This window comes from Ylistrum balloti, unplaced genomic scaffold (genome assembly GCF_031769215.1).
Source record: "Ylistrum balloti isolate Yb309-2 unplaced genomic scaffold, AGI_CSIRO_Ybal_v1 Utg369840, whole genome shotgun sequence".
NCBI lineage: Eukaryota > Metazoa > Mollusca > Bivalvia > Pectinida > Pectinidae > Ylistrum > Ylistrum balloti.
The window spans coordinates 1,398,779-1,520,537 of record NW_026781998.1 but is presented as its reverse complement, the minus strand read 5'-3'; the positions used below and the strand labels follow the sequence as shown (position 1 = coordinate 1,520,537).

The following is a 121,759-nucleotide window of genomic DNA, read 5'->3' as shown; positions in this document are numbered from 1 at the left end:
TAAGTTATAATACAGGAATTGTTACATATTAACGGGTCTCTCTAGATCTGTAAGTTATAATACAGGAATTGTTACATATTAACGGGTCTCTCTAGATCTGTAAGTTATAATACAGGAATTGTTACATATTAACGGATCTCTCTAGATCTGTAAGTTATAATACAGGAATTGTTACATATTAACGTGTCTCTCTAGATCTGTAAGTTACAATTGAGGAATTATTACATTATAACGGATCTCTCTTGATCTGTGAGTTATAATACAGGAATTGTTACATATTAACGGGTCTCTCTAGATCTGTAAGTTATAATACAGGAATTGGTACATTATAACGGGTCCCTCTAGATCTGTAAGTTACAATTGAGAACTTGTTACAGAACAACGGGTCACTTTGTAGTTTACCGGCAGTTTTCGAGATAGACGATACCTGACCGCATTTAAAGGTCAAATCTCGTCAATAAATTATTAACCTGCTTGGGTGTACTTGGTTCCTGACGTCCGCACGTAATCGGAAACAAATATCGCTATCAAACCAATTGATAGTCGATGAAAGATCTCGTTTACATTTACATTTTAAAGATTAAACAAATGAGCTGGAACTTGACCTTTGATCGTGCACTTGCTCATTTAACCTGGACTTTAATCTAATGACCTTGCTTTTCTTCAAGTGACTTTTCGTTTGATTTTTTTAAAAACCTTAATATTATAACAAAATAGTTAGCGTTTATATGCATTTAAAATTCATCCTGGCCTTGACCTTCAATGTGGTGACGCGTTAGTTTGGTGTTAAAGTCAAAGTCATTGTAACTATTGATAGATAATCAATTTCTGTGCAGTATTTTTAGTTCTGTTTGGCCGATTACATTCGGACTTTTTTAGTCCTTCGAAGAAAGTGTTTATATGTCAAATGTCGAGGTCACTAATTCTACAAATAAAACTAGATATTATTGCAAATTTTATAAGAGTGTTATCAATATTCTCTTATGACACGATGAAGCAACACTGGCCGAAATAAATGTCTCCGATCTACAAGTCAAGGTCATCAGGACAAAGGTCACTGTCAAATCAAACATTTTACTGGCATGATTATAAGGTTGGTATCTCAACTATGTCAAAAAATATGACTCCGACATAATATCCCTTTAGGTGTGTGACCCCCAGCGGTGAATTCTTACATAACACTTGGGTATTAAAGAACATTTCCCCTATTTGGCCACGTCCTTCAGACCCTGTGGGCCTGGACTCAACATTTATACAAAATATGTTCCCCTTCCCCTAAGGATGCTTCTCACTAAATTTAGTCAAATTCTCCTGAGTCACTCATGACTAGAAGCATTTTGTAGAAAATGTTGACAAACGACAGATGGACAACGGACCCTGCACTATCTCTACTTTACTTTTCCTTTAGTGCCAGGTGAGCTATAACCTTTTCCAATGATTAATGCTATACAGCATAATGAGAAATTTATTTGAAATATAATAATATATCATATGATGACAATAACAAGAGTAATGTCATAGTACATGATGCACCCATTGTCATTTAAGGTTCCATACCTTGAATGGTTCAAGAGAACTGGTCTTCAAAAACTGAAACTTGTGATTCAGCCTATCTGCTTCCTTGATAACTGAAGAAGTATTTTAATGGAGAACTTCCTCATAGCAAAAATCACAAATACAATACTAGCTTGATAACTGTACAAAGTTCTGAGTGATTATCTTGAATGGTTTCAGGGCATTGGTCTGGAAAGCGACCTTGCACTGACAGATGGACAGATGCAGGAACGGAGCTCAAACGTGATTATGATGGTATATGATTATAATAATTATAAGTGAAAGATATAATCAGATTGTCTTGAAAAGTTTTATTAATATAATAATTTATTTAGATACATGGTAAATACCATATACACTATCATAACAAGGTAATGTAAGGGCTAATCTGCCCTTCATATATTGTATATGTTTACATTTGACATCATAATATAAAAATGAACCCGATTCTATGTACTTCCTGGGTAAAAAATTGTGCAAAAGCTGTCCAGATGAAGCCTCACACATAGAGACAGAACTAGTCGGCCAAAAGAATCCACTCACTGGTGATACTTTGGTATGTTCTGATCCATTTTTATATTTTAATTTCGTCACCCTGCATACCTTTCAGTATCCATAACCAAAGCAAAGCACCCCAATGATTAAGCAACACGTTCGGAACTGATGTTGGCTCTACCTCCTTAGTTTTTCCAATCTAGTGTACATACGTATATAAATAAAATGAGGATTCAGCGTTTTTCCAACAAAAGAATTGTAAACACTTCAAACAAAATTCAAATCATAGCAACTAAAAACTTCAAATGCTTTGTGTTTGGCCAATATAACATTATTATCTATGGATTTCAGTACAGTTTCAACATAGCATTTATACCTTTTCCTTAAAATTGAGTTTAAATGTCAGGTATATGCAGAAACTGGATAACACAGTTTTACAGATCAGTTGTATTAGTTATAAACAACTGAAGTATCACAACAGTTCATTGTTATAGTTTCTATCAGTTTCAAATTACAATGGACTTTGAAAATGATTATGTATGTGATGAACATTTGACGAAATGGGGAATTTTCAACCACTCAAAGGTTAAATTTTCATTGAATACCACAAGGAGTATTCTACATTATGAGTTTTGTTTTCAGTCGTTTTTGCCTAAACTCAATTCTACAAATAGATACCATGTACCAGAACAGTCATTTGACACAGTTTAGGGTAATGAGATCTGTTGTCTTTCCCTATCAAACAAACAAAAGTTCAATCTGTTGATTATTTCTATAATGAGGGACAACAAATTTACCTTATACCTTTCCAAACTCGGACACTACATATTTACATTTTCTTCTTACAAAGGAAACAAAAATTAATTTTCCTTACAAAAGAATCATGAAGATTACCTTTTCTAATGGCGAGAGATAACTATAATTAAAGTTTTCACTATCTATAACACAAAACTCTCTCCTCTTAAGTCTTTATATAATGCATGTACACAAACAGATAAATCAAGGTCCATGTTTACAGTTATAATAGATTTTTGAAATGTGCAGGAGAAGCTATCGTACCTCCTCTTACCTTTTTATATAACATGTCAATAACCAAAGGTGTCTTTTCTTCAGAGTGGAAAAAAGCAAAGGTCACTCCAGTTTTTAAAGCAGGAGACCAAACTTCAGTAAACAATGATAGGCCAGTTTCTGTACTGGTAGGTCTAAGTAAAATACTAGAAAGACATGTGCACAATTCTTTTTATGACTTTTTAATTTCTAATAAACTTTTAAGCGACAGTCAATTCGTTTTTCGACCAAACCATTCCACCGAGACCACTTTGTTAAGCGTAGTAGATAAATGGCTGAAAAATACTGACGAAGGTTATCTTACCGGTGTTGTTTTTATTGACCTTCGGAAGGCTTTCGATACAGTTAACCATGATGTTCTCTTACATAAGCTCAAAGCATATGGTGTATCAACTTCAGCCTTAAGTTTTTTCAAATCCTATCTGACCGGGACAACACAAGTAGTTAGTTTCTCTGGTGTACTGTCAGATGTTCTCCCCATTGACATTGATGTGCCCCAGGGCTCTATTTTAGGGCCATTGTTAATTATTTTGAACATAAATGATTACGCAAAGTGCTTGAAACACTCTGAAGCTATGATGTACGCAGACAACACATCGCAGAGTATAAAGGGTAGAACAGTAGAGATTTTAGAAGAAAAAATGTCTGAAGATCTCTTAAATACAGTTAAATGGATGAAAGAAAATAAATTAAGTCATAATTTAACTAAAACCCAATGTATAATGATGTGATCCTCTCAAAAGCTTGCACGATGTTGGCAGCTCAGTTTAAAAGTAGGGGATCTTACCATTGAAACTGTTAAATATGCAAAACTACTGGGTGTTTATATTGATTGTTGTCTCTCTCGGAAAGAGCATACCGAATATATCGCTAAAACAATTTCCCAAAAACTTGGTGTGTTAAGAAGGTTAAGGTCATTTATATCAAATGACATTATCATGAAAGTATACAGCAGTATTGTTTTCATACATTTTATATACTGTTCAACTGTCTGGAGTGAACCTAGCAACAAACTTTATATTGATAAGATTTTTATATTTCAGAAAAGAGCAGCCAGGATTTTGTTAAATGTTAAACAGGGTCTTTAGCAAATAGGTTTTCTTATGTCAAAAATGTTAACAGCAGATCAACTAGAGCTTCTGAATCAAATAAACTGTATGTTCCAACTGCCAGAACAATTATTTCAAAAGGTCCTTTGTATATACAAGTTCTGTTTTATGGAATGAAGTAAGTAATGCAGTAAGAGACTCAGACAGTATTGGGGTTTTTAAAAGCAGATACCTGCGATATTACTTCACAAAGTCTTAGATTTATTCCACCTTTTTCATTTATGTACAAGCCTATTTAAAAAAAAATAAAATCTTTTAGTATATATGAGTAGCATATCTCTGATTATCTCTTTTATATTGATGTTTGAATAAAATTAATCTTAGTTTTCCAAATTTTGTTTATGATAAGTTAAGTCAAATGTAATATGATAAATTATTTTACCCCATCAACTTCAATGTTTCTTTTATATTACACACTGTATTAGTGTATGTTCTGTCAATTTTTACCTTTTGCTATTTGCATTGTATGTATATATGACTATGATAATGCTTTAATCTTCACATTTATTAACATTTGTGTGATCACGCAAGTGTTCAAAAATAAATTATATTAAAATTTTTATAATAATCACAATATTGTAAGTAACATGACTTTGATAAAGGTACTATATTGCATTGTTATACTATCATCTTTAATTGTTATCATGCTTGTATATATCTATTGTTGCAGGGCCATATTGTAAACTAGACATTGTCTAAATACGTAACCATAGTTAAATTAAAGATATTATTATTATCATTATTATTATTATGTCTAGATATCATATTCCTGTGGTAGTAAAGGTTTGATGAGAAAGTAACTGACTACATTTTTTTCTCTTGCTACATAGCAAATAAGTACTTGTAACTCACAGTTCACAGTCAATTTACAAAATCGCTGGCAATATTAAATACAATAATACAATAGAACTCAATAACGTTACAAAAATATAAAAATTTGATAATAAAATGATCACACGACATGAGATCAAATGAAATATTTTCAATACTTAAATAATTTAAGAAAACAAACATCATAAAAAAATGACACATGCCAAAAAGCATGATTTCACAGCATCACATGATTATGGAAAATTAAACCTAACTTTTCTTTGGTGCTTTGAACATGTGTGGTCCTCGAGAAAAACTGTTTGTAATTATACTATGCATGGGTGCTAGTACAAATGTAGGAGAAAATCTCCAATAATTCACACAGCACACATTCACATTAACCAGAATTTCATGTATCATTAGTTGTTCATAATTTACATAGCCATGATTTCAAACTGCATATTGGATAGAATTATCCAGGATTTCAGGCAGCATTTCATAAATATTTTGTTGATGAGGTGTCCCAAGTCATACCATCATCTTCACTTTTCAAGAATGGCATAGGAAATAAGAAGTTCAGATACCAATGTGGCCCAAATATTGACCTCAAATGATTCAGAGGTGTTGTCTGAAACTTTTTATTACCTTTCAAAAACTCATAACTGGTTTGACCACTCAGAATAAGATTACATTGCCAAACAAAGAAGTAGCTTCCACCTCCGATCCCTACAAAGGTCATGTACAAAAGCAAGACCAAGAGGACAGTTGCAAAGTCCTGTCGTCCCAATAGCCATAGTATCGTAGTGTAGGGGAAAAAGTACTTATAGAACTCTGTACTGAACAGTGTTATATAGGATGAACTGAGGTATCTCTCAAGAAAGTAAAATCCATACACGGTTCCCAGGACTCCATAAAAACACAGGCAGATGAAATAACGCTGGTTAAAAAATCCTATACAACAGCCTGTAAAATAACAGTGATGGTCCCTTTTCAAAACACATCGGTCACAAATATTACAGTGTCGTGTGCGAATAGGTACCTGCCTGTCACACCGTTGACACATCCCCCAGTCATCTTGCATCCTCGCGTTGAACATTGGAAGGTCCTTTGGAGAGCAATATAATGATTTCACTGCACCATGTAATATCAATCCATAGTTCATAAAGAAGTTTGAAATAATGAACCAGCTAAACGCTTTGTAATAGAACAAACTTTCGGGAGCTTTTTGCTGAATGACACAATAAAATGGTATTGTTAAATAATTTGAGATAAACAGCAAGAGAACAGAATGCAATAGAATATAACTCATTGCTGCATAGTTTATAAGAACTACTTTTCTTCGATTGCTAGAGACAATATCAAATTGTGCTTTCCCATCACGATAGTCATTAATTGACTCCATACTGCTTACAAGATTCTGAGATGTAGAGATCGCATTAAAGACAGCTTTCTTCATCATGTTGTAAATTTGTACACAAAAAGAAATTTCAAATACTGTACTTTGGCAACAAATTGTTCCTTTTCCTGGTCTCAGTTATGAAGAAAGTTGGGAATACGCTCCATTTCGGTTTCACTGCAAATTAAAAAAAATCTTGAACTAATGCTTTGATGCTTTGCAGTATTTGATTGATTATTTTACAAAGTAAGAATTGAAACGTGACTGGCAAATTAAGTTGACTAATTACATAATTATACAGAGTGAGAAATAATATCAAAATGGCGGGTAAAAACAAGGCTTCGAAAGGTCACGTGATGAACTTGGCTATCTCCAATCAAAACAGTGATTGGTGATAGACACAACAGCGAGTGTTGACTAGCGTTATTTTGAAGCTGATAATATTCATCTATTTCTCTCATAGCGTTATAATTTTGGGAAGAGTCTAAATTTAATTATTACAATGCTTGCCCAGAATCAAACACATGGTAAATAATAATGAAATGTAACCATTTAGAATGCCAACTGCCACATGCATGTCAAGATCCATGAACTAAATCTTTGCATGTAAGCATCATGTACCAATGGAATAAGCATTAATCAAGTCTTCGTTAATGACCAACAACTGCATACATAAGAAGAGACAGTGCCCAAACAAGAACGCCCAAGAATTATTAAATAACACACATGGCACAATGTATCATGACTTTGCATGTCCATTCCTGTCTAGCAACAGTGCACATTGATTAAAATCTCAACTGACTGACTAACCTTTCTGTGTTTTGAGCAATTGAGCCAGGCAAAGCAGGTCCCTGGAGCTAATGGGGAAATTTTGTCAAATGATTTTACTACTTAATGCAATACCGTCACATAACGTTTAGCAACACTATATCCTTGCCATGCTAGTGTTCATTCTAACACTCGTTTCATCTTAAAACTAATCTGTAATGTTGCTGAAGAAACTGTGGTGATTTTTCACCATTATCTATTGTTGTCTGTGTTTTTAAGTTATGTTTGCAGTACTATGTGTCTAGTTGTTTTTATATCTCTGTCAAAATACTTGTAAGCTCTTCACAGTTTATTATGCTCATCATTGCCAGTCAATCGACGTAAAACGTCTTGTATAACGAGTTGTTTCCCTTCGTCAACACCAATCCTTCATTTGTTTAACGTAAAGTTTTAACAAGGTCTATTCCAGTCTTTTTATTAAATGTCAGAAATTAAATGAATAACGACATTTTAGAATATACTTACGGATTAGTTGTGATAACTTAAGGAAAGAATTCACAATTTCAAAAAACAATTTTTTTCAGCTTTTGGCGTCGGAGCAGACAAGTCAGCAGCTAACCGGAAGTTGTTCGTTTGAAATTTCTCTATATGCGCCTGCGTCAAAATGGTTGCGTCGAACATTTTGAGCGAGCGGGAAGCAACGCCTTATTTCCTGTTGTAGATGATCAAATGCGACTCCAGGACAGAATCTGTCACAGAAATTGAAATTTGAAATAATTATTAGAATATTCAACTCTGAGAGGTAACGAAATTCGAAATATTTGTCTAAATTCCCTTCAAGTTTTTAAACGTTAAAATGCCGTTCCGCCATATTTTCGATTTATGTATATTCGAATAACATCAAAACAAATACATGTGTGCTGCATAAAATATTAAACTTTTTTTGGTTACAGGTCTTCGAGATGTTTTCAGTAACATAAGCTCGGTTCTCTTTTACCATTTGTACTGTGAATGTATGATCAGTAACTGCTTGTTTTATGGCATGACTGCCATTTTGTTTATCGTTGAACTAGCACACAACAGCAACAAACATACATTCAACTTTGTTGTAAAGGAAATCACAGGCACCGGACGTTCTACGCGTGAAATAGAACTGTTATAAAACTAACATAGCATGGGTCGCTTAAGAAATGTATGCTTCTTGCTATTTTAGCAGTATAATAGTTATATCTCACATAAGACATGATATCTCACTTATGATGTCCTATACCTCAGATATGATGTCCTTGTAGTGATACAAACCACGGTATGAAATAAACGGTCCCGCTTAAACGACATCTTTCCTATTCTTAAGATTCATATATTATTTTGCTTGGGGAATTTGGTGATATCTGGTTGAAGTTATCCCTAAAACAATACAGAAAATTATTAATAGTATTCCTACATTGAAATTTGGTTTTGTTTTTGATTTTGTTTTTTTTTTTTGTCTGTTTCAAAGCTGTAAATTTGGACATAGAAATGACAAAAACAATAAGTTTATCAACAAAATCAACCATCAGTGAACAGTCTAGCAATTGTTTCTATCATTCTGATACCACACAAAAAGCGAAAATGGAGTTAAAAATATTTCACATAAATTCATGTATCATTTGTTAATACAAAATTTATTGAGATTCTGTCAAAAACCTCAAAACTTTGATAACAATTGGCATAAGGGCCATATTTCTAGCAGACTATATTTTGCGAAGGCATTTTCAAACTCCTTAAATTCAAGTCCAGTATATGTGCGATATGAAGACATTATACAGGAGTCCTTCATTATAATGTCACACCACTGTATGCTTGAAAGGTTATCATTATTCATGTATAATTCATCCAAAATATTTTTTTAAATATAAAATTAACTGATTTTCTTTTTATGTTGCAGAAGATGTGTATCTGACAACTTGATTAGAAGTCACCTAAAGATGGCTGAAATGGATGTCCTATACACTCTGCTTGAAGGTTGGTTCATCTGTGTACATATAACAGTGGAAAGCTTATATTCCAAAATAATCAGATTAGTTCTTACCATTGTTGCCAAGACAATTAATCACTAGTACAATTCTTAAAAATTCCTGTAAAAGTTGTTAAATCACAGGAAAATTGTTACTATCAGCCTTGAAAAGCTTTTGTCAATAAGTAAAAAATAATTCATTACTTGTAATAAACAAAGATTAAAAAAAAAATCAAGATTGTAAGAAACTGATGAGTCTGACTCTTTTGCAGTCAATATATCATGAAACAGATTATGATAGACAATCAGTTATGTGTGATCAGGTATTGATTATGAAACAGGAACTTATTTCCGTCACCAATATAATAGTGTCCAGGGCTCTCACACCCCATTTTGGGACTGGCCCGTGGCCCTTAGAATTGAGAAGAAAAACAGTGTTTTCCTTAGAATTTAGAAAACGTAGGGACTAAATTTGGAAAAAAAGATACCATTTTGCATATTTGGCCCCAAATCTGGCAGATTGAGAGCCCTGGTGTCATGTGAGTGATGCAAATATAATACAAGTATAATCTGATCAGATTGGTCTACTGTGGAGTACACGTTGACCTTCCCTACTATATTGATGGACTATATGTAGGTTGATATTTGTTTTTAGAAGGAGCATGCATGTGTAACCCTATTATATACTAGCCACAATGTACTGATTGGTATAGAGATCTTGTCTTTAACTCTGTTGTTGTGCACATGACTAGTAAACTAAAGGTCATAGGTTCGACTGCTAGCGGAAACATTGAAATAAATAATGGAATGTTGTTATATACTATGTGGAATGTAAGGAGTGTGAATTGGGATCTGTATTTTAATCAGTAATAGCCGATGGTCATAATATTTAATCCATGAACATGGAGGGAACGGTTTTGGGTTGAATGTAAGCACATGTACAGACATTTTTCAAGGTTGATTTTTCAATATTTGTTTGTTTGCCGGGTTTATCGCCTCGTTAACAGCCAGGGTCATTATTAGGCTGGGCCTCTTTATAATAGTTGGCAACAACCACATTGAATAACATTTGGGAGGCCTGTCACATGCCTCCCAGAGAAATTAGGGTAAAGTGTCTTATCTATTACATGTATGCAACCACATCAGCACAGACAGGTCCTTATCTTTACTTCATAAGAACCACAAATTGCAATGAGAACCACAAACCTCAAATCTAACCTCACTTTAACAGAATAAGATATTATGGACCCTATATTTGTGTTGTGCTATACAGCTGTTATGCTGCAATAAACACCAGAAGTTTAATTACAACTAATCAAACAGGCATATCAAACCTGTATGATATTTACTTGTGAAATGTGGGATGTGAGATGTTTACTCGTAAATTGTGGGAGGTGTGATGTTTACTTGTAAAATGTATGACGTGAGATGTAAACTTGTAAAATGTCAGGGGGTGTGATGTTTATCTGTAAAATGTGGGAGATGTGATGTTTACCTGTAAAATGTGGGAGGTGTGATGTTTATCTGTAAAATGTGGGAGGTGTGATGTTTACCTGTAAAATGTGGGAGGTGTGATGTTTGCCTGTAAAATGTGGGAGGTGTGATGTTTACCTGTAAAATGTGGGAGGTGTGATTTTTTCTGTAAAATGTTGGAGATGTAATGTTTACTTGTAAAATGTGGGAGGTGTGATGTTTACTTGTAAAATGTGGGAGATGTGATGTTTACCTGTAAAATGTTTAAGGGGTGATGTTTACCTGTAAAATGTGGGAGGTGTGATGTTTATCTGTAAAATGTGGGAGGTGTGATGTTTACCTGTAAAATGTGGGAGGTGTGATGTTTGCCTGTAAAATGTGGGAGGTGTGATGTTTACCTGTAAAATGTGGGAGGTGTGATTTTTTCTGTAAAATGTTGGAGATGTAATGTTTACTTGTAAAATGTGGGAGGTGTGATGTTTACTTGTAAAATGTGGGAGATGTGATGTTTACCTGTAAAATGTTTAAGGGGTGATGTTTACCTGTAAAATGTGGGAGGTGTGATGTTTATCTGTAAAATGTGGGAGGTGTGATGTTTACCTGTAAAATGTGGGAGGTGTGATGTTTGCCTGTAAAATGTGGGAGGTGTGATGTTTACCTGTAAAATGTGGGAGGTGTGATTTTTTCTGTAAAATGTTGGAGATGTAATGTTTACTTGTAAAATGTGGGAGGTGTGATGTTTACTTGTAAAATGTGGGAGATGTGATGTTTACCTGTAAAATGTTTAAGGGGTGATGTTTACCTGTAAAATGTGGGAGGTGTGATGTTTATCTTTAAAATGTGGGAGATGTGATGTTTACCTGTAAAATGTGGGAGGTGTGATGTTTATCTGTAAAATGTGGAAGGTGTGATTTTTATCTGTAAAATGTTGGAGATGTAATGTTTACTTGTAAAATGTGGGAGGTGTGATGTTTACCTTTAAAATGTGGGAGGTGTGATGTTTACCTGTAAAATGTGGGAGGTGTGATGTTTACCTGTAAAATGTGGGAGGTGTGATGTTTACCTGTAAAATGTGGGAGGTGTGATGATTACTTGCAAAATGTGGAAGTGTAGTGTTTACCTGTAAAATGTGGGAGATGTAATGTTTACCTGTAAAATGTGGGAGGTGTGATGATTACTTGTAAAATGTGGAAGTGTAGTGTTTACCTGTAAAATGTGGGAGATGTAATGTTTACCTGTAAAATGTGGGAGGTGTGATGTTTGATCTAGATCAACTTGTACAATGTATTTATTGCTGTGCTGATTTTCAGTCTGTGATGTTTGTGGCAATCAGCACCCTACCGAGGCCTGTCCAGAGCTTGGGCTCAATACAACAACACTGATTGAGCAGACAAAATCAAGGTAAATAATACAGTATAAAATTTATCATGGTTTTTGATGAATAAAATTTATTCATTACATACCATACCAAAAAACTGACGCCTCAATTTTGTAGAAATATAGTTAATGTATTTTCCTTAGTTAGGGCTGTTATGATAAAACATCTATCCCACCTTAGGACTCCTGGTTTTGTTTAGAGGGTATTACCAAAAAGCCTGAAAAAATTTGATTGATAATTTGTTTAGATATAACAGGCAGGAAACCAGGTGAAGGACATAGCATTTATTTTGGTGTCCTTCATGAAATGGAGTCTTTAACAGCAAACAGACAATACTTGAAATAAGTCTCTTCTTTCATGTAAGAAATTTATTTGTATATTGTTTACAGGGCACGTCTAACCTTACCTGCTTTCCTGTTTGAACTGGACATAGCTGGAGAAGTAGGGGTGTTCACTCGAGACTCTGTCCTAGTCAAGAAGACCCAGTTTGGACCATTTGAAGCTAAGAAAACAACACATGAATTCAGTGATGATGGTGTTTTTATACTAAAGGTATCAATTAAAATATGCAGGATTATGGATCGTATATAAGGTTTTCATTAAACCTTCTATATAGGTATGGGGGAATACACTTTTGTGTGCAAGATATCTCATGAACTGACAGGGCTCTCACACCCCATTTTAAGACATGGGCCCGGGGCCCTTAGAATTGGGAAAAAATAGCGACGTTTTCCTTAGAATTGGGAAAACTTGGGGTCTGAATTGAGAAAAAAAGATATTGTTTTGCATTGGGAATGGGGCCGAAATCGGCCCCAACTCTGGCAGATCGAGAGCCCTGACTGGTGAACAAATTTAGTTGATATTCACTCCATAGCATCACCCACCAAGGGGATACACCTGATTAGAAAGTGATAGCCATAGGTTAAGGATAAAGGGTAACAATTGCCCAATACCGCTTTCAAAATGAAAACTATACGTACAAGATATCTCTTGAACCACTGTTCATTGTTTTTTCAATTTTACATATTTTTGTATCAAGATTGTTGATTGGTCAGTTGTAGAAAATTATCTATTTTTTCAATATTTATTTCTTTAAACTGGTCTGTTTCATAGCAGGGAAATAGCACCACTTTTATCAACTTGAAATCACATTGACATGGAACTGCTAGTGTGTATTGTTTCTTTTTTTTTCTTTAGTAGTATAGCCTTTCATTTCTTCAGTTTTAACCAGGTTTGTTTTGTCACAGGTAACAACAAAGGATGGCACTTGTATCAGTCTTGACACTACTAATGAGAATGACTGTAATTGGATGTGCTTAATCCGTGCTGCACTCACGTCCGAGGAACAGAACTGTATCGCGTATCAAATGGGGACAAATCTCTACTATAGTACTACTAAAGATATACCTCCTGGAACAGAACTACGGGTATGGTACGCACCGGCCTATGCCCGTCGAGTTGGGAAGCCGGAGCTACCTGATGGTGTCAGTAAAGGTAGGTAACTCTGACAGGTTTTATCTGATTAATAACAATATTTATCTCCCCTGGTCTGGTGAGCAGCCTACACAGATGTGTCTTATTATAGAAGTCATGTCAGCATTGCCCTGTAATAAGCCCATTTGGCTTCTAAAGGTCAGAGGTAAGGTTTTGGTTCCTAGGGCTTATTACATGAGAAAAATGTAGTCCACATTAGAACCTCACAAGTGTTAGGCAGTTTTGTGTGCAATGAATGAATGTAAGCCTGAATTGAAGGACCAAGTGAGCTGTAGGGATACTGCGGCATTCATCGTCTTGCAATTTCTTTAAAATGTATTTTTTTCTTTAAGAGTTACAGGATATTGACCAAATTTGGTCTTAAGGATACTTGGTTGAAGGAAAATCAGTTTGTAGAAACAGTGGGTCTTGGCCCCCTGGGGCCAGAGGAGCAGGACCCATGAGGGAAAATCTATCAATTTCTTAAAATTATATCTTGTTCTTCAGGAATTGCATGATATTGTCCTGATTTTGTCTTGATCATGCTTGAGTGAAGAGAAATCAGTTTTCTATAAACAGAAGGTCTCAAGCCAGAGGGGCAAGGCCCTATAGAGAAAATCTATCAATTTTTTAAAATCCATCTTGTTCTTCAGGAATTGCAGAATATTGTCCAAATTTGGATGGAAACATGCTTGAGTGAAAAAAAAATAGTTTTGTATAATTAGTGGGCCTCAACCCCATTGGGCTAAAGGGGCATGCCCAATAGGAAAAATCTAATAATCCTTTAAAATCTATCTGGTCTTTGGGAATCACTGGATATTTTCCAGATTTGGTCTGAAGCATGCTTAGGTGAAGGAAAACCAGTTCTGCATAAGCACACAGTCTTGGGCCCCTGGGACCAGATGAACAAGGCCCAATAAGGAAAACTATCATTTTGTTTAAAATCTATCTTTTTCTTATGTAAAATGCCTGGATTCTGTCCCAATTTGGTGTTAGACATGCTTGTGAAAAAGAGATAAGTTTTGTATGAACAATGGGTTTCAGTTCATTTGGACTTGGAGGCTAGGGCCAAATAGGGGACACAGAGAAAATTCTTTGAAATCTTTATGGTGTTGGAACTGATCAAAGACATTCTTGGTGCAGAAGCTTAGTTATTTACAAACATCTGCATCTAATCCTATTTGGAGGAGAGTTGAGTCTATTAAAGATAGATACAAGTGTTTTAAATACTTTTCCCTTAGTTAAAATAAATCAATTTCTGACAACTAAATCAGGTGAGTGATGCAGGCTCTATGGGCTTCTTGTTCTACACGTGAAATGAAGCAGAGAATAGTTGAAGAGACAAGTGGGATGTTTGGTAATCCTATATCATTTGAATGTTTTACAGTTATGCTGGGAATGAAAGTGATATATCCCTCAGTAGAGCACCTGCCTGATAGTCTACAACCTGACCCTCACACTGATGAAAATGTAGAAGAAGAATCAGAGGTAATTGTTAAGAGGTTATCTTGTATTTAAAAGCTGCAAAAGTCATAAATTCAAGGTGTTTTACTTTTCAGTATTTTTAGGTCATCTGACCAAAGGGTTTGATGACCTATTGTGATCGCCTTTTGTCTGGCGTCGTCCATCGTTCATCATCCATCGTAAACATTTTCAACTTCTTCTCAAGTTCTACATGGCTCATTGAGCTGAAACTTACCTGAAATGATTGTGACATAATCCTGACCAAAGTTTGTTAATTTCAGGTTGGTCCGAAATCCAACATGGCCGCCATCTTGAAAACACATTTTCAACTTCTTCTCAAGTTTAAAATTTGAAATATGGTATTTTATGTCTTATGACCGTTAAGGCCCTTGGGCCTCTTGTTAAAAATGGAACTCAAAATTGGAATATAATCACAAACATTTGATACAGTGGAACTGTTGCAAGTCTGCCACTTATAGGACGGGAACATTTAGCAGGTTAATAAAGCATTCGTTTTACAGAAGTGGAAGAAGTTGATGGATCTGGACCCATAAATGGTCTCAGCTTCCAGGGGCTAAAGGGACAGGACCCAATAGGGAAAATCTATCAATTCTTTACAATCTATCTTGTTCCATAGGAATTGCAGGATATTGCCCAGATTTGGTCTGAAGCATGCTTGGGTGAAGAGAAATCAGTTTTGTATAAATGGTGGGTCATTAGATTCCATTACTTACTCAAAACTGGCTTTCTATCTGTGTAGAAGTACTTGTTTTCATCTTGTCGTTACTGAGTCAGTAGTAATGCATGAAGTACATTACAGAAATTGGTCTTCATGGCTCTGGTAGACCAGTTTTCAGAAGTTATTTACATGATATTTGAAGGTTTTTTTCATTACTATAATTTATATATTTATATTGGTTTGGGGAAGTTGCACTGTACCTTAGATATAGAAAATTGAAAACAAAATTACATTTTTTAAATTGTTTATTTTCTATTGGAAATAGTTCAGACATGGTTAGAATTATAAGTTGATGTTGACAGTTTGATGAGATTCACATATTGACCTCAGCTGACTCCCAGGGGTTGATAGGCATAGCCAAAAAATTGGTCAAATTGACTGAAATTTCAAAAATCTTCTTAATACCCTGATAAAGTAAAACCAATGGTGCTTTACCAAAATTGTAAATTTCATGAACCCAGGGTCTCACATTTTTTCCTTGGGGAAGGGTTAAAATTTACTATAGTTTATATAGGAAAATTACATTTTTGAGCACAATTTGTCTTGGTTAGAATTATTGGTATAAGATGACAGTTTGATAAGATGCACATACTGACCATGCCTGACTCCAAGGGACTGATAGGCGAGGCCAAAAATGGTCAAAATAGGTCAATTTGACTAAAATGTTGAAGATGTTTCTGGATGTAAGATTTTATATAGGAAAATTCAATTTTTGAGTGTAATTTCTTTTAATTCAAACTTGGTGTGATACCTTAGCACAGAATGGTGGTTAATGTTTTGCACAATATACATTTGCATTATGTGTGCAATGTAGTTAATGTTATCTTTCTTTTTTTGACATAATCACTTTTTTGACATGTTACATGTGACTCAGGTGACCGTTATGGCCCTTGGGCCTCTTGTAAAATTTTCAGTGTCCAGGATGTTGCTATTTCTAGTGTAAAAAGACTAATTTCATTTTTCTTGATTTCAGGTTGATCCAATTCCTACTGGAAAGGTAACACCTACATTCTCTTGTAAACGCTGTGGCGATGGTTTTCAAACAGAATCAGATCTTGCTCTGCACCTTCGGCATCACATCATACCAAACTATTCCCCACTGATGAATGGAAAACAGCGTAAAAAACTAAAAACTAAAGGTCAAACATCAAAAAAAAGAGGAAGAAAACCGAAAGCAATGTTAGTAGCAGCTAAGAGAATGAAATTGGAATCCCCAGCAAAGTATGAGAGTGAGGAAGAATCAGACACAGTTGAAGGTAAAGAATCAGTGAAGGATGAAGGAGAAAAAGAGGAGAACAGTGACGAAGAATTTACACCTGTTGCAGTTTCTACCTCAAGCATTCCAGATGGAGGCCGACGCATTCAACCAAGACGAAGTCTAAAGGGTGTTCGTACATCAGGCTTTGAAGCTGATAAGAACTTTGTATACGTCAAGATAAAGACTGAGAAACCTGATGATGGTTATGGTGTGTCATTCTCTAAAAGTAAAAACTTGCAGGGGAAAGATGTTACTGATGATGTCCCTTCCTGTGAAACACCTGTCTGCCATATAAAGGAGAATGGTGTAGAGAATGAGGAAGTCCAGACAACTGTTAAGCGAAAGAAAAGGGGCCGTCCTCAAAAGGTCAAAATTACAGAAAGCTCAGAGGTTGAAAACTCTGTTAGATCACCTTTAAAACATCGCGAGAATTCTGTCAGCTGTGATGATCATTCTGCCTCAAAAACAGACTTAACAGAAGGGAGGAAAATGTTTAAAGGAGAAATGGTTGATGATAACAAGGACGTAAGAGCAGAAACTGATAAAACCAGTGTCAATGAAAATAACAGCATAAAATCAGAAGAACATAAGAGATGTGACAAAAACGAAAAAGACGAAGACTGCAATTTACCTGCAAAGGTTGCCGATGGAAGAAATAACCATAAGTCTCAAAAAGATTCAACAGAGAGTAATGAGAACGAGGCATGTAAGGGTAGTTCAGTAGAACAAACTGATTCAACTGACCAGGAAATAGAGTGTGGGAATCATAAGAATGATGGTCTGTCACCTGAGGACAGTGACTTGTTAGCATATAATAAAACCATTAGAAATAGCAGTATTTCTGATAACCAAACAAACGATAAAACAGTGGTGGTAAAATTTTCGTCGAATTTGAATGAACCGATGGAAGAAAATGTCGATCAAGCAAGATCTAATGTTGATTTGGTACCCAACCAGGCAGAAAGTAACACAACCGCAAACAACCCTGACAGAATACACATGCCAAGTGTTGAATCCATTGCAAATATAACTGTCGACGATGATCTCCAGAACATACTGGACGAGTTGGACAAGACTAACGCTAATATGCAAGGAAATACTCCATCATTGGATAAGGAAGAAGATATGTCCGAGGAAAAGAATCCAGCCAGAAGTGAACTGGAGGAAACGGTACATCAAGAAAAGGAAGCAGCAGACAAGGATACACAAACTCCTGTAATTAATGATGCTAATAATAATGATGATGATAATGATGATGATGATGATGATGATGACGATGATGAAGATGCTGATGAGAAATCTGTTGATAAAGATGAAGAAAGCAACAGATTAATTGAAACTGGTAATTACTCAGAAGGAGAGGAGAATGATAAGGCCACTATGCCCTTCCATGACTATGTGGCGAAGCTGGTGGGGAAAAGTGACGAGTTGCAGGAGGATTCAGCTGAATTTGTAAATGATATAACTGCAAAGCAGTTGTTGCATGATAAAACTGCTGTGGAGGTTGATAGCAAAGAAGATTTTTTGAAGTATATGAGGATTGAAGAAACCTCAGAGGGAAAGCATTTCATCTGTAGTCTTTGTGACAAAAAGTTTTTACACGAGAAGTATCTTCGTCTCCACTTTCCAGTACACACAGGAAAGTTTAAGTGTAAAAAGTGTGGAGCCAAATTCTGTAGAAATGACTCATTGAAGCGTCACCAATGTACGAATGCTTCAAAGGGAACAAGGCTACCAAAAGGGTCTGTACAATCCAGTTCTTCATCTCTGTCAACATGTGACATATGTGGCCAGCAGTTCTCCAATCAGAAGTACTTGTTCAGACACATGGCCATACATACAAATATATTCCAGTGCTTGACGTGTCAGAAGTCGTTTTCCCGAAAGGATTCACTTCAAAGACATATTCTGAAATGTTGTCCAGAGGACGCAGAACAATACTCAGTTTTCATTTGTGGGAAATGTCAGAAAACCTTTGCCACTAAGCTTGGTTGTGAAAACCACGAGACCCACTGTAGGCAGAAGATGTGTAAACAATGTCACAGCGTGTTTGCTTCAGAGAATTTATTCTTAGCTCACAAGTGTCATTCTAAAACTGAACCAAGTCGAGGTGGTGGCGTCAAATACAACTGTAGTCAGTGTCCAAAATCTTTCAGCAACCTCAACTACCTAAAACAACACTTGCAGATCCATGAAGGCGGTTATATCTGTCAGCTGTGTGGACGGAAGTTAAAGACTAAAGAAGAAAAGGAGGAGCATGAGAAAATGTGCATGGCATTATCCATGATACAGAATGAGGGCAAAACCAAATGCACATCATGTGACCTCCAGTTCACTGATGCTAGACTGTACAGGGAGCATTATCATTCCCATACTCATCCGCACCAGTGCTCGAAATGTCAGAAACGCTTTGTTAAAATAGGCAGCCTTCACAGTCATGTGTGTATGGTCGAAGAAGAGAAAAGCTTCCTCTTTTCATGTACCGTTTGTAATAAAGATTTCCGCACCTCGCGCTTGTTGCTGCGTCACAAGGAAATTCACCAGGAACATAAATATCAGTGTCAGCACTGCGATAAAAAGTTCTACCGAAGGGACTACTATTTGAAACATGTCTGTAAGGATGCAGATGGTATTGATATGGTAGTGGATAGGAATTTTGAAATTCGAGCCCAGCAGGATAAACTTGTGTGTCACATTTGTGGTAAAAACTTTGTTAGTTCAAGCAATCTGAACAAGCACATGAAAGTGCATGGAGAAAAAACATGTGTTTGTCACATATGTAATAAACGGTTTCACTATGCAGAGTACCTCCGTGTTCATCTTGAGGGGTTCCACAACAAGAAACACCAGTACCAGTGTGCAGAATGTGGGAAAATCTTGACATCAAAACCTGGTCTCACCTCTCATGTTAAACAGTTTCATTCGGACGAGAAAGAAGCATATCCTTGTCCTACATGCGGCAAGGTGTTCAGCCAGAAAGGCAACATGAAAACACATATGTACTCGCACACAAAGGAACGAGGTTTTCAGTGTACCTATTGTACGAAAGCTTTCAAATATCCAGATCAGCTGAACAGACACAAGCTTATTCACACGATGCAGAATAAGCTTCAATGTGATCATTGTGAGAAGAAATTCACTAAACTATATGATCTGAAGAAACACTTCGAACTTTTCCACAGTGGTATGATGTACGTGTGTGATGTGTGTGGGGCACGAACAGGACACAGACACACCATGGTAAGACACTATAAAAGAAAGCACCCAGAGATGGCTGAACAGGCAAAAGAACCATCCTACCTTAACTCACTGTTTAAACATGTAGATAAAGAAGAACCAGAAGTTCCCAATGAAGAAATTATAGAAGACCAGTTAAATTCTGAGGTGTTGCCAGTGAATAATGTTTCAAATTTGATTTGTGGCGAGGAATTTGTACCACAATCGGCTGCAGAGGTATTACACAGCCTGTCGAACACAAACGTTGCTGGCGATCAACCTATAATTGTTGCTGATGGCACTACTGTTATTCAGAACCCTGACGGTACCATATCTATGCCAGGTCAGGAAGGCACTTTCAGTATACAAAACATCCAACAAGCTGTAGAGGGTCCGGACGGTCAGTCAACAGTGGTCATATTACAATTCGTTGGTCAGCAGGACAGTGATGGCGTCACTCAACATCAGGAGGTACAGGTACAGGAAGTGGACACCCAAATCATCACAGCTGGAACAGTACAGGATACAGGGGAGGAAGTAGAGACATACATACATTCTTATGTTGTAAGTGATCAGTTACAAGAGGCTGTTCAATAACGTGTTGGCTGCACACAAGGGATGAGATGTGAACAGAGAGTCATAACACTTCAAAGTGGCCAAGATCTCTAGTTATAGATAGAATCTGGATTGTTTTCTGACCTTGTTTAATTCTGTATGAAATCATTTCTAATGTTTTCCTTACTCTTCTTCCCTGTTTTTATCTTAGAAAAAGTAATTTTACGTTTGTGTCATTTGAAATTCACAAAGTTTCAAAATGCAATAAGTCAATTTCAAACCCATTTTCATTTGTTTAACAAAACTATGGTCACTGAAAGAACAGTGTGATGAAATAAGATTATTGTACTGTACTTTCAGGCATTTATGACTGGTAGTTCAAACTGATACAGTCAAGTTGGTGAACTACAGTGGTATTGCATGCCTTCAATCTTTATATATAAGAAAAAGTTTTATGTGCTTATTTGAAATTTGTCACAGAAAGAATGTTGATTGTTGATTAATGAAACACACTTCACACGAAAATTTATATGTGGTTCTGAAAGGATATAAGCAAGTATAATGAATACTTCTTCATAATCCAAAAATGTGTGTAAAAAAGAGATTTCCATACAACCAGGATTCTGTTTGTGATAAAATTTAATTTATTGTAAAATCAAAACCATGAGAATTGAGACTCATGAAAATATATGATTTTACAGTAAGTGTTTTTTTTTTTTATATTTATGATTTTAACATAAGTTATTTACAATTGATATCACTGTGATGATATACTCTATTATTCATTTGGTATTGCTGTTTTTTGTGCAGGAGTTGATTTTGCAGTTAAATAAAAAAAAAATCAAAGATTTGACTCCGTTCACCGGAAAATACTATTTTGCAAGTCTCTATATTTTGACATAGACATCAGCTGGGTATTACCCTGAATTGTTTTTCATCACTCGATACGGTTGATGAGTTTAATTATCTGTCCGCACTTCGGCTTTTCTCGGTGGCTTTCGGGAATCTTCAGCATCCAAAATCTATGACGTCAGTTCCGCCAGACGGTAGTAACAGAGGGAGTCTCGTATACTACAGTAATTTTATAATGAGTCTTATTTCAGAAGTGATGTTACACATTGTTATGTAGGTGTATTATAAAACTAGTGAAAAATCAAAGATGTTTATGCTTATTAAATACAAAATGGTATAAAGTATGCGAAACATAACAACTGTGACGAACAACAACTAACGGATCAGTTTGCTGAACTCTTCAATGTTAACTCTTTTAACATGTTTACACCAAGGCGCATTATCAATTTCAGCAGGTGCTGACTTTATGTCATATATAAACCTGGGTGAACACCATGACACACACGTCACCAGAACACTGATGTTCGTCAGTGAGACGGTGCCCGGACACGGGAGGAGTCATGGAGACTGCAAACCCGTCCTATAGACAATAGTTACCAGTGTCGTTAACGTCGCCATTTTTGTAGATTGGTACTATACAACCACGTGACCACATTTCTGGGAAGTATCCAAAAATCAAATAATTTTCCAAAGAGTCTAGTAATGCAAGGGAGCAAAATTTCTCAAAGTCTAAGAAAAGTTCGTTAAAAATACAGTCTTCGCTGCAACTTTTATCTCGTTTCAGCTTAAGGATGGCAATATGTACTTCTGTGAGTGGCTTATCTAGTTCTTCGAGTACAGCAGAATCAACGTTTTCCGATAACATACTTGGATTGTCAATATTATTAATATTACTATCTCCCAAGTTTTTGAAATATTCAACAAAATCTTTCAAGTTTAGATTTGACTTCGGTACACTGCTTCAACCCTGTGAAAAATATTGATGAAATGTTTTTTTATTAGACGTTCTCAGATATTCTATCATGTCACCTTCTCGATGCTTGTATTGCCGTTTTAATCTCGATTCTAGTTTCTTATACAAAGATTTTTTTTTCTGATGAGAAAAGAGTGATTTTCAACAGACTGATTTTATTAAAATCATACAAAGCTTTTTTGTAATCCATGTATCTACGTTTACACTGTCCAGAGAACCATGGTTTGTCGTCTATTTTATCTTTATTCTTAGATGTATTATAATCAAAATTATCTGTCACCTTTTTCGCATTGCAATTTGGTACTACTTCATGCAGAATGTCACAAAAATTGGTGATGCATTTATCAATATCTTCTCTAGTATGAAACGGTACGTTACAAGCAAGTAGGATAGTGTAACTGGTACATTTTTTATATTGGTTTGCTTGAGAAATAGTAACGAGTTGAAATCGCCATAGAGACAGGTCTAATCCAAAAAAAAACCCTGGTTATTCAGAAGGATTGCTATCAAAATCTCGACTTTTAAAGCATTTGGTATTTGTATTAAAACGAGCTATCAACTGTGTCTTTTTGTACATATATTGCATATGGTAGACACTGCTGGTGAACTTTTTGTCCGCGATATTGCTTTAACCTAAATGCCACTTATAATTCATTCGAATAGTGGTACGGTTCAGAATCCACACACTAAGTTCTTTTGAAATTATGAGATAGATGTAAATTATGAAATTAACATTGATATCCTTTGATATTTTTGTCGATCAATTTTGGATTTCCTTCGTCGCCTTATAGGTTTCAAAACTTAGGTATTTATCATCACTTTGGAGCCCTAAAAGGACAGAACAACGGTAAGATGCTGTCTAAATCTAAATTTGTATCGAAAGGTGCCGTTCTCTTGTGTGTTTTATACAACCTTCTTAAAGTTATGATAGATGTAAGATAGGTTATTGCATTAAAATGAAGAGAAATGAAAAAAATCAAACGTAGATTATATAAAGCTGGCGACAAGACAACGTGGATGAAATAAAGCTGGCGACGAGACAACGTGGATGATATAAAGCTGGTGACGAGACAACGTGGATGATATAAAGCTGGCGACGAGACAAAGTGGATGAAATAAAGCTGGCGACGAGACAAAGTGGATGAAATAAAGCTGGTGACGAGACAACGTGGATGATATAAAGCTGGCGACGAGACAAAGTGGATGAAATAAAGCTGGCGACGAGACAAAGTGGATGAAATAAAGCTGGCGACGAGACAACGTGGATGATATAAGGCTGGCGACGAGACAAAGTGGTTGAAATAAAGCTTGCGACGAGACAATGCGGAAGATGTGAAACTGACGACGAGACAAAGTAGTTGAAATAAAGCTGGCGACGAGACAATGCGGAAGATGTGAAACTGACGACGAGACAAAGTAGTTGAAATAAAGCTGGCGACGAGACAACGTGGATGATATAAGGCTGGCGACGAGACAAAGTGGTTGAAATAAAGCTGGCGGCGAGACAACGTAGATGATATAAAGCTGACTACGAGACAACGTTTATGATATAAAGCTGGCGAGGAGACAACGAAGTGAAGTAGATAAAATAGGTGACGAGACAAAGTGAAGTAGATAAAATAGGTGACGAGACAAGTGAGACAAAGTGAAGTAGATAGAATAGGTGACGAGACAAACTGAAGTAGATAAAATAGGTGACGAGACAAAGTGAAGTAGATAGAATAGGTGACGAGACAAAGTGAAGTAGATAAAATAGGTGACGAGACAAAGTGACGTAGATAGAATAGGTGACGAGACAAAGTGAAGTAGATAAAATAGGTGACGAGACAAAGTGAAGGAGATCAAATAGGTGACGAGACAAAGTGGAGTAGATAAAGTAGGTGACGAGACAAAGTGGAGTAGATAAAGTAGGTGACGAGACAAAGTGAAGTAGATAAAGTAGGTGACGAGACAAAGTGGAGTAGATAGAATAGGTGACGAGACAAAATGAAATAGATAAAATAGGTGACGAGACAAAGAGAAGTAGATAAAATGGGTGACGAGACAAAGTGAAGTAGATAGAATATGTGACGAGACAAAGTATAGTAGATAAAATAGGCGACGAGACAAAGTATAGTAGATAAAATAGGTGACGAGACAAAGTCAAGTAGATAAAATAGGTGACGATCTTTACTAACATAAACACTGACGCCATTGTCAATAAAGTTCATATTGTAATGAGAAATTCTCTATCTCACATGTACACACCTCAATCATAGTGCTCAATAACAAACCATGTCCACTTTCTTTCGATAAAAAGCTTGCAAGTTTGTTAATGCATTAAAGAAAGAGAACTAAGGAAAAAGTTTAAATCTATCAGGTACTTTGAACGCTGATAGGCTGCTTGCCTTAGCTGCATTATGTTGAATCCGTGATGAAGAGATAACTTGCTAATCCTTTGGTTGACATAAGTCAGATCTAAGTCAGATTACGTAATCGAGACATGGTTGGATGAAATTGATCTGGAAACAGATTGGATACCTTCGTTGAAAAGTGTGGATTGGAAAACAAGATATATCCATTTTGTTTGATTGGAAGGAGGCAATATCTACGACATTCTTTTTTATTAATAGTTCTTTCGACATTTGTTACAGGTTATGATGGAATATATGCCTGGGTCGCATGCAATTGATGTTGTCTGGATCTGTCTAAACATTTCCGCTTGCAGATGGAATATTGTTCCTTTTCCAGGACTTGAATTGGTGTGGAGTATTCACTGTTGGTGTGGATTTAAGACTAATGAAATATCTCATCTACTGATAACTGTTTATTTGCTAGGCTACCGTGATGCCTGTGATAGCGACATCCTTCGAGTTCTTTGTAATACTTGTCATCAAGTGACTTCATCATATCGTTAATAATCTCGTTCTCGACCTGCTCCAACTCTTTTCTGTGCTGATATGTCGTGGTCATGTCGGCGCGTAACTCGGACACGGTCTTCGGTTTTCTCTTTCCAAGCTCCCGTTTAACTTTCCGTAGATGCATATCGATTTCCTCCGTATCAAATGTTTCCGGCACTTTGTTAGAACCAGTCAGGTTTCCCCTGGACGAATTCAAGTTTGAGCTTGAACTTGAATTCGAATTTGCACTTTTTAATTTCTTTATGGGTTTTACATGCACCAGTGTTGCAGGAAGCGACATACGGCGCCCTCTGGGATTGATTCTGCTTAAGGCAGAACATGTCTCACAGTTATGAAGTCCTCTTGTGGATGCGATGTGAGAACCAATGCAGTGCGCAAACTCGTCTTCCGATGTATCGCCATGAGTCGAAAAATCTTTAATTTTTCTTCTCAATGATTGAACTGATTCCGCTTTCCCGAAACTTGCTGCTCGGGAACGAGGCTCGTCATTCTGTTGAACTGTGTCAAAGGAATTAATATAGTCTTTGTTGCCCCTCCTCTGGAGATAAATGGGCGTGGCATGAGAAGCTATGGCCATATTTATTCCGCTCTTTTTGTGTTCAATAACAGAAATTCTATCCTCGAGGTTGGCACTTAGTCTTTGTAATTCCATAGTTAGTTTCATGGAATCTATGCAGTTCTTTCTCGACAGGGTCGTCATGGTTACTCTGAAAAGTAGAAGTAAACCGTGTTAGTAAAAGTTGTAAAAAGGCTAGAGGGAGGCATCGACATGTTAACAAAATGTTTGGTAATTCAAACATAAATAAAATGAATAGGAAGTATTCGCAAAAGATATTCTTCACATTATAAAGGTATTTTATTTGTGTAAAAAAGACCTATTCGATCAATATCAGGGTTGTTTCGTTACAATAAATGCAAGCCAATCAGCTTTACTTTTGACTGCCAAAGTTTTGGAGAATTCATCCCTAGCAAACATGCTCATCACAAAGCGTACGGATTGGGAGCCAAAATGTCACATGAATGATATAAATATTGATACCTGGACATGAAAAAAAACATGTCTTATAACGTCCTATCTACCTGGACATGTAAACATGTCTTATAACGTCTTATCTACCTGGACATGTAAACATGTCTTATAACGTCCTATCTACCTGGACATGTAAACATGTCTTATAACGTCCTATCTATCTGGACATGTAAACATGTCTTATAACGTCCTATCTACCTGGCATGTAAACATGTCTTATAACGTCCTATCTACCTGGACATGTAAACATGTCTTATAACGTCCTATCTACCTGGACATGTAAACATATCTTATAACGTCCTATCTTTACGTGTGTCATATTACAGCACTGACCCTGTGAATCGATCCGCATGACTTGGTTTGCTGTGTGACGAAGTTTGAATATATTCCAAATTAAAAAGATACAATATCAAATTAACTACTATACAGTTGTAGGAATAAACAAGTCATCTAACAGAGGCATAAACACTTTGTGTTTACATAAAATTATAACCACAATGAAATATGTCAACATTTGATGTAAACACAAATTGTTTTTATGATTTGTGCCAAAATTTCAACGCAAGTTGAAATGTAAATAGAAAAAAAAACAGCTGTCCGGTGCAGGTGAATTCAATGATCGGCTCTAATCTATCTGATACTAAATTTGTATAAAAAAAATATGTTATTTACTGTTATGTCTTTATACAATCCTGTTTATTACCTGAGCAAAAACGAGTTTATCATTAGTCGTGGACGAATGATTTTATTTGTGAGTCTACCAAAGTAAGACCAGGACAACAAACCTTAAATTACACTCTAGATCATTTTTTAGATAGAAAAAACACACATATATGTATACATATATATAAGAAATATGTTCTGTCTATTCTTAACCCTTGATAACAACGGGTACAAAGTGTGAAAACAATGGCAATTAAAACTATGATCTGACATAACATAAGCTGTTCCTATTATCCTTCGATTTTGTTAATTACGCATATCAAATTGAAATCACACTAAACCAAAAATCTGCCAGTATCTATAATCGTGTTTCTCTTTCAATTGTTCAATTCGTCTGATCATTTTTCCTTAATATCGCAATATAAGCACACAATGTATTTAAATGACATGGATCTCCACGTCTTGCAAAAGAGTCCGTCCGTCTTCATTGTGGACGAACGTATGAGTTCTGTATCGAATGTGACGTCAACAGGCCTATAAATGAAATCTGGCATAGATATAATACATAGTTAATTGATAATTAGTCTATTATCATTCGTTAGAACACGACTACAAATTATTAAAAAGAATGTTCTGTATTATGTTGTTTCTGTTAATTCCCTCGTGTTGCATGTTCGATAAATAAAACTTCACATTGGAAAAAAATCTTCACGTGAAAATAAAGTAAGAATATTTTTTAAAAATTACAGATTCATTCTTATGTTACTTTTAGTTATAAGCGGTTATCTGCATTTTGTTGCAACCAACGCAAAATCAGCAGCGATTTTTCGCGTAAGAATATTAAAAAATTACACGAACATCTAATTTTCTTTGTTTATAATGGAAAGACGTACAGAAAAAAATACATGCATACATACATGTTCGAATTCCCGTGGATTGTATAGCCTTTAGTATTTCGCTCTCTGTTTCAGAATAGAATACTGTAATAGGGTATTCCTTCCAGCTTGTTTGTGAGTCCTGCTATGATCGCCGACTGCTATATACCCACAGAACTGGATCACGTTTATCATTTAAGCTTCATTATAAAAAAATGAAAATATTTTTTTGTCCGATGTGATGAAAAAAAATCCAAACTAACATGTTTTGATCCGGTAACGTACATTTAAAAACATTATCTACTTATCTTCACAACTCTGATTTGAAACTTGAAAGAATTTTTTAGCGAAAACTGTTATTAAAAGGTGGCGTGAAGCTGTCATTGCTTGGAGTAATATTTCGTGTGTATTGGCCCCGCAAAAGCATTGGATTGTCCGGTGTGCAAAAAGCCTGACGTACGACAAATCAATCAATAATTGATTCATCAATACATCGGCGTTAAAAATAGATTTAGTAACAAAATACTTCAATAACTTTATCTGAAATGTTTTAAGAGTGGTTGTTTTTTTAGGGTCGTAACCAGTCAGGGTTAAAGGTTCACGCTGACGGACTACAGACTGTGTACGTGGTGAGGATCGTGTTACATCTACACAGGTTTTTGCGACTGTAATGCGAAATATGATAAACTGTAATCTAGAGTATTGGATTATTTATTTAACCCGACGTACCAATAAGCTTGACCGACGTACCAATAAGGTTGACCGACGTATCATAAGGTTGACCGACGTACCAATAAGCTTGACCGACGTACCAATAAGCTTGACTGACGTATCATAAGGTTGACTGACGTACCAATAAGCTTGACTGACGTACCAATAAGCTTGATTGACGTATCATAAGGTTGACTGACGTACCATTAAGCTTGACCGACGTATCATAAGGTTGACTGACGTACCATTAAGCTTGACCGACGTATCATAAGGTAAGCTTGATTGACGTATCATAAGGTTGACTCACGTACCAATAAGCTTGACTGACGTACCAATAAGCTTGACCGACGTACCAATAAGCTTGATTGACGTACCAATAAGCTTGATTGACGTATCATAAGCTTGTCCGACATATCATCGGCTTGGCCTGACGTACTATAAGACTGACCGACGTATCATAGGCATGTCCGACGTACCATAGGCTTGTCCGACGTATCATAGGCCTGTCCGACGTATCATAGGCTTGAACCGAAGTAGCATGAGCTTGACCATCGTACTATAAGCTTGTCCGGCGTATCATAAGCTTGTCCGACGTAGTATAAACTTGACCGACGTAGTATAAGCTTGACCGACGCACCATAAGCTTGACACGACGTATCATAGGCTTGGCCTACGTAGTATAAGCTTAACAGAAATATCATGAGCTTGACCCAACGTACTATAAGCGTGACCCGACGTGTCATAATAAAATAACTTTAATATATCTCACCAACAAATGTATTGTAATGTGTAACGCGTTACTTCTATGTAAGACTTAGATGTAAATTTCATGTTGGAGTCGAGTTTACAATATATATTATTTGATATTTTTTAATAACTCGGGATAGCATGAACCTTGGATGCTGGTAAGGATATAATGAAGGGAACTTTCCATTGTAATCTGATCAAATATTTATCATCATATACTTCAGTAACGAGTGTTGGCAGGTACATGTAAAGACGATTTAGCTCTATAATTTATTATAATTGAATGTAAACATGTCGATCTTGGTTGCATATGCTATAATTACGATAGATATTGTCCAAATTGTGAAAACATTCTGTTTAATACATGTTACGTTAACACGGAGAAAGCAATATTTCTCACTGACGTTGAAGAGGTCCACGGGCCTTAACAGTCATCTGATTATGAAGAACTATATATGAAATAAGCCTAATCGGCTTAAATAGTTCGACTACTCTACAGCTTACAAAGAAAACATCGTAGGTTCATAAAAGCATTTTCTACAAACTTGAAATCCTATGTCTTATACATGCCCGCATGATACAGATCCAAGGCTCATAGGCGTTTTGATTATTGAAAAGAAGTCATTTAAATATTTTGAAATATTTGGCACCCGTGACCTTGAAAAGGTGGTCAAGGTCAATCACGTGAACAAACTTAGTATGCCTTAATGCCAGCATTATAAAAGACTAATATCAGCACGATGACTCCTTTTGTAATTGAGAAGAAATCGTATGAAGATTTAAACACATTTGACCTTTGTGACTTTGAAAGTAGCCTTAGGTTTTCCCTTTTAACAAACTCAGAAGCCGTTCTTCCCATCATGCTACAGGACAAATATTCCATTTGAACGGAAACTTTGCGCACGGTGCACGGCACTCGATGACGGACGAAGTTTGGTTTCTATTTGATTATTGAACACAATTTATTAAAAAAAATGTAAATGTGAATTTAGTTTGAGAAAATCCATTTCATCCACTTAAAGTTAGCAATAATTACATGAATTAAGTGAGAATTTAGTTAATCCAGAAGAGATAAACATTAAGGTTTTGGAGATCGCCTCATTAAACTTGATATGAGAATACAAGCGACGTCTATGCCGCTGCGATGGAATAGAAATCTTTGGCTACATCGAGATTCCTGCTGTGACAAATTCTTAATTATATCTAATAATGAGAAATATAGGCAGAGTTCCCACAGCCTAAATGATCTACCCCCAGTGTGCCTATCGCGTAATGTAGGATACCCAACACAATGTACAAATGTATTGGTGACAATGAGTTATTATGTTGTGACGGCGCCCACAACACAGATAGTACGTACTATAATGCCAGTAATCACAATTCCTTGCCCGTCATGCTTAACCGACTTGTAAAGATAAATGTATGTACTATTCATGTCTAAATTATTTACTTCCTTGGAATGCAGAACAATTTTGTTTATGTTTATGAGTTGTTTATGTTTACAAATTATTCATAACTTTATTTTTGTTTTTGTATTTTACAGACAATGACCTAGATATACAGAAAATGAAGGTTTAGTTACAAGAAATTAGGATACACACACTGACTTCGATTTTACAATGTCAAATGATGAGAGGCTTTTTCTCTCACGAAAGTCCACCAGACTAGATGTTAACTGTTATATCTGATGTATTTGATCGTTTTAAATGTCTTTTCAATACAAAATGTAGATGTTAAGCCCGCTGGAGAACAAGGTCACAATGGCGTCATTCGCCATATTCTCTATGTTATCCAATGTGGTCAGTTGAGGACAGTAGTAGTGCCAGACCACATTCCTACGGAAGCGTATTCCGGCCACGTTGTGTTTTATTTCATCTCGAAATTTCGAGTTTCTCAGTTGCTATCTCGAAATTTTGGGTTAATATCTCAAAATTTCGGATTACTAACTCGAAATATCGAGTTACTATCTCGAAATTTCGAGTTAAGATAAAACACAACGTGGCCGGAATACGCTTCCGTACGTTCCTCTCACGTAAGACCCCTCGCGCGTTTCCATCCGGTTCAACAAAAGTAATTATAATAAGTTTAAACTAGAAATTGTTGGCCAAAAATTTGACGGGTTTTTCACCAATACAAAACATCTTATCAAAATGTCAATACATTATTTATTACTATATTCTATAGCAATTAACCACAGTATGTTACTGACAAATTTTCATCACCGTGCGCCTGTTGGTTATTGAGAAATGCTTTTTAAATAGTTTGATATAGTTGACACTTGTTACCTTGAAAGTGTGTCAAGATCAAATATATTATCAAACTTAATAGGCAAATACTAGTATTTTCTAAATATGAAATATTAAGGCTCTAGACATTGTAGAACTTGAGAAGAAGTTTTTTCAAAGTTTACCAAAAATGGCAATTTTCAGCATTGACCTCTATTGAGAAACGGAAATTGACATTTTGCAAATACAGTAAATGGTTCCGTATATTCTCATTTAATTGTAATTTTACATAACATATTCAAAGATGAATTGAATGCAATCAGCCGTTGATGAGATATTGTAATATAAGTTTAAATCGAATATGACGTCATGATGAAGTTGAAAATATCACTAAATGGTAGAGGACATCTGTGGAAAAAAGTTTTTTTTCCAAATCGACGGCATTTTTAGAAGGTCAAAGGAAATTTTCAAAAATGACATCTAACGTTAACGGTAATGCTTAAGGAATACTGAATGACATTTTGCATCGATCTGTTTCAGACATTTTCAAATTTTTCAAAAAAGTAAAAGAAAAAAAAATAAAGAGAAAATATATATATATATAAATAGAATTTTTTGTGACCTTTCACCCAATAGCGAGTTTTTTTTATTTGACATACTTTGTATTAACATGTTTTGGGGGAAAGGTTTACCCCATAAGTGACCTAAAGATAAAAAAAATGCATGAATACTGTAAAGTGAACAGTTTTCGATTTTTGGCCATATCAAAATTTTGACCTATTACGTGTATAAGGTTCTATAAAACACACTATAGATAATGGTCCTATTTACTACCGTGTAAGAAATTAAGCACCAACAAAAATGTCTAAGGAGAATAATAATGAAACAATAAAAATGTCCACGGAAAAGAAGCGGAAGAAACAATAAAAGCAATAGGTCTTTCACCAATTGGTAAAACCCCCTATTTCCAACAGCTAGATAATGAATAGTAGGTATACAGAGGAACAAAATGATTGGTCCACATCATAACTCTGACGTCACAATAGTTCTGAGTCTGTTGAAGACATTCTTGTTTGATGAAGATTGATTCGGTACCTAGCTCGACTTTATGGTATTGAAGTAAGTATCTGTTGTACACTCTACTAGATTGCAGGTAGTAGATACGGTTTAACGTAATTGAACGTGTACTTGAGGTTTCATTGAAGCAACTGAATATAATAAATTATTGAATTTATTTAATTTTGTATTTAATATACAGTGGAATCGTTAATTTAAGTAGGTTTTATAGCCATCTTGTTTCGCCCGTCGTCGTCCGCCGTCCGCCGTGTGTAAACGATTCATAAACCATGCAAATGATTTCTTCTCAATAACCAAATAGCCCAGGGTGCTAATATTCGGCCTGTAGCATGATGGAATGATGGACTATCACGTTTGTAAAAAATGAATGACCTCGACGAACTTTCAAGGTCACAGGGGTCAAATGTGTTGAAATATGTAATCGATTTCTCAATAACCAAATGACCCACGGTGCTAACATTGGGCCTGTAGCATTATGGGATGAAGGGCTACTGCGTTTGTTTATATCATTGACCATGACTCACTTTCAAAGTCACATGTGTTAAATATGTCAAAATCTTTAAACGAGTTCTTCTCAATTACCAAAAGGCACATATGCTGAAAATCGGCCTGTAGCACGCTGGAATAAGGGGTTACCAATTTACTGTGCCTTTGTTATATTCGCGTCTTAGTTTAAAACAATTTAGGCATTTGGCATCACTGACAAATCCATGAGGAATGAAACGGCTGGTATAATTTATGAAATAGAATTGATATTGAGAAGGATTCCTGAAACTTACAAGGAGAACAAAACCATGTGTTCAGGAAGGCAAAACGTCTTCTGTTTATTGGTAAGAATAGACGAAACAAAACATTATAACAACGAATCCTATTATGCATGCTAACGAACATCGAATACATCTAACTTCATATCTCTTTGAGAGATGACTAGTACCCTATGAAATGATTAATGCTATCATAAAACGTCACCACATTCTTCATTAATCTTCATCTCTCGATATCCTTAATTGGTACTTTACCATCAACCTTCATCTCTCGATACACTGTTTTGGTACTTTATCATCAACCTTCATCTCTCGATACCCTTTGTGGGTACTTTATCATCAACCTTCATCTCTCGATACACTGTTTTGGTACTTTACCATCAACCTACACTTCTAGAAATCCAATGCTGTAACTTTGTCATCAACCTTCGACTCTATAATTCTTGTGTTGAAAATTTATCAGCTGTGGATAATTTGCGACATATAAACACTGTTTGGGCATGACAGTGATTACTTCTTAATTTGAATGCATCACTGTTACCCTACAGTTGATGATAGCTGTTCCTGTAGGTAAAATCGAAGTGTTGTTCTGTCATTCTTAGACATCAAATCTCTCCTTATCTCATGACAAGACAATGTGGCTTAAAACAACAACAACAACAACAAAAAAAAAAAAACAACAACAACAACAAAAAAAAAACAAAAAAAAAAAAAAACAAAAAAACAAAAAAAAAACAAAAAAATAGAAAAGAGGAAGAAATGAACAAACTGTGAACAGTTTCAATTGCAACAAAGAATTAGCTCATTTATGGTGGGTGATGTTGATAAAGCTGAAGCCGTTTACTCTTCCAGAACACATGGTCTTAAGGAAAGCAGTAATCACAATAACACTAATCTACAAATATCACATACATTCATTAACAACTATTGATTTGCTTGATTTTGTCTCAGTGAACGACTTTCTTAAATATCATGAACTCTTATAGAAATATTAGATACCGATGAATTGGATTTCAGGAATGATTTCTTAGATTTCAAGTCATAAAAATGAGATTTTCCTCTTTTTTTTTTACACTTTGCACCGCGGTTTTCAAGCCATCCAAATTATGTTGCTAACCTGTAACCTACGTGACATCAGTCTCGCGTTCGAAGATGGAACAAAGACCGCTTTGAATCAAAGAAGGTTGGTCAGAAAGGCATCTCAAAATTATATTTACTATATAAAGTAGAAATATTCCATTACGTGTGTTTATCGACAACATTTTGAGTAATATTGTTGATGTATCGATTTTCACGGAGCGAAATATTCCATCTCATAGGATGGAGTATATCCAGTAATGGGAACCACCGAAACATAGAACTGCAAACATAAGCATTGTGACGTCACAATACATAAAGGGATCGAATAATGTAATACTGTTTTTAATTTGAACGATGGAATAGATTTTCAATGTTTTGAACAATATCAATAAAAGTATTAATTGTGTATGCTGATGCTACATCCGTTATTGTAATTCGGTAGTCATGATATTTAATATTCAAACAGGGGTATAATTATCGATGATCTAGCAGTCAAACCGTGCCTATCTCTATTTCGTTATGTCATTGTCTATGATATTTTCGACAATGTCATTAATCGCCAGTTTTTTTAATGTCTATACTTATATACGGTATACAGTGAAGGATATGCATTATTGGCACAATAGCCTAGAGTTTAATTTCATTTGTAATGTTTGTGGTGAAGTTGGTCGTTGCACACGTCCTGAGATCACTAGTGTGCAGTCAAAGTAAGAACGAGACGCTCACAAACAAGGTTTCCATTGTCGATTTACTAGGGCGTGATGTAGAAATCACTTAGAATTAAGGCGACACAATTCGCCTTGACTTTAAGCTAATGACAACAAGAAATGACTTTCTTAGCTAACAACGTCTTTGTTTTAATTTGTTACGTTTCAGCGACCGCTCTTGAAACGACCATAAAGCTGTCTCGTTTGCATGTAAACGTGAGAGAGACTCGAATTATTGAAGACGAATAAACGGCACGTTGGTGTATGACAAGCTTGGCCAGGTTCATCCATCAAGCTGCAAATGCCATACAATATCCATGGCTAAATAACTACGTTTCTGATTTTCGTCTCGAGGAGTTGTTCATTTGACTAGATGAAGAAATCATCGCCTTTATTTGACCTTCGGAGTATGGCTACCAATCGAAAGGAGGATTGATTGTTAGCTCGCTTCGCACACCAAGCAAATAGTATCGCGAGCATAATACAGGTTTCAGTCTTAAAGGCGTTTCGTCAGCTGCGGACATTGGTCTTATTAAGCCTCGTTTATTCCCTGGACTTAATAAGTTCTGACTTGTGCATTTTGTTCAACAGTTTCATGAACATTCCTGCATTCCAACGACAGAAATTTACAACGATATATTTTTCGTTCTTTTTTTTTTTTTTTTTTACTTAAAAGAGGATCACACCAATTAAACTGTTTCTATATATCTTTCCGTGATTTTAGATTATTTCATTTTATTTATTCATTCATTTCTATTCATTTATTCTTTACCTCTCCTCCCCCCCCCCCCTTTTTTTTGTCTTTGTAGTGGTAGAGTACAGCAACTTGACTACCTACAGATGCCCCTCGTTGACTGGTATTTCAAAGGAATGAGAAAAAAATCTATACACAGCATACTTCGTTATAAGAGCTAGCGTCCTAATTCTCTGATGTCTCCGTATCTTTATTTAAAACATACCCTTTTAAATTGATTTTTCCCTCATCGCTAACTGAAATAGGACAACTAAATATTGCGTCTTAATTGATAACTGACTGTACTCCATCCATTATCAACAAAACATATTATTAACATCACAGACGTACCGTTATGTACTTCTCTGTTAACATCTATTGTCCAATTTCTGTACCCGTTTTGGCCTTCGTTATCGACTTTTTATGATGATTCTCAAGTACTGTACCTTGAACCTCTGAAATTTGTGTAAACTTTGTTTTCAATCGGAACATACATTACTTACTTGAATTGACCAAGGTTTCACATGGCTGGTGTCGTCGATAAAGCAGAACATACTAACTCGGAGCACCTAGTCTTATTTTCCACTTACTTTTCAGGCAGGCAATTTTTGCTTTGATTACATTAAGTCTCGTCGAATTTGAGTTTGAATTACTAACTAAGATTCTGTTTGGGGAGAATGTTGATGATTATGTTGTTCGATCTATTAACTATCGTCAAGGAATTAATGTCTGTTATTCCAAGGGAGATAAGCGTTCGAACAATACATGTAAATTTGCAGACCAATTTCATGTTGGACGCAACTTACAAAATATCATCAGGTTCAATCGCAAACAGAATTAAAACTGTTTTAGGTACATTAAGATATATATATGTATATATAGTTCAATTAGTGTATCGTTTAAATATGTAATCATAAAAGGCCAACAAGGCAAATAAACTTAATTATCGCTAACGTTAGCGATAATCAAGTATGTTTGTCTTGTTGGTCTTTTATGTTTACATATATACAAGGACGTAGATAGCAGTTATATACGTCCCTGATATATATATATATATATATATATATATATATATATATATATATAGAGAGAGAGAGAGAGAGAGAGAGAGAGAGAGAGAGAGAGAGAGAGAGAGAGAGAGAGAGAGAGAGAGAGAGAGAGAGAGAGAGACTGTTGACCTGTTTGTATTGTCTTTGTTATCAAACACTAAAGGCATAGAGAATAGTTTAATTATAGCTGAAATGAATTAGAGATATGTTTTCTCGTTGCCTTGTTCTTTTCTAGAAAGAGCTATTTCCCACAAAATGAAATGTGTGCGTTTTTCTACATGACAAGTTTGCTCTCCATTATGTATAGACGTTCGTTATTTATACAACAAAAATATTGGCGATAATTTTGGTCAATGACTTTTGGGATCCGAGATCGAAACTTAACTTTAACACTCAGGGGCATTTTATCTCGTTCACAGTTTTCCTGCTGGAGCCCCGGGAAAATCACGTTGAGGAAGAAGGTAGTCTCCCCTTGTCCAAAGCCGGAAGTACTTTTCCGATGTAAACATGGCTGAACTGAGGAGGGTGTCATTCACAAGATAACTGTCGAATTCTGGAAAACAATACTGCGAATATGTGGATATTTTAGCTATTTGGTAATGCACAGAATTGGTTACTTTTACTTCCGTTGTATTTACTACTTTTCGTGTGAGGTAATGACTACTTGTAGCTAAAAACAGGGTCTTAATGTAGATGTGATTTTCTCCATCCGTCATCATTGACATGTAGTACATTATAAGAGTACCTGACGATAATCCAAAGGAAGGTCTTCTACGTTGCTTTTACTAACCAAGTCATGACAGTTACATACTTGTGTGGGTTTCCTTTGTTTTTATATTATTTATTGTTGATTAAACATGTCGCTTGTTACAGATCAATCTAGACTTTAGTCCCCAGTGGCAATACATCATCATCAGCTGACATGAAATTTACCGGGCTCGTGTCGCCACTTTGATAGTTAATTACTGTTTTCTCCATCAACAATTTCAATATGTTCTTCTCTGCTTACTAATTCCAAATGTTCTTTAGATGGACGATGTTTATCAAACAGAAAGTTACATTGCATTACAGATACATCTGTCAAAACTTTTATTTAGTTACATTTTAGAAGTGATTTCTTGTTTCTGTTGCTTTTTTGATATTGGACTTTTATATTGTTTCAGTCCCCCATTTTAAAAGACAGTCCTAATTATCAATTTAATGTAATTTTTAAAAAAATCTGAACCTCGATTTCCATTATTTGTTTGAAGTCCTCTGTAAGTTATTGTTGTCTTTGAGGCTTCAAGATAGGTTACTGGGATCTTTACAAGTGTACCAACCAAAAATATACACAATGAATGAAATTTACCTGTAGATATATAGTAATGATGTCGGATCAATTAATCCTTTTTGACTTTGCGTCAATTACAGTTTGTAGATTACCAGAAAGAACAGGACTTATAATTCACTTGTTTTTTTTCTCTTGACTTGTCATATATGAAAATTAGTTTTACAGAATTGTCGACTAATCATGCATGGCCACGTTTTTATCAGTTTCAGATATTTGCAGCTTGGCAGACACATTAAATCTGACATTGGTTACCAATATCAGTTCTCTTTCTTATCCTCCTAAATGTAACAGAGTTATGGGTTAAGCTTTTTGAACTAGCTGTTACTATAAACCTACCTTTCTGAATGGCGATATATCAGTGACTCATTACGGCAGTCATATACTATAAGCAATGCCGCCATCTTTAAAAAAAAGTGTCATGCACACATACTGTCACTATGAGACAATCAAGTATTGTACTAAAACCTTACAAACATTGACAGATGAGGTCTTTGTGAAAATATTCAGTTTGAGATTGGCATCAATCATGGATTAGCATTGCTCTGGTTTGCAATGGATTCTTGGAGGCGAGACAATATGGCAGAACATAAAGAATTATGGGATCATTAACATCTATTCTCAGCGGTCTTTCTAAAAGTCAGTGATAATCAGTGACAGTAAGAATTGTAAAGACTCTTCAGAAAGGATATTTTGAAATGATAAAATATTAGTAACATCATAGATATGATGATAACACACCTTCTTATTAAGTTTCATGTTGATATTTGTAAAATTGGTGGAGTAATGGAGTGGCAGAAATTTTCCTCATTCTCTGGCGGCACTGTACATTGTGTGACACACTCGGAGACAACGTCTTCAATTCTATAGATCTTAAAATACAAAATAAAGCCAGTAGCATCAAAAGATATGTAGTTAATATGAGTACAATACATTGATATACTAAGTTTGAGTTGTGATGATTTTACTCTAGTGAGAACAACGGCTTGACACATCTGTCAGAGCTCTCACACCCCTATTTTGGTACTGGGGCTCAGGGCCCTTAGATTTGGGAAAAATAGCTGTGTTTTCCTTAGAATTGGGAAAACTTGGGGTCTAAATTGGGAAAAAAAGATACTATTTTGCATTCGGCCCCAAATCTGGCAGATCGATAGCCCTGTCTGTGTACGCTAAATACAAATATCATGGGTAATCGTGATGCGTCTTCACACACTATTTCCTAAAATACTCAAAATAAGTAAGCAATATATTGTTACTATGATTATAATACACGCTTGTACTGAGTTTCGTGTCAATATTTGTAAAATTAGTGGAGTTGCAGAGAGATAAATTTTCTGCAAATGCCAATAGTACACATGTATAAATATGTGTTTCACACTTGAGGACGGCGTCATCTTGTTATATGTTTATTTAGTATAGAAGGAAATCGATTACAAGAAAAAATTCATCCAATAATTGTTTCGTGACTGTATTTATAACATAAAAATATCTCTGGTTTCATATTCCTTATCACACAAGCCAGGTAATTACAATCTCCTTGATTGAAATTTTCTTTCATGTCTCGCTGTCACGTTGTGCATGTTTTAGCTGACACAGAGTGAGGCCCTAAACTTTAGATTGTTTCCGTGTACATTTTGCACTGATTTTATTGCAAAATGTATTAATAATTAAAAATTTGATGGTTGATATTCATCCCCTTTAAAATTGGTTGGTTATTTTGCAGGTGATCAACATCAGCTTTGATTTTTACTTGGCCAGGAGTTGACTTTTCATCTGAAGTTTAAAACAGAGTGATCGTGATCATTTCATATAAATGTATATATAAATATTCCTTATTTGATTGGGTGCATGACAAACTTAGTAGATAAACACAAATTAAATGCAGCTGTGTACTGCAAAACAAAGAATTGACCCTAGTGAAATCCGCCCAGTGTGATAGAAAGTACTTTTTTGCTTATGCATGCATGTTAATTTTTCTACTGCATTTTAATACTTTATTGAAGACAATATTTATTTCAGAAGTTACGTTTTAGCCAATCAGTACTTGACCTTCCTTATCATTTATAATATTTTATAAAACATCAATGAGAACAGAAACAGATTTGGTTTCATATCCTGTCCCAGCATGTGCTGTGTGACTGCATTCCTGAAATGTAAATTGGTGGTTTCGGACCTGTCATAGTTAAATGTTCGTTGATTGGCTTGCTTTTGAATATTGACACAGTCTGAAATACAAGTACTGAAAGATATTTGACTTCATTTTATAGATATCATAGTGTTATGTTGAATAGAAACAGGTATTATACTTTTCAGAAGTCAGTAATGACTGGCAGAATGATTTAGAGATCAGTATTTTGGAGTCGAAATAGATATACTAGCAAGCATATACAACATTGCAATATGAATAAATGAAATCTAGGGAGGTGGTAGATCACAACAAGTCATGGATGGTAAGTTTTAGGTTTCTTTATAGTGGATGACTGAACATCACTGAACTCTAAACTACAGGCGTTGGCTCTCTCTTTGGAGTTTTTATGAATAAGTGAAGAATTAATTGTCAGATTTTTTCCAAATAGCTTCATTTACGAGGGCTGATTGATAGGCTGTGAGCCTTGTAATAAAGAAGTTAAGCAGGGATGTTCTTTTTCAGTTATACTATTCCCAGACTCTTTAAGGATGTGTACCCAAAGCTGGTGTCATTGGGTCAATTTATATTGCACTCTAAAGTAAACAAGGCAAGTGAGTTCTGCAAAATGGACAAAATCACTGGTAGAGCAGTGATTCAATCTTTGCATAAGAAAGGTCTAGCACCTAAGGATATTTATACTGATATGGTAGGAACACTAGGGAATGATGCTCCTTCATATGCTACAGTGAAAAGGTGTATAGTGAAAGTTAAGCATGGCAGACAGAACCTTTGGTTTTATGCCTGTCCGGGAATGCCTGTCACTGTTGCAACCCCAAAAATGGTCAATAAAGTCCATGATATTGTTATGGCTGACAGGGGATTTACACAGAGATAAATAGCCAGTGCAGTTGGCATTTTAGAAGAAAGTACATTCCATTTTTTTCAGAAGATCTTGCATTGAGAAAGCTCTCAGCCTGTTTGGTACCTCATTCTGCAGAGGTTTGTGACTAAGGCTGAAACGCTGGTTCATCATTTTCCCAGAGATCGACTGACTATCTAAACAATGGCAGCATCCTGTTTCACCCCTCCTCCCTCTCCAAAGAAGGCAAAGACTTTCATCAGCTGGAAAGTTTTTGGCTTTTCTTGGATGCTGATGGTAGATTATCTGAAAAAGGGACAATCAATGACACATATTGTGCATCACTTATTAGGCAGTTAAGAGAAAATATTTAACTCAAGTGCTGTGGAAATTCAGAAAAAGGTGTGTTGTTCACATGTCTGTCATTGCCCTGGCTGCCATTAACAATTGTGGCCTTGAATTGATTGAGCATCAGCGTTATTCCCCTGATCTGGCTCCATTAGACTCTTGTCTATTTCTAAAATTGAAAAAGGCAATTTCCGTTTCCCACTATTGACCAGATGATGATGTCATACATGCAGTGGAGGATTTTCTGAACAGTCAAGAAAAGGACTTCTTTAAAAGTGGCATTGAAGCCTTTAAACATCGCTGTTAAAGTGTGTAGATACTGAAGGTCTGCCAAAAATCAAACACTCAAATATGAGACTTGCAACTTATCATTCAGCCCTCGTACCCAAGAATGTCTTCAGTAGTATAGCTGTGTAAATAATGTATAACTCCAGCTCCCAGCTTCTTTAACTGTTGTTTTTGTGGATAACCTTTAAGAAATGATGGAGATGAAATGTATACTATTTTTAGACTGACTTTCAAGTTTTTGGATTTTTGTTGACTATGTAATTAAGGCCCCTCTCTTTTACTGGACAAAGCTTACAAGACAGAATCCTTACAGTTAATCTCATTTTGTCAGAACCAGTCATCTTAAGTTTGTAGGTTACTATTTTTAACTGTTCAACAGCTTAGAAAGTTGGTAAAAAAATTTAAATATGATAAAAAACTTGAAATTTTCATTCCTTTTGACTATATGCTGTAGCAGGTTGTGATCATTGGACAATACAGTTAAAAGCCTGCAGTTTAGTGATCTTCCAATATTGCTACATTGAGTCTGGATGTTAGAGGTTTAATATAAAGTGAATTGTCAAGATATATTTTTCATCATGATAATATCTAAAGTTTAGAGATGCTACTTTTGTTGTATCAATATCACGCTGTTACAGTTCTATTACCTGGAAACATGTGTTGCCTATATGTATGTGATGAATTCTATATATTTTTTTTATTAATTGATGAGTATAAACAGGTAAATATACCTGATGTTGGTAAAAACAGAGTTTATGACTAGATATATCATGCTGTTAGTATTCTATACTGTATCTTTTTATATTGATGTTTGAATCGCCCCTTACCTACATCAATAGATAAGCGAAAAAAAGGACTAATATTAGATACAAGTTCGAGGTATAGCTTATGTTAAAGCATTTCTTCCCATTACAATTTTGATGACATAAATGTACAGTATTTTACTGAAATGTGTTTTTGTTGTAGTTGGTGAAAAGTTTTCTATCATGGAGATTGAAAAAGGACAGGAAACTTTCAGATAGACCTAGTGTACCTGTGTTGCAACCATGACAACAAAAAGACCATCCTTCAAAGAGAGAGCTTTTGAGAAGCTTGGTTTTACTCCACGGTAAGTCATATATTCAGTTTGGAACTGTTTATTAAAAGTTAGCATGTGAAAAAATTTATTTTCACAAACTTTGGTAGAAATTAAAATCTAAGGAACAAGCCACTGTAATGATAAATGATTTATAGAATAGCTACCTATATAGTTACTGCTACAGGGTTATCATTGTAGCTCATAGTGTGATTGATTATAAATATACCATATAAACATGTAGTAGTTACAAAGTAACGGTACATTTGTAGTGCTTCAGTGTCATATATATCCGTAGTTAGTCGCAAAATCAGCTGTTATGTGTTATAAATGACTGATATCTGTGTTGTTTTTGTTATTTAAATACATATCAATAATTATATAAATATCTTTTTAGATAGAATTTGGGTGGCTTTTTCACAATAGTATGTTTTACACATTTTAAGATGCACTGGTCTGTATATTTTTGTATCCTATTGTTTATGAATATATTATATGAATAATATTTAAATATAAAACATGATAGGTGTTAACTACATACACCCAGACAGTCATCGGGTAAGTCTATACATGCACTGAGATGTTGTACCATCAGGCATAATTATCTGCATCTAAATATCTTATATATGTGTATATATATATATCTATATACACTGAAGTCTAAATATGGTTAAATTCGTTAAATAACTTTTAAATGTTTCTTTCCATATGTACCAGTAGGTGTAAGATTTCGTTAAATGTTTGAGCTAGTAAGTCATATGATATGCCTTAAGCTTGTGTCAGTTATAAATAAATCAAGATTACAGAGAATAAGTGAAACAATTTCTTGAAAGTAAAATGTTTGATGTTCAAATGATTGGAATTTCTTCTCATCACATTTACATAAACAGCACTATAGGATAAATTAAAATTTCAGATGTGCTTGACGTTGAGGTATCACAGTAAAAAGTAGGTCGCATTATATATGCTGCGATAACTATCTTTTTAAATCTTACAAATTTTAATTAACATCGGTACTTTTAATTTCGTTTAAAAAGTTCTTCTTATTTTCATTTTCACTTTTTTTATGCTAGTTTTCAGACACACAACTAGATAATGTATGTAAATGAGTAGTGAAATCGTTTTGTCTGGCTGTGACAAAGGAACCGACTCTGAACTGATACCTGTAGTATAATAAGTTCTGCTTGGAGTCCAGATCAGTGTGAATATGTTACATTTATATTCTGTTTCTCAGAAAGTATAATGACTTTGCCAAATTTTGGTTCACAGGGTGTTCATTTCAAATAAGGTTGAAATTACAAATTTGGAATGGAACCTGAAGGGTTCTTAACTTCTATGATGACTTTAAGTCCACAGCCTTTGATACAAATACACATAATGTGATGTTAAATTGATTGTTTGATTTAGTTGGTATTTCCCTATCGACAGCTCTTTTGAGTCTTTGTAGTAGCTGTTAGTGACCTCATTGGACTAAATGACTGATATGTGTTACATGTGTTGTCCAAATGCGCAAACAGGACAGCGAAGGATGGTCTGTTTTTTCAACCTTCAAAGAAACTTAAACTGCCCTAAGTATCTGTTACCTCTGATCTATGCCCAACGCTACAGTGAAGGTAAAGCTGCCTTCAGAGTTTTTATGGTCCCTTTTAGACAAATGAAATTCCGGGTACAAATTCCATCAGTATGACATTGAAATTATATGCTGCGAGACATTGATTTGAAGATTTTATCAACTTCAGTTATTCTAATGTAGGAACACTGTACAATCAATTATAATTTGATTGTAAGTTCAAATCTCCTTATACATAAATGTACTTACAATTAATTAAAGAAAAGTTCAACTATTGTGAAAAAATCCATGTATTTAAAATATCATGGTCAACTTTCCTTTTATGACATTATGCTAAGCAAAATTGTAAACTTTGATCAAACAAGATGTCATCTGCATGACCAAAAGTTCAAATTGTGGAAGCAAAGGTCATAAATTTGTATCTGAAGTGCAAAAGATTTTATTTCACAATGATAAGAATTTGGTCAAAATTATCAGCTAACCAATTGTTTTTTATGTAGACAAGTTACATATCTATGGCGTCCTTTATTTACTTATGCTTGATTGTCTAACAATTCCTGTAATTTTGCCCATTAAGCTTTATTTACCATTAACATATATTTTTTCCTGTGCTTATACATTTGATCTTGTTGTGAAACATACACTAAGTAGTACAGTCTCACATTTGTTGTGAACTTTTACTCTCTTTAATTGATATTTTAAATATTATAGGTTATTAAATGTTTATAAATTGTATATAATAATAGGTACTCTGACATCATTGTAACAGGTCAAAATGCCACGACTTGAACAAGTTTCTATATAAAATACATGTAGAAGATTATATGGATGATTATGTTACTTTAACTTTATGAATGTAATTCTCAGTAATTTTCTTTCTAATAATTGATATTATTAACAAAATAATATTTCTGAGAGAAAATTTGAAGCAAACCTTGAAAGAATGGCTAATCCTCCTATTCTTACTTGAAACAAACATTTAGTCCATCAAATTTCTTCAAAGAAATATATGCAGTTACCAATTGGAGTGTGACTGCTGTAAATTGTTAACTGCTAATGGATCTAGTGTCTCTAGTTTGCCTTGTCAATTTTAGCAAGAATTGTGTCTTGCATTCCTTGACAATACAGTATAGCCACAAGGCATTCATATTTCTATACAAACATGACTAACATTTGACCACATCAAAGTTTATCATGTACTGCACATTTTCACTTAAACAAACAACAGAATATATGCTATTTTGTTCTGTTGACAGTGTCTGTGAGGTTGTAATTTTTCTAATGAAGTATGCTTCTCGATTTTGAGCAAACAGCTTGTACTGTCTATAATGGAGATGATTAAATTGGCATGTAGTATGTGCCAACGTCTAAAAACCTTGGAATATTTTTAGTAATATAACATTTTAACAGCTTTCCTCCAATTGTTGAAACATGAATACTGTGAAAAAAATCAGAAGTCGCTTAGCTAGTGGGAGAAAATATGTGCGCTACAAATTTCTGACAAAAGTGCATTCAAGAAGATACACCCAGGATATAAACTCCTGGCCATGGTAAGTTGGCTTTTATGTGAACATTGGAAAATTTAATTTATACTTATCTATGAAATAGTTTTTAACATAATGTCTGGATTCATAAAGATTCATATTTCATCTTGTAGTTCAAAGTTGTTATATAAAAAACAGTATCAGTACATAATATCAAGGACTTTTCTCAGGAAATTATTCAGTGTTTGACTAATAGTGATTTTTGGGACTTAGATAGTTGAGGTCTGGACTCATGATTTTCCTGTAGGACTCCCTCAAGTTTTGAGGAGTCACTTTATCTCTGAGTAGTGGGATTTCTCTAAATTTTGGAAATGGTGTCCAGGGTTCACCTGGAAAAATCATACAAAATCTATTGACTTAACGACTAGAAACCTTCCAGTCAGCAATCTTAAATGAATGCGGAAGACAGGCAACTATGACGGCTGTATTTTGACACAAGTTTACAGTTAAATCATAATTCTAAATTGAATAATTTTGCTTTGATTTGTGTTTTATATTCAAATTCTGTTTGTCTGCTGGAATGCCATTCTAAGTCTTAAGAGATCAGACTTGAGACATTAAAACTTTAAATCTTTACTTAAAGTTGTTATCAAGCAAATGTATACTTTCTTTTGATAGAATAACTGTAAAGTCCTATATTTTTGTGGGAATCAGATTTCAAGGTTTTCCATAAAAATCCATTTTTGTTAAAATTTGATTTTTAGGAAATATAGTATTCACAAAATCTTTTCTTGCCAAAACAATATAAGTGTTCTTTTAGTTAACAGTAAATCACTTGTGGTTGGATAAAATTTGAAAATTAAAGAGTGTTGTCCACAGTTTGTCATAATGCTACACATGATGCACTTGTCTAAATTATGTAGTTTGCGGTATTCGTCTCTCTAGGTATACAGACAACCGTGAAAGCTGGTCCTGCCCCCTTAGTTCTTGAGAATATGCCTATTTTGAATGCGAAACAAGGTCACATGATGGTGTGTTGTCAAAGTGTTACTTCGGCCATTGTGATACTCTATTTACCTGCTAAGAAACTACTTCACAGGTCATGCCTGTATTTATTTACAAATGTTCAAAATCGTTTTTAAAATGAAACTTAACTTTGTATATAGAGTATTGTCTTCTTGATGATATATGACAGATAAAAATTGTGTTTTTTTCTCTTTCTTTTTTAAAATATTTATTAAATGGAATGTAACAACCAGAGATTGCTGCTTACAATTACGTGAACGACTTAGTCCGAGATGATGCATAGCATTTATCTAGAATAACTGCTAGTTTAGTGTTACTTTTAACTAGATTTTGTCATATGGTTGAGATTCAGTGATAACAAATGTCCTAAAAATGACACGATTGATTGTTATGTAATGTACATCCTTGAATTGTGGCATTCCACATGCAGATATATGCTTATTAGCAACCCAAGGGAATCAAACTGAAGACCAGTAGGTGAAATTTCATGACATACATTTTGATGGTTGTTCTCTGTAACCTCGGAATCAAACTGATGACCAATAGATCGAGTGAAATATTGTGACATACATTTTGATACTTGTTCTCTGTAACCTCGGAATCAAACTGATGACCAATAGATCGAGTGAAATATCGTGACATACATTTTGATACTTGTTCTCTGTAACCTCGGAATCAAACTGATGACCAATAGATCGAGTGAAATATCGTGACATACATTTTGATACTTGTTCTCTGTAACCTCGGAATCATTTTGATACTTGTTCTCTGTAACGATTCAAGCAATATATTTCAATAACAAATCATACTGATTTTTTTTTCACAAAATAGTTGAAGTGAATGGAAAACGTATAAAATGTATAAGCAGCTACGTCTCTGTCCTAACAAACCCCTCCAGCGAAACCGTTTAGCCTTCCTGTAGTATGTAACCATAAGCGTTAGTTGGTTGTTGGTTTGTTTAATTAACCTGTTATGATCACAATGTAAACAAAACAAACACCGACATGAAAGGCATCTAAACATAGAAATCAGCCATTTCACCCTGTCTCGGAGATCATTTCATAACTGTAAATTATGTATTGAAAATTGTTCCATGTAAATGTCAATATCTGGACCTGCATTAAATGCAAATTATATTGTAATGTTTCCATATGGCAAAAATGTATTGCTAGTCAAAGTACACAGGTGATATACATATTCAAGTTTACGGCCGAACTGTCACTGGGATTTATATTGCTATTCTTAATTAGTTCTGGATATTTGCATAATTGTTTTATTATGTTGCAATTGTTGCCACACATACACATGTATGGACATGAAAGTATGTGTCATGTCTTCGTCTTTAAATACGTCGGTCATAAAACAATTTCATAACTCTGAAACTGACAAGCTGAAATTAGGAAAAACCTTGTACACCTATCATATTTCATGTTATATATCAAAAAGTTATTTCATAACAGTTACAGCTGTTTTTACCATGTCTTTGGCGATGTATGTCCATGTAGAAATAAATATCGCTGAATCATGATCCTTTGATACAAATTTTCCATTATTCTTATCTAAACAGATTTGTTGTCGTACAACAACATAAAGTGTTTCATTAAAGTAGAATATTTCACTTTCAATAAAAACAGGATTATATGAGAAGAGTCTGACTTTTAAACCACTGTTTACATATTTAAGACAAAGCCACTCGAAGTAACACTTTTACGTCACATGTACCATGTGATCAGTCACCTGATTAAGCTTCTCACTCATGTGAAATGACTGTGTTTTGCTTGAAAACAGGTATGTGGATAAAATTGAGTGGAGGGTTCTAGGTTGTATTGCCATTTAAATTATGATGTAAACAGATTTTACCAAAAGCCAAAATCAAGGCCAAAACCTGTTAGGATACCAGGTTGTCTTGATAAATTGAAGCTGTTATCAAACAGCACAATTTCACTAAAACCAATGGTAAAGTAGGGTCTCATTGGAGAGGAGGGGGGTAACTTTAAAACAGTACTTAAAATGGAGCCATTTTTTGGATATTTATTCTATCATTAGCCTCATAAATATCCCTTTTTTGCGTAATGTAGAACTATTTCCAGACATGGAATCACTTAATCACCTTCTGCATCAATCTGATGTGGAACTGCATTTGAGAGAGGAAGATGTCTCAAAATGAATATCCGAGGAAAATATCTAATTGGTTGATTCAGATATTTGTGGTCAGAAAATCACTATGACTCACTGCCCTATAGTCACACAATTAAATCTACAAATCGGTACATGTGACCTCAGGTCCGATACATATGACGTTTAAGACAATGCTTAATAAAAAGAGATAATTCATTGTACAACAGAGGGTTTTTGTGAACAGCTGGGCTTTTGTCTGTCAGCACAACACAACCATAGATACATTATAATCACATAAAGTGCTAGTACACTGATCAATATACTTATACACCAGCAGTGTGTGTATATATATAGATACGTTATATTGGTTGATAAGGAAAACTACCTTGTTCAAATGCAAATGTGATCTCAATTGATTACCATATTTTTCATGTATGAAGCCCAGAGACCATTAGTATAAAATTAGCTTTGACCATAAAATCTGTTACAAATTTTCATGAACAGACATGGAAGGGCCTGTTATTACACATTAAAACTAAATTATTGCCTCAAAATGAGACGTTGAATGTAGACTGGCTACTGACCTTTAAGTTTTAGTAAAGAATTTCTCTGCAGTCAGTTTGTCGAACTTACATAAACAGTTTTGTTACTATCATGTTCAATATTGGTTCTAGATGTGTGTACCACAATTCAGTTTGATCAGAATTTCAAAATTGCTTCCATTTTGAACTTTGACTTTAGAAATTTTGTTATTTCTGTTTCTGAAGAACCAAGATAGTTTTGTCTTGCGACTGGAGACATATACAGAATGGATCCAAAAATTTTTTGTGAAGATTTTGTATTGCCCAACTATTTTCTCACAATAACTTCTAGTTATAGATCAGCTTTATCAAGTGCTGCTAAAATTTGTATTAGAAGGTGCTATTCAGGAATGTGCCTAGTATAGCATGATAACACCATATCTATACGCTGTCCTGTAATAAACCCATCAAGGTATAATACATATGTATGACACGTCTTTTGTTCTATTAACACTGCTATACATATGGCTGAGCTTATTACCTGACATGGGCTTATTATTGGGTAAATATGGTGTTACATAGGAAAGGCTATCTGGTACAGTGAAAGGGTCATAAAGTATGCCTGTACAATGATGTTGTGGTACCTTGTTTGTTGGAGATACTCTATTCAATATATTGACTGGACTCTATTAACCCAATGTTGATTTAGAAGACACTTTAATTGCACATCAGTCTCTGGTTGATCTCTGTGACCTACTTATGTTTCATCATCTAACCTACCAACCTATTCACGTTAACTTCTCACTATAATTAACTTATATTTGGATAAATATAGGTATATGATGTAAGTTATCATTGTCTAGAAATCAGTCAGTCAGACTTGTCACAATATCTGTGTAGTTTGTATTTAATGTAAATAAATAAGAATCTCAGTCTGATAATTTGCCTCATACAATTAAAGTCGGGCAGATTAAGTGACATGTGGTGTAATCAATATGTAGGAGTCAATAGTTGTAATGACAGACACAGATATACTGATTCATCTCTGAAGGCATATGTAATGTCAGACACATATACTGGTTCATGTCTGAAGGCATATGTAATGTCAGACACATGTACTGGTTCATGTCTGAAGGCATATGTAATGTCAGACACGGATATACTGGTTCATGTCTGAAGGCATATGTAATGTCAGACACGGATATACTGGTTCATGTCTGAAGGCATATGTAATGTCAGACACATGTACTGGTTCAAGTCTGAAGGCATATGTAATGTCAGACACGGATATACTGGTTCATGTCTGAAGGCATATGTAATGTCAGACACATATACTGGTTCATGTCTGAAGGCATATGTAATGTCAGACACAGATGCTGGTTCATGACTGAAGGCATATGTAATGACAGACACAGATATACTAGTTCATGTCTGAAGGCATATGTAATGTCAGACACAGATATACTGGTTCATGTCTGAAGGCATATGTAATGTCAGACACAGATATACTGGTTCATGTCTGAGGGCATATGTAATGTCAGACACATGTACTGGTTCATGTCTGAAGGCATATGTAATGTCAGACACAGATATACTGGTTCATGGCTGAAGGCATATGTAATGTCAGACACGGATATACTGGTTCATGTCTGAAGGCATATGTAATGTCAGACACATATACTGGTTCATCTCTGAAGGCATATGTAATGTCAGACACGGATATACTGGTTCATGTCTGAAGGCATATGTAATGTCAGACACAAATATACTGGTTCATGTCTGAAGGCATATGTAATGTCAGACACAAATATACTGGTTCATGTCTGAAGGCATATGTAATGTCAGACACAGATGTACTGGTTCATGACTAAAGGCATATGTAATGTCAGACACATATACTGGTTCATGTCTGAAGCATATGATCTTCAATTGAAACAGATCCCTTACGTAAAGGTGTTTAATAACTAAATTACAACATGTTCCTGATGCACAGGTGTGTTAATTACTAAACTTATACATGCTCCTGCTGTACAGGTGTGTTAATTACCAAACTTATACCTGCTCCTGCTGTACAGGTGTGTTAATTACCAAACTTATACCTGCTCCTGCTGTACAGGTGTGTTAATTACTAAACTTATACATGTTCCTGTTGTACAGGTGTGTTCATTACCAAACTTATACCTGCTCCTGCTGTACAGGTGTGTTAATTACCAAACTTATACATGTTCCTGCTGTACAGGTGTGTTAATTACTAAACTTATACATGTTCCTGCTGTACAGGTGTGTTAATTACTAAACTTATACATGTTCCTGCTGTACAGGTGTGTTAATTACTAAACTTATACATGTTCCTGCTGTACAGGTGTGTTAATTACTAAACTTATACCTGCTCCTGCTGTACAGGTGTGTTAATTACTAAACTTATACCTGCTCCTGCTGTACAGGTGTGTTAATTACTAAACTTATACCTGCTCTTAGTATACAGATATAATTATTTATTGAACTTTCCACTTTCATACATGTCCCATGATATACCGGTGTGTTAGTAGCCCCTCTCTGATGTACATGTGTTTCTTGACTTGTACATGTTACCTATGTACAGGTGTGTAGTAGATTTGAAAATGTCCCTGATGGACATGTACAAGATCTGTAGATATCCCTAATGTGTATACATCAGTAGGTCATTTGAATCACACAGTTACACCAAAAGGACTTAATTTCCCCACCATTTATTTACCTTGTTATGGCCTAAAGGTAAATGGCTGTACATCTATTAGATCACAGTGCATATTTCTAACCTGTCTACTGATTATAAACCCATTTAGAAAAACAAACAACACTGAAACAACATTGAACAATTAAGAGTTGATTAGGTTTGTGATACGGAAAAAAATCATATCTATAAATGTAAACATATCTTATTGTTTTCATGGTCATTTATGATGAAGTGCTCCCAGCCGGTTCAGTATTTATTACGCTCTAGCGGAGGCCTCTATTTGGTACATCAGTACCAAATCACTCAGCTGATAAAGTGTATGTACTTAACCTTTCCCCGATAGTGAATGCTGGGTCAAACAGATTGATAAATGTTAAAATATTTAGTATCCAAGTACATATATAACCAATGTCAACAACAGTCGCCTATTGTGTTACAAACAACTACCCTAACTACTACACGGAGAGAACAGTTGTCTCCCTTGATAGCTCCAGGCACTGAGCAATATTACATAATTTTTCACAGTTTGATCTGCAATTCAGTGTTCTCTTATCTCTTTCTGAATTGATATAGTTTGCTGTGATATCAATTTTAGTTGATTTTCGCCCTATAAATAAGTTTCTATCAAACTTTCACATAGTTACACATTAATTTTAAAACACTGATCAAATCTACTGGATGAGAAGATATGGATGTGAGTGGAGATCTCTAGATCATTGATTACAAATATAGAGTAACAATCAACTCTGTAATGACAAATTAATTCTAACTCATTTTCAGAATGTTTGTATACAAACTATCTACTTATATACATAAATAAAAAGAATGTAAACTCAATGTGAAAAGGGACAGGCAATATTTAAAAATATATATATATATATATTGTACAGGAATGACGTTACTGAACTTCAGCTTTGTTCAAAAGTACCAGTGGACCAAAAAGTTGCCATATTGCTAACATGAAAACCCTGAATGATAAGTACACAGAAACTAATAGGATGTAACATACATGTATAAGTCTTCTGAACATGACTTTTGTCAAAGAAAAACATATCACTGATCGAAATTAATTTGATATTTATACAGAAATCAATATATTCGCTCAGAATAGACATGATCTTATTGTTTGTACTAGTGTCTATTTTGGAGGATGTCCAGAGGGTATTACTTGATCAGGAATGATTGAAAATCTACCACAACTCATAGATGATGTAACCTTCAAAGAGTACATCATGTAGATAGTGATATTTATGTGAGCCAGAGCTTTAGACAGACTGTACAGCGAGTGCATCATCTATCAACAGCTGAGCTGTGCATTATATTATGTCTAGTGCTAGCATGAGCTGCTTGATCATATCTTAATATCAGCTAGAAATCAATATAGATATATAAAATCCAAGCCAGAGATCCTATGCTATGCTACGCTACTATGCTATGCTATGCTATGCTACGCTATGCTATTCTATGCTCTGTTATGCTGTGCTATGCTAGGCTAAGTTATGCAACACTATGCTATGCTACATTATGCTAGGCTAGACTACGCTATGTTATGCTATGCTATGCTATGCTATGCTATGCTATGATATGCTATGCTATGCTATGGTATGGTATGATATGATATGATATGATATGATATATGGTATGCTATGCTTTGATATGATATGATATATGATATGATATGATATGCTATGTTATTTGCTATTCTATGTTATGCTAGGCTATGCTATGCTTTGCTATGCTGTGCTATGCTATGTTACACTATGCTATGCTGTGCTATACTAAGCTAGGCTAGGTATGTATTTTATTTGCATTCAACCCACTCATTAATTTTCTTATTAAAATCACTCCAAAGTTTTGAAGTAACCAGTGCTCCATGACATACATATACTTTGAGTTTTCAGCTGTTATTGATGTCCCCTTTTTAAAGACTGTCAATAATTCACAAGTGTTGATTATAATAGAGACAATGTATCCTATAATAAGCCCAGGCTGCTGATAAATAACCTCTGACTCCAAGATTTTTAACAGAGAAGTCACATGAACGGCATGTGTTGGTGATTGTATAGTCATTGATATAGGATGAGCTTTTATTATATTCAGAGTTTGTGTTTAAGCTTACTCTAACACTAGCATTTTGAATTATATAGAAATTACAAGGAACCCATGTTATTTTCAGGAATCCCTTTTCAAACTATCAGAATGATCCCATTTAATTTGGCAAGACAGAAAAAGCCTAGTGGAAATTACCCAGAACTTTACATTTACAAACATTAGATATACTTACACCTGTAGTAACACTAGAAGCAGTTGTTACATTTACAAACATTAGATACACTTACACCTGTAGTAACACTAGAAGCAGTTGTTACATTTACAAACATTAGATACACTTAAACCTGTAGTAACACTAGAAGCAGTCGTTACATTTACAAACATTAGATACACTGATACCAGTAGTAGTAACACTAGAAGTAGCCGTTACATTTACAAACATTAGATACACTTACACCTGTAGTAACACTAGAAGTAGCCGTTACATTTACAAACATTAGATACACTTACACCAGTAGTAGTAACACTAGAAGTAGCCGTTACATTTACAAATATTAGATACACTAACACCTGTAGTAACACTAGAAGTAGCCGTTACATTTACAAACATTAGATACACTTACACCTGTAGTAACACTAGAAGTAGTCGTTACATTTACAAACATTAGATACACTTACACCTGTAGTAACACTGGAAGTAGTCGTTACATTTACAAACATTAGATACACTTACACCAGTAGTAGTAACACTAGAAGTAGCCGTTACATTTACAAATATTAGATACACTTACACCAGTAGTAACACTAGAAGTAGCCGTTACATTTACAAACATTAGATACACTTAAACCTGTAGTAACACTAGAAGTAGCCGTTACATTTACAAACATTAGATACACTTACACCTGTAGTAACACTAGAAGTAGCCGTTACATTTACAAACATTAGATACACTTAAACCTGTAGTAACACTAGAAGTAGTCGTTACATTTACAAACATTAGATACACTTATACCTGTAGTAACACTAGAAGTAGCCGTTACATTTACAAACATTAGATACACTTAAACCTGTAGTAGTAACACTTGAAGTAGCCGTTACATTTACAAACATTAGATACACTTAAACCTGTAGTAACACTAGAAGTAGTCGTTACATTTACAAACATTAGATACACTTATACCAGTAGTAGTAACACTAGAAGTAGCCGTTACATTTACAAACATTAGATATACTTATACCAGTAGTAGTAACACTTGAAGTAGTCGTTACATTTACAAACATTAGATACACTTAAACCTGTAGTAACACTAGAAGTAGTCGTTACATTTACAAACATTAGATACACTTAAACCTGTAGTAACACTAGAAGTAGTCGTTACATTTACAAACATTAGATACACTTAAACCTGTAGTAACACTAGAAGTAGCCGTTACATTTACAAACATTAAATACACATACACCAGTAGTAGTAACACTAGAAAAAGTTTTTACAATTATGTTTATTATTGTAGAATTTGATTTCGCTGTACTGCATTTTCATATAAAAACTAATCAAACATAGTTTTATTGTATAGCAATCCAATATGACCAGCAGGTCCAGGAAGGGAATGTTTTCTCTTCAGTAGATACATAGTAACACTGAACAATAGCGTATGAAGTCACGTAGTTTTATTTGACAAAAATTAGAACTTTATATTTTGGAAAGTTAAAAAAACATGTATTTTCCTTCCTGATATATGTAAACAATCTATTAGATACATTCCAAAGTTGCATTACTCAATCATATAGATTAAAACACTGTAAGTTAACAGTTATTTTCAACACTTTAGAAACTCTTTGTCTGTTTTTTTATCAAGTATGATGATTATCAGTTGTTATCAGTATGTTTGTTAATGACTGGACGAAATTCTGCCGAATCAAGTGTGGCAAACAAAACCTTAAACAATAGTCTTGATTGTTGAAGTCACCTGTGTCAACACTGCATTGGACACACCACAACTCTAGCACAAATGCTCCAGGGTATTTGTGATTTTACGGGATTAAATCAGGGGTGGTTTCTGAAATCTGGAGTAAATTTTACTTCATTTCAGGAGACATACCAAATGATAACACATTTGCCTTTCCCTAGCTGTCCAGGGTTTGATTCCTGGAACGAATGTGAAAGGTAGGTGGGTCACCTGTCCGACCAAGGGTTTTTCCCTGGGTACTTCTTGTTTTCTCCCACAGTAAAATCCGTGCACTTTTTAAGTCGAAAAGAGTTATTAGTATAAGTTGTAATAATTTGTTTTGAATTGTTGTAGAATAAATTTTATAAATAAGTTTAAATAACGTTCACATTATGTTACCATTTCTTTAGATGCTATGTCTTAAGGGCCATATTGATAGACTGCATATCCATTCCATACGTAATGTTCCTGAAATATATTTAATATAATGATAAACCTGAAAGGACAATGAAATAGCATTTTGATTCAAAATTGTACTTAACAGATATTGAAAGGTTGGCTTTCTGTTGACAGACATGAACTTATTTATGTATTTAATTTAACTTTCATGAAAATAGAATCAACATGATCACGTTGTAATAATAGAAATTTTTCCTATTTATAATCCATTGTTAGATTTACTATTTCCCCAATGCAGAGATATACAGGCATACCCATATTTAAGTTTAAAATCATTTTTAGTATATACTATCTGTATGTTTACTGCAGGTTTATAAAAGGGAACTTTACTGCTGCTTTTGCCTGTTATAATGTCTTAGAAATTGGGGAGGTCAGGTATCCAATGTGCCTTAAATTTAGGAAAATAATCCAGTTTTTAACAAGGAGCATTGGTGTTTCCTGCTGTGAATCAGTACAAAAATATCACTCTACTGCACGATTCACAGTAGCTTTAAAAGTACAAGGATAAATCAATATGTAGATACAATAGATAAGGGGAAATGTACCATCCCTCATCTCTCTACACATCAAGTGCAAGATCAAATTGCTATCACAATGTAATTGATCAAGCGCAGTTGTCAAAGATACCTCTTGTTGTAATGAAAGACAGGATGCTGGGGCAAGACATAGATTGGTCAGATTTTCGATGAAGCTATTAAGATGTCCTATTTGTTTGGAGGGTGGGAATATGTGGGTGATCAATACATGTGAACCACCACTCTGGACAGTTACAGTCGGTTTGTCAAAGCTGTTTATTACAGGAGTTTAGATACAATACTGTAGATCATATATATTGATGATGATGATGACATAAAGAACGTGATTATTGTCAACATATAGCCTTGTATAATAATCTGAAAGTCAGCAGAAAGCTTCAATAATGGACTGATGTAGTCATATTAGCTTTAATTTTACAAGGCTAGTGTTTATTATTGTCTTGTAAAGTAAGCTCAAGTCTTCATGTCTTGTGTAGTGTGTACAAAACCTCACTGTGATAGCTGAAAACCTTGGTAAAGGGTTGTAGTGTGCATAAAACCTCACTGTGATAGCTGAAAATCTTAGTAAAGGGTTGTAGTGTGTACACAACCTCACTGTGATAGCTGAAAATCTTAGTAAAGGGTTGTAGTGTGTACACAACCTCACTGTGATAGCTAAAAATCTTAGTAAAGGGTTGTAGTGTGCACACAACCTCACTGTGATAGCTAAAAATCTTAGTAAAGTGTTGTAGTGTGCACACAACCTCACTGTGATAGCTGAAAATCTTAGTAAAGGGTTGTAGTGTGTACACAACCTCACTGTGATAGCTAAAAATCTTAGTAAAGTGTTGTAGTGTGCACACAACCTCACTGTGATAGCTGAAAATCTTAGTAAAGGGTTGTAGTGTGTACACAACCTCACTGTGATAGCTAAAAATCTTAGTAAAGTGTTGTAGTGTGCACACAACCTCACTGTGATAGCTGAAAATCTTAGTAAAGGGTTGTAGTGTGTACACAACCTCACTGTGATAGCTAAAAATCTTAGTAAAGTGTTGTAGTGTGCACACAACCTCACTGTGATAGCTGAAAATCTTAGTAAAGGGTTGTAGTGTGTACACAACCTCACTGTGATAGCTGAAAATCTTGGTAAAGGGTTGTACTGTGCACACAACCTCACTGTGATAGCTGAAAACCTTGGTAAAGGGTTGTAGTGTGCACACAACCTCACTGTGATAGCTGAAAACCTTAGTAAAGTGTTGTAGTGTGTACACAACCTCACCGTGATAGCTGAAAATCTTAAAAAGGGTTGTAGTGTGTACACAACCTCACTGTGATAGCTGAAAATCTTAGTAAAGGCTTGTATTGTGTACACAACCTCACTGTGATAGCTGAAAATCTTGGTAAAGGGTTGTAGTGTGCACACAACCTCACTGTGATAGCTGAAAATCTTAATAAGGGTTGTAGTATGCACACAACCTCACTGTGATAGCTGAAAATCTTAGTAAAGGCTTGTATTGTGTACAAAACCTTACTGTGATTGCTGAAAATCTTAGTAAAGGATTGTGGTTTGCATAAAAACTTACTGTATTGGCTGAAAATCTTAGTATGTGATTGTTGTATGCTCAAAACCTTTTTATCTTTATCAGCTGAAAACCTAGTATAGGGTTGTAGCACAGGGCTCAAAACTTCATTATTGTTTCAGCAGCAGATGTCTTACAGATAGAGCACTTTAATGTAAACAAAAACAAAAAAACAATAAACAAAAACATTACTTTTATCAGTTATGTCTTTTTGTAGCTCAGTATTAAGTACTGTAAGATCAGGCGTTGCTTTGGAGCCAACACAGAAGTTAATTAGTCACAACAGCTCCCTGGGCTCTCATATGTATGGTTTCTCTTTTAAATCTCTTATATATAAGCCATATTTTTCTGATTCTACATGGATGCCAGGTTTATTGTCTGTAGTTAATTGACAGGATGACAAGTTTATAGCAATACGAGAAATTTACAGATATCGGTTTTTCTCTTCAACAAAAGCAAGGTTTTACTGTATATTCTGGTACGTGGTAGCTTTGTTAAATTCAATGTTAGAGTGGATTTCAAGGGAAAATGTGATAATAAGTGGAACATGACATTAACAGTTGACATGTCTTTTCAAACAGCTTACCTAGAAGTTAACTTTCTGATGCTCTGAACAGACTTGTTTCTAACATTAATTGTTTAATGACCAAATTTTTTCGTCTGCATTGTTTTTCACGTATGCACAATGATTTTCCTTAACTTTTGTTTGTTTATTCTTAGAAACATCTAACCTACTTTCATAAATTATTGTGAACGTTCATGCCATATTCACACTTCACATGTGGTCAAATTCACATGGGCACTACAGTGTCATCAGCTGGTATTTTGCCACATAATTTATTAATCCATTACAGTGAAGGCACCATAATGGGGCATCATCGTTCATTGTGTATCTCAAACTTTGATGGGATGTATCCAGAAGAATGCTTTATATTATTAAACATTGCTAACACAAATAGCTGACACGGACAATCTATAAACATTGCTAACAAAAATAGCTGACACGGATGAACTGTTCACTTTTGATACACCACACTTCATCGACTGTATCAGATGTTGTGAAATTTGCATAGGGGACATTTTACTGCCATGTTACAAGTGCTTATGGTAATTTAAGCAATGAGTGATTTGAGGAAAGACAAAGTCTCAGGGTGACCTATTGCGATCCCCTCTTGCCGTGCGTCATAAACATTTAACACTTTCAGCTTCTTCTGGAAAACTTTTGAACCAATTTCAATGTAGTTTTATAAAAACCTTCCATAGCTTAAGGTGCATAAAGATTTTAAAGTATATGGTCCCCAACCCCAAGGGGCCTGAGGGGCGGGGCCAAAAATGGTAAAATTGATTGAAACTTCAAAACTCTTTTTCATAAATCCCAGGTATGATAGAATTAAGTAGACTTAAAGGGTGGAAAGACCTTCAGATGCTTTACCAAAATTGTAAATTTCATGACCCCAGGGGCCAAAGTTACTGAAATTTTAAACATGTTGTATTGTACCAGGATGGAAGATTTTATAGGAAAATTCAAATCTTGAGTTGAAGCTTGTTAGGCTATGTGATAATTTTCTGTAATCATTTGATCCATACTTCATTTTGTGAAACTTCAAAATCAGTGTATTGTAGAATTGTAAGCTTTGTATAAGAAGTGTGTTCACTTAAATTTAAAGATGCAACATGCATAATGATGACATCATGTGACTTTGTGTCCTATTGTCACTGTAAAAAGTACCAAAGAAACACAATTTATTATAAAAACGAAACAAGTCATGTTCGATTATTTTCTCATCAGATCTTTTGGAAAACAATATTTTCGTTTTTAAATCAATCCTGATGTGCATACCAGACTCATTTTCAGGAAGTTTTTGTAGCACATGGCCTGATCATTGTGACAGGTTCCAAGTGATAAAGGGTTTCAAACCAATTTTAAGGCTTGATATGTGTTTTCCATTTAAAAAAAACCAATGCACCAGACATCACAGGACCTAGCAGGACCTTACAGATTTCATTCCCCGAACACCAACTCTGCCAACTTGAAAGGAAGGTGTTTATATAGGGAATCCTTGGAAGCTAAAGTTATAGTCTGTTTCAATTATGAATGTCAACTTATTGTGTCGCCTGCAGAGCTGGCGGACAATTAGGGATCATTTTGTCTGTAATCACGCAGCGGTGGCATCTGCGACATCTGTACGAAAGTTTTCCAGACTTTCTCCGGTTATGCTTTGAGTTATCAGTATGAAATTTAGTATATGGCTTCTTGTTGGAAGGGTACAGATTAAGTTCAATTTCCGGCTGTCTGTGACCCTTCTTGGCAGAGTTATGCCCCTTTGAACTTAGAAAATTCTCTGGGAATATTGTTTTCTGGACTTTCTTTGGTTATGCTTTGAGTTACAGAAACGAAATTTGGTATTTGGCTTCTTGTTGCAAGGGTACAGATTAGTTTTGACATTCAGTTCGATTTCTGGGAGACTGGACACTTTATGCAGGCGACACATACAGTTCCGAGGAACTCTTGATAAAGTTATCTTCCTTTATGATGTTCACTGATGCATGACTGGAATAAGTCATTGATGACTCAGAAGACATTTTACTTCATTTCCATCAGTGCTTATCAGTGTATATGTTCTTAGGAATAAATGTGTCACCAATTCATTGATTAAGTTCTTATCACTGTTAATTTACTTGAATTTTGATTTTTAAGTTTCAGTATAAAGTTTGTATTGACATGTTTCTATATACTTTGGCCCAGTTTAATTTGGATTGTTTTTCTTTTGCCAAAACAAATAAACAACGTTTTTACATAATCAAGTAATAATTTTTGTGAAGTGGTATCATGGCTACATTACAAGAAATTTCTTTAACTTGAAATCACTCATTATCAATCAAATCTTTAACACAAAACAAGAAAAACACCAGAAATTTTGTTACTGTCCAGTAGTGTTCAGGATAAATCTCTTTGTGAAGCCAGCCAGGGAGTGAGTAATTACCCTATTGATTTATTGATTACATAAACAGACTGACAAAAGGTCAGGAGTTAATGCAGGGCTGGTGGCTTTATATACATCATATCATTGTCATCCAACTTGCAAGAACAAATTTTCAGGAGGAAGCCAATCTACCTTTTACATTTAAAAAAATTAGTTTTATCATCAGTATCAGTAGAATGTTTCAACATCAGTATCAGTAGAATGTTTCAACATCAGTATCAGTAGAATGTTTCAACATCAGTATCAGTAGATTTTCTGACTATGTCTTTGTGGCAGATTTTTATTGTAAATTTTACAGTACAGTTGTTGTCTAGCCCAAGCAATAGTCTCATGCAAAAGGGCACTTCTCTTAAACTCAAAAAGGTTTGAGCAGCTGGATTAATTTCATCCCAGGTGGAGACTCACTACTTCCTTTGCTTTAGAAGTTCTGATAAATGAATGTCATTTTTCAGGACTTCCAGGCCATTATATATTAGAAATGAATTCATCAAGTTGATGTTTAAAAACTTCTTTGAAATTGGGGAAAAAATTCCATATAGTGCTTTATGTCTGTGAATAGTAAAAGTTGTGACAAATCTGCTTCTGTGAAGCCAGCTATATTTAGAGAGTAAACTTTTCTGTAAAGGATCAGGTGAGGACTAAAACTAGTTCAATGCTGTAAACATCAGACAGTTATAGTAATCCTCTTCCTGACATTATAGCTTTAGTTACCATGCTATGTAAAATCATTGTTTATATTCAAAACCAAACCAAGGACATTAATTTTTTTGCCGGGTTGTACATAGTGCAAATCCGGGTTATAGTACGGTGAATTGGTGCAGAAGAAGGGCATTTGAAGAAAGAAGTTGCAGGCATTTTTGAATCGGAGATGATAAAAAAATAGACATTGGACATTGACATTCACCATACTGTAAAATGTCCTAAGCTGTCCCTTCATTACCATAAGAGGCATTCATGACACAAACTCACTCCTAACATTTTCTGTTTTATTTTTAACTAGAATTTATTCATTAATATGAGCCACAGGTGGCCTTTATATAGAGGTTCATTTGTAATGAATTGCAATGGAAACCAAACTTACAACTTTTATTGACAGGTAGCCTTGGTGTAAGGGTTGCCTTTAAAATAGCATTGACTGTACATGCATGTTATTAATCTAGCTGTGTCACAAGAACATTAGGCTGGTTAATTGCTTTTAGTTCTGTGTCTGTTGGCTTTCCATGAGGTAACTGAAATGAGAGTTTGGTACATCCTGTAATCTATAACCATGTTTTACCTATCTTAGTCATGGCTGTAGTAGGTACATAGACAGATGTTTAGTGTAGTGTAGTCCTAAGAATAAGATAAGAGCTCTCTGATATCAAATACAACTTCAGACCAATGTGTAGCTAATAATATCACTATCTATTTCATTGCCTTTATAAAACTTAGGACATTTTTTAGCAACTAGGTAAGAAATGTTTATTTTGTGTTGGTTCTGAAATTCTGATTCATTATAATAATTTTCACATGTGTGCAGGTGTTGAGGAGTGTTTATGTGTCAGGTTTACTTTTAATGGTTGTTTTTATAAACACATGCTTTAACATTATCTAACACAATCTGGAAAGGTTTAATTCATGCATACAAGGTACATTTTTGTGTTGCCTATAAATGAAGTTGAAGACATGTTTGTAAGTATAGAGATCACCCTGTTGTCATTGGTTTAGTCATTGTAAAGCTCAAACGAAAGTTTAAAGTGTCTTTGATAAACTCTGGCAGGAACACTTTGTGAAACTTTTTAATTTACAATTATGAACATGAATCAGTGAAACTGGTACTCCATATGGTGACTCTAAGGAAATGTTTTGACTTTCTTGAAACTCAATGTTCCCATTATTCAGACTTATTAGGACTCATTAGCATAAATTGTTTAGCTAATCTGTCCCGAAGGACCAAGTAAGCTTATGCCTTGGTGTGTCGTCCATCGACCGCTGTCCATCGTCTCTCCTCCATCGTCCGTCTGTTGTCCATCATCAAATTTCCTTTAAACAACTTTTTCTCAATAACCAATGTACCGAATGTTTTGTTATTTTGGATGGTATGTTCCTAGGGTGAATCCTGACAAAGTTTGCGAAAAGAAATGACCGTGATCTATATTGAAGGTCACAGGGGTCAGATTTGTTAAAACCATTAAATGAACTCAAAGGCCTAGAGGCATGATATTTGGGTGGTATGTTTATATTCCAGTTGAACGCTACAAGTCCATTCGGTATCTAGTTTTTATTTTAAATTTAACTTTGTCCATAATCAATATTCATTTGGACAATTTGATAAAACTATAGATGGACTTGTAGTGTTTGGTTTGGCACAAATGGTTTCTTTTTTTTCAATTATTCTTGTTTTGACTCAATAAAAATAAACTTCATTCTGACAGCAAGACCTTTGGCATTTTATCAATTTTGACATGCAAGGATTTTTGCATTTTTAAACCTCTTCAGGAAAAGTTTAGTAAAGCTGTAAGGTAGAAAGAGACTGATGAGACAAAGAAGTAGAAGGATGTCTGTGGTTGGAGGGAGAGACAGAAGCGACACCAACGAGTGACGGTTGTCTGTGATTGGAGGGAGAGACAGAAGCGACACCAACGAGTGAAGGTTGTCTGTGATTGGAGGGAGAGACAGAAGGGATTCCAACAAGTGAAGGATGTCTGTGATTGGAGGGAGAGACAGAAGGGACACCAACAAGGGAAGGATGTCTGTGATTGAAGGGAGAGACAGAAGGGATTCCAGCAAGTGAAGGTTGTCTGTGATTGGAGGGAGAGACAGAAGGGACACCAACGAGTGACGGTTGTCTGTGATTGGAGGGAGAGACAGAAGCGACACCAACGAGTGACGGTTGTCTGTGATTGGAGGGAGAGACAGAAGGGAAACCAACGAGTGAAGGATGTCTGTGATTGGAGGGAGAGACAGAAGGGACACCAACGAGTGACGGTTGTCTGTGATTGGAGGGAGAGACAGAAGGGACACCAACAAGTGAAGGTTGTCTGTGATTGGAGGGAGAGACAGAAGGGATTCCAGCAAGTGAAGGTTGTCTGTGATTGGAGGGAGAGACAGAAGGGATACCAATGAGTGACGGTTGTCTGTGATTGGAGGAAGAGACAGAAGGGATACCAGCAAGTGAAGGTTGTCTGTGATTGGAGGGAGAGACAGAAGGAATTCCAGCAAGTGAAGGTTGTCTGTGATTGGAGGGAGAGACAGAAGGGATTCCATCAAGTGAAGGTAGTCTGTGATTGGAGGGAGAGACAGAAGGGATACCAATGAGTGACGGTTGTCTGTGATTGGAGGAAGAGAGAGAAGGGATACCAGCAAGTGAAGGTTGTCTGTGATTGGAGGGAGAGACCGAAGGAATTCCAGCAAGTGAAGGTTGTCTGTGATTGGAGGGAGAGACCGAAGGAATTCCATCAAGTGAAGGTTGTCTGTGATTGGAGGGAGAGACAGAAGGGATACCAGCAAGTGAAGGTTGTCTGTGATTGGAGGGAGAGACAGAAGGGATTCCAGCAAGTGAAGGTTGTCTGTGATTGGAGGGAGAGACAGAAGGGATACCAACAAGTGAAGGTTGTCTGTGATTGGAGGGAGAGACAGAAGGGATACCAGCAAGTGAAAGTTGTCTGTGATTTGAGGGAGAGACAGAAGGGACACCAACGAGTGAAGGTTGTCTGTGATTTGAGGGAGAGAGAGAAAGAAGGCATTCAAGCAGAAGAAGGAAGGTTGTTTGTGCTCAGAGATGTAGAGTCAGAGAAGGCATATCAGTAGGTAAATGTTGTTATCTGAGGAAGAAGACCAAGTGAAGCTGGAGGAGGTTGTCTGTGATCTGAGGGAGGAGACAGAGAATGGATAACACCAGCAGAAGGACTTTTTAATGGTTTCAGAGGTATAGGAACTGAGAAATGATACAAATAGCAGAAGGTTGTTTGTGCTCTGAAAGATAGATAAAAAAAGGCCTCAAAGACATTAAGAAGAGATATGGTCATTTCATTGTAGAAACATGAGTGAGGATACTGAAAGACTTTATTAAAACTGGAACTGGAAAAAGTGTTTTTATTGCTGCTTGTTCTCCTGTCAGTACACATGCCAGAGTGGTTGGTCACATTTTTATGATACTTATTGTCTAATATGTCTAGTTTTATAGAAGAGTCATGACATCGTATATAAAATGGAAACTTTTATCCACACAGACTTTACCTATATATTTTTTGCTGAAACTTTGATGTCCTGCCAAACTCCCAAATATTTGATGAGAATTCTGTGACCTGATCAATAGCACAGATACATCACATTTCGTGCCATCTTCTTGCAGTAATTACTATCATCCATCATTTCCTCCGATATTGGCTGGTACCAGCAACACACCAACTTCTATCTGGTGTTGTGGGATTTTAAATTGGATATATGAAAGTGATTCTATATATAGATACCCTTATGTCACATCCTGTTTAAGACAATATAATTTTTTCATACATTGACATAAAGAATAAGGAATTCTTTAGAGGTGAGTGATACAGGCCCATTGTGACTCTTGTTAAGAAGATAATTACTTCAATAAAGGAAGGCAATTTTGCAGAGTCAGGTGAATATCTGAAGTTTGTGTATGGCAAATTGGTTTGATTCCTATGCAGTTGTGAACTTACGGATTCAGACCTGGCTACTATAGTTGTGCCATTGAGTGAAACAATACTATGGAGAATATTTTGTGGGCCTCCTGCAATTCTTAAGTTACTTAGCCACCAGCTTTTAGAAAGAGACCCCAACTTGAATTGACCCTGGCTGTTAAATGAATATACTCAACAAATGAAAAATATAAGCAAACCCCGATCGGCCTTTCAATTCCCGTAATATCTAGAGGCTTCCACAGAATTTTAAGCTGGGTGAGTGAGTAAAAAAGAAACATTTACAGTTCTTTCGCCAATGTTCAGTTTGATATCATGTTTTGAAGAACATTTGTGATGAATTCAATGCCAACAGAAAATTATTTCCTGACCTTCTTAACTCAAAGATAAATTATGTACACATGGTAGTTGTGAGGAATTAAAGTCCAATTATAACATCAATATGGTTCTTCTAAATGTTTTAAAATCAGACATTAATGATTTCATCAATATGTTTCAATACCAAACTATATTTGTTCTAGCTAAAGGTTGTTTTTGAGTTGTGCGTTGATTGCCTTTGAGAAAACAATGATAAAAGTTGGACAGGCAATCAATCACCTACAAGCATTGTTATCAAATGTTTCAGCTACATTTTATTGAAAAATGAAATATTTGATAAACTGCCATATATGTTCTAATTCCAATTATATGAAAATTCTCAAAGATCACAATCTTTGCTCCACTAGGATAGGTAGGTTGGCATGTATCATGTTTAGGTCTCTAAAGCTTATTATATTGTTGTCACTGAACCACTGTGTGTTCAGAAACAGGACTCAAATAGATTTGGCCTATTGACAGTTGGTTTGGAAGATGCCAGCATATGATTTTGTGAAATTCTTTGATGATAATTTTGCTATGTACCTAGTACTTAAACTTTTGACTCTTAACTCCAAACTATATTACAACCATGACAGTGTGCTTGTAAGTAAAATTGGCATACTTTGAGGATTTTATTTGAAATATTTTAATGGAAATGCGTTACAGGTTTATAAAAGGTAAAAAAATCCATCAGGCATTGAAGTCTTTTTTACTTTAAGAGCCATGTTGTAACAAGCTATATGTAACATGTTTCAACATACATTGACATATTGCCAATGACTATGTGTTAGTGTTAAAATTTTCTGGTTATGTAAACATTGAAACCAGCTCACTTTTTCACTTTTGTGTCATAATATCTTGTGAGTTCCTCCCTTCACATAGTTTTATGTAAAAGTGGTCCATATATGTATATATATATATATATATATATATATATATATATATATACATTATTGATTTTTATTTGTTTTAGATAAAATGGTAGTATGTTGGCCTTTGCAACCAGAGGTGAAGATCTGGGGTGCATGGTTCAACACTCCCTGGAAGGTTTTGTTTCTCAGGGAGTTGAGAAATGGACCCTTTTGTAATGATGGTGCTTATTGCTCTGGGTAGCAAGAGAAGAGCTTACTGATTTGTTTATTATTCACATTTAGCTTCCAGCTACCAAAAAGGGACACCCCACCTCAAAATGTTCATGGGGCGATAATCTAAACAAACAAAAATATAGATAAGATGACTCATTCCCCGAACACCAACTCTGCCAACATGAAAGGAAGGTGTTTATATAGGGAATCCTTTGAAGCTAAACTTATAGTCTGTTTCAACTAAGAATGTCAACTTATTTTGTAAATAGGATACTTACATATCAATAATGACATAGATAAAGTTTCTATTTGTCTTAATTAATTGTAAGACAATTTTTAGCATATAAAGGTATTATAAAATAGTTATTAAATATTGATATTCAATATTATTATTCATAATTTAAAGATTACCATGTAAGAATATGTGTAGTTAATAAATAAAATTCATCAAGTCACATTGATATACTGATGTCAGCAATTAGATTGAATTTATGTTTATACAAGTAATAGTGAATCAATATGCGCATTTTAGCATTAAAATAAACTATTATTTAGAACAAACAATAAACCAATAAATGAAGCTGAACTAGCACCGACTCGTTTATCTATGACAATACATTATCCACTTTATCGAGATATTATGTCCTTTTGCAACCTTTGAGAGTCAAGTACAAGATTAGTCGTTACTAGAAAACACAAAACACTCTATCCAAGATGGAGAAGCTCGGATGCTGAATCAGCAAAGGTCATCAGGTTGATTGTCCCAGTCTGATAACGGCCCTCCAAGGTGGCAAGGCGTCTGTCAGTGTATTTCTTCTTCTGGGGTTGAATGGTGCCTCCTACATCTCTCTGAATCCGTCTGATGTCATACATGTTCTGTCTGTATGGTTGATGGTGTAGATGTTGTAGATGTTGGGGTGGGCATGCAGTACCTTCTTCTTCAGTCTCCAGAATGTCCTGTTGCCATTCCTTCAAATCTGTCTGTAGATGAATCCATTATGCGAAAGGTTCTGTCCGCCTCTTCTGTTGGTGATGAACTCAACGTTGATCTGAGCGTTAGCCATCCTGTACTTGTATCAAAACACACAGATAATAATATCACTCAAATTAAACACACTTCACACTAAGCTGAAAAAAGTACAAGATTAATTAATATATATAATATAAGGTATGATAATTTATACTAAAATTGAAAAAGTGCAAGATTAACTAATATATTTGACAAAAGTTAAGTTATAAATCAAGCAATGAGAAATTGATGCTTTAAAGTGCAGATTGAAATATGATAATTCTCCAAAATGTAATGGGCTTTTATACATTTCCCATTGAACAGCTTGGGATTGGAACAGTTTTAACAAATCTATTTGATTCCTTTATTTTACAGTTATTAACAGTTTTCTGAACAGTGATCAGAACTTGATTATCTGATTTACCTGTACAATTTACCTGTACACAATTCTGCACCAGACTATAACTCACTGTCATCACAACTGACCTCCTATGTAATCATGTTGTCTTAGGCAGAGTTGGTGTTCAGGGAAGACCCCGATAACATATAGGGGAAATATTGTCGTTTAGTGGTTGATTACATTCATAAAAAATAAACAGTAAAATTTATTTGGTTTCAATGATACTTTTATGAATCTTGAAATAAGAATTAAAAACATTCTGTCTGAGATCAAGAATCATAATACTGGCGGACATACACAGGTGGTGGAGTTTTAGTCCCAGATCTTTGTTGTTGAACATACCTGTCATGTTTCATTTCATTCAAAAAGTGACACCATTTAGACTCATATGTACTGAACAACATTCTTCCGAAACTTTCAGACATATGTTATTTCAAACAATCTTAATATATTTCTAGGGTTGCCTCAATGTTTCAAAAGTTCACCCCTTAAAGAAAAACAGCGGTGTGATACAATTTACTCTTTATTGGGCTCTTCAGTATCTGAAGTTGTTTGGAAATATGACATTTACTGATAGTGTGCCATTTTGCATACAATCAGGAAATCTGAATTTGGTGTGAAAAATTTTATTGTTGAAATCTGACTTAACTGCAATATAAATAGATATACATGTACATAGTTAAAGTAGTGTTATTGTACTTGATAATGGTGGACACTGTCGCCTTTGTAATCCTTTAACTGTCCTGGAAGTAATATTGATTCTGTAGTATGGAGACTTACAACTGTAATAAGGCAGGGAGGCTGTCATCAGTTGACAAGGCCAAGTGGTCAAATTTGGGGCCTGGATTGGGGTAACCTTTATTGGTGTGTGTAAGGCTTTGTGGCCTGTGTGATGGAGTGCTGTAGATGATACATTGATTTAGGATGCCTTGAGAGGTTCTTTAAGGGAAATTGATGGATTATTTACAGGTGAAGTTTTATATTTAGAGATATCCTATATAGCCAGTCGATGGGATGCTGATATGCTTTTAGATATTACAACATATTACTTGTAAAGTTCTTTTTTTTGTGTGTGCAATTTTCAAAGATGAAAAAACAGCAACAATATTAGTCCATAAAGTGAAATTAATAAATAACCACAAAAATTGAAAAAAAAAACCAAATTTGACTTTGATGGATTCATAGTAAAAATAATATTTCTTTATTATGTTGGTACATTTCTTCTGGCTGTGCTTGTTTAGACTGTCATGATTATATTACTAATTGAAACATTAGAAGCTTTAAGCAAAAGTTTAACTATGAATGTTGCTTGTAAGTTGTCAGATCGTTCAATTCTGTCCGTAATTGATCAAATAAGGTGATTTTCTATATGGGATTATGATATAATGGCAGTAAACTGTATAGCTTAAAAAACTGAATAGGTTAAAAAATTGGCTCTTGATTCAAAGGATCAACATCAAAGTGATACAAAAAAATCCCATATACATTAAAAACATTAGTTTGTCAATATCATACTCATGTTGGTGTTCTTTTTGGCAATATTTGGCAACAAATATATACATTAAAAACATTAGTTTGTCAATATCGTACTCATGTTGGTGTTCTTTTTGGCAATATTTGGCAACAAATAGATATCAGTTGAAATAATTATTGTTTAAATCATAAAAAAATGTTTGTAGCCAGTTGATGCTGATACAGGAATTATGATAGACACTCCAGTGAACATACAGTACAGATAGTTAAATATACATGCCAAATCATGAATTAACCGCATCATACGTCACTGTTTCATCCTGTTAGGAATCATCAATGATGCTTTGGTGTCCAGGAAATTAAAAACAGAATGCACGAGGTCAACTTGAAACTTTAATTAAAGCACTCATACCAGTTGGCTCAGTGAATTTTGTATTTGGGATGAACTCAACAGAACAAGTACATATGTATACTCTGAACTAGTGCAAAACATACTTCTCTTTATGTGAATTAAAATCTGGCATGTTTGATTACATCCAACTTTAGAAACTAAAAAAAATTCTCCTTGTATGTAATAACATGTATGACCTAGAAATATTGAAGATTATAGAATATTTTCAGCACTGAACCTTTTCCGACGTTGGTTTTAGGTAGATAGAATTATGAATGGTTTTACTAGTAATAATATTGCTAACATTATGTCTTATTTTACAGGTTTCGCAGTAATACTGAATCTTCAACTGGTGATGGTAAGTCCTAATTCTAATTTTGGTATTGGATAACATATACCACAATCTGTTTTATATTTGAACATTTCTATAGTCAACAACATTACTATGAAAATTTTAATATTTGATAAGATTTACTAACCTTTTTGATATTTTTTTAACATTTACCATAATCTTTTGAATACTTGATAACATTTACATAAACATTTTACTATTTTATTTTTTTGTTTATATTATTTGTAACTATTTACCCTATTTACAGTTATTTGTTTGTAGTTTTGAAATACATGTAGTGCAATGATTACGTACACCATAAAAATATAGGGTTTTCACATTCTCACCATAACTAAGAAATTTTGAAGATTGACATTCCATGTATCAAACTAATTAAGTTTTTTAAGGCTAAATGTGATACAGGTACGATTTCAGCCAATTGTCACATCCTTTTGAACTAGCTGTTACTACCTATCCTGGCTTTCTGATTGGTGGAAATCTGTTACAGTTTCAGCCTATTGTCACATCCTTTTGAACTAGCTTTTACTACCAATTCGAGCTTTCTGATTGGTGGAAATATTGCAACAAATTATCAGTGACACCTAGTGACAGTCATATGCTAGACTGTGTGAACAATGCTGCCATCCTTCAAAAAAAATTATACATGCATACTCTCCCTATGAGACAATCAAGTATTACAATAAAAACTTACAAAAATTAACAGACTAGGTGTTCATGAAAATATTCAGATCAGGATTAGTGTCAAGGACGAACTAGCATTGCTCAGGTCCGCAGAAGATTCTCTGAGATGGGACAATATGAAGAAATGTATAGAATTATGGAATAATTGACATCTATTTTTAGCGTCTATCTAAAAGCTAAATAAGAATTTTAAAGACACTTTACGAACATATTTTTAAAAAATCAATATAATAATGTAATAATGGAGAGTAATAATTGTCGGTTGTAATAATTGTCGGTGGCACTGTAAGTTGTGAATCATAGTAGAGGTCAGCATCTTCAACTACATCTCTTGTGATAATAAATTAAGTAGGTTACATCAAAAGATATGTACTTAATATTATTGTAGTACATTCATATTTGTAGTGTTAGTTTCATACATGTAAAATGACAGTCCTGATAACAGCTTGGCACACAAGTGTACATTTACATAAAAATTATGAGACACTGTTGCCGAAAATACTGAAAGAAGTTAATGATATCTAAAAACGTATTGTAAATATCATAATAACATATGCTTGTACCAAGTTTCATGTTGATATTTGTAAAATTGGTTGAGTTGTGGAGAGGTAAATTTTCCTTGATCACCAACATGTGTGAATATTCATATCGCACTTGAGAGCGTCATCTTGGTAGATGTTGACTTAATAAGGAAAATAACCAATTACATGAATGAATTCATCCCATAATCATTTCATGACTATATATATATATATATAAAACATTTATTTGTACATGGTTGTATATTCCTCGTCACACAATATTATGCACAAATCTGGGCCCGTATTCATGAAACCATTCTCATGCTCAAGCATAGATTTTGTGCTCATGCAAACTTTTTTTTTATAATTTGCCAAAATCATATAAAATAATACAAATGTCAAATTTAAACCTTGAATATAGCTTTGACTTGAAGTCCTTTCAAAATTGTTTTTAAATCTTTGGCAAAATCAGCCGTATTTATTAATTTTTAACTTAAGCAAGATATAAGGCTTGGGCACAAAATTCATGCTTGAGCATGAGAACGGTTTCATGATTACGGGCCCAGGTAATTGTGATCTCTGTTAGTGAAATGTGTGGACTAGCTGATACAAACTGAGGTATACCCCAGCTATGTAATGCAGGCGATTGATATACTGAGACGAAATGTAGGCATGTTTACTTTGTCAAAGAGTAACAGTCTTTCACTACACATTTTGATAAGATAATTGCGCGAAAACTATCCTTATTATGATGAATAAGTAATTATATGATTATAAAACTCAGATATGCTTCATAAACACCAGTGAGGCCAATTTTAATAAATAATGAATCATATGGCCCAATGCAGACTCCGCCTACTAATAAGTCTTCACAAACTTCCACCTATACACAAGTAAGCAGACAAGTGCATACGACCTCTCTGTGTTGATATCTGAATGTGAAAGAGAATAAAACACATCCTAAAATTTCTTAACAATAAAAAATTTAAGTGTTTCAGAAGATAGTCAATCTGTAATTAACATTTTGTGAACATTCCACAGAGACTGCTGTCTTTACAGTAATTTCTTATTTTGGTGGTCGTTATCATGTTTTTAGACATTTCCTCCTGATTGTCGATGATATTAAATCGAACAGTTCGCAATAATATATAATAATCTTTCCCGGAGCATAAAATCAACGCTTTGTCAGTTCATCCATTTGTCCATCCGTCTGTCATAATTTTGTGCGGAGCATAACACAAAACCTTTTAAGAAGTATCAATGTAAACTTGATAGGTAGATAGGTCACAGCTAGGAGAATGGCATTGCATCAGAACCATCCCTTACTTTTGTATAATTTAGGAGTTATTGTCCCATTCTGTGGGCAGGTAGATAGGTCACAGCTAGGAGAATGGCATTGCATCAAAACCATCCCTTACTTTTGTATAATTTAGGAGTTATTGTCCCATTCTGTGGGCAGGTAGATAGGTCACAGCTAGGAGAATGGCATTGCATCAGAACCATCCCTTACTTTTGTATAATTTAGCAGTTATTGTCCCATTCTGTGAGCATAAATGTCCCTGACAGCCCTTGTATATCTTTTTGTTGCTCAGGATTTTTTCATACCAGATAACCCTGACAATCAATTATAGCGGTTTGCAAAATCTTTGATCTTCTCAGAAGAAAAAAAAATGAAAATCCTACAGCTATGTTATGTAAATTTCAGATTTGGTCTTTGATAGCCATCTTCTTAGTTTATTTTGTATGTGATTATATTTCATATTTAAAGTACAAAATTAATGTATAAATTGTCAACATGTTTAGCCATTCAGTAATTGCTGTACTTTTATGGAACAATTAGGATATCCATGACTTATCTATAAAACTGAAAATTGATAAGATGTAGAAGAAGTGGATCTTTTGGCAGGACAGATAACATTTTTATGACTCTTCTGATGTACAAATCAACATTATTGGTTTAAATTGTAATTTGAGTGCTCAATTACACGGCTAGGACGGCTGATTGATAAGTTGTGAGCCTTGTATTGAAGAAGTGAAGCGGGGATGTCCTTTTTCAGCTCTACTAGTCACTGACTGTTTATAGCTGTGCACCCAAAGACTGGTATCATTTGGTCTGTTTATGCTGAAAAGGTAGCACTCTAAAGTAAACAAGACCAGTGAAGTTTGCAAAATGGACAAAACTGCTGAAAGAGCAGTGATTCAATATTTGCATGAGAAAGGTCTAGCACCTAAGGATAGCCATATTTATATGGAAACAACACTAGGGAATGATGCCACTTCATTTGCTACAGCAAAAAGATGGGTGACAAAATTTAGGCATGGCAGGCAGAGCCTTGGGGATGATGCCCATCCTAGAAGGCCTGTCACTGTTGCAACCACAGAAATAGTCAATAAAGTCCATGATATTGTTATGTCACCCAAGAGGCCAAACAATACTCTAAACAATGAAAGCACCCTAGTTCATCAACCCATCCCCGACTCCCCCACCCCCACCAACTGTTCCATCAGTTAGAAAGATTATGGTCTCAGTTTTCTGGGATGCTGATGGTATTCTGATGGTAGATTATCTGCAGAAGGGACAAACAATCAATGGCACAAATTATGCATCACTTCTTAGGCAGTTAAGAGAAAGTATTAAAACTCAAGTGCCCGGAAAACTCAGTTCCACAAAGATAATGCGCTGTTCACAAGGCTGTCATTGCTATGACTGCCATTAACGATTGTGGCTTTGAATTGATTGAGCATTGCCTTATTTACCTGATCTCACTCCATCAGACTACCATCTTTTTTTCCAAAATTGAAAAAGGACATTTCAGGTACCCACTTTCAGTCAGATGATGACACCATACAATAGTGGAGGATGTTTTGAACGGTCAAGAAAAGGACTTCTTTAAAAGTGGCATTGAGGCCCTTAAACATCCCTGGCAAAAGTGTATAGATACTGAATGGGACTATGTTGAAAAATAATGCAATATGTCTGCTAAAAGTCAAACCCTTAGATATGAGGCTCCCAACTTATCAATCAGCTCTCATATATGATTGGTAAATCTACATGACAGGTCATTTGCATACACATACAATATTTGCTGTTTATGAACAGGAAAACCTAACAAATGTGTGATTTATTTACATGAGTATGAAGTTTTGATATTTTCGAATCCTTGTTAAAATTATAAAGGAATATGTACAGAGCTGTATATTTTTCAAATTCTTGCATTTATGATTGTATTCCTCAATGTTTTAATCTATATAGTTAAGTGTTATTTCATTCATAGATAACTCCAAGACTACCTGGTATACACACTCTATGGACCTTGACCCTGACAGTGAGTCAGAGGTCAATGACAACACAGGGTCATGTGACTCTGGGTTAATTTCAGTCAGTTCCAATGGAGACAATGTGAGTGCTGCTGGAGGCCAGAAAATACCAGACAAAAAGCCCAAGAAAATTAAGCCTGATGGTGCAGATGAGTATTCAGTAAGTTAAGGTCATTGGTGGAAAATCCTTGGAGCAGTTTAGTTTATTTTTTCACAACATTTCATCAAACAGAACTCCAGATTTATTTTTTTTACATTACCTGGCCCAAAGGGCCAAGTCAGCTATACAGAGGCATTCATCATCTGTTTGACATTCTTCGACTTTTTCTAAAAAGCACTACTATAGTCATGAACAACTGATGGGATTTAGACCGAATTTGGTCTGAAGCATCCTAAGGGGAAGGGTAACATTTTTGCATAGTTCCTGAGGGCCTTAGGGGCAAGGGCCAAAAAGGGGAAATTTTGCAGTTTCTTTCAAATCCTACACCTGTATCAATGATCATCGATGATGAAATCTCAACCCAAGCTTCAGATTTCAGAGTCGCACTTGATTGGACATGATCAGTTTTTACCTCTCTGATCACACTCATCCACCATAATAATCACATGAAGATCTTATTTTGACTATATGCCTTGAACCTTCATTTAATATATATATAATCAGCATGACCAATCACTCAAGATTATATGTCATTCCATACTTACATATTATTTCCTTTATTCCTTTATTAACTCACCTGGCTTGAATGGCCAAGTGAGCTTGTGCCGTAGTCTGTCATCCGTGGACCCATCCATCTTCCATCTGGTGTCAACTTTTCACTTCATACAACTTCTTTTCAATAAGGGATAGGCCCAGGGTACTGAAATTGGGCGTGTAACATGCTGGAATGGAAGGCTGTCAAGTTTAATAAAATAAATGACCTTGACCTGCTTGTAAGGTCACAGGGGTCAAATATATGGAAATCTTCAAACAACTTCTTCTCAGTAACCAAAAGGCCGAGGATATTGATATAAGGTCTGGAGCATGCTGGAATGAAAGACTACCAAATTTATTAAAATGAATGAAATTTCACCAATAACATGCTGATATGATGACTTCCAAGTTTGTCCAACTTCACAACCTTGTTAAACTTTTAACATCATGAGGTCAACTGTTATAAATTCTTAGCAGGTTGTTGAAACTTGTTAAGTCACCTTGTGATGTTTCACAACTTAATGTCAATTAACAAACAGGTGAACAATGCAGGCCCATTGGGCCTCTTGTTTCAAAACACATCATACACAGCATCTCTGAGTGTCTTTGAGACATATTATACTGTTATATCTTGTTATGGACAGAATCAATTTTTTTTAAATTTCTATAAATTTGAAACATAAAGAGTTGTGTCCTTTTCTGTTTGAGCCTGTTTAGAAAGACAAAATGGCTGACAGATGGTATCTTGGATTTTGATAACAAAATTTAGTTTTTATTCCTGTTTTTGGAGAAGTACATGAAGGATTTTTCTCAGATTTCATCTGCAGATTCCCTATGGTTTCAGGCTATTTTCTTGAGAGGTATTTTCAAATGTCAAATTTTATGAGTAAATCAAACAAAAGGAGAAAAATGGAGGGCATTAAAAGATCAAACTTACACATAGCAAATGAAGACCAAATAATATGGATCACCAAGATTCCTCTGGGATCTTGTGCTGTACTATTGTAAACTTAAACCAGTAAGAGTTCAACGGAATGAAATTTTGTACTGTTTTGCAGGTAAAAGACTCAGATACCTTAGAGAGCATAGCAGCATTTTTTGACACAACTCCTTCTGAGCTGAAAAAACTGAATCGGTTAACAAGTCGCCTGATATTTCCTGGGCAGGTGAGCAGAAAATAAAATTCCATTTACTGTGAAGTTAGTCCTTGTACTTTTTAAGTTTTGGCCTGTTGTATCCTCTTAATGTGTCAGTACATGTCGTTCAAAACCATAACGTCTTTTACACTTTTACCTCTTAATGTATCAGTACATGTCATTCAAAACCATAACGTTTTTAACACTTGTAGGTGCTCTTTGTTCCGAAGCCAGAGGAGGTATTAGAGGAAATAAAACCACAAGCATCCTCTCCAAAGGGGTCGGAAACAGCCGATACAACAGAACATCGACCGTGTATGGTATGCATTACCCCTTCAAGAAACACAACAGACAGTAGTCTTCCATATCATGGGAAGCTTGATTAGCTGGTTGTAGGAGTTAAAGTCACATCATGTGTCATAATACAGTATCAAGTTCTACAACTGATGATGAGATTTGTGGTCATCATTGAAGTAAATTGATTATGTGTCACATTTTGAAATGAGAGGTTTGTTTCATTGTCTATTGTCCATCTGTCCTTCTGTAGACAAGGTTTGCTATCGCTTTTTCTTGAGAAGTACTTGTTGGATCTTTCTCAAATATGTATGTTTCCCTTGATCCCTAGTTATGCCTGATGGATTTTGGGACTGACAGGTGACCATCTTGGATTTTGAATTTCCAAGTTTGTTATCATTATTTCTTGATAAACGCTGCATAGATCTTTTTCAAGTTTCATATATAGATTCCTCTTGGTTTCTAGTTCTGCCTGTTTGAGTTTGGGACTAACCAGAAAAACAAAATGGCCGACTGGCAGCCATCTTGAATTTCACCTAGTAAAAATTGTTATCCCTATTTCTTAAGAAGTACAGATGAGATCTCTCTCAAATTTCATATGTATGTTCCCTTTGGTCTCTACTTGTGTGCATATGATTTTGGGACTGATCAGAAGAAAAATGGCTTCCAGGTGACCATTTTGGATTTTGCGGGTAAAGACTATCACTGCTTTTTCTGCAAAGGAATGCTCAAATTTTTCATCATTAAGAGCAAAAACAGAGAAGAGAAAAGAAGGAAAAGATAGAATTTTCAAAGAGCAAATAAAGATCAAACAATGGTGGGTGTCAAGATCCCTCTTGTTTGTTTATCACCGGTGAATGGCCAGGGTCATTTTGAGGTGTGGTTGCCTACTAGTAGCTGGTTATTACTCACTGAACTATATACAAGAGGCCCATCCTATATCATCAAGATCAATAAGGGAAACGTGTCTTGCCAGAGGATCCAACCATGACAGCACAAACTGTTCTGTTTGTCAGTTTCCTGGGAAACACAAACTGCCACATGTATAAAGTGCCAGACCACATACCTCTAATCTTATACCTAGTCTGACCTAAAGGTAACCCTTGAACTGATTGAGCTATTATAGATCTGGCCTGGTTGGGGTAAGACTTACTGTAACATCATTAATTTTTTGTGAGAGTTTTATTTTTATTGATTTTGGTAGCTACCCTCAATTCTTGAATTCATTTGTCCAAGAACTGTTGAAATTAGTGTAATTAGGTTTAATGAGTTATAATTATCCATAAAATCAAGTGTCCAAAAATAGAACTTTTTTAAATCACAAAAATTGAGCCTTATGAAAATATATATTTTTACAATGTTTTAAGCCCCTGCTCAATGTTTTCCTATCTAGTCATCTGCTACAGATGCATACAAACATTGGTTGGACAGCAATTCAAAGGTTTCTGGATTTTTGTCAACAGGATATTCCTTTAGTAAAAATGGCTGACAAGCCACCTGCAAAAATTCCAGGACATATCGAACGTCAAACATCAACGACATCCCCCAGCCAAGATGAGTCACCACACAAACTATCAGAAGAAGAAGCAAAACAGCTGGACCAGGAGTGTCACGAACGCTTCATCAAGGTCCGAGTGAAACACATCACAGATGGACAGGTAATCATGATTGTACAATTGGGGTCAACAAATTGCATTTCAAACTGACATAACAGAGTTAGGCATGACTGTATACATATGGGCTCAACACAGCCTTCAACAATTACATCAAACACAGCACTGATTGACAGGTTTATGTACATTATCAAATATATCACATATTATTTTTAGTAATTAACAGAAAGTCTTAGTTTTGTAACATACTATTGGAAAATAGAATGTTTATGTCATTTTCTCGTAGTGTTTTTTAACATTATAGTCACTTCAATGCATGTGATTCGATTTCGGGAGAAAATCAGAAACATGATGCTGTTCTGGTTGTGATTGTTAGGGAGTGGTCAGTGGGGTGCTGCTGGTTACTCCAAATGCTGTCATGTTTGATCCGAATGTGTCCGATCCTTTGGTGTTGGAGCATGGAGCTGAACGTTATGGTGTGATAGCTCCGATGGACATGATCGTCAGCGCTGCTATGTACCACGATATTGCTGCGATGAGTATTCATGGAGACAAAGGGTTAGTTCTACATATAACATTACATCTATAGATTTACATCTACTGATTATAATTTCATTTACCTGGTACAACGCTATGCTTTAAGTTTTGGTTAAGGGTAATATGAAGGTTTTACCAAAATACATTTATTTCCTGTTGGCCAGATGTTTTGGTTGGGCAACGTTTGGCATAAATAATCCTGATTTCAAAACCTATTTTTAGCTCACCTGGGTCCAAGGGCTCACAATTGTGAGTAATTATCAATCTTCTTTTTCTCCAGACACACTAATGATGCACCAAAACCAGAGATCTACCATGACCTGAGCTGTCCACTCTATAAGTCATGGGTTGAAGGTCACGCTGAGCTGATGAAACAGAACCCACAGTCCTGTGCATCTAAAGTTGGTTCACCAAGTCGCAGCGCAACCATTAACAGTGAAATGTCAGATACTGGAAGTTTGTGTTCATGTGGGCAAGGAGTAAATGCCCCAGGGCTTTCTCCTGGCAGTCAGAGTGCAGGAGGTCTGTCTCCTGCTGGTAAAAATGAGACACGTCTTTCTCCTGGCTGTCAAAGTACGTCAGGTCTGTCTCCTATCAATCACACCACATCTGATGTTTCACCTGTAAGACTTTCACCAAATGAGGACAAACCAGTGAACAGGGAGTCAGAAGATGATGTCATGCTGCTTGATTTAGACATCAAACATGGTGATGACAATTTTTCCCAAGTAGATGCTGATAAATTAAATGTTGGAAAAGGGAGAAGCACATCCATGGATGAATTTGGAGAATTCATAAGTGCAGATCCAACTGAAACTAACCAATCAGAGAACAAGCTGTTGCAACAGGATAAAATAGACGAATCGGATAGTGATAACCATAATTTAAATCAAACTGCTAGTGTTGATGCAGAGGAAGGAAAGATTGGACTGATACAGTTAGATTCCTTGCTGTCAAGGGGAGATAACTCTAACAGTGAAGAACTAACTGCTTCTTGTCAGGAATTAATGGTTGGCAATAATGATGATGCAAATTCTTTTCACTTTGAAAACACTATGGCTGTGGAACGTGTTTTATCAGTGCAAAGCGCTGTGAATTCAGAAAAAAATGAAAACACTGAAAATGACTCTACTATGGAACAGATCGGCAACATTGTCTATTTGCCTGTTTCTGAGGACCAACAAGGGGCAATAACTCTGAGTGATGTGGAAACAGCACAGGACAGACTCAGTAAGATTAGTGTGGACAAGTTTGAACAGGAGGATAAATCTGTCTCAGAAGCTGTGGATGTTCCAGGGTCAAACAAAGCCTCAACAGGTGATGCAAGGCATTCAGGTTCGTTTGGATCATTCAATGTTTCGCCACATTTGAGTGCATTTGTCAATTATGCAACTGGATTATTCAAAACTAATGCGGAAGTCAAAGACATCTGTGAAGCCATGTCAGAAATGGAAACGCAGGGGAAGGAAGGTGTTGTCAGTACTCCACAGACAGAAAATAGCATTCAAAGGAGCACAGTAAAGTCAGGATTGGAAGTTGAAAATGCGATAAAACTGACAGATAAACCAGAACTGTTTCAGTCTTTTGATGGTATGTATACTTTCTATATTATCTAGGTCATAGTTCAGCAAAGAAATAATCTCAGATTAAAAAAATTAGATGTGCTGTGCTGGTCACATACAATGCATTTGAACAAAAGAGATGTAGAGGTTTAACTGTGTACTGATGTGAAAGTAGGCAATACTAACTATAGAATTAATACTGAAGTGTTTCATTTTCAGATTGTTATAGAAATGCATGACCCTTATTAATTATATACACTGCTAAGTGTTTAAAATAATGTACATAACTATTTCATTACCTTAAAAAGCCCATGCTGAAATTTAACATATTTCGACTGATTTCTTTTTTCATTTGAGATTTTTAAATTTTAATTTTGATTGTTTAGTACATTAACCAGTGCATAATTATTATAATTTCATAAAGTGATAAAGGCCCAAGGGGAAAACACAAATCAAGAAAGATTTTATACCTGGTACAAAAATTAATAACCAAGTTTGCTATTTGTCTGATTGATGATCAGTTACCTCCCTTGTGCCTCAGTTACTTCTCATTTAGATAAAATAGAACAGCATGTATTTTCTATTTTTTTATTTTGCTGCTAACTCAGTCTGTATATTGATAGTTAAACATTAGTGGACACAACAGTAATATCATTATCTCTCAGCGTCTACATATTTAATGATTAGTAAATAAACAAATGTTACTATGTTAGTGAAGTACTTTGTCTGATGTTCATTTCATCATATTACATTTATAATATTTATTCCTCTATACCATGTTCATTTGCATTATTTTGTAGTGAAGATTTTTGATAATTTGGATAATTTTCCTATTGCACCAACTGCTGAGATGCTTTGAAAGTTTAAATTTCATTTTCTGTTCATTATTGTTCAAGACTGATTGACATATAAAATCTAAATATATACTCCACATACAATTTTTAACACCAGTGTTTGATGATAATCACCAGTGCATTTTGCTTTTATTCCTTGTGTGTTTAACCAGGGATTGGTAAGTTATGTGTTGTTTGATGTTGTCTTGTTTGATGTCTGTACAGAAATGACATACCCAGAGTCATTCTTTATTTAGCTTTAACAACTTTTTTGATGCCTCTGCCATGGTAGGAGATCTAGACCGATTGCTAATCAGACATAGAATTATACTCACTGTTGCCCTTACCTGTCTCTCATGGTTTTCTGTCTACCCAATAATATCATCTGATCGTAACATCAAGTTTTACTGTAACACCTGATCGTGTAAAGGTAATCGTCATCCAAATTCAAATATGAAAGGTCACATAGGAGTGGCCATGAGTGGTCATGTCTTTTATTTTCAAATTATGACCTAATTTCATGGAATATCATAATGTATCTTTGTATTTTGAAGTTTCCCTATAATTATCAGGCTAAAAGGAATTATAAATGTGTGTCCATGAATGTTTACATTATATTTGTATCTACAAATCTGTAGATTTCAGATTTCATTGGAATAGTAATAAGCTTATCTTGCTTGAAGAGCCAAAGTGAACTATTGGCATAATGCATCGTCTGTTGTCCATTTGTCTGTGAAATTTTTCTACAAATTGTTACTAGTCATGACCCGCTAAGTTCAACCAAATTTTGTCGGGAGCATCCTTAGGAGAAGAAAAAATCAATTTTGTATAAATGGATGGTCTCGGCCCTCTGGGGCGAAAGTGGTGGGGCCAAAAAGGGAAAATCTATCAATTTCTTTAAAGTTTATCTTGTTCTTCAGGAATTCAGGGTTTTCCATAATTTTGTTAGTAGTAGGCTGTGTAGTGAAAGTAGGAGGCTGGCCTGCCGTGTACGTGTAGTCGTGTACGGAACATTATTACGGAACTGGATTGGTGTAGACGGCCAAATCATCAAAGTAGCCGGTCAAATTGGCCGGCGGCTGGCTCTTATGGAAAACCCTGGGAATTGCAGGATATTGTCCAAAATTGATCTGAAGCCTGCTTTGGTTAAGGAAAATAAATTTTGTATAAATGGTGGGTCTCGGCCCCCTGGGGCAAAAGGTTGGGAGCCAATTGGAGAAATAGAGCAAATAGGATATGTAAGTGAATGACTGTATGACACATCTGATATCAAAGAATACAAACAAGATGGTGCACAAACATTTGGCTGTAATTTAATAGAAGGTTATTAAATGTCAGTGAGATGAAAACAAATTTTAAAGAGGATACTTCTAACTTTTGGACTTCATATCATTGGTCTGACATGTTAGCTTAACATTCCAAAATTGATTTCTTGGCACCCAGAAATCGATTTGACAGAATTTTTGGGTGCACACACTATGCATGTAGAAGCTTATTTTTCTACCATTTTCAGCCCCAAAAAGTACCTGCGCAAATCAAGTATGTGTGCACATTATGCAGGTTTAAACATATTCATGATGTAAAAATTGGCCCTGGGGTGTATCCCACCCCTTGATACTTAGTTTCAGGGTTATGTCTTTGATACAGTTAAAATCACCTCCCCATAACCATTCATATATATAGAATTGCTTGTCATTAAGAGATAAACAAATTTGTTATGTAAGAATTGACCTTTGGGTGTTGCACTCCTCTAAGGGCTTTATTTTTGGGTCATACTTTTGACGTAGTTCAGATACCAACCCGTTAACCGTATAAAATCTTACTGGTTATCAGAAGAGAAATACAGTAGAGATATAAGAATTTATCCATTAGTTTTGCCCCATTTTTGAAGCGACTGAGCTTTAATTTGGAAAGATTTTAAATACCCAACCTATGACATGTATACCATTGCTGGCTCTAAGATGCAGGAGAGTGATACAGGCCATATGGGCCTCTTGTTAATAGTGAACATGACATCTGTTTGACCACAAGGCTGGGACCCAATAGGAAAATTATATTCAGAAATTATTGATTATATTTGGAATTCTTTATCAAAATGCTGAGTAGCTAAATTAGCCAGTTTAATGATGCTTGCTGTTTATCTGCTTGGCCAGTCGGACCAGGATTGTTCATTTATATGAAATAAGGGCAGATCTATTAGTCATATTTTACCTCCTTGCAAGCTTCAACTATACCTTTAAAAGCCTGTATATAAAATATCTGCAAGTACATTGCAATAGATAACTGAAGTGCTACATACAAAGTGCCAAGAAAGCAGTTTGCCAACACATAAACAAACAGACCCCTTTAATGTCATTATGTATTAATAGTTATTTATCTTCCTTGCCAACAAACCTAGACAGCTGTTTTGTAAATAAATATAGCTAAAACAAAGGCCTTACATCAGTTTTTTTTTGTCTTGCCTGCTTTCAGTAGTTGCAAAAACAAGACTATATATGGTTTTACTTTTCAGTGGCAACAATGTTGTCTTCAACATTTCATCGTAAATTTTGTGTTTAGACCTATCACTAAAACCGTAAGGCCAACGTATAAACCAAACTTAGTATATTATCTGATCACTTGACTTTGTGGACACATCAGCTCATATATCAACCATTTATAGAGTATTTTCTAGGATTTTCCTTTCCCTGATCATCAGGGAGAAGGATTTTTTGCGATGAAAATGTCGTATTGGTTTAATTTTGAGAATTAATCATTTTGGGGGTAAAAATGTCTTATTTAAATGCATTTTGAAAATCAAATTATTTCTAAACTTTTCCTTTTATATTTTGTAATTCATCTTGATTAAACAGTGTGTGAAACAAATAAATACCTGTAAGAATGCAAATGTGTTTATGTATTTTAATGTTTTATATGTTTTAATGAAAAACTTGGAAAATAAGAAAATTGCAAAAAAAAAATATTGGATGTAATTACACAAATAACAAGGTAGTTATTTAATGGAATACTCTTCATATTATATCCAGTAGTTATTTGAAAATCATACATATAACTGCTTTCAGCTAACCATATTAGATTTTGAAAATTTCATTTTGTGTTAAATTTTTTTTTTGAAAACAATGTATGTTTTTTTTTATTCTGATTTAAAAATCAAAGTTTATGTCAAAACTGTCATAAAACAAGTTACTCCAGTTTTTATTAATCACTCTTATTGGTCTGGATGGAAGGGTGTGATGGGAATAACTGTGAGAGTAAACCACGGTGGGGAAAACCCATTTGGTCATGCTGGTGATCCCCATACCTTTTCATGTTTGTTCTGGAAATTGAATCACGGAGGTCAAGGTGACAGGGATAACCACTGCACCACCTGACCACTGATTCTGATTAATGTTTTACTGTATTTTCCTTTAAGCCACAACTTTTTTCCTCATGAGGAGGGTGTGTGGCGTATATGCCAGTGCAGCTTATACGTGGATGAAACCAAAAAAATTGGTAGAATGGGGAAAAATTTAGTACCAGTACAAGATGTCATAAACTGGTTTTTACGAGTACCATGTGTTCATGACTAAAACAAATTGTGAAGAACGAATCGCAATTGTATACTAAATGATTTGAAAATTGCAATCGAATAACATTCCCATGGATTTAATTAATCATACCTGTTGACATGAATCAGTAATATTTTCTTGTCTTAAGAGGTTTCTTCACAACAGTATATGCAAGAAAGCGTAGTGGATGTTTCCAGTAGACTGTTGCACCTGGATTGATAGGTTGAGGCCTCTGACAAGGGCAACAGAAAAATCATATAATTGTGTATACTATTACTTTGATTTTTTGAGAACCTTTAGGACATTGTGAATGGCCCTGAAGATTCATGCTCAATTAATTTTGGAAGACATACATAATTAGGTAAATATTTACTGATGAATAAAATAAAAATAAAAAAGAATGTCTGGGGGCCTCACCATGCCCATTTACACACGGATATGGTTTGCGTCTTTTGGTGACGGGGTCAAATTCTAGAACGGCTGCCATGTTTTTTTTTTACATTGTCCCCGGCTTTGACAGCTTACAAAAATGTATTACGGAATTATAGGAACTTTTTCAACATGCTGTAGCCTTCATTAATATTTAACATTAAAGACACTGGTGTAGAGGTTGTAATACTGTGTATAAGTCAGGCCCTACCTGTGTTGGCAATCATTGAAGGCCCCAAACAAGTTCACTATTTTATGTATTTTAAATGACCAGCATTATCCATAAGATAAAGGATTATTTGTGCAAAATTCATCAGTCAACTTTATTAAATGTTACACTGACAATCAACAAAAACTTCCTTATGTTATCTGTTAATGGTATATCAAACGTCAACAACAGTGGTCATCATATCATAAGAAAGAGTGCAGCTTAAACACCGATGAGGCTTATACGCCAAGCAAACCGTGAAAATGACTTAAAACTGTCCCGAGGCTTATATTCAGGTGGGGTTCATAGGCCAGAAAATATTAATTAAAGTTGTCTTTCTGAATACATTTCTTACGGCTGTTTACAATAACTTGTCCATGTCACTTGATGTTTGAACATGACACTACAAACTTACAAATATATAGTTTATGGTATCAAAACTACTGAAGATTTGAAAACTAGTGTCCTTTTTCATTTAAATCATGACATTAATCTTAAGTAACTGCGTTTGTGTGATTTTTTACCTTCATCAGTGTTATTAATTTTTTCGTAAGGTTTCAATAAGCACTGACACAATAGCTAATAAAGTTTTGTCATGAGTGTTACTGAAATAACACAAATTTTTTAGTGTAAGGAGGGGAGGGGTAAAATTTACTATATACAGTAGTTAATGTTATACACAATTTACATTTGCATTCTGTGTACATTGTAGTCAAAGTAATCTTAGTGTTTTTTAAGGTCTCTTGTTTCATCTTTGTAGGGCTCAAAACGGTAAATATTGGGAGTTTTTTGTCTTATCATAAAGTTTTTTGGCAGGATTTTTCAAGCACGACTGGATCACAAATAAACCCAATACACAGTCGACTATCAAATACTTAATTAGTATTAATGATCAAAATCATAAGTACATGTATTACCAATTAAATAAAGTAAAGTTTGTTGAAAATTGCTTGAAAAAAAGAACATTTTAAGTCTAACTTACTGACTGTGTAGTTGCACTTCAAAGATTGTGTGTATTTTACCTTTTTTTCTTACAGAACTAATTCCCAAACCAGCAGCAACCTTTGATGATCTCCCTTTATACCTGTGTTTACGCCTTGGCATGCCTATTAACAAGGAGATTTCTCAGACATGCCCCATACAGGCCTATGGCAAGGGTCGTAAAAAACCAGAGTACTGGTTTTCTATACCTCGTGAGAAGTAAGTTAACAAAACTTTGTAGGTCTCTATTCCATGACAAAAGATATTGAGTTAGCTGATTATGTTGTGTTCAAGTGGAAAAAAATTTGTGGACATAAAATTTGAAATACATACTTCTATCTGAGTTACTTAATATTAAATAAGCAATAATGTCTTTTACCATCTAAAACTGATATTTGGTTGTAACTTAAATAGATATATACATATCAGTAATCAGTGAGAGTTTTCACCAAGTGTTTTATTGTTTTGATATTAACTCCATGATAAGCAGTCATTTTACTCAAAGGAAGGATAATGGGCCATATGAATTTTATGGAATTCTCTTAATAATTTTTTTTTCATAATTTGTTGTAAAGTTAACATATTAATTGTCTTTTTGATGAAATATGGAGGTTATTGCGATAATTGTAGCCTTTTGCTGTTGCTTAGATTTTCTACACATTAGTAGACATTTTTCTTGCTGATAGAATACCACTGTACTAAAATTCAGAAAGCCAGAAATGAAATTTTAAAAAATTATTTCAAAATAAAAAGTTTGAGTCAACACCGGGTTAAGTTGCATGGTAGGTAGTGGGTGCCTACACCCCTTTGTCTAGTTCCCGAGAAATACAGGGTGATTGAAGGAAGAATTTACAGTATAGTGTTGAATATCTCCAGGGGGATCAATGATGACAAGCAGTGTAATTATGTAAATAAGAATTCACATCTACTATTTGTATTGACGAAATGAACATTACCTGTTTATATCACACAATATAACGATTGGACATAGTAGTCATTTTATAAGGTTTAGAGTAACTAAAAAATGGAGTTATGTTACTAATAAGAGATCAATTACAAACAAGTGATAGGACAAGCACATGACCAGTCATACTTTTCATCACTGAATGGTTGGTTCATATTTCAGTACAGATATTCAATTAAAACATTTCAACTCATTTCATACGATAGATTACAATAAATGTCAACATTCTGATATCATATACACCACACAGTCATATATAATCCTTTTACTGAAGTGAGAACTGCCATGTGCTCTGATATGCATCATGCATATATGACCCACCCGGATTGAGTACCAAAAGATTTAAAGGAAATTTTTATACTGTAGTGCTATCTCACTCAAGTAAACTGTCAAACCAGCGGTATACATTACCTTGTCATATTATACTGACAATGGGCAAACCAGTTGTTACACTACCATAACGCTGAGCGTTGAGCAGGGAATAGTAATTATCATTAATAAATGAAAGACATCAGGTAATTTCTCCTCATACCTGCCCTAGTGTTAGCCTTTTACCTGTAATAAGTTTGTCTTTAACACTATGGGGCTGATGAAAACTTAATGTTCAAATCAGAATTCTTGAAAAAGAACTTCACAATTTTTTCTTACAAATGAAGAAGACTTCCATTCAATAAGGTAGCATACATCCTTAACTTAGCCTTCCAGTCAATAAGGTAGCATACATCCTTAACTTTGTGTATTTTTTAAATTTCAGAGTAGATCATCTCTATGCCTTTTTTGTACAATGGACGCCACAGATTTACGGAGGAGAAGATGACATTGCTGAAAAAAGAGGATTTGTTGTCCTGAACGAGGAGGAGGATGAAGAAGAAGAAAAACTGGAAATGATGGATGAGTACTTCAGTAATGGCATGCTGCAGAAGGACTGGGAGGTAAGAGGTCAAGAGTCAAAGGTCATTTCTGTCAAGGCTGTCAGAACCAGATAAAGTTATCAGTCTTGTGATGTTTTATACACTCTACTTTCTCCTTAGCCATAAAGTAGATGTTAATTGTTTTGTCCTAATTGTTCCTAAAGGGCAGAAACAAAGATTAGATGTAATAACATCAGAAAAGAATTAATTACTAATCTGTCAGCCTTGACGGAGATTATTTTTCATTTCCTTATTGATGGCGATATTGTTGATAAGAGACTCCGAACATTGTGACAGGATGACATTGGAGCATGTTTTCTATAATATTTGTCAAATATTTTGATCATTCAATCAAAGTGTGAATTAAAAATGTTTTATAAGTGTAGACAGATATTTCATGAGTTGTTGCCCCTGATTGCAGAGATTGGATCCAGAAGAATTTTGGGTTTGTACTTTGTTGGGATTACATGTCCTTATTGGTATAATATGTCAGTGGTTGGCCTGATCAAGGCGTCATTGTTTGTATAATAATATCAACTTACATTGTGGGGTGACTTGATGTGGTTTTGTATTAACCTTTAATATACTTACCTGAAAATTCTGTTTGCAGGAAAAATGTATGAACAATGGAACATTTTAAGCTCACATATATTAAGGGCAAGTGAGCTTATGGCTTCTTTTTAATAATCAAAATGCACAGGAACAATCATTGTGCCTGTAGCATGCTCAGATGAAGGATACCAACTTTGTTCAAATTAATGACCTTGACCCACTTTGAAGGTCAAGAGGAATCAAGTGTACTGAAATCTCCCAAAACCTTTTTTTCTATTTCCAAAACAGTGGGTTTGTTATTTCACTCACAACCCAACCCAACCCCCCACCCCCCCATCTTCTGTATACCCAACTTTTTCACAAATGACTGCTAGTATCGAAGGACTGAGTGGATTTTGAAAAAATTGAACAGAAGCATCCTTTGCTGAACAGTACAGCAGATTTTTTGTAAATGGTTAATCTTGGCCAACAGGGGTCCGAGGAGCTGGGCTCAATAGGGGAGAGCTGGGCTCAATAGGGGAGAGCTGGGCTCAATAGGGGTCCGAGGAGCTTGGCTCAATAGGGGAGAGCTGGGCTCAACAGGGGTCCGAGGAGCTTGGCTCAATAGGGGAGAGCTGGGCTTAATAGGGGAGAGCTTGGCTCAATAGGGGAAAGCTGGGCTCAATAGGGGAGAGCTTGGCTCAATAGGGGAAATATAACAAATTCCTTAAAATCCTACTCTCACTGTAAGAATGAATGGATTTTGTCGAAATTTGGTATGACAAAACCTGGAATAAATTGAAATCAGTCTTGTATAAATAGTGGGTCTAGGTCCCTTGGGATAGGAGGCGAGACCCATTTCAGGGGAAATAGAGCTCATTCTTTAAAATTCTTCTTTTGTAAAAATGACAGGTTTGTAGCTGACCCTATAAGTACTTTACTGTCTGCAGTATGAGTTGTGTGTGTGGAAATTTAGTCTTCCTTTTCCTTTAGTTTGGATGAAGCAATTTCAGCCAAACAAAGCTAAGTTAACGATACAGGCCTGATGGGCCACTTGTTTTGAAATAAATCACGTTTATATGCTGCGATATATGTAGTATACTTGCATTTGTTTGGTTGTCGTTATATTCACATTTGATTGGCTTTTATGACACTCAATTTTGATTGGCTAATTTGTATTATGTATGATATTGTGCCCTAGAGAATCAGAAGAGCAGTAAGCCAGGCAAGCAAGGACAATTTATGTCTGTCTATCTCATTCTTAATTTGACGTTTTTATCACAATATTGCTTATTAATAACTTTGATTCTGCAGTTTCAGTTATATTTTTAACCCATCATCATCAGATGGTTGGCTATTCAAATCACCCTTTGTTGATGGTCTGTCGTCTATCCATCAGTCTGTACACAATTTTTGTTGTCACTATTTCCTTGAGAAGCTCCGGATGGATCCTTCTTAAATTTCATATGTAGGTTTCCTGTGGTCCATAGTTGTGCCTATTTGGTTTGGGGTCTGATTAGGAAAAACAAAATGGCAGACATTCAGCCATCTTTAATTTCACATACTAAAGATTGTTATCCCCAATTCTTAAGATCTCTCTCAAATTTCATATGTATGTTCCCGTTGGTCTCTATGTGTGCCCATTAGATTTTGGGACTGATCAGAAGAAACTATATGGCTTCCTGGAGACCAATTTTGGATTTATCAGTTAAAGATTATCATCTCTGTTTCTGCAAAAAAATGTTCAAATTTCTTATCACTAAGAGCGAAAACAGAGAAGAGAAAAGAAGGGAAAAAATCCAATTTTCAAAGAGCAAATTAAGATCAGACAATGGTGGGTGCCACGGTCCCTCTGGGATGTTTTTGTAAGATATACTTTCAGGCTTGTGTGATTATTTCAGTATAAATTATCGTGGTATTTGAATATATTACTGTTTTAATACATACTATATCATCACCATTATTATATGAAGATATCTCTATCTAAATGGTACAATGTAGGTTCTTCTCCTTAATTTCTACTCTTTCTTGGTTGAAAACCTTTTGCATGCTTTTTTCTTTTACACTGCCATTTTCAAACATATACAGACAGTATAATACTTTGGGAAGTATAACCTCAAGTTACCTTATGGAAATATATCTGATTAAAAAAAGGGTATAACTCAGGTGGCTGTTGAAGGCCCCTGGGCCTTTTGTATAAACTATATGTAGCTCTCGCTCAAAAATTTTAACAGCATCAGAGGAAATTAACAAGCATCTTTGATTCAAAAGATAATAATGAATTTCAGGTTAAATTACTTGTGAGTATCACCATGTTTATAAATGGCAGTGTATATTTAGTGGCATTACAAGGGAGACAACTCTACATGTTTTAATCAATTATGTTGTATCTTTGGTAAGAAATGTTTTGTGAAATGAGATTCAATGCAGACTTGTTTTTATATATATAATATCTACTATCATTAAACATCACTCATTTGAAAAAAGTAATTTAAAGCTGTGATTTTTCTAGGTCGTTGTATGTTCCTTTACATAATTGGCAATGCATGGACATGTATTACAGTATGATAAAACTATAATTTATTCCCATTCAGATGCTCTGTTTCAAGTAGGAAAACATTCAGCTGGTTGTGAGCAGTCAGACAAACTTGAAAATTAATTAGATATTAATGTAGAGGCCTTTAGAGGGGAACTACACTGATTCTGTCGCTGCTCTTTAACATTTTCTGATCCCTGTTTTCACAGATTATAAGTGCCGATGAGATGGTGAACAGGAAAAAAACTTGTGAACCAGAGGTCCTTCCTGAACTTATAGGACAGTCCAAGATTATGGAGGAAAAACACATTTACATGGTATGAACAAGGCTTCACTTTGTTAGGTTACCTGAGACAAAGTCTCATCGTGACATATACTACAGTTGTGGTGATTTGGTTCTCAAACCGTGCAGTAGTGATAGGTTTTCTTACCTGTCTCTTGAAGCCTCAGCTGATTCGCGGAATAATTTGGTAGATCCAGCAACCACAACATTTGTGAAAGGAGCAATCTTCCTGCGATATCGCCTAGCCGCTAATGCTCATTGCACGCCATGGCTGCAGGAGCAATCTTTCAGTAATACCTCCCAGGTAAACAGAAATCTTGCATTTAATCCTCATCACTTTTCATCGCTGTAAGAGTGATGTTCCTGCGCAGTCACTTAAGCAGGGTCACTGGAGGGTTTTAATCTCTTCAACTAGGCGTCGCTTGTCGCTCCTGCAGGGTTTTGAGAACCAAATCACCTCAACTGTACTGTGTTTACAGTCACCTTTGCCTGGAGTCATACATCTATAAACAATTTCACATTTTTGACTTCTCAAAAACCCCTGAACTGATTTTAGAGAAATTTTGCAGAAATCTTCCCTGCCCTAAAATGAACCAAAATATGTAATTATATGGTCCCCATCCCATAGGGGCCTAAGGGATTGGGGCAAAGAGTATCAAATTGACTCCAATTTCAAAAATCTTCTTCTCAGCACGTAAGGTAGAGTCATATGCTCTTCAAGGATGGAAGTGTCTTAAGGATTTGTAACCTCAAAGGTTTCTGTCATTAGTTTCTTTTTACAGACTTTGATGAATAATGCTGGATCAGTAGTACATTGGTTATACAATTTATAATGGGTTTTTATATTATAATGACCTTAGTTACAACTTCATGAGACTTCGGCCATCGTCGGGTAAGGTCAAGGAATCCAAGATAACACTTGACCTTTTTGAAACCTTTCATTAATTAGCTAAATGGACAGGAGGCTATGTATGTCCTCTAACTTCATTTTGTTAATTGTTGATGATAGTCATTTGGTGTTTTAGTGTTTTATACAGACTAACTCAAATTAAATTTCAAAAATAGAATACGAGTCAAAGAGCAAGAATATTTTAAAATTCTTTTTCTTTTACAATAACAATATATAATTGTTTCAGTTAAATCGAGTTTTGCCCCCACGTACAATTGGCTATCCATGGATGATGATCTACAGTACAGAGCAGCATGGTTTTAGTCTTCGTACGCTGTACAGGGACATGCAAGGGATTGACAGTCCTATCCTACTCGTGGTACATGACACTTCAGACAATGTAAGTGATATCAGACATCCCCCATCTTACTTGTGGCACACAACACTTCAGAAAACCAAAATCATATCAAATATACCTATCTCACCCTTACTTTTTTCTTCTCAATAACCAATGGACCAAATGTTTTCATATCTGGCTGCTAGGTTGCTTGGATAAAATAAGCGAAACGAAATGACCATGACCCATATTCAAGGTCACAGGAGACAGATTAGGATGAGACAGGGGAATCTCAACCCAACGGAGGAAATTATTAAGTTGTCAAACATGAGGCCTGCTGAGTGTTTGACAATTTGATAATCTTCCATCAATGGTTGATATCCCCTATCTACCCCTAAAGGGAATGAATTATTTTTCTCTTAAATTATTTTTCTTGTCAGAGCGCAAGACCAAGTTTATTGTATAAACAAAAACAATTGGATGGCATATAAATAGTGAAGACCTGTACCTTAGATTCTTCATGCACAAAATATAATTCTAATTGACATGCTAGTAACACATCAAATATCATTATACTCTAAATATTTAGGTCACCTGAGACAAAGTCTCAAGTGACCTATTGCAATTGTCTTTTGTCTGGCATCGACTGTCGTAAACAATTTACGTACACTCCATCTCAATAAGCAAAAGGCCCAGGGTCATGGTATTGGGCTGGTAGCATACTGGAATGAAGGGCTAGCGAGTTTGTTCACATGAATGACCTTGACTTATTTTCAAGGTCACAGGGGTCAAATGTATTAAAAATATTTTAACAACTTCTTTTCAATATCACAATGGCCCAGGGCTATGATATTTGACAAGTAGCATGCTTGGATGAAGGGTTATCACATTTGTTCAAATGAATGTCCCTGACCTTCAATCAAGGTCATAGAGGTCAAATATGCTAAACTACAACAACAGACAGTATTATCAGTTCTGTTTAATTGAAAATTAAGCCTTCAATCTTAGAAACAACAAAAACTTGTTAAGTATGCATATATCAGTTATGTGTGCCCCAATGATGGGGCTGATGGACAGGCTCAAAAAATGTCCAAAGACCCTAAAGACCTCAGGTAACTGTTAAGGCCCATGGGTCTATTCTTTAAATATATCTTTATAATTCATTGTGAATTCATTGTGAGTTTCAACCTTGACGATAACACTTGATCAGTTTTGAGTATAACAAAAGATGTGTGTGACCTCATAAAGGTAGTTTCGGGTCACATCACTGAGGTCACTTGTTTTCAGAACATGGAATGCCTAAGGTGAGACAAGAAAATGTCAGACTTGGAAAAAACATGGATTTTCCTGCATTTCCTAGGCAAGCAGTTTAGTTTCATCTCAGGACGAGACCTGTTTGTGATATTACAGTAAATATTATCTGTTGTTAAACTGTATATACTTCTCTATTTGTTATAGATATTTGGAGCAGTGACATCACAAGCTCTTAAGATGAGTGATCATTTCTATGGAACTGGTGAATCCTTCCTGTACACCTTTTATCCTGAATTCAAGGTACTGTATAACTGGTAATATTCACGGGGAAATAGTTTGGCTATCTTCACAGTCGTCAGAGAAAGTGCAAATTATCACCAGCATGCATTTAACATCAATCAGAATGTAAAGAAATCTTTGTTATATACATGAATACATGGATACACATGTGTGAAATTTGATCATGATCAGTCCATACTGGATGGGCTGCAAAATTGAACAACCATACAGTTATGCCTCTTTTTACATGATATTTTTAAAAGATTCTTGACTTGAACTGTATTTTTACGCAGGTTGCTGATAAAAAATTTCGTACAGTCAGAATAAAACGAACTTTTCAGCATTTTCCTTATAAATTGTAAATGGTTTGAAAATAGTTTGATTACCAGGGTACATACTGTTGAATACGTAATGATTAATTGTTGCTGCAAAATATGTCTGTTAGAAGTGGGTCTGTGTTTCAGCATTGCAGTTTTTTGAGGCAAGCTTCAATATTCTCCATTAGCTGTTAAATGATTATGCTTATCCAGAGGTGTAAAACTATGGAATGCTGACAATAATTGATCTCGTCCCAGTTTCAATGTTAGTAAAATTTTCAATGTTTTTAACATTCCTTATTTTTTTGCAGGTCTTCCATTGGACAGGGGAAAATGATTTCTTCCTCAAAGGCAATTCAGAAAGTCTTTTCATAGGAGCTGGACAGTAAGTTCTATGTTTCTGTACATCAGTAGAAACATATGGGTTAAGTTAGCATTAGCTCCCCTTGTTATTGTTACTTTCTATGGTAATTTTGTTGTATTGAATCTATTGTCTTGATAGCAAGTTTAATCATTCGATATGTATCATATGCCAACAGCCTTGAAGAGTATGTAAATGGTACTTAGAAAGTAGTACAACTTGGTAATTGGGCATTGGATATCAAGACAGCTTGATCAGTGGTGACAGGGTAGTGGGAAAACTGGATTAGTGGTGACAGGGTAGTGGGACAACTGGATTAGTGGTGACTGGGTAGTGGGACAACTGGATTCGTGGTGACGGGGTAGTGGGACAACTGGATTAGTGGTGACTGGGTAGTGAGACAACTGATTAGTGGTGACAGGGTAGTGAGACAACTGATTAGTGGTGACTGGGTAGTGAGACAACTGGATTAGTGGTGACTGGGTAGTGGGACAACTGGATTAGTGGTGACTGGGTAGTGAGACAACTGGATTAGTGGTGACTGGATAGTGGGACAACTGGATTAGTGGTGACTGGGTAGTGAGACAACTGGATTAGTGGTGACTGGGTAGTGAGACAACTGGATTAGTGGTGACTGGGTAGTGGGACAACTGGATTAGTGGTGACTGGGTAGTGTGACAACTGGATTAGTGGTGACAGGGTAGTGGGACAACTGGATTAGTGGTGACAGGGTAGTGGGACAACTGGATTAGTGGTGACTGGGTAGTGAGACAACTGGATTAGTGGTGACTGGGTAGTGAGACAACTGGATTAGTGGTGACTGGGTAGTGAGACAACTGGATTAGTGGTGACTGGGTAGTGAGACAACTGGATTAGTGGTGACAGGGTAGTGAGACAACTGATTAGTGGTGACAGGGTATTGGGACAACTGGATTAGTGGTGACAGGGTAGTGGGACAACTACATCAATAATGACTGAATAGTGGGACTGTTGATTTAGTCGTGGTAGGTTATACAGTGGTGCAACTGGGTCATTGGTAACTGGGTAGTGAGATAGATGAATCGACAATTAAGATCTTTTGGAGGTCTGCCTAACAATTTCAGATGACTGTCAAAGCATTATTAAACAAAACCTGGGTTTATGGTATTTACTGAACAAAGGGGCTCCAGGATGACATAATGAGTTAATCGAAACATTAGCTGGAAGTAGAAAAATTTCTTTTAAGTTAATGATAACTGTTTTTTTGTAGAGGAAATTTTGGACTCTGGTTCGATGGAGATATTTACCATGGCAGAACCCAACACTGTGAAACATATGACAATGATATCTTGACGTGTTCAGAAGACTTTGTGGTCAAGACACTGGAAGCCTGGGCTTTCTTCTCTGACTAGAATATCTCAAAATGGAAACAAGGTCTACATTTTCACATTAAACCGTAAACTTTGACTGTTGTAAGACAATCTGTCTTGACTAAAGTACTCATACAGTCATGAAAAATATACATGGAAGAAAAACAGTGATGTATACATTGTTGATCAGATGGGTGTCTTGTCAACAAAAATGTCTATAAATTCAAAAAATTAGTGATTATTTCAAATGTTAAAATTATTAAAGTTCATTAAGATAGAAATTTGAGAACATAAGTCAATAGTTTTAGTTTAACATATAAATGCCATAGGTCCTTCATTTTTGTACTGGCCATGTTTATGGTGCTTGAGTTTAAATTGTCATTTTGAAAGTGAGATCAAAGGGAATTTTTAGGACATTGTTTTCAATGAAAATCTTAAAACAGACTCAAATGATTGTATTTAAGTATCAAAATTTAAGTACATTGAAGTCAAAAAATTTAATTATCACAGAATGACATCTCAAATTTTATACTGTGACATATATATTATGCACTATTAATTTATCTTAACTTGTTAGATTTAAAAACTAAATGGCCTACACAAATTAACCCCTGTCACTTCAATGGCTAGTCATTTACCTGGTAAGACCCCAGTTAAGGTTAGGGACCACGACACAATCTGAATTGAAGTTTTTGTTAACCCAGTCACAATTGTCTCTTTAAATGACAGTATCTAGGATTGACTATGTCAAAAGTTAGGACAGTTTTTTAGATAATTTCATGACCCTAATGTCAGACCCATTTCCCTTTGTACTGTCAGATTTACTGAAAGCTTTATCAACATTATAATGTGCAGTGATTGAATTCGGTTTTTAAAAATTTAAGTTTGATCTAATAGATATTCTGTAAAATCAAAATTTCTTAATTACTTACTTAGTATCAAAAGTGGGGGTCACCTGAAACTAGTGTACAGCAAGTCATCCATATCCCAACGAAAGGGAACAGAATATCAAAGTGTTAAGATAGTTTCTGATGTAATGATGTGAGAGATCTTTCGACAAAGTTAACAAGCAAAGTAGGACTGCCTGTCACAAATGTAAAGTTTCATGTAAAGACCAAGGTTTGATACAGATATACAAATTATTGATAAAGAAGTTTAGTAACTGGGTATTACAGATGGCCTTAGTCTATAATTGTGTGTACAGAAATAATACTATTAATCTTGGTTCCAATGTACTGTAAAATCCTTAATTTTTGTGGTATCTTTAATTTTTTTTCATTTCATGGGTAAGTAATCCATGAATATATTTGTTCTCAAAATTTTAAGTTTTTATAAATCTAACATAAGTTTTTATAAGGTGACTTTTTGGGTACTGTTAATGTATGAAAAGAAGTGCCCACAAGAAAATATTTTCTAGAAAACCACGAAATTTGAGCTCCACAAAAGCACAAATTATGACCTTACATCAACTGTCCTCTTCATATGTGGAATGTAGAAGATAGAGATAATTCTGTATTACATGTTTAGACACTGTATCTGCACTGATAGTTATACTTCATAAAGGTACGTGTACTTTTGTAGTTAATTCTGATACAATATGTACACTGATTGTACACTTCATATGTGGAACTGACCAGATATCTGTATTTGTTTGGTTATTACAAAATGTACACTGATCTTGTGTTGTTAATTACATTATGTACACTGATTGTACACTTCATATGTGGAACTGACCAGATATCTGTATTAATGTGTGGCTAATACATATACACTGATTGTACACTTCATATATGGAACTTACCAGATATCTGTATTAATGTGTGGTTAATACATATACACTGATGGTACACTTCATATGTTGAACTTAATTAGCACATAGATATTTGTGCTTGTGTGGTTAAGTATATATATACTTCATATAAATATATTGTACACTTCATACATATGTAGTTAAGAAGTACATGTACATTGGTTGCAGTCTTTGTACATGGAACTTAGGAGATATCTGTTCATGTGTGATTAAGTAGTTAAGTACTACACATACACTGATTGTACACTGATTGTACACTTCATAGAATAAAACTTAGTTAGGAGATAGAAATATGTATCTGTGATGTTGCTGATTAACACTTTCGATGTGCTGACTGCAGTTCTTAGTTCTGGTTGATATGTAAATATTTTGTGTCCACTGCACTTTTCGTGTGTATGTTTGTGTGTATATATATATGTGTATGTATAGACATTGTAGTTAGATATACTCATAACATATTACAATCATTCCACATTTGTGACCATTTGTTTGGTCGTAAATGCCGCGAGTGTTGGCGAATGTATAGAACACTTAATATACTTCATATACACAGAATATAAACCTTGTACGTCATCAATTTGATGTACAATTTCATATAGAGAAAAAAACTCTGATATTGATGTTTACTGAATGTGTCTTGTAATGTTGTAAATATTTTATTACAATTATAGGAAATGTTTCCTGGTTCTCTGGATCTATGAGATATGCTAAGTCTAAACTAGTACAGGATTAATCCTACAATAAGCCCAGGGGCCAACATGCATCAAATCTGAAGTAGAGGGGTGGGCTTAGTACAGAGTAACCATATACCATTTGTTGACATTTTTACTTATACTGCAATAGATATGAATGGGCTTATTACCAGGCATGGGCTTATTACCAGGCGTGGGCTTATTGCTGAATAAATATCTGACTGTTAGCTAGCAACCAGAACCCATTTTTATATTACCTCTTGTTGTTTCATTAGCATATTGGTGTTCAGGATGCTTGTTCTAATTTTAAATGTTGACATATCTTAGCCCAAGCCAGAAATGGTTTAAAGTTGTTTCTGTAACATGTATTTGATGCCTAAAGACATTCTACATTATGAATTGTAAGTAATTCATTTATAAGATTAATTTTTTAAGTTAAATACAAGTCCACATTTTGGTAACAAGTGAGCATCACTGGATCATTATAACTGATTAAGAAAGAACAATGATGATAATTTGTATCATATCAGTCAATGTACCTGGCCGTCAAAATCAGGGTCAAGTCAACAGTGGGCTTATCCTAAATGGGGAAAAAACTTTCCCTCAAATTTCATTTGCTTATGGTTGGTTAATTTCTTAATTAAAACAATATTAAAGAAAAGAAAGTAGGAATGAAAAAGATGACCAATTGTGATCGCCTTTTGTCCGGCATCGTCCGTCATACGTCATCTGTCGTGAACTTTTTCAACTTCTTCTCAAGTTCTACATGTCTCATAGAGCTGAAACTTACCTGAAATGATCATGACATGATCCTGTCCAAAGTTTGTTAATTTCGGGTTGGTCCGACATCCAACAATGGCTGCCATCTTGAAAACACGTTTTCAGCTTCTTCTCAAGTTCAAAATTTGAAATCTTGTATTTTATGTCAGATGACTGTTAAGGCCCATGGGCCTCTTGTTTTTTTTCTGTTCTCAGAAAATACCTACTATGGCTCTATACATGCACACCCAAATTTAGTATCTGTGAAGTAGCAGAAACTGGACAGCTGAATAATATTAGTCCAACAAAGTTAAACAACGATACTACAAATAAAGCTCTCATATTTTATAAGGAAACTATTAAAAGTATTTCGTACCGGGCCAATTCAAGACATTCCGAATTACAAACTTAGAATAGGTAAAGAAGAATTATTTACACCTTTATAATAGAAATATGATATCCATATTTCACCTGTCACTGCTATAGAGAGTAGTAAGCTTTGTACCGTATTTTGTTTCTGTTTAGCTGTGACAGTTGCTGATGTGTTACAAACAAACAAATGCTTAAAATGTTTTCGTGAGCAGTTGATTTTTTAGGCTTACCCTGATTTTATGTGTATTCTCAATCGACACGTTTACAGAGCGAAAAACAGCAACCCATCTCACAATCAGTAGGATGCTTACAAATCCTAGGAATTCAGAAAAAGTGTTTGATTATGATGAAACTTGCCAAACAGCTAACTTAGCACTAATCTGTTCTGATATGAAGAGAACGATACAGAGCATATCAGTTTACTGGAAAAAACATGGATATATAATGAGATTGCCTATCTGATTGACGTTATATTAAAATCTATTTCAATCCGTCATCCTATGTAAATTGTAATCTGGCATTGCTTTACCTTAGTAAGTACATTCACTTACAAGGAAATTTGTTTCACTACACTTCAGAATGTTGTTATGAAGATATTGTTCTGTGTGGTAGACTAATTGTCATATCTTGGCCTGTGTGTTGTGTATATTACTGTGTCTCTCGTAACTGGTAACTAATCAGATGTCTGAGTTTATGCTGAAATTTGAGACGATGATGATTTACTATGAATTAACGGAAAAGGTTAAAAATTATGTTATTTCTCTGTGGTGTAAAAATAACATGTGACGTATTGTAAATGTATATAAGATGTGTTCACCATTTCTTCTTCAATTTCCAAAGATTTTATTTTATATAGACTTTAATGGTTAAGTGTATGCTGGTTTAAATTCAGCTTGTGAATAAATCAACTATTCATGCACAGGGAAAAAAACTTTCTGGCTTTTCTACTTTCACTCAAAATTATACAAAGCAACATTGTAGCAACATGTGAGTTTGTAGATTTTTGTATTGTCATGGTTACTGTTTTGTATGTGATGATGTAATTGTGGTGTTGTTCTGTCATCATTTAAATAGAGGCTAGTACAGCAATCGGCTCTAATCGTCACTTTATGAACTTTATCATATTAATTTTTCTCCCACCATCAAAACATCTCTATCTTTACAGAATTTTTTTTTTTTTCATTATTGAAAAATGTGTCCTTTCTAACAAGCAATTTTCGCTTGTTTTAAATGCATTTAAGGTACACTCTATATATATTTATTTTGTATTTTTATTGTTGTTATTAATGAAAAATCCTGTTGGAAACGAAACCAGACTCTTGACATAATTGAAAATCAAACAGGAGAGTAATTAAGTTATTAATGAAAATATAGAGGCTTGATGGCATTATAATGTTTATGACCCTTTAAAATTTCAGACCAGAAGTACAGACCTCTGAAAATGCAATTTTGCTTTCTTTTTAATGTGAAAATCATTTAATTATCATGGTGATTATTGAGACCTGTGATGTCAATCATTTATTTGGCAAACAAAACTAACAAACAAATTGTTTGCTGAAATGTTATGATCGTTACATAATATTTAAGAATTTGTTTAGAATTTATTTTCATTTCGTCCGAATGTATACATTGTATTAAGGAGTAAACATAGAAACACAGCAATGTATATCTAGTCATTATAACATAATCAGTCGTCAATTATCCAAGTTGCCATAGCAACCATCATCACACGACCCTTAACTAATTCACATTTGTGGAAATCTAAATGCAAAAGTTTAGCATTAAAGAAATGTTTAAATGTTAGTACACCATTAGATACTGGGCTGTTCAAAGCGCTGTTCACCTGAAGTTTATTTATCATGAAACAGTTCTTGTTGTCACTGTTGCAGCACGAGTACTGGGTGGATCATTCTTGAATTTCTGTAATATAGGTTACGGTCAGTCCCCGATTGTAAATAATTAATTTTTAGACTAGAAACAAGAAAAAGATGGAAAAACGCTTACAACAGACAGCCCTCTTTGATTTTGACATTTGATGACCGCTATCACTATTCCTTGTTAGGATATTCTCCACTAAAAAACAAATAACTGGACATTCCATATATATATAGCTTGTTAAAATCCCTAGTTTTAATGGAATATTTCGGAAAAATTTTTGTCATTTGTCTCAAAACTCTTCGGTAGATTAAACATTGAAATTTCATACATAGTGTTGACTTCTCTTGGTCAATAGTTATATGTATATTTGTATTTGATACTTTGTGAAAGGTAAAACCATAGCAACCAGATCTTAGCTTTTGACAGATTAAGTAATTGTAATCATCTAAAAGCAATATTGTGTTCAGATTTTTGTCCTGTCTTGTACTATTATTGACATTTTTATTTCGTAAAATTGATGTGTCAGCACAAATTAATAAAACGTTACCATGTTACTTTTATGATTTCTGGAAAATTGTGATATATACTGCCACCATGCCAAATACTTGTTGAGAGTATATAGTTATATTGGTTTTGTGATATTTTCATTTACTTTTCTTGAAACCTTGTACATTGTATATGAATATGGGAAAAAGTACTTTGTATAATTATAAACCGTGTATTAGACTTGTGGATAAGTAAACGATCAGCAAATATACTGTTTAGCTGGTTATTATCACAATCTGAATTTCAAAGTACATTGAATACACACCTGTCTCATTATTTCAATGGTTCTATTTTCTTGATCATGTTAATATACCATGAAATAGCAAAACATTAAAATTCTACACTTTGAAAATCTTGTTAAGGTTTAGGTTTAAAAAAAGCAGACATTAATTGACTTGCACCAGCTGCCCGAGAACTTATTAACTCATAAAGGTCAGACAAAGACAGAGGGCTGAGAATACTGTTAGGAAGTGTTCAAGAAATACTGTTGTATCACTAAGAAAGAAAAGTTTAAAATTTAGCAAAATTGTTGACCACAAGCTTATGAAATTCTTATAAAAATTGGTTATGAATGGAAGTAACTCCAAAGATATTCAACTCATCTTTATGTTTCGTGAATATGTACCTTTTGTTTACATTATCATCACTACTACATTTGTTGTCATGAAAAGGTATTAATTTGGAGTGTCAGATATTGACAACTTGAAAGCATTTCTCAACACAAATATATATATAGCATTATTACAATTTCCTTTCAGAATATGAAACTTATTTTACCATCAGTTATTATATAATTGTGAAATAAGTTTAAAAAAATTCAAAATGTAACGAAAAGTTGATGTGCTCTTATCGAGTTATATGAACTTGATAAATATGAGGAATTGTAAAGGAACAGGGGTGGGCGTATAATGTATTTTTGTAGAAAGAGGATTTAAGTTACATGGGTTATAGGTAAAAGGTCAGGATATACATTGTTGTATTTTCTTAAAAATGATATCATGAATCATTAGTGTCCCTAGTAGAGCACTAATTAGCTTTAGATGTCACTGTCACAAAAGTATGAATGAAGTGAACAAACCATGTGATACAGTTTGTGTACTATATAGTGCTGTTAGCTTTGAGGTTATTATTATTATAGCTGTTAGAATAATTGTGGACTAAAATGTTGGAACTAAAGTCACATTATTGCTGACTAATGTTGGTTTAAATATTGTTTAATAAATATTGGCAAACCATTTGTTCTTTTTTTTATTTGTTTGGTTATCTGACCTGATGGGGTTACAGGGGTCAAATGTATTAAAATCTTGTAAACGACACTCTTCTCAATAACCAAAGGTCCAAGGTAAACTGAATTATCCTGATAGTCTGATTTTGACTATTCTGTTTTATATATCAACTTGGAGTCCAGGAAAGTCTCAACTTTGTCCCAATAAGAAGTGAGGGAAATAAGGACCCGAGCACGGGTCGGCATTCAAGTGATAATTGTGGATAGAAATTGTCATCTATACATGCATATCACACCGGTATCGAAAGGTCCTTTCTTTATCTACAACATTTTCATAGTACCAATACACTCCTCGTCCCTGAACATACCCTAAATATTAGTTTGTGTTTGTATCAGATGCGCCTAATCACCTCCCTATAGTCTTGCCACTTCTTGCACATGTGTAAACAATCAAATAGTAAATGTAAACAACAATTTCTGGCTCTCCATCTTTCACTTCAGTTCTGCTCATTTGTACAAAGGATGGAGCTGTATATCAATATTATGACTTTGACGGAATTCAGTTAAGATTAAAAAAGACCGAATGTTACCCAAGAACATTCATTTTCTTACGTAAAATTAAGCTCAGAGCGTGTATTTGAAACTCTTTTTATCTGAGGTGATTGGAGACATTTTATTGGGCCAAGTTTATATAAGCAGACATGGTAGCAGATATCAAACTACTGATTGGTATTATTCAACGATCTATCATTTTTACACATGTCTTATTGTGATATTTTCCCCAAAAATCTTGTATATTGATGAGATTTCCTCAGATGCACAAAATTCAGACGGTAAAGAACTTGTTCACAGCCACAGTAACTCCAATTCATTTCATTTTATACAGAAAACATGTTTAACTACAACTTTATAGAACTCTGTAAATGCATGGACATTGTGGTAATGTTAGACTCTTGGTTTCCCGTGATAGTTTATGTTTCTACAGAAACAGACAGTCTGTGTTGACCTGGTTGTGTCCTGGGGTATTGCACTGTACACTAATGATTCTGCATGGCATGTTACATACCTTCTGTGTGTTCAGTGAGATATCTACTAGCTAGTCACTCAGTGGATGTCTCATTGTAAGGAGACCTCGCCTCAAAATGACCCTCACTGGACTCAGGGGCAATAAACCAGGCAAACAAACTCTTAGATTAGTTATATCAAAAGAATTTAACAAACAAAAGAAAACTATTTTATAACAAGAGTGCCGTGGACACAACATACGCTGCCACAAAAGATCAAGATAAAATGGCATAAATCTTTCAAAAATCAATGAACTGTAAAATTGCCCCTTCATGCACATCTACCCATTGTAGTAGTGACATTGAGCAGTTTCGAGAAAATCTGATGATTATTTTTGGAGGAGTTGCGTTCACAAAGCTCCACTAAGAGCAAGCTACAGATACAAAGTTGAAAATGGCATAAATCTTACAAAAATCAACGAACCAAAACATTGCCCCTTCATGCACATCTACCCATTGTAGTAGTGACATTGCGCAAGTTTCGTGAAAATCTGATGATTAGTTTAGGAGGAGTTGCGTTCACAAGAAATGAACGTACGGACGGACGGACGAAGAAGATGACACCAATATACGACAGCCTCCTGCGGCATATAAAAACAATATAACAACTAGTCGAACAAGAAATATGTATGATTTAATTTGAAAATTGTTACTTCAATATCCATCTGCTACTGTAATATACATATATTAATTCTCATATCAAACAAACAGCATTATACAGGTACTAAATATTACAGATGATGCAGATACATACATACTTACTTTGGGTAGTGAAAACAAAATAAGAATAATTATGAAAATGTGAATTATTTAAAAACAAGAGAAAACAAGATTACAGTATAAAACAGTATATGATAACAATCTATCTAACCGATAACAACATAGTTTCAACATGGTATAATGACTTGCTTCACTGAATTTATATATCACACTCATACGTGCACCAGTAACTAAAGAATTGAGTGTATACCAAGGACCTTCAATGAGTTTTCATTTCATACGAGAGTTTATAATACAAAGTTCCCATATGAAACAAGCTTATAGTTAGTGCTTAATACTGTATGAAGTTTTAATCAAGTTTGTCATCCCTAATCAACAAACTAAAACACTGACATCAGAAAGGACCTGGCTTTGTGTCTGACCTTTAGGGGTAAAGTTGACCATTCTAGTTACATTGTCAGTATATATGAAAAGATGTAAATTTTGACCTTGACCTTTTGACACAGTGACCTTGAACACTGATCTGTTGACCACTAATGTTATTTTGACAAATTTTGCTTCCTGCATCTTTGATATAGGGCCCTAAAAATGGTGATAAATGTCTATTGTAGTACATGACCTTCACAGCCTTCATAGTTGACCTTTTGACCCCTAAATCTATCCCACTCTAAATATGTTCTGATTGTATCAGATTGCATCCAGTTTAAATACAATCAGTCAACCCTATCTCAAGTTATCATCTGCAAGCCAAAATATGACAATAAAAGTCAATTTTTAGTAACAGTGACCTTCCTAGTTAACCTTTTCCCACAATTTATGAAGTTTAAACCAAATCTGTCAATCTTTTTCAGAAATTATTATCTGAAAACCAAAATTTGATGAAAAAATAGGTTTTTTTTAGCATCAGTAACCTTCAAAGCTTACCTTTCGACCCCTAACTCAATCCCACTCTGTATTACCTCATAAGCTGACATTATATGAAGTCACAACCAAATTCATCAATCCTTTCTGAAGTTATCATTTGGAAACCAAAAATTTGACATCAAATATCTATTGTTAGCAATAGTGACCTTTGCAGTTGACCTTTAAACCCCAAACTCAATCCCACACTGTATTACCTCATAACCTAACACCAAATGGTTTCATTAAATTCTATCCATCTTTTCTCAAGTTATCGTCTGGAAACCAACATCCGTCCGTCCCGGACGGACACAGAGAGACACTATTGTCACCTCCAGTTTCACCAGCAGGGGACCAATAAAAACAAACTTAAGATCACATGATTCAAGAGAAGTTTCATTTTGACAGATCTGAAACAAAATGTGGAGGACACAATCAAACAGATTCAGCGTCTTTGATGTGGCATTATCAACTCATGATGTAACACCATATTATCACATCACAATGATCAAAGATCAAATATCTGAATACATAAATATGCAACTGAGACTTGGGAAATCCTATTTCACAAATTCACAAAATCACTATTGGGTTGAATAAGTAAGGTTAAATCTTGTCACAACTGTGTTGGACATAGGTGTGTTGTAACAACAATTACACAAAATGTATTGACTAGTCTAGGTTTAATCAACAGAATTGTGATGTCACAACTGAAACAATATTCAATACTCATCACTGTCTGTTTGGAGGGTGATAAAGAACTTGAGGCCCTTCATGCTGAAACTTACTAAGATTTAATGCCCGAGACAAAATCAAGACTTGATACTGCTTTTTAAGCTGATGAAAGGATTTGATGCCTGTCACATTGGAAGCAAATGTAGAATTTGATGTCAGTCACTCTCAAATCTGACCATAAGATTTGAAGCGTGTCACTCCAAAAGGTGACTATAACATCTGATGCCTCTCACTCTTGGCTCTGATATATCCTGATGCCAATCACTGAGGGGGCTGATGTTGATGTATGTGTGGATATGGAGCTTGAACAACTATCGTCTTGGCAATCACATCGTAAGCTGCTCGACTATGTCGAAAAAAGAAAACGGTAAAACAGGCCGGAAATAAAAAGGCCATTGTAAAATTCTTTATAGTAGATCTCACCAAGGCACTGAAATAAAAAACAAACATACATAAGAACATCTGGCTTAAATCCATTTCAAGCCTTATCGAAAAAGTAGCGTTTTGAAGCAAAATTATTGACTAATTTTCCCATTCAGGGCCCTGCCACCATACCTTCAGGGGTCAAATCAACTTTTAGAATTTAAGAAATGATAAACCATCTGAAATAATGTTTTAGATCAAATTTGATGGAAATCTACCCACACATTAAGAAGTTGTAGCATTTTAGAGCAAAATATTGGCTAACTTCCCCTTTGGTTAGTTTCAGTTAGTTTATTATACCTGACCATGCCAACGTTCTGTGCTGGGACAACAATCACACGGCCATTCCTAAAATGAGCTGGTACAATAACTTCCTCACACGATACCACCTTTAGACCAAGAATTCTTTTTCCTGGAGTAGCGCCTCCAACGGATCCATAACCTTGCCGTATGCACAGCGTCTACATAGAGAACCACAACAATTGACATAATGGCAGATTTGTGATAAGTGACTGTTGAGATTACAACAGATCAGGTTGGATAATAGTACACCATATTAAAAAAAAACCAGATATGTCATTACGACATGAATGCCCCTCCGGGAACAAAATTGAAATGTAAACTGTTTGACTAAAACCCTTGTCATGACTAACACCCTGATCATGACTAAAACCCTTGTCATGACTAACACCCTTATCATGACTAAAACCCTTGTCATGACTTACACCCTTATCATGACTAAAACCCTTGTCATGACTTACACCCTTATCATGACTAAAACCCTTGTCATGACTAACACCCTTATCATAACTAAAACCTTTGTCATGACTAACACCCTGATCATGACTAAAACCCTTGTCATGACCAACACCCTTATCATGACTAAAACCCTTGTCATGACTAACACCCTTATGACTAAAACCCTTGTCATGACCAACACCCTTATCATGACTAAAACCCTTGTCATGACCAACACCCTTATCATGACTAAAACCCTTGTCATGACTAACACCCTTATCATGACTAAAACCCTTGTCATGACTAACACCCTTATCATGACTAAAACCCTTGTCATGACTAACACCCTTATCATGACTAAAACCCTTGTCATGACTAACACCCTTATCATGACTAAAACCCTTGTCATGACTTACACCCTTATCATGACTAAAACCCTTGTCATGACTAACACCCTTATCATGACTAAAACCCTTGTCATGACTTACACCCTTATCATGACTAAAACCCTTGTCATGACTAACACCCTTATCATGACTAAAACCTTTGTCATGACTAACTCCCTTATCATGACTAAAACCCTTGTCATGACTAACACCCTTATCATGACTAAAACCCTTGTCATGACTAACACCCTTATCATGACTAAAACCCTTGTCATGACTAACACCCTTATTATGTCTAAAATCCTTGTCATGACTAACACTCTTATCATGACTAAAACCCTTGTCATGACTAACACCCTTATCATGACTAAAACCCTTGTCATGACTAACACCCTTATCATGACTAAAACCCTTGTCATGACTTACACCCTTGTCATGACTAAAACCCTTGTCATGACTAAAACCCTTGTCATGACTAACACACTTGTCATGACTAAAACCTTTGTCATGACTAACACCCTTATCATGACTAAAACCTTTGTCATGACTAACACCCTTATCATGACAAAAACCCTTGACTAAAACCCTTGTCATGACTAACACCCTTATCATGACTAAAACCTTTGTCATGACTTACACCCTTATCATGACTAAAACCCTTGTCATGACTAACACCCTTATGACTAAAACCCTTGTCATGACCAACACCCTTATCATGACTAAAACCCTTGTCATGACCAACACCCTTATCATGACTAAAACCCTTGTCATGACTAACACCCTTATCATGACTAAAACCCTTGTCATGACTAACACCCTTATCATGACTAACACCCTTATCATGACTAAAACCCTTGTCATGACTAACACCCTTATCATGACTAAAACCCTTGTCATGACTTACACCCTTATCATGACTAAAACCCTTGTCATGACTAACAACCTTATCATGACTAAAACCCTTGTCATGACTAACACCCTTATCATGACTAAAACCCTTGTCATGACTAACACCTAAAACCCTTGTCATGACTAACACCCTCATGACTAAAACCTTTGTCATGACTAACAACCATATCATGACTTAAACCCTTGTCATGAAGAACACCCTTATCATGACTAAAACCCTTGTCATGACTAACACCCTTATCATGACTAAAACCCTTGTCATGACTAACACCCTTATCATGACTAAAACCCTTGTCATGACTAACACCCTTATCATGACTAAAACCCTTGTCATGACTAACACCCTTATCATGACTAAAACCCTTGTCATGACTAACACCCTTATCATGACTAAAACCCTTGTCATGACTAACACCTTTATCAAGACTAAAACCCTTGTCATGACTAACACCCTGATCATGACTAAAACCCTTGTCATGACTAACACCCTTATCATGACTAAAACCCTTGTCATGACTAACACCCTTATCATGACTAAAACCCTTGTCATGACTAACACCCTTATCATGACTAAAACCTTTGTCATGACTAACACCCTTATCATGACTAAAACCCTTGTCATGACTAACACCCTTATCATGACTAAAACCCTTGTCATGACTAACACCCTGCACCCTTATCATGACTAAAACCCTTGTCAACTAACCCCTTATCATGACTAAAACCCTTGTCATGACTAACACCCTTATCATGACTAAAACCCCCTTATCATGACTAAAACCCTTGTCATGACTAACACCCTGATCATGACTAAAACCCTTGTCGTAACTTACACCCTTATCATGACTAAAACCCTTGACCCCTTATCATGACTAAAACCCTTGTCATGACTAACACCCTGATCATGACTAAAACCCTTGTCATGACTTACACCCTTGTCATGACTAAAACCCTTGTCATGACTAACACCCTTGTCATGACTAAAACCCTTGTCATGACTAACACCCTTATCATGACTAAAACCCTTGTCATGACTAACACCCTGATCATGACTGAAACCCTTGTCATGACTAACACCCTCATGACTAAAACCTTTGTCATGACTAACACCCTTATCATGACTAAAACCCTTGTCATGACTAACACCCTTATCATGACTAAAACCCTTGTCATGACTAACACCCTTATCATGACTAAAACCCTTGTCATGACTTACACCCTTATCATGACTAAAACCCTTGTCATGACTAACACCCTGATCATGACTAAAACCCTTGTCATGACTAACACCCTTATCATGACTTAAACCCTTGTCATGACTAACATCCTTATCATGAATTAAACCCTTGTCATGACTTACACCCTTATCATGACTATGACTAACACCCTCATGACTAAAACCCTTGTCATGACTTACACCCTTATCATGACTAAAACCCTTGTCATGACTTACACCCTTGTCATGACTAAAACCCTTGTCATGACTAACACCCTTATCATGACTAAAACCCTTGTCAAACACCCTTATCATGACTAACACCTTTGTCATGACTAACACCCTTATCATGACTAAAACCCTTGTCATGACTAACACCCTTATCATGACTAAAACCCTTGTCATGACTAACACCCTTATCATGACTAAAACCCTTGTCATGACTAACACCCTGATCATGACTAAAACCCTTGTCATGACTAACACCCTTATCATGACTAAAACCCTTGTCATGACTAAAACCATTGACATAATTAACACCCTTATAATGACAAAAACCTTTGTCATGACAAAAACCATTGACATAATTAACACCCTTATAATGACAAAAACCTTTGTCATGACTAACACCCTTATAATGACAAAAACCTTTGTCATGACTTACACCCTTAAAACATGACTAAAACCATTGACATAAAACCCCCTTGTCATGACTAACACACTTGTCATGACTAAAACCTTTGTCATGACTAACACCCTTATCATGACTAAAACCTTTGTCATGACTAACACCCTTATAATGACAAAAACCATTGACATAATTAACACCCTTATAATGACAAAAACCTTTGTCATGACTAACACCCTTATAATGACAAAAACCTTTGTCATGACTTACACCCTTATAATGACAAAAACCTTTGTCATGACTAACACCCTTATAATGACAAAAACCTTTGTCATGACTTACACCCTTATCATGACAAAAACCTTTGTCATGACTTACACCCTTATCATGACTAAAACCCTTGTCATGACTTACACCCTTATCATGACAAAAACCTTTGTCATGACTAACACACTTGACATGATTAACATCCTTTGACTAATGAGGATACATAACACAAGAGTAACAAAGTATAGGACATACCTCGAAAAGTGTGATAAAGACACGATTTACAATTTCTAGCGCAATTATTTCTGATGTGAAATTCAGGGCTTCGTCCAAATCCACTTTTGCAAAATCCAGCACAGGCACCAGATCTAGATGCACATCTAGTATATTGTTGTCATCTCGTCTACAAAACAGTTGACCTAGTTTACATTAAATGATATACATAAACAACACCTGCAGAATTTGAAATGTTAGAGTCTAGATCAAAGAACTTCTTAAAATGTGTCATTTTATTAAATATAATGACAATTCCATGTATGGCAAAATAAACGCAACAAATTAATTCCAATTGCAATAGAGTTAGTCTGAACAGAAAGCCTTTACTTCAGATTGATATTCAGGTAGGTCTACTACTGATAAATACTGGTGATATAAAAACAGACTGGACTATGGCATGATCACTATTTTTTTGTTGTTTGTACGCAAAATACAGCTTTCCAATTTGCTGATATTTTCTTTTTATTTCTAAACAAAAAAAAAAAAACAAAAACATTTTGATAGGAATATTTCTTAGTTTCATGCTGGTATGAAAGAACAACCTTTTCTGCAAAAATGTTTTTCTTTCAGCCATTTTTCCAGCACGAAACTAAAAATCTTTCCAATCAAAGCTTAAGTAAAGAATTACATTTTCATGTATGTCAACAGACTGTTCCCAATTTATCAACTGTAACTACAACCAACTCTCTTAAACACTTTTTTTTACTAAAACCATTCAATGATAACACAGTAAGGTAAATTTTAACAATCCAAATTTTGCATTTTCTAAAACAAACAACTTGTTTCTTATTTTAGAGAGAACATAAGGTACATGCACTGCGTCTGTCTCATTAAATAAGCATTTACAGGTATCCCATTGGTTTCAATATGATCATCTACAGCATACAAGTATCCCACTTGTCTTTGTATTATAACCTACAACATTACATTACACTTACAAATATCCCATCTGCCTCAGTATAATCACTGTGACAATTATCTTCATATAAAAAAGCACAGCGAAATCCACCAATTCTGCCAGGACTCTTTTCCATAGAGATGGGATTGTGTACTCTGTTCCTGAAGAATCAATGATTTCATCATTACATCATAAAGTTCATGTCTCTCATATACTATATTATACATAGTTACATATTTCTTCATCTTAAAAAAGATTGTCTTTCAATAATATTCTTTATTAACAGAGCATTGTTACATGTTAAAAGCGCGAAATCATGGCTTAACAAAAATCCATATTTTAAGTAACATGTTCGTTCTCCTTACATCTCTGAAATCTAGACAGGTTAGTATATAAATGGTACATGAATAACATGGTTTTTTTTTCTCTAGACAAGGCCACATTCCAAGCCTATTCTTTTTATCGACAATTGCAAAGCCAAAAAATGCCGTTAGAGCAACATCCTTGCAGCTACCGAGAGCAAAGTGCTTGAAAACAACATCAAGTTGCGACATACGATGTGTGAAATTGCGAGAAAATAGTGCTTTGGGTTCTTTTTTACGTGTCACACCTACCCCGAATGATATTAACATTTGTTGTCGGTCTCGCCCGACCTTCAAAAGTGGGCGGGGTCTGGCTACTTAGCCCGGCCCCGGGTGTCTGTGCTCGAGGGACACCTGTCATTAGTGGGTTTTTCATTCCCCCGACGTTTGGTTGCGAGCTTGTTAACGGACTAACAGGGGACATACAATTCATCATTTGGTAAGGAAACGCGGATGGCGTCGATCTAAGAAGACTCCAAATTCTATACTGATACAGCCATGGTTGAAGAGCTCTTGCATATTCCTGTGCGTTTTTGTACTCTGGCATTGTCGTATCATTAACTTCTGATGAAAACATGTTCCCTTGAGTGTCTGGAATCGTTTTATCCCATCTTGACCCACCAGTGATAAGTGGACGTGGTAAATCGAGTCTGTGTTTCTCTTGACTCTCTGGTCTGTTTTCGTGTGACGCCATACTGGAAAATGTTGTTCCGGTAAGCTCGATTTGTCGGGTCGTTGAAACACTCAGTCGTCTGTCAGCAGAGCGACACGTACTTGATAAAGTGGAAAGCACATTGTTATTATCGACATATAATTGATTGCAAAAAACAATAATACAAAGAATTAAAATATTTCCCTTTTCCAAAACTAATTTATTCAGAAATTATTTTGTATAGTCGTAGATAAGAATCATTAAGATGCGTCAAATGAAGCAATGCGGACATCAACAACCATGAACACGAGAAACAAGCATTACCCTAAATCGAACACGCTTCTTGTCACCATGCTTTCTAATTCTAGGTCTACTTCCTCTTAAATAGAAAGTACGAAAAGTACATGTGTAGACTAGCTAGCTACCAAGACTCTCTTGACTTATAAAACAACGACAAGCGACAGTGGCATCGTTATCAGAGTGGAAGGTAACGTAAATTATTTTTACTCAATTGATCTTGATCAATGAATTACGAAAAAAACAACACGTGAATGTAAGCCGAAGTCAGTGGGCTTGACCATGAAGGCGCCTTACCCTATGATTACTAAAGAAACTAATTTGTATCAGGTGTAAAATTTTCGAAGTCATGTCTCAGTTTTCCTAATTCAGATAGATCGATGGAGCAATTATAGGTATTTTAGCGAAGATGCTGAAACCATAAAGCTAAAGCAGCTAGGCCGCGTTTACACGCAGTATGCCGACAGGAGAAAAGTCAGCTTAATAAAACTCACATCGCATTGATATTCTGACCACGTCGATCTGTATTCAAATGAGTAGATATCAAAATGTGGCCTGTTACGACGATCCTCAGCGAAGGTTGAATAGCCCATTTCAGTAGTGTCTAGACATTGATACATGTGTTAGTGTTATTTGATTCTGGTTTATCTGTCAATACTGTACTAGAGTTAGTGAAAAAGTAATCCTATCTTGGCAACAGTAGTGACAACATTTTTAAATAGGAAAATATAACAAACCTTTTGGATCAACAGAATTGATTGGATTAGACCCATGATTCCCTTAACATATTGCTGGTATATATGTAACCCTGGTAAAATACTAGCCACAATATACCACTCGGCTAGGGAGACTTCTCTTTAGCTTGATTGGTTGAGCGTCAGACTAGTAAGCCAGGGGTCCTGGGTTCGATTCCTATCAAACATTGAAATAAATAATGACCTTTGGAATATCTATATTAAATATGATTAACTTCCCAAAATGTATAAAGTCACTGTGGCTATGCTGTATCACTATTCCATGTATAGTGGGTTTTACATAAGTGTTAATGTAATTTGGAACTTACTACCCTGTATTTTTTTTTTTTTTTTAATTACAGCTACCTGTCACCATATGGTATAATGAAGTTGCCGATAATTTGATAAAAAAATTGCTTTCAAGTAAACCTATTGCTATCGAGAGCAAAACTACTACTGTGGTACAAACATTTGTAGATTATATGATGTAACTTGAGGTTTTTTAATGTAAAACCAATTTTCATGATGTAATACTTACCATAACTTTAGTATGCAAATACAGTACCTACACCCATCTTTGTATCCCAACAACAAAAGATTCAAAAGAAAAACAATCCCGCCCTCCCTACGATCCATGAGCCATCACGGCAGGAACGCAGAGTGATCTCCCTTCTTCTAATAACCTTTATGGCGTAAACCCCACAGAGGGGCAGCCAGGCAGATAAGGAAGAGGGGAGGATAGGGTGGGACTCCATAAAGTTATGGTAAGTATTACATCATGAAAATTGGTTTTACATTAAAAAACCTCAATTTCATTTCAGTAATAATTACCATAACTTTAGTATGCAAATTCGTCTTACCGTAGTGGTGACTAGAAGCCAGGCAGCCCCTTCAGCACAACCAAAGTAGTAGGGAGGGAGAACAGAGTGCTAAAGTGAAGGAAGGGACCTCTCTGTGAAAGAGCAGGTGTACCCACATGCCGCCGTACGGAAAGACATGGCCCGGGGCTAACGAGGAGGCCCAGCCACTGACTATGCCACCACCAAAGGTCCCAATGAATACAGGCCTTCTGAGTGGGAAGCTAGGGATCACAGATAAAAATCTGTGAAGGTATCCCTGCCCTGCCAGAATACTGCAGACATGACCTCCTGAAAGGAGGACTCATTGAGAGAAGGGCCCAGGATGAAGCAAGGGCCCTGACCTCGTGAGACCGCGCTTTCGCTCTCGCCCGAGCCAGATCATCAAAATGCTCGTAAGCATACTAAATCACCTGGCAAACCCACCTGTAAACCGACTGGGAGGAGATATCTCGTTGTCCCTGTTTAATGGGCAAAACAGACGGGATCGAGAGCCCCGCCCCCCCCTGGTTTTATCAAGATAAAACCTAAGAGCCCGACAAAGACAAAGCAACCTATCTCGCTCCTCCGAGCTAGTCAAAGCCAGGATCCTGATGGGATCGTGCGAGAACCCCGGAACCTGATTCTTCGCTAAAAACAACTCTATTCATAGCAAAGCCTCTGATTAGGGCAGAAAGAGAGGAGGACTAACCGATCTCCTTCTTGCCATAACAAGCAAGAACTCTGGCAATAGCTGTACGATAGCCAGCAATAGTGCCAGGTGGCAGATAGCGGTACCTAAACAGAGAGATTAGGAAGTCCGCAATCAAATGCAGAGGCTTCGAATGAATAAGCTTCCTTGCCGACACACCAATCACAGAAGATCATCCAACGTGACTGGTAGAGGGCAGAAGAGGAAGCCCTGATTGATTGCTCAATGCAATCTGACACCTCTTGAGAAAAGCCTGCCTTGGCGTGGCTTCCAGAGATAGCCTCAGCGCGTGAAGGTGGAGGATCTCTGGTCAAGAGTGTGTCGTTCTGGGTCAAGGCTGGCGAAGGAGATTCAGTCTGGTGGGGAGAGCCAAGGGCTCCTCCACCAGAAACGACAAGAGCTCCTGAAACCAAGCTTGCCTCGGCCACAGAGGGGCTCTCAGAAGTAAGGAGCAGTGATGCTCCCAGAACTTCTGTAGAACCCTGCCCACCAGGTTGAAGGGAGGGAATGCATATGCATACGTCCCTTCCTATTCCAGAGAAAGGGCGTCCACAGCCCACGCCTTACGGTCTGGGACCGGGGAGACGAAGGTTAGCAGCTGGTTGTTCAGGGAAGTGGCAAACAGGTCTATAATAGGTCTGTCCCACGCCTGACAATTCCCCTTGAAAATCAAGGGACACAGCTGCCATTCCGTCAACACCGGCTGGTGGCGCCTGGAGAGTGGCCACCAACACACTCAGCCTGCCAGAAAGATGCTTGACCGCTATGGTCAACTGCATGTCCTGGCAGAGAAGAAGGATGTGGATGGAGAGGGCACACAGGACATGAGACCTGGTGGCCCCTGTCTCTCCAGATACGCGACAACTGTTGTCGGTAGCCACACTTTGGACTGCAGGATACCCCTAAAGGACTGCAGAGCCAAATGAACAGTCTCATCTCGAGTACACTGATGTGCTCCGAGAGCTGTTCGCCAGACCACTCCCCCGAGCGGCATTGGCCATCGAGGTAAGCTCACATTCCTGTCATGAACGCGTCCATGAACAGGATCATAGAGGGGAAAGGCTTGGTCAGAGGTACCCCGTGGAAAACGTTCTCCTGAATGGTCCACCAGCAAGAGAACTCCCTGACCGACTGGGTAAGCGGGATCCAGGCCTCCTGGATGACGGAACCCAGTCAGACAGGAGGAACATCTGGAGAGGTCCGATGTGAATCCTCCCTAGGGGGACCACATATGCCAAGGAGTTGAGATACCCCAGAAAACTGAGGAACCAATGTACCTGGACAAGCGACCAAGTGATGAAAGTCAGAGCCAGAGCCCTGACCTTCTCAAACTTCTCCAGAGGTGGAAGGGCTAAGCCCCGAACCATGTCAAAATGGTTCCCCAGGAAGAAGAAGTCCTAATATGAAGGAACCTCTGACTTCTCTCTGGAAGGAATGAAGCCGACTCTGAGCAAGAGTTTCAGGACCAGACGAGTGTCCTTCACTAACGATTCCCACACCAAAAGAGGCATGAGGGAGTCGTCGAAATAGATGTGGACGTCTATTCTGCGTGAGTGAAGGAAACACCAGCAGCAACTTGGTGAACACCAAAGGAGCTGTCGTGAGCCCCAAGGGCATCTCTGCCTTGGCAGCATGGTCCCTACTTCCTCCTGGAGCACCCGTGCCCTTTCTGAATCCCCGGGAGGAGGAAAGAAACAAAAACGGCCAGGAGGCGAGGGACGAATCCTGAAGAAGGGGAATACCTAGACCCTCCCTGACCACCGACAAAAGCCCAAGCGTCATCTGTAATATCCTGCCACTGGGAAAGGAAAGCAGAGAGACGTCCGCCCACAGGGAGTTCCGGATGGGGCAGATTGAGCCCCTGCCAGACCAGAGAATCGTCTGCCCACCCGGAGCCTGAGCCTGCGGGAGAAGGACATGAGCCCGGGAAAGGAGAACCACCGTCCACCCGGCCATACCCTTCGCCTTTCGCGGCCAAGAAGCAGAAATAGTCAGGAACCCTTCTTCTTGCCCCCAGGAGGTTTCTTACCCTTCCTACCCTTCCCCTTGTTGCCGTTGAAGTGAGGTTGGGACTTGGGCTGTGCAGAAAACTGAGCAGCCGAAGACTTCGCCTTCTTCTTAGGAGGCACTGACCCCTGCGAGGCACTGGCCTTCTCAGCCTGAAACCTCTTCACCAGAAGTGCTGAGGCGACCGAGTCCTCCTTCATATCCTTCTGAACCCAAGGAAGAGCTCCCCTGAACAGGGTAGAGCCCTAGAAGGGGGCATTCAACAAGCGGAAACGGTAGGGTTACTGGACTGGGCGGAATTTCAGAACTGAAAACTGCCTAGCCAACACGGCATTGACGAGCAGAGAACCTGCAAGGCTGCCGTGTCCTGTATGTCGGCTGTTCTGTCTCGGATAACCGACACTCAGGCAAATCGGATACCCTGTATAGACAAACTGTCAGGAAGTCTATGTATGACAGAACTTGGATGGAGAGGTGCAACATTCTCTCCATCCTGTGGTGCTCTTTGGGATCGAGCACCACCTGGTCCACTGATTTGCCGGGCCAGGCAGCCAGCTGTCTCAACTCCAGCTGTGCTGGTTGAGAGGCCAGCTGCCCATCATGTGTGGCATAGTCGGAAGCTGAAGCCTCCGACAATTCACCAACACTGAGCTGCAGACCAACAAACCCGGGAGCACGGGTAGAGAAGGAGTCCTTCTCTAAAACCGGAGCCCGGGCCGTGGCCAGAACCGAAGACATGATATTGCCTTCTGGCAGAGACCGATCTGAGCGAACAGAAGCCCAAGGAGCCACCAGGGAACCCAGAAGGATGGTGGATTCAGGCGCCGACGATGCTGAGGCGGTGGGCAAACCTCCACCCTGAGAATCCGGGAGATGTTGGCCCGGAGGACCCGCATCCCAGAAAGCACATGCTGAGCCTCGGCTTCAGCAGTCTCAGGGCCATCTTCCCCTTGTGAACCCTCTTGGCCCAGGAGAAAGATGTATGACATCGTCTTCCTCTGCCGAGCCCGCACCCTCGATGTCCATCTCCTCCTCAATAGAGACCGAAGTCCCCTTGGGAGGAACAGGGGCCGCCAGAGGAGCCATCTCCGCAGAGGGGAACTCCTCTTTATGGCATTTGGACGCAGCGCGACCAACAGCCGTAGCTGTAGGCTTGGGTCGGAGACCTGAAGCCGACCCCTGGGAACAGGAGACCGACGGGTCCGCGCTGGAGGCGGAAGTCCTTAAGGTCTGGCAAACCTTTATAGGACCGGCCAACAAGGCCCCCGAAGTAGCTGAACATTGGGGGGATTCCGCACTGCTGTAACATCTCCTAGAGGAGAGACCAACCCCTATGGGTTCCACGAGTGAAGACCCATGGGGTAAAAACCCAAACCCCTGAGGGAATGGGAACGGTCCAGCGGGCCGGGAGTGACCCCAGAACTGGCCAAGATGGCCTGCCTGAGTCTGGGGCTGGACACCCTGTCCAAAGGACCAGGATGAACCGCCACTCCCACCAGGTGGAA

The 121,759-nt window shown here is 35.8% G+C and overlaps 5 protein-coding genes across 5 annotated transcripts; 2 read left to right on the top strand and 3 right to left on the bottom strand.

Annotated features, from left to right (window-relative positions):
- Nucleotides 1–5,242: 5,242 nt before the first annotated feature.
- LOC132545341 (palmitoyltransferase ZDHHC22-like) lies at nt 5,243–7,799 on the bottom strand. The gene is made up of 2 exons (XM_060209018.1): nt 7,726–7,799; nt 5,243–6,609 (listed from the first exon to the last, which is right to left on the bottom strand). The coding sequence occupies exon 2, from the start codon at nt 6,493–6,495 to the stop codon at nt 5,533–5,535; it is 963 nt and encodes a 320-aa protein (XP_060065001.1). The 5' UTR covers nt 6,496–6,609; nt 7,726–7,799; the 3' UTR covers nt 5,243–5,532.
- A 1,337-nt stretch (nt 7,800–9,136) lies between these two features.
- On the top strand, nt 9,137–21,622 carry LOC132545298 (uncharacterized). Its single transcript, XM_060208972.1, has 6 exons — nt 9,137–9,204; nt 11,980–12,070; nt 12,437–12,599; nt 13,295–13,541; nt 14,908–15,008; nt 16,697–21,622. The coding sequence occupies exons 1-6, from the start codon at nt 9,168–9,170 to the stop codon at nt 20,792–20,794; spliced, it is 4,737 nt and encodes a 1,578-aa protein (XP_060064955.1). The 5' UTR covers nt 9,137–9,167; the 3' UTR covers nt 20,795–21,622.
- Nucleotides 21,623–25,352: 3,730 nt separating this feature from the next.
- Nucleotides 25,353–26,177, bottom strand: LOC132545296 (uncharacterized). Its single transcript, XM_060208970.1, has one exon. It carries the CDS (start codon nt 26,175–26,177, stop codon nt 25,353–25,355), a length of 825 nt encoding a protein of 274 aa, XP_060064953.1.
- Nucleotides 26,178–43,134: 16,957 nt separating this feature from the next.
- LOC132545342 (nuclear receptor coactivator 7-like) lies at nt 43,135–98,396 on the top strand. The gene is made up of 17 exons (XM_060209019.1): nt 43,135–43,196; nt 71,818–71,852; nt 76,324–76,526; nt 78,119–78,226; nt 78,409–78,516; nt 79,954–80,148; nt 80,480–80,661; nt 80,921–82,234; nt 82,348–82,349; nt 88,258–88,420; nt 89,920–90,097; nt 90,498–90,521; nt 93,353–93,460; nt 94,563–94,715; nt 96,111–96,206; nt 96,814–96,887; nt 98,113–98,396. The coding sequence occupies exons 1-17, from the start codon at nt 43,135–43,137 to the stop codon at nt 98,252–98,254; spliced, it is 3,147 nt and encodes a 1,048-aa protein (XP_060065002.1). The 3' UTR covers nt 98,255–98,396.
- An 8,777-nt stretch (nt 98,397–107,173) lies between these two features.
- LOC132545291 (protein FAM8A1-like) lies at nt 107,174–115,710 on the bottom strand. The gene is made up of 5 exons (XM_060208963.1): nt 115,269–115,710; nt 114,695–114,815; nt 113,736–113,883; nt 109,637–109,797; nt 107,174–109,343 (listed from the first exon to the last, which is right to left on the bottom strand). The coding sequence occupies exons 1-5, from the start codon at nt 115,708–115,710 to the stop codon at nt 109,175–109,177; spliced, it is 1,041 nt and encodes a 346-aa protein (XP_060064946.1). The 3' UTR covers nt 107,174–109,174.
- Nucleotides 115,711–121,759: the final 6,049 nt, after the last annotated feature.

Bases quoted from the DNA above. Each gene is read 5' to 3' on its own strand.
- LOC132545341 (XM_060209018.1), bottom strand. From the start codon at position 6,495: ATGATGAAGAAAGCTGTCTTTAATGCGATCTCTACATCTCAGAATCTT.
- LOC132545298 (XM_060208972.1), top strand. From the start codon at position 9,168: ATGGCTGAAATGGATGTCCTATACACTCTGCTTGAAG. The intron at 12,600-13,294 runs GTATCAATTAAA...GTTTTGTCACAG, and splicing joins ATGGTGTTTTTATACTAAAG to GTAACAACAAAGGATGGCAC. The intron at 13,542-14,907 runs GTAGGTAACTCT...AATGTTTTACAG, and splicing joins ACCTGATGGTGTCAGTAAAG to TTATGCTGGGAATGAAAGTG.
- LOC132545296 (XM_060208970.1), bottom strand. From the start codon at position 26,177: ATGACGACCCTGTCGAGAAAGAACTGCATAGATTCCATGAAACTAACT.
- LOC132545342 (XM_060209019.1), top strand. From the start codon at position 43,135: ATGACAACAAAAAGACCATCCTTCAAAGAGAGAGCTTTTGAGAAGCTT. The intron at 93,461-94,562 runs GTATGAACAAGG...TAATTGTTTCAG, and splicing joins AGGAAAAACACATTTACATG to TTAAATCGAGTTTTGCCCCC. The intron at 94,716-96,110 runs GTAAGTGATATC...TATTTGTTATAG, and splicing joins TACATGACACTTCAGACAAT to ATATTTGGAGCAGTGACATC.
- LOC132545291 (XM_060208963.1), bottom strand. From the start codon at position 115,710: ATGGCGTCACACGAAAACAGACCAGAGAGTCAAGAGAAACACAGACTC. The intron at 113,884-114,694 runs GTAAGTGTAATG...ACTGTTTTGTAG, and splicing joins CTGAGGCAGATGGGATATTT to ACGAGATGACAACAATATAC. The intron at 109,798-113,735 runs GTATGTCCTATA...TTCTCTATGTAG, and splicing joins TCTTTATCACACTTTTCGAG to ACGCTGTGCATACGGCAAGG.